The sequence below is a fragment of the Magallana gigas genome, chromosome 4 (assembly GCF_963853765.1).
Source record: "Magallana gigas chromosome 4, xbMagGiga1.1, whole genome shotgun sequence".
Lineage (NCBI taxonomy): Eukaryota > Metazoa > Mollusca > Bivalvia > Ostreida > Ostreidae > Magallana > Magallana gigas.
This window is the reverse complement of record NC_088856.1, coordinates 30,755,600-30,863,559: the sequence shown is the minus strand read 5'-3', so window position 1 is coordinate 30,863,559 and position 107,960 is coordinate 30,755,600. Positions and strand designations below refer to the sequence as shown.

Here is a 107,960-nt window from a genome sequence, read left to right as displayed (position 1 = left end):
GCAGCTTTGATTAATTATTTATTTCAATTTTCAATGCAAGACTTCTGCACCACATTAAGGTACTTCATATTTGTGGAGGGGGGGGGGGGGAGGGGGTGTTCTGAATGAAATTCATCAGATTATTAACAGGACAATTAATTTAGTATGAAGAAGACAACAGGATCTTATTTTGAATTAGATGCGAACAAATTCTCAGCCAAGTTGAATTTTATCACATTACTTTTACAATATCTAAGATATCAAATATTTGACCTGTAAAAAATATATTTCATCCGGATGATCTAGGTTATCCAGGGGTGTCAAAAATTAGATACAACTGAATAACAAAGCAAATACTCCCTGCTGATAAGACAAATCTCCACTAATCTGTTCAGACCTATATAGGTTTCATAAAACATATCTTTATAGGATTTTCGTTAATATTAAAAGAATTCCAAAACATGAGTTTGACACTCTGTAACAAAAAAATTCGCATGGACCACATTAGATAAATACCGGGACGGTGGCCGAGGTCGAATATAAAAATATATTTGCGTTGCAAAGGAAAGATAAAAATATTTGTAATATCTAAAGGTAAATAGACAGCTTATATTTTTCGATATGTAAAATTGGTATGTTACAATCATATTTAATTGCCACGCCCATCAAAGATAAATTGACCTATTTTTGGATGATTTTATTAAAGTTGTCACGAGTTTTGGTCATTCTTTACACTTTATAGCTTTGTTGTTTAAGGTATATGTGATTTAAGGAGGCCGATTTTTTATTTATTTTTTTTTTGGGGGGGGGGTGTGGAAAAGATACAATAGAAATTTTTTTTAACCATATGTAATTTACACCAATCCTAGTTAATTTACAGAGTTTTAAGGTAATCGACTGTCTGGTTCTTTTAAGGTGCCATCTCAAAATACAGGTACTTTTACAATAGGAATGTATAGGAAATTATCATTTTCAATTCGAAGCAGATTTAAAAAAAATAATCTCAAATTGTAATATGTGATAAGTAATATCATTTTCTGCCTTATATATTAAAAGTAGTAAAATCTACCGTCTGGTTTTTAGTGGAGACCATCTCAAAATATTAAAATGCACCATATTTGGCAATATATTTGAAGTATTACAAATATAGATTGGTAGAATGGATTAATTAAAAAATTAAGAAAAATACCCTGGCGGATAGCATTATTCTGTGTGTAGATTTTCAACGGCATGCGATTTTTACTTTTTCTTTTACGTTATTTCTTACTGCGTACTCCTACAAAGCTTCATTTGATCATACTGTAACGTTATTAAAGCACAATGGCAACGCTCACCTACAACGGCAAAATCGTTTGAAAAATAAATTTTTCCTTAAAAATCTTAATATTTTTATCTATATTTTGTTTATTGTATTCAATTTTTTAACTGATTTAGAAAAAATTTCATTCAAAGTATATTAAATACACTGTATTTTACTAGAATGCGCAAAAACGTGCGCAATGAAAACTAAAGTCGGCCTTACTAAGGTGTCATGAAGGCAATGTTAGTACATGTACCTAGCGTCGATGAAGATTCTTAATTCAACTCGGGCACGAAGTATCAGAGGGGTGGGGTGGTGGGTTGAACTACCCCCCCCCCCCTTTTTTTGTGGCAGCAAACATTTCTCTTAAACTTACATATGAAAAATTGAATACGAGTCCCCCCATCCACTTTTAGGGAGTATTTTTGAGAAAAAAATGAAATGGAAATAATAAGGAAATGCGAGTAAACACGAAGTTATGAATAGATATACTATGCTTCACTTCACCCCCTCCCCCTCCAAGGATTATGATTTATTTTTTTTACGATTTGGAGAGGAATCTTTTTTAAGAGATCCAGAATTTTTTTGGGATGAGTCTGCCCCCACCCCTACGTGCTTGCTACTACAGCTATTGCTAGCATCAAAGAGATGCCGCGGACCTTATTCTCCATCATACCACGAACGTCATCAATAAAATACCAGATCTTGAACATATACCAATCTCGAGTTGATCATGAGTTATAAATTATAAATTTTGTATTAAAAAAAAAACCAGAGATGACACGGGTTAGTGTCATTTACAGCGCCGTGTTTGATTTTCAACAGCTACACGCGGCTGTTCCAAGACCCCCCCCCCCTTAACAAATTTTGTCTCAAGCCCCTCAATTATCAGTGAGAATGCTGTAAGGGAAGTTTAGTAGAGTACTATATTTGGTTGTGGCTCCTTTTTTACGCCTCAACAATTCATGTGGCTGTCAATTAGACATAAATGGTATTGTAGGTGATAAATAAATAATAAAGCGAGCTTTTCAGAAAATTGATAATGTTCCTTTCACATGTTAAATTGTTATTTGTTATAATTTCTAAATATTTTTATATTACATTGTCTGAGAAGTAAAATGACTGTGCAAAGTGTTAATCAATCCGTTTTGTTGAAATTATTAATTAGAAAGTTTACAAAACTATTTATAAGTCATTTTACCTCATTTTAAATCAGTGTTGTCATTATTTTTATAATTTCATACACACGCGTCTTTGAAGTCGCAAAAGTGCATGTAACAACGGGCGTGAATAACCACAATATGTAAATTCACACTGTCACCTTGTGGTTCATTCTTTCTATATGAACATTATTACTTTTGAATATCTATAACAGTATTTACTGTTTTTCCGAAAAATAAAAAAAGAGGGTGGGGATACTGTTTGATAGAATATCACATTCACTATACACATGTATATACACAATGCACAATGTACATGTAGTTATCGGTATTACACATGATATGAATTCTGAGTCCAGTGGTACAATGTATCTTTAAAACACACTTTTAATTGTTCAAAACAATCTAGGACATTGGCAAATTCCATCTAAAATAAAACCACATGTACACTTTTTACTACCACATTTTACTGATTAAAACATGAATGAACATATTAATTACATGTAAGTATGATGAAATTCGTATTGTATCTTATTGAATTATTCAGTGAAAAGATTAGAAAATGGCAGTCATGTTTGTTGGCATCAAACACAAATTACAGTATCTATTTCGAATATTTGATTTTCTTTACATTGCCTTTGCTGTACTCACACACAAACAGATTGTCATTATTGTCCACACATAAACCAAAAGGTTCCTCCATATCACAGTTATCAATGTAACGGAGAAACTGTCCATTCTGATCCAGAATGTGGATACAATAATTGTCAATGTCTGCTGTCAGGATACGACTCTGGCTGTCTGTTGTGATACCAAAGGGTCCAAATGGTTCATTTTTGGTAACTGAGGGATGACCGGTGTATCTCCATCTGAGTTTCCCGTCCTGATTAACCACCACTACTGCACCAGCCTTACTGTCAGCTACACAGATGTCATGGTTTCTGTTCTCTGTGATGTATTTAATCTTACCATTCCCTGAGTACAGAGGTTTACCTTTATCATCAAATTGAATTCTTTGTTTCTCTGTAGATCCCGAGTAACGGACAACTTTTGATTGAGTGTAATCATAACTGTACATGGTAACCAGGAGATCACCAGTGGAGGTGACACACAACTGACTAGGCACCCAATTATGTAATCTGATCAACTCTTTCGTCTGTTTGTTCTTTACTTTATTTACTGTCAGTGATGCCCCATTAGCATACAGTAGATCCCCATCACTGTCTACAGCTATATCATTGGGGAATATACCTGATTTTTGTTTGATTGTCTGGAGGAGTGACCCTTTACTGTTGAAGCATTTGATATCATTGGTCTTTCCACTCGTCCATATATTACCATCATTCAGACAGGTCACATTGCGTAGTTTTTCATGCCCAGTCTGTATTGTGGCAACAAGCTCTGGTTCATCCAGTAGTTCTCTGACTGAAGTAGTAGGTTGGTTCAATGACAAGTTTTTTCCTTCAGTAGCAGTAGATGACGAGGTGATCTGTCCAAACAAACTATACAGCTTCTCACGGTCTATCGGTTTTGGAATGAATTTTGGCAGTGATACCTTAACCTTGGGTGGAAGCTTGCTGAACACTCTGATCTTAGAGTTGTATTTAATGGCAGGAGATACTTCGGTGGATTTCTCAATTTCTTTAATGGCCAGAAGTGATTGCTTTATGAGAGACTGTATCTGTTTGATTTCATCCAAATGTTTATGTAAAATGTCTCTGTGTTTCACTTTTATCTTGTTTATTTCAGTTTTCATTTTGTTGATGATGATGTCAACTTCTCTGTGCCATTGCTCTCCTTGTTTGGACATTGTTGTTGTAAGTTTTTCATATCCTCCATCCAGGTTGGCAAGCTGATTTTCCAGGTCGCGTGCAATTTCTTCATATGTAGGAGAAATAGTGTTTACTAACTCTTCTGTATCCTTTTCAATATTTTCTTTCTGTGCCTTGTAAACAGTTGATATATCTACGAATGTATGTCCCCTGTGTTGTTCAGATGCAGTACAAGAAGAACAAACCAAAATGTTGTTGCAATTTTTGCACTGGAATTCACAATTTTTGTGTGGATGTATTTCACATTTTGGATAAATGAGAGTTGATCTTCGTTCTTGAAAAGGGACTATTTTATGTTTATCACATCCATCTGAGATGTGATCTACTACACAGGGCTTGCAGAGGTTGACATGACAAAAGTCACAGTAGCTGTGTACTATGGCGGTCTCACAAAGGTCACATCGGTGTACATCCTGGGCACTAGTACGGGGATCCATAGTTAATCTACGAAAAAAAAATGAAGATTGTTTGCTAATGTTATAGACAAAGATGTGTTCTTTGATGACAAGAAATTCTACAGCAAGCTATTGGCGTTTTTTAATAAAAAAAAATATATTACTATTCGCCATGTTATCCGAGTTATTCCCTTTCCTCGCCTTGGTCTGTTGGTTGCGAAAAAAATCTTAGTAATCATATTTCATACTTCTATCAATCAGTTTTTTTATCCGCGAATAAAAAATAGATCAGTAGTTTATTTCAGAAAAAAAATATATACAGTACAGTTGCATCAAAAGTGAAAGTAGTTTTACAATAGAATATTATTCATTACAAATAAATATTAGGCCTAGGCCTATTCCAAATATTGCTTAATATATATTTGATAACAATTTTATAAACGACTCTCGACGCATGGTGAGTTGACTGAGAAATTTAAAAGAGGAATACATACCGTGCTCAAATCTATCTACCTTCTCTACAAAACATGGCTGTACGGATCGAATCACCTGACAACGTCAATTCACTCGAGTTACCTCCCGTACCTCATATTGAGTATTCTACTTTTTGTAAATAAACTCTGTTAATAATAGTTAATTTCCTCATTGCCCTGTTAGAATTTAACAATCGCTACTCCTTTAGTTACACTTTCTATACTCAGTTCTGCAGTACAAATGTTTATTAAGTTGAATTGAATACTCAATTTATAGTAAACTTATTTGATTCTGCCATTTTGAATAAATATTTTCAATGGTATAGATCCATTGCCAGTCTGTAGAAATATACGACGGTTTATAATATAATTATTTATATTCATATGTACATGAACCTTAGATAGAATGTTCTATCGTTAAAATGACAGATGTCCTACGGAGCCTGGACACGGTAAGATTATACTTACTACATGTACCTCAACAGCTTCGGTCATGATGAATAGAGAATCGAGATGCTATGTGGATAGCATGGACACGTTTTGCTTAATAAGAATAAGGTACTATTTGCAAAACACAATCGTTGAATAAAACCTAAGAAATTCAATCTTTGATTGTCATTTTTTATTCTACCCACTTTAAAGTATTTTTTGTTAATTATGAACAACACAATAAAAAGCTATCTATTAAGTGAGTTTTGCATTTTCATATTTTAAAGTGCGCTTCTCTCATACCCACACCAAGGGAAAAAAATCAATTGATGAAATTTACTTTATTGTGTATATATGTGATATAATAAGTTAGTTAAATCCTACTCCGAGCCAGGAAGGCGCAAAGGGACGGTGATTATCTCCGGTTTACGCAGTGCTTCAGCGGATGAGAGACAAGGAGAGACCCTTATATTGCAGGTTAACCCACACCTCACGCCTGTACCCAGTGGCAGCTGGGTGGACTGAGACAGTGTAGATAAAGTGATTTGTCTACGGACACAACATATACATGTAATATGCAGCAATTTACCAACGTGCGACTCGAACTAACGACTAACGCCGGTCATGTATTGTATGTATTTCTGCAGTTGTTACTTCCATACCCTCATGAATCACCAAAGAAAGCATTTTATTGTTTAAATAATACGCGGAAAAAGGGAGTTTTCGGACGACTGTTATATATTTGGAAAAAATGTAGTTCGGGATTAAAATTTATTCTTAAAAGTAGCAAAAAGCAACTAATAAATTGAAAAGTCATAATTTCTGTCAATTTTATTTAAATTTTATAAAATGTAGTACCATGAATATACAACTGCGTAACCTTAACATATAAATAATTAATATCATAAAACAATATCTGGCGCTGTATACATGTAGATTGTATGTCAGGGTAGGGCAGCAGAGTTGATCACGTTTCACAATACCATGTATACTAGAAAACATCAATGCTCAAAATCAAAGTGGTAAATACATGTTTGTATAGATTTTATGTCTGTGAAGAGCTTTGACGATGATGTTTTCGAAATACCGTTACTACACTGTTTGACGTCGGATAAATGTACCAACTTAACTGAGCCGAATTTAAAAAGTGAAATTCTTTCACGTGTCTACAAAATATTGGATACAAGGATGTGGACAAAACTCTCAGAACAGGGTGACCGGTCGATTTTCTAGATATCTCTTGACGTTTGGTATGCTCGCCACCTTCTGCCTATGCGTCTGAAGTTGTGGAAAGTTCTTGATGAGATCTGGATAATCTCGCGTATGAATCTCCATGACGTCATATACGGCGAGATCACCCAACGTTAGCTAAAAAGATGAAAATAGATGCTGGACTGTATTATATTACAAGTTAAGATTGTTTAAATTCAAAACATCTACAAAAAAAAAATTGACATTTTAAGAAATTAATTGATTTTGATTAATTATTGTTTCGCACAAAATTACAACTTCATTTTTAATAATTGCAGCGATTATAGAATATGGGTTTTTAACTTTGTCATTATATAATCATTTTATTTATTTATTTATTTTACTTAAACACCTTTAATAGCCCCCCCCCCCCCCCGGTCAAGACTCGATAATATTTGATAAATTATCGATATTCTTTGTTAATGTTGATTGGATGCACAATCGTAAATATATTCAATATGCATGACACAATAAGGCAGTATCAATGTGATTTGCATGTACAGTAATATTAACGTTCGAGGTTTTCAAGAATTGTTTTCTTTTTTCATGGATCTTTGTATCTTATCACACAAAGAAGAAAAGTAGATACGTACATATACCTCAGATTTATGTCACCAAATCCATGCCATAATACTGGGACAAGCTTAAACTAATGTATTGTGAAAAATGAGACTAAGATCAAATTTGCATACATTTGTGCATGATATGAAAATAAATTTATGAAGCATATGTTTAAAAAACATACTCCGTCTCCAACCATATATCCTGAAGAATTGGAACTCAGTGTGTCCTGGAAAATTTTCCATAATTTTGGGACGATTTCTTCGACCAACTTCTTCTGTAGCTCAGCCTTTAAAAAGATAAACAGAGATCACACCTTCAGAATATACACAGTGTTTTTGTGTGTGTGTGGGGGGGGGGGGGGGAGGATAATCATAGGAAAACCCCTTTTGATGGTATGATAATAAGTATATGAAAACTTTAAATATCAAGAATTTTGGTATGGCTTAAGGCTTGAAATTGGCAATATTTAACAACTAAATCGTAAAAAAGATTAATTTCAAACATCGATCGTTAACATAATCATCATTTTGTGGGTGTGTGTGGTGGGGGGGGGGGGTGTAAAATTACTTTTTTGGTCTCATCCGCCTCTCGGAAGACCTTCACCCATTCCGCTCGCAAGTCTTCTGTCGTCTGGACGATGACATCGCACTGCGCTTGCTCCAAATTAGTTTTCCCGCTAAGACCTAAACGAGGATGTTATCCATATTGAATTACCGGAATGTTAATACACTAAAATGAAATAATAAAGCTGTCGACATCGGGGAAAATTGGGGGGGGGGCGAAGCCCTCCTCATTTAACGTGGTTAAAATTTCACTTAACTAAGTCTTTTAATCCAGGAAAAATTAACTTTAGCAGTAGAATTCTAAAACTTGTTTAAATTTTACACTGCACCGCAGTTAACCTGACATCCCTTCTTAACACCTTATACCCCCCCCCCTCCCCCACAAAAGATTAGAATTTTGAGGACTGACGAAAATGGATTTTTAATTCGGAAAATCAACCTGAGAATTCTAAAAATAGTTATAAATACAATGTACCGCGATTAACCTTACAACCCCACCCCATCCCCACTCCTCCGCCCCCACTCTGCTGCACATTGAGTTTGTATTCCACGCTTACGAACAAGAATAATTACATGAATGTATGAACAGACGTAAAAAAAAAAAGAACTCCACATCTACAAAACGCCTCTACTGTGTATATAACAAAACTTTGAAATACGTTCACTTCATAATTTTCAAAATTCTTTCTCACCAAATTCTCGAGCCAGAAACCTTGCTATCGCCAGACTTTGGGGCAAAGTGGCTGCGTCGTCAATCGTTAGAATGGGTAGCTGCCCCTGAGGCGTTTCTAAAAATAAATTAAACAACACCATGCATTATGTACACTTTATATATGCACATATACATGAATATTTGGCTTTTATACATATTCTATATATTGTGCTCTATTAGATAATACGATCTTAACAAAAATTTTAACATGTCGTGTATTTGTTCCGCGTCTTATTAATCGATACAAATAAATGTCAATCAGTAAAAAAAAATAGAAAATGATCCTCCCTTATATACATGTATGTTGATGAATATAAATAATTATGATTCTCAGTTTTAGAATAAAAAGTGATTTAGTGGGTTATATTTTTTATTAAAAAAAGGGGGGGGGGGCAGTGCACCTGCACCAAGACAATAGAACCTGAAAGGGTAATCGACACATGCATGTTCCTTCTTACATGTAGGTGGATTCTTTAGACTTTAAAAGATTAAAAAAAAATAAAGTGGCCTGCCCATGTGTTTAAATAGGAAAGAAACACAAAACTGTTATTTCAAATATTTCTTTTCCTTTTTTGTCATCAATTAGTTTTGCATGTATAATGTACACATTTACGTCATCAGTGGTATATGAACAGTCATGTAGTTGTGTGCGACATGATAATTGTGCTTTAAATTTATTACTTTGTTCAGCATGCACACTATAGTCATTAATTTACGGTGCATGGTTTTGTACATATAGGTGCCTTGCTCGATCTTCTTTTTTAACAAAAGAAAAAATGTTACCCAAAGACTATCAGTCATTCGAAATATCGATATTATCATTGATGATTCCCTCCCCCCCTTTTTCATTCTCTTTCATCTTGCACCAGGTGCTACTTGTAGCGTGCAATCAATCGAAGCATGAAATTAAAACGTTTTGAAAAATTAATTTACGTTTCTCATTCATCAATGGATTCGATGCATGGTTAAATCCAATTAGTCAACAATTCTGTCTGTAGAGGAATTCTTATCACAAGAAGAAATTCGCGCTTTATCGTATTCAATCATATACGTTTTAATGTTAAATACAAAAATGATAATTAACATAATTCAATGTTAGCATTTCTAAGTAATTACAAATAATGAATGTATAAATTCTATGGATATAACAATGAGTATTCTACTTGTGTACAAATTTCAAGCTTTATATAAATTATATTCACAAATAGTATTCTCGTGATATGAACGATATTTTTCTCTCAGACTAAATGACAAAACGAACAATAATCATCATCTGAATAATTTAATATGCGGGCGTTTGAACTGCACAATATCTGTACGAATCCCTCCCCTCCACCCGCTTAAGAAATATGAAGAAATGTAACTGAAAAATGGTTGTATGCACAGAAATATGAGGTTAGGTATTTTACAACGTCGGGTGTCTTTAATTATGTGAGAACTTACTTGGTTTAAGCGCTGGCCAATCTTCGCGTTTAATTCTGTCGTCTGCGTACTGTACGCCAGCGGCGGCAAACAGCAAACGTGAAATCTCCGCTCTTCCTCGAATGTCAAAATACGTCAGTTTGTAATTCTTCATGTTGATTCCAAAACACAAAATAAGACACACAGCCGCATAAAAATGAATGATATTGAATATATGAGTTACCTGTCGATATTTATATGTTACAGGTGTAATTAGCCTTCAAATAACTTGATAATGGGACATAGGTTACGTGTTAGCGACATTCCTTGCAGAGATATTCGTTACCTGATGGCATGACCCTTACAGGTTTTTATTTACAAATTATCGAGGCTCTCCGCGGGTCCCTAAAAGATAACCACCCACCCAAGAGGATGATAAAATAATTTCGTGACTTCATTTTCGTAAATGACGTGCAAGATAATGCGCTTCCGGTTGTGATTTTTCTCTTAGTGAGTTTGTCTCTTAATATATCCGGCACAAACTACAGTTGTTGAATTAAAGAAAATTCTCCCTTGAACATCTTATTAAATCCGATGTTAGAAAGTTTATCGGACGCAGATAGCACTATTGACACTGCAAGCTTTATCAAAGCCATTAAGAAAATCTTGTCCGCAACAACGGCAAACAAATCGACACACTTGAAACCTTTCAAGGGATTCTTCAATTTGTCCGAGGCCATCTCTATATTATTATATTGTTGCCAGCAATTAATTGCACAGCGAATTAAAAATTCTGTATGTAAATTTACATTTGATCTTACTTTTTCTTACATTGTAACGGGATTATCTACACGTTATTGTCAAACTCAACAGGGAAATATGCTAAAAATGGTCACGATTTTGGTCAAATTTGATTTTTCTATTTTTATCGTTTACAGTGCTTATTTAAGTAACTAAAGGCATTCCTAATAATCAACCAAAATTTGAGAGCTATGGGCAATATACAGAACTCAGAATTTTTATTATGTAAACAAAGCTTGTGCCACGTTTTTGTGAACATTGAATGAATAATAAAACACATGTACCGTTAAAAGTTCTTTTCCAAGCTGATCTTTTTTTCTGCTGCATATTTAGTTTTTTTTATTTACATTAATGAATATTGTTATGCGGGATAAATATTTACCCCGTTTAATTTAGAATACGCCCCTTTCGCCATCCTTGTCAGTGGGCGAAATTTAGACTGACCGAATACTCATGTCTCAAATTATCTCTCTCTAATAAACAAAACTTTGTCTGGGCGAATTCAGGACGGGACGAAACCGTTTGCAAGTGAAAAAGGCCGAAAATAACACGGGGCGAAAACCGTAGTTCCTAGCATTTGGCACATTCATTTTAAGTCTAAACCTGGAAAATTCAAAATGTAAACAAAAACTTGACACCTGAGCTTTGTTTACATACATGTACATGTAACAAAGAATTGTGAGCTCTGTATCTCAATTATAAATCGAAGACTGACGCTCAAATTTTGAGTGAGCATTAGAAATGCCTTACTGAGGCATTTTAAACATCAAAAACGAAAAAATAAATTTTGACCAAAATCGTGACCATGCTTCTTTAAAAACTAAAATTCGTTGTGTATAATTATAATTCCCCTTGGTTCACCTTTTCGGTTTATCCTTTGGAGAGCCCCTTGTTTTAATACTTTGACCCTTGGTTACCGTGGTAACATATCAATCCTGTGGGGAGCCCCTCGTTGATACCTTAAATAGTTGGTAAAAGTATGCACGGGTAGTACCCGGGAACATCAGCCGATAGACGTGGTCGTCATCCCGTCTAGTGCTCAGGGGCCTGTTTTAGAAAAACATCAGGTATTTAAACAACCCATTTTTGTACGTTTTAACCACACGTGTTTGAATAGGTTTTCGGTAGTATGTTTTTCTTTTTGTTTATTTTATTAGGGTCTTTTCTGCCTTGTTTTGCTGTAAATTTCCCCGTCCCTACAGAACGTCAATACCTGTCAGGGAAGGAGGGTTCTTGGGTGCTGAAATATTTCCAGCTCCTGTATTTATGAGTAGCCGTTTCCATTTTCATGGGATAATTTATAGAGACCGCTGTTCTACAGTGAGTGAGTGAACTACGGCGGCCCTTTCGACACATCTCTAAAACTACTTTTGAATTTATACCTGAGGGTGATCCTCGCAGTTTTACCAATTTATAATCGTCACTGCAGATACGTGCTTTAACTTAACATTGTGAAAGTTTGATATTTATATAATTTGTGTCATTTGAAAACTTATATTCTGTTTATTGAGTTTATTAAAAGAAACCTCCAATCAGCGTGGACGAGGCCATGGGTTATTTACCTTTCCAAGGAAAACTTTCGTCTAATGAAGCCTCGATAGACCCGTGCAGCATGTGAACTTTCTACATGTACTTCAACTTAGTTCTGGTGGTTGCCGATATACCTAAGCCTGACTGTAACCACGTGTTCACCTGAGGGTTCTTAAACACCACGTGCACCGGAACCGGGCTGACTATATAGACTTTTCCTTCATCTCATTATTTAATTTGTATATTTTTGTTTGTTTGGTTTTTTCTCGTTGAATTTTCTGTTTAATTTTATTTTATTTTGTTATTAAATATTTTGTTAAAAAGTTCATACTTGTTCTGTTGATTTATGTAAGTTCATCAGGATGCATAATCACACATCCTCACATTCGGCTTTATTTTTCTAAATCAAAATCCTTATAAGACGGTCAATATTTTTTTCATCAGAATTACACGTACATGTACATGTAGAAACATTATGCATATAAAACATCTTTTTTCGGTTTGTTTGGGTTTATTTTTTCTTAAGATTTGTAGACTTTCAAATACTTTCGTCATTGTGGGCGTGAAACTGTCTTCTTAATTCTTTCTTTTTAGAGTATCATATTTTACTCTAACTTAATGCTAAGTAACCTAATAATTCAATCACACACCTAACCTCTTCTTTGCATGCGTGTTTAGGCGCCATTTATTTCTCTTGTTCTCTCAACATGTTGTATCAAATGTTTGTGTTGCAATACTATAATTATACGATACTAAATGTTTACAATGTACATAGCATTTTAGTTTTACGCCCGATTATCATCTATTTTCATTTTGCTTTTCTAAAAAAAGTTTAAGGGGGTAGCAATGTGCGGCCAAGTTTGAAAATGTTTTCATAATAAAAATGGAAGCTGTTTCTATATAGCGACATGTATATGTCATCAGATAATCCATAAATGCAGGTTTATCCTCCCCCTCCGCCCCCCCCCCTCCCCAACCACCCTTAATTTCCCAGACCCGTGTTGGATCTGTTATGGCTTTCAATTTGAGTTTTAGAATTTAAGTTTTACATGTACATGTAACTCCATGCACAAATATATCGGTGGTGGTCGGGATAATTGAAATTTATTATTATTAGAAGTAAAATTAAATAAAAATGGGTATCATAACCTCCCTTCCCCTTGGAAAAACATTATTTCGCCGCCGCCCCCCCCCCCCCCCAAGCACCTACTTTACCTATCAAGCTAGTGCAGTAAATAAAGTTATTTCCCTTAGACCAATCTTTCTCTTTTTAACAATGCTCCGTTTTCCAGCTTTCCTTGGATGAATCTTCCCAATCCATATTAATTTCATTACTGATGGGGGTAGTATTGCAGAAAACCTGATGTGTAAAAATATATGGTTTATCAAATGATACTGCTGTCCTCGTATTTAAAATGGCGTTGTGTTTTGTGTTTTATTTTTTTTTTTCATCAAATGTTGTCCTGTGCTTTCTGTTGAATCAGTAGTTTTTTTTTTTTTTGCTTTTTTCACACAGTTGGTAAAAATACTGAATTAAAATTGCCCAGCTATGTATTCAACAACAGTCCAATAAAAATTCATTGTTGCAAATTTGTCATACAGTTCCATTTTCGATCAAATGAATTTGATAATATTGTTACACTATGTACACTATGATATTTAGGCGAAATAAAACAAAACATACACAAAATTTTGATAAAAATGAAAATATTACAAAGTTGCTTAAGACACTGGGTAAACGTTATATGCGTAGAATCTTTATGACATCGATACAATGGAAAACTGCATGTTACAATATATATAGCCTACAGGGTAGTCTAAAAGTTGGACTTGAGGTATAGTCTGCCCAAGAAGGTTAACGTTGAAAGACTAGTCAATCGTGACCAGGTACTAGTCAGTCCACAAAACACGCTTGGTACATGTAAGTGCATGGGATGTACTCATGAAGACGTACAAGTGTATTTCTTTAAAAGAAAGAAGACGAAGAAGAAGAATTAATAAACAATGCGTCGCGAAAGAATACAAAGCACTAGAAAAAATATGAGATTATCTTTTTTTAAAGTGTCAGATAATTCAATTTTTAAAAAAAAATGATTTGCAAAAAACAAAAAAGTTCAAATTCAAATTTTCTGTCCTTTACACATTTAAACACTCAACATTGAGAATGCAGTAATTATGACATAAAAGTGTTTAATTATTTTTAAATTCCGTTATCAAATATATAATTCAAGCTAGTTTAAAGTATCAGCTGAATACATGTATGTAAGACTATACATGGCGATTGGCACAAGCAACCACTTTTTATGTGGACGTCTTAATGCTTTTAAAATATTAAAAGTTTTCAGTTTCTTTCTCACAGTTGTCTGTGATAACACTGCGAATCAAAGTTGTAACATTTTAAATGACGTATTGTCGGGTGCAAGCGGTGTTTGCATAATTATACGAAAATCAAGAACGTAAAAAAATCAATAAATCGAACAATTGGTTAATATTATAAGGATAAAAGTTATAAGAAATCATTCTTTGAATATTATAAGGTGATGAAATACTTCCGAGCGTGTCATCAAATCTATCATTAAGGATTTCGGGCTTTATTGGATCTGAGCACCCCGACTGGTATTGATCACCTCATACATATTATACTCCGAGAATGATTGCTAATTTCTTAATAGAATGCAATGCATTAAATACTTTCAGATACAACGAACATGTACACATGTAATATCAAAACATAATTACTAGCATCTGCATTCCCTGTTGAGGAACACAACCAAAATTGTTTTCATTTGAATTTCAAAATGATCTATTTTTGTATGCCGTTGAACCAACGGACCGAAACTTTTTCTAATTTAGTTTAAGAAGTATTTTATTAAGAAATATACACAGAAGTATAAAATAGAAAGTATCGAACAGCAGGCAAAAAATAGCTTAAATTAGTTCTTTCCATTACATTTTCTATTAACCAAAAAAAACAAACACTTTATTGGATTTGATCACGCCCTGACCAAAATTATCACCTCAAAATACTCAAAGAATGATTTCTAATTTCTTAAACAACACCTATTTAATATGTAGTATATATATACGAGTGAATGTGTGCATTAGTAATTTAAATGCATGACCCCCCCCCCCCCCCATCCCCGTTTTTATCAGTCCTTATGTGTTAAAGTGTTATTTTAACATTACAATATGACTCAGATATGATTTATTTTATTCCGTTCACCCCGACAAAAACCCCTCGTTAGTTAACACGGATTTCTAAAATGTTTCCTATCGGTCGTGTGATTTAAACGCATTAATCATTAAATATTGACTTATCCTTGAGGGAAAAAAAATATCGAACTATTCATGCATGCAAATCCAGTTTGACTCAATTTTTTTTTTCAAAATAGTTAAATGTCACTGTTTTATTTTGGAATTTGAAATCTAAATCTTGTTGATCTTTTTCTATTTTCAATTCAATGGCATGACCGCTTAATAGTTTTTGAGAATAACAACAATTTGTCAATGGCAGATCTAAAGTTTGATTTACCATTTTTATTACAGTATAACTTTAAAATGCTCTTTTTTATTTTGTTTTTAAGTGAAGCTCTACAGAGAAAATTAGTCTATCAATCCCAAATATCTCCGTATAGCTATAATACATGTAAAAGATACTATTATCATGATGAATGTATCTGATAGTGGGTAATCGTTGAAAGGTGTGTTCTTTAATAACATTACAAACTTTATGAACTTAACTTACACAAGCACTGCCTGCAAGTGCAGATCAAGGAGGAGGTGTCAGGGGGGTCCAGACCCCCCCCCCCCCCCCTGCAAAATTCTTTATCTAAATTAAATTATGAAATTAGCAAAATGTGCCTCGGGGAGGGAGTGGGTTCAGAGAGCCCTGACCACCTGCAAATTTCAAATGTCTTCAAATTAAATTATGAAATTCCCAAAAATATGCCTCGGACCCCCCCCCCCCCCCCATTCCGCGACAAACTCAAACAACCGTCTGACCCGCTCACCCGCTGGAAATTTTTTTTCTGTATCCACGTATGGCCTGATGTCCAATCCTGTTATGCATGTTTATCACGTGCATAGTAATGTAATTGTTTAATTAATTGAATTAAAAAAACTTGTTTTCATCATCGGAAAAAAATATAAAACCTTCCCCCTTCAATTCTGACCATACTAAATTTTATGTAGCTCCACGGGAAGTCGGTACGTTGACGGACCATCAACCCGAATTTCCTGTAAAGCTACAGTTCTGCAACTAACCTGAATTAAGCTAGAATTCATATGTCCATATATATATTTGCCCTATTTTATCTTCTAATGCAGCAACGATCAAACATTCAACCGATATTTGTTTAATTATTTTTTTTCCTGAGCGGCAAGAAAATCCATGTATTTTAAATATCTTTTCTATTGGCAATTAAATGAAGATTAACCTTTCGGGATCAGCTTGTAACCCTTTTATTTCTAAATACATTGATGCAATGAAAAGCCCCGTATCTTGATAGAAACCAATATGAGGAACTATATATTTGATCTCTGTCTTTTCAGTCTTTTCATTCAATCATTTTGAGATTTGAGATTTAAGATTAAAGTCGATGACATATGGTACACGGTACCCAAAATTCGGTCGACTTCAAATATCGATACAGGGTCAACTTCCCTTGCATGGAAAGTTTTGTACTTAATGATTTAGTGTTCGGAAATATCAGCATTATGTACGTACATAATCTGTTGTTTACTAGTCGCTTTATCTTTGTACTCTCTATAAGTAAGTAAAATATATATGTAAAACTTAAAAAGTATACACTTCTGTTATTATGAATATGCATGTGTATGTACCTTGATCTTTAATGGAGAAAACTTATATAGGCTATCGTTTGCCTGCTGTTCAATGCATATTCATTTAATGTATACTTCTGTGTATATTTCTGAATAAAATACTTAAATATTAATCTAAACTACATAAATGAATATTGTATTTTTTCTTCTCGAATTGATTTCAATAATACAAAATTCAATCTGATTGTAATTTATATCCACTTTACAAATAGAACTAACTAGTTTTATATTAAAAAAGGAATAAAGGTATGTCATGTATGTATATCCATTTATATCGCGACTTCCAACAGCAAGAATTCATATCTTTTTCTCGTTGCATTAATTGAAAATATTGAAAACAAACGAGTGTATAATTTCAAAATTTCAGTTTAGTTTGGGAATCCTTAGTTTTTTCTATTTGTGTTTAGTTCTGAGATTTTATATAATTGAATATTCCGCCCTGCAATCTTGTGTAAAATATATGTTTATTTTGTTGAACATGTTAACAAGATACTAAGTTTTGATCATCAAACATGGCTTCAAATGCTTGTTTGAATTCATATTTAAACTTCGAGTTAAATCTTGAAAAATGTATTTATATCATAAATGTCTATGTAAATAATAACAGGATCTTTTGTTTCTAGTTTAATTGCGTAGCTGAAAGGAAACATATCTTGCTGGGATGTTCACCAACATCTATCTAATCAGCAATCGAGTTCGTGACTTTTGTAATTAATATGAAAATAATTCTTTAGCTGTGACATAAATGGGTTGTGTTCTGCATTATAGATTTTCTTTTTGCGATTACAAACAAAATATGATTTCACATCGGAGCATGGGAAATTATTTACTTAATACAATAAATATTGAATAATGTTTCGAAAATACAGGATTTTATTTCATCTTTTTTTTGTCCGAAAAATCATTGAAAATTTAATATTCCAAAGGCAAAACACTGTTTGCGTTCTTCACTTAATGATTAAAATATACTTAAAATAGATATTACGAAAAATGACTTTAATGAAATAACTCTCTCTCTCTCTCTCTCTCTCTCTCTCTCTCTCTCTCTCTCTCTCTCTCTCTCTCTCTCTCTCTCTCTCTGTATGTTCGATTTTTCTTCAATGCTCGCTTTTCATGTTCCTGTTTTCTTGCGGGGGGTATAAAAAGTATCCAAACAAATCCGCTTAGGGTACAATGAGGTTATTTTGCAGTAGTTCGCACTCTCTGTAAAGACTATCCCAAGCCTTCTCGTGACGGATTTCGTCCTAAGAGAGCTTTCGGCGTATTTATTCAAACCAAATTACACCGAACCCGGTACATCTTTGCACCCATGTAAATAAATATCCGATCTATTGATTTCTAAAGGGCTCTATCCCTAACATGAGCGACAACAAATTACGAAGTTGTAAAAAAAAAAATCAAATCTCAAAGCTGATTCAGTCTATACGGCGGGCAATTAACTGGATCAAGTGTCAATGTTTCTTTTTGCCTTTAACGGTTTCCATTCAGGTGTCTGATTTCAAATAAAAGAGATATGACTGGACAACATTTCATGTTGATGTATGGCAATTTAAACCTTCTGATAACCGCTCTGAAAACCAAAAAGCGTAATATATATGTGTGTGTATGTGTACAATCCTTTGTATATGTTAAGTGTCATCTCTGCAGGGACTTGACTTTGATTTATTATGACCCGATTGTCAGCATACGACAGAGTATTGAGGAAAAAAAATTATAAAAATATGATGTTCAGAAAATTGGACTTCATTTTGGGCTAACTTTGTGTAGGGATTTTGGACCATAGTGAAACTGGGTAAGAGTATCATTTTTTTTCTCACCAAAAAGCAACTTAAAATATTCGAGATTCAATCTAACAAAAAAACCAATGCATCAAAAACACTGCAAATGCATGCTTTGAGTTTGTTTCTTCTGAGAGCAATACTGGGTAAAATATGATCATTAATTATTACATATTAATGACGTTTTTTTTCATTTGTTTTTTTTTCTTTTGTCAGCCACATTTACACAATAAAACATTAATTGAAACGCTCTGTATTTCACGTTAATGCCGTCGTAAAAAAAAAATTGGAAAATCGAAGCGAAATACTAGTAAGTGTTTATAAATAAAAATGATATCAGTTTCTATGCATAAAATACATGTACCTGTAAAATTACCAAGTGTTGCATGCGAAAAAAAGTTTTTTAGAAAAAAAAAAAACCATTTAATTAAGACAAAAATTTCCAAAAGTAATGCAAACAAGGAATCTTTTCTACACATGTACTAGTACATGAGCTGAGTATCCATTCACAAAGTGTAATGGTCAACCAAATTGGTATTATAATAGAGTAATTAAAAGGGATCGATGGTCGTGGCCATTTTTAGACTGTATTGATCTCCTTCTGAAGAAGAGCTCTGTATAACAATATATGGGAAATACCCAAATTTAAACCATTATGGTAAAATATATAAATTCTATTTAACTAAATAATAATTAATAGCTATACAAATCTTTTAATTATGATTTTAATTATATCTAATAGTTAATTAGTTGACCATCAAGCCTCCTTAAACTCTATATCTCTGCGCTGTATACAACTGAAATACGAAATTCCGACAATAATTCAAATGTCAGCGGAGTGTAATAACTAGAATCAATACATATAGCTTTGTTTTATAGTTGTTCAACAACATATATTGATTATGACGAAAACATTATTAAAATATTTACGTAAATAAAAGTCAGATTTTCAACACAACGGTGTAATTTTTTTTATTGACAAATGTGTCAAAGACTGTTAAAGACTGTCAAGAGTCTTCATGAGGATATCCCTTTAATAAATACATCCAAATTAACTGCAATTTATCACAGTAGTTTTCGTCATTGAAGTAGATTAAAAATGGAAAAATGGAGTATTACTACATGTTACTTATTCTAAGGTGGCACAGAGAAGTCAATTCTACGTGCTCCTACCAACAAATTTATTTTATTCTATGTAAGAATGAAAATGTCAAGTCTATTATGATCCTTCAAATCTCGTACTTACTGTGTAAATGTACAATGTACAACGACCTTATAAAACTCATGGTCAGGCATTTAATATTTGAATTTCACTGATAAAAATAGGGATAACTGCTTTAGTTTTTAATAATACGAGTGGCATTTTTTTTTCTTATCAGAACGGTCCAGTTTTCTAAAAAAAAAAAAAAAAAAAAAAAAAAGGAAAAATGGGGGGGGGGGGGTCTGTTATAAAGGTATACGAAATTCTACAGCGTGACTTTGTGGTGTACATCTAATTAGATATAAATTTGACCATTTCTTAGAACCTCTATGTTCTTCTTTTATCTCCTAAGAGTCTATTGTTAATCATTGTATTATAATATGTGGAGTATTGTAAACTGATGGGATGTATCACTAAAAGTTCTATTACTGAATAAAAATAAAATAAAATTACAATGTACTCTTACTGTTTTTTGAGCATTTAAAACGATTTATTAACTGTACCGTGTGCGGGTTTAGAAAAATTTCCTAGGGGGTTGTCAGAGGCATAATTCTGTTTGTCATTGGGCGAGGTGGGGGGTGGGGGGGGGGTGGGGGGGGGGGTGGGGGGGGGGGGGTGGGGGGGGGGGGTGGGGGGTGGGTGGGAGGGGGGCAATCCGACCCAGGCTATAAATTGACTGCGATTTTGACAAGTTTGATTTCTTTCATGGTATTTCATTTATTTCATGTTTTTAAAGGGTAGCTCTCATCCAAGAATTCGCGTCTTTAATGAAATAGTAAATTATTATTGCAAATACCATAAGATTAATGTTCATTGTTGTATAACCGGGATAAATGAAGGCTAATTGAGTGCGTGATGTTTGTAAACCCCATGAAAGACATCAGTCTGTACATCGTACATTAGTAATCTCACATGAATTAAAAAAAGAACAATGTACATATGAGACTAAAAAGAATAAAATTTAGTACATGTATCATTTGACAATATAATATGTGAGCTTTTTGGTTTATGTCCATTGGTTATAGTGCGAAATGGTGTCTAAATAACTAGTGTGTCAAAAAGCTGTGTGAATTTTAAACAGAATTTGATTTGCACTCGTTTGCGAATTAAGCAAATGGTCTTTATAACCGACAAATTATTAATTTAAGTAGAGCAGATAAAACCCAAATTGAAATGTTACACAATTTGCAAGTTTTGAATAACGATCATTGCTCAGTAGATACACTCTAAATTAAATGCATATATACTCAGGATTAATATATATATATATATAATTGTATCATCTCATATGAATAGTTTGTTAAATGTAAGATATGGAGGACAAATAACTAGACAGGTAATTTTCTTTGTTCGAAATCGCTCAAAAAAAGAGTAAATGATTGAATATTAACTTTATCTGTTTTGGAATAAAAGAATCAAAAATGCAAAGCATTGAGTGACCACTTACAGAATAATTAACACCCCCCCCCCCCTCCGATTTTCTTTATATACCCTAGTTTAATTCAAACCTTGTCGGTTCAAGCGATCGATTAACTTATCAAAACGAGCCCTTTTCATCACACACATGCCAAAATGTATGATTTATATGAACCTACGGGTAATTTTTTTTTCTTTCTTCATAGTTCTATTGACGAAAATAACTAGTTCAATGGGATATTAGAAGAGATTTATATACACTGTACATTTAATGTGTGAAGTTAATACACTTTAAACAAGAGAGATTTATAATTCTCCATTTGTTCTGCTTATCAAGGATTACCCTTAATTCTCTTTCTGCTGGACGGGACCAAAAAAAAAAAATTTAGTTCATGTGTATGATTCGGTTTTATCCAGAAATGTGTAACTTAAATTGAGATCAAAGAATGCATTTGTATACATAGGATGTGAAACGTTTGTACTGTTCGAATAACCACTGTTTTAAATACTAAATTTACAAGTAAGTATGCTATATTCTTGTTAAATAGATGTAAAATAGACATACATAATCAGTGACTTAACGAATGTCTCTATTAGTCATTTATACAATCGAAATCATTGTTGATTTTCAAGTTTTATTGAACAATTGCATAACGAATTAGGAAAAGATTATCATTTACTTAAACTTTGTAAACATTGTTTTGTTTTTTTGTGTTTTTTTATTTTGCTAGAATTAATTAAATCACATTTTACGATTAACCTTTACATCATGTGATAACAATTTTATTCCTATGTTTATTTCTTCATAGAAGAAAATCTTGTTTGTGAATTTTTATATACATTTACGATCATAAAGCAGTAATCATTTTTACATGCATTAAAAGTATAATAATTATCAATTTAATGTTAAGTAGTATATCGCATCAATCATATTACATGCACGTGCATAAGACGCCATAACGTTTTCATATCAGTAATGGCATTAGCGCAAGTATTGGTGTTAATATTGGATTAACGGGATTATCTGTGTAACTAGGTTTAAATACACCTAACATGTAATTAGGACAAACAAACGAACGAGTGACCGGATAAGGTTAAATCGATAATCTAAAATATATATAGCACAAATATATAATTAACATAACAATTACACAGGCGGGGTTTAATTTCAACTATTTTTCAATCACTTCAACATGAAATTGCACGTTTTATATATAATTGAAAAGGTATATATAAATACAAAAATGTGTCTCAAAAAAAGAAGAAGAAAATAAATGCCTTTCTAAAATTACTTTTCTCTTAACCAGATTGTAAAGTTAAGCTAGGCATATTTGCACTCAAAGGCTTATCGTTTTCAAATTGTAGATATTTACCCGGTCATAAATTGTATATTACGTCACAGGGATCAAATATACCTGCTTGATCTGTCATTAGGACCACAAATTCCAAGTTATGTTAACTTTACATCAAACGTATATATATTGCTGAATAATCGGCTACGAATGCGCCTCTGATAAGACAGTCTCAATAATAATCATAAAATGAGCTAATTCTTTTTTAGTGATGTCACACACTAGATCTTTTTTTTCCTAACTGTTTGCCGGGAAATTGGCCTTTGAACCCAATGTTTCATTTAATAAAAATAAAAACAGACTTCGTTGAAAAAATGATAAAAATTGATGATATTAATGCTATTTGTTATGTCCCATGCACACTGTTTAGACATTGTACATGTTCATTACATAAAAGCTAAATATTGATCACATTTCATGTCATTTATGGGATTTTTTTATTTTCAGAGATGCCTCAAGTACATAACAGATCGCTGACCCTCAGCATGGATTCTAGCGCCTTCAACAAGAACTCCAGATTCATGTCCACAATCCGAATGACCGAGGGAGCCAAACGGAAGATACGAGCTTTCAACACGGTAGAAAATCGGTTAAAGAAAATTCAGCTGAATTTTTACGACCGCCATGCAGACATAGAGAGATACCAAATGGAACGGAAAAAAGAAAAGGTGCTGGATGTTATGAAGAAAAGAAACGCATACAAAATGGTGATTGCAAATCACCCCATAGCCAACAGTCCCGATTATCAAAAGGCGTTGGAAGATACTTACACAGCGCATGCGCTGAGGCATGAGATCAAGAAAATGATCCATTACATCGAACCTGACAAGGTCCGAGAGAGGAATGCGAAAAATCTCGTTACCGAGAATAAAAAGCGATACGACGAGATCTTGAACCGTAATCGGAAATCCATTGTAGAGTTGTTTCCACCTCCGAGTCAAAAGAAAATGGATGACTATGAGTCCGACTTTGAAAGTGATTCAGAGGATGAAGAGCCACCGGAAGTGGTACCAAGAAAGTTCCAACAAGCACGACCCATGCTTCCGTTCCGCCGCCAAGGCGTCACACGTGCGTTTATCATGGAAAACAGCGGCAAGGGTGCGAGGCAGGAAAGCAGCGCAAATCAAACGTCTGCGTCTGCGACTGCGTCACAGGAATCGGAACTTCCTCCAATCACAGTGAAGAAAGAAATTCCCCCTGATCTCAGAATTCCTGTTGCGTCGTAATCATAGAATCATTCTTTGGACGTTTTTATCATTACACATAAAACAACTATTGATATTTTTTTAATCATAACATGTCTTCATTTTCATCTTTATACCATGCATATGACTGGCAGAATTCAGACTTATCAGTTCATTGACTTTGATGCACATTGTAAGGCTTTGTTTGAAATTTGTAACATTTCTTCATTGTTTTTATCATTAATAATTGATTCATATTCATTTCCACGAAACATCGATGTACATTTATTTTGAATAAAAATAAATGAATAAAGTTAATGTTGCTTTAATGCTTTCTTTTTACAGTGAATGCATATGAAAGAGAATTTCAAATAGTCAAGGAGGAGTTTGCAGCAGGGCTATACCGTACATATTGATATTTTCGTGTGTTTATTATCACACGAATCCATAATGCAACTTATATTTTTGTGTAGGCATTGCAGTATGCGCCCAGTCTGATTATAAACCAACCCCTTCTCCTTACAATTGCCAGGGTCTGATACATGTAGTTATTGAAAGGAGGTTATCTTCACTTAACTTTTACTTCTGGTCAATCAGTAAAGGGCTTTCATAGTTATAGAAAATATATTCGAACTCTTCGAAAGGAGATCATAGAAAAAATTATTCATGCTTGTTTTGCATGTAATCTTCAATGTTGAAGAGTTACGCGCGTCTCTCAGAAAATAAATAAAAGCATGTTTGTGATTAGTTCAGATATATCTTAGACTAGATTGTATGCAAACGCCAAAGTCGTGTGAAGATGTCCACTAATCGGTGCCTGTCAGACTCTGGTTGTTGTAAGGAGAACAGAGATGGTTTTAATCACACTACAGTATGCCGTACAAAATATCATACATATTTACCTGTAAAGATGTAAAGTATACAATTATAGTATACAATTGAAACGTAACTAATCTCTAAATTATTTGTGAAAGACAAAAATCTTTGTAGACAGGTCTACAAAAAAACCCGTGATTAGTTGTTAGAAAACATGTGGAAACAACGGAACGAAATGACATGAATTCCAGTTACGCCCTTTAATAGGTTCTGGAATATTTTCACAAATGCTACTTTTTACATATTCATCCACAACCTTGTTTGAGAATACTACATCATTTGCTACTGAACAACAGTTTTCGTGGTCAGGCTGACAATGCACTAGAAACGCTGTGAAAGCGCGGTATGAACGCCAATGAACGAAGAAGAAACGCCAAGAGAACGCGTTGAACGCAGCAACAGCTCTATGGGATCGCTGTGTGAACGCAGCCAAATGAAAAAAGAACTCGGCCAAACGATGTGGATGCGCAGTGAGAGCGCAATAGAGAAGCAGTGACATCCCTTTCTAACTCCTACTCTACTGCGCCGTGTTCCTTGGCGTTTTGCATCATTTATAAGGACGCAGCGGGACAGCCCCTGTGTGACAGGGTTGAATCAAGAGATCCGATGTATTTTTGTAGTATACAGTCTACTGATATTTGAATATACATGTATGTGTGTTAATTTAACTTTGAAACAGTTTACGTGTTATAACGCAGCTTCAAGATACAAAAAGTTTAGAAATAAATCAAAAGATACAACCAAACGTCCATATTTTAGTCGGAAGAAAGAGAAAGAAGGATGACCCCTCATCGGGTGACACAGGGATTGCAATTTTGTATGAGAGTTGTCGTTCTTTGCAAGGGACAGCTAAAGTGACAGGATCTATAAATTGAGCAATGAATCGAACGACCTATAGGGCGTTTTGGTTGGAGCAAACTTGTTTCACCCTTAATTAAGATAAATCTAGACAAATGAACTGCTCTAATAAAAACCCATTATCTTGATTTTCAAAAAGATTATTATGTGTGACAATGCATGTGTTAATGTGTGTAAATGTATTGGTATATACCAAATGTATGTATTTCGGCTAATCCCCATATTTTCATTCTATTATGCAATACTTTTCTGTGGGTACAATCACTTCCGCTGAATGCGAAAATGATTTCAGTTAGATACCCTGTGTTATTATTATATTATCCGGTACACTTACTCGCAGAAACAAGTTCCTATGGTCAGGATAATGCATTCATTATAAGTATATTATAACGAATGCCTAAAATGCTATTTAGTACATTATTAATGTGAAGAGTAATTTTGATATTTTGAATGAAATTTACATACATGTACATATACAATGGAAGCTTTGTAATGTATAGTATAAGTAGATGTAATTATGTAAACAGTGATAGAGAAAATTCATAAGTTCATCAGGATGAAAAACACTAAAGAGAAGACGGATTCTGAATATGTATTGAAGAAATTCGCGTGGTTTTCTCTGATATATATCAATACTACAGATTCAAATGATGACCATAAATACGGCCAAATCAAACGGATCCATATAGCCAAAATCCATGTTTATGTATATACATACTGTACATGTATTACATGTACGTCATTTACATTGGTCAGTCTTGTACTTATCGACGTATGCATTACGTAGTCAGTGTACCGGATGTAGTTCACTAGCCATACCGGATGTACACGTCGTTACGCAGCAGGGACGTAGTAACACTCGTGGGGGTGGGGGGGGGGGGGGGGGTAGGACCTGCCAAAATAACATGGCCCGACTTTTCGAGACACTGATCAAAAATTATACAATTCAGGCATTTAACCACTTTTTCTTGCAGCAACTAATTTTGTTAAATTTACATATAAAATATTAAATTATCATGGAGTTGCCCCCCCCCCCCCCCCCACTTTTTTGGGAGAATGAAAAAAATTGATATGAAAATAAGGAAATTAGGAGTGAAATTGAAGTTATAGATATACTACGCTAGCGCCCCCCCCCCCCTTCTCCCCAACGAAATAGGATTTTGACGATTTTGGAAAGTACAAAATTTCCTCTTTTTTTTCTTTTCTTTTTTTTTTTTCCTTTTTTTTTTTTGCTTGTCAAGATTTTTTGGATGAGTCCTCCCCCTTTTCAAAAACGATGCTACGTGCCTTCAATTATGTAGATGATAACTTAGGAAGCCCGCCCAACCCTCTAAACCACACCTGTTGTTTGCATCATGATAGTATAAAGTACATGTATTTCAGAAGCACATCTAGCTGCAATGGTATTTAAGGGAATGTTTCGGCGCTAAAATAACTGTTAAAGCCTCGTCAGGAGTCCAATCTAAAGATAAGGACTGTACTTATAATTTGCGTTTCTTGAAAGCAATAAAAGATTACGTGTTACGGATGCCATGCAATAAGATCAACCTTAGAATTCTACATATGATATTTTTGGCCTTAAGATACTTTTTCTTTTCAAATTTTGTTAACTTTTGTGTTGTTTTATTTTATTTTGGTGTTTTTTTTCTTTCCTTCTGTTTAACCATATAAGAGATTTGTCACTGATTGGATTAATTTCCTTTTCGGAGTAACCTCCCTTTGATTAATGTACCTTAAAGTACTGTAAAATTGTTCAAGGGAAATGTCCTTCTAGTTTATCAGTTACCTGATACAATCGTTCTCCTTTGATGAAACCTTTTACTACGTAAACAAGACGCACTTCTTGCGCCCCCTGTCATACACCTGTCAACACAATAAAAAAAGGATTGTTCATACAATGTCATACAACTCGAAGCATGCTTACAAATGCAATAACTATAAAAAGGTCGACCTCCTAACCCCCCCCCCCCCCCCCCCCCCGCGCTCTGCTCCCTTTTATACACATTTCACAATGTGCTGCGAATCAATAAGATCGATTAATTAGATTGAGTGTACTGTATGAGAATTAATTAATGATGTTTCAGTATGGATCACCTTTTCGTAGCCATTACCCATGCCTTGGAAATGTTATTTTTTTTTAAGGAAAAAAAAACGACTCCGTGTGTGACATGCACACAGTCATGCTGTTATGTATTTATAGCACAGCACCATTATAGAAAATCCTTGACCGTTTTTATTTTATTAAGTATGCCTTAATCGGCATTGATAAAGACATTGTCTTCCACATGCATAGGTTCAATATGCCCCATGCATCGACTTCCTTCTATCACTGAACCTTAACCACTTTGGCTTTGTTCGAACTCATGGCGTGTATTGAGCAATCCCACCACAGATTTCTGTGATGAAACATGAGATCTTACGATAGCAGTTGGGCCTATAAAACAAATGACCCTGAGCATTCACCGTTTCATATTACAGCGAAAAATACATGAATTTTTTTTTTTTAAAATGTCACGACAAAACATGTCATGGAATGTAAGATTTTCTCATGTGAAGATAGTGCTTTTTTATGTTATACTGTACATTTCATATAAAGGTGATTTTTCATTTAAAATGGTGGCGTTTTTTTATGTTATGATGCGGTTATTTCATGTGAAGGTGGTTTCTGATGATATGCTATGATTATTTAATTCAAAATGTTTTTATGTGAAGGTGGTTTTTATGTGACGGTAGTTTTAATGTTATGCTTTGGTAATTTCTTGTGAAGGTGTTTTTTTATGGGTAGAATTTTTTTTATATTATACTGTGGGTTTTATTTTATTTGAAAGTTGTTTTTGCGTTAAGCTGTGCCAATTTCATGAGAAGGTGGTTTTTTTTATGTTAAGCTGTGATAATTTCATGCAAAATTGGGTTAATTATGTTATGGTGTTGTTATTTTATGTGAAGGTGATAGATGCATTATAATTATTTTCGGAACCCCTTTGACTTCATCTCTTATATTAGAAGAGCTACAATGGCTAATGTGTCAGCAAATTTCAATCGCAACTTCTCGGGCCTTTCCGGCAGGCTCGGAAAAACACCTCGAATGTATTAACATTACCGGATGTTAGAATTTTATACAAAATGGAGTCGCTTCCCATTGAAATAACTATCGGCTAGACAGCCTTATAAGTCGCTTCTGTGTTATATTTGAGGGTATATCATTTACTTTAATGAAGTCTAGCTTACATCTCAACAGATTGTAAAATGTGTTGTATTTAAATCAAGTTTTATAAAAAGGGGGGGGGGGGTTGTCATGGACGCCTAGGTAATACATTCGAGGTGTTTTTCCGAGCCTGCCGGAAAGGCCCGAGAAGTTGCGATTGAGCAAATTTGTGAAAATTTGCGATATATACAGTATCAACCAGACTAGTAAGGGATTTTTTTTCGACCTAATATACTGTAGTATAAACTCTTTTTGCAAAGAGCAGATTGCATTTTAAAATTTGCACGTACATGTACTAACAGTTACTATGAGCCTCATCAGGAGTCTGGAAGAGTAAATGATGCTTATCTTAGGCGAGACATTATTAGAACTATATATTGTCGCCTATATTCTTTTTGTTTACTGAAAACAATAATGGGTCGAGAATAAAAAAAAAAATTTTCATTCATAATTACAAAGTGCCCAATATTCCAATACTTCAAAATTCGGGTTTTTTAACCGGATTTTCCTAAGGAAAATTGTAATGGTAAAAATGGCGCGGGCGGGGTGGGCGAGTGGGCGGCTGCCGAATGGGTACCCGTATTGTACGTATAACAGTTTTACTCCTCCTACAGTTTTCAAGATAGGAAGTTGTTCTTTTGCAGATCAATTGTACATATATCAGAGATGTGTACATTACTTGGATTTTGATTCTTGATAATTAATAATAAGAATAATAAGAAAAAACTGTTAAACTTAGCCATTTTTTCCCATAACATTGCTTAAACATTGTAGGGTATCCCTTTTTTTGGATAACATCCCCTACAGCTTTCAAGATAGGAAGTTGCTGTTCGGCGGAACAGTTTTGCAGATATCGTCACTTTATTTGCCAATGATATTCTTTTAAACACCATCATCAGCCATGTAGAGATAAGTGGTGCAGATTGTTTACAGTACAAATGGCGACCCTCGATAAGCATATGGATTTAATATTAATACTTCATTTTCCGACTATGGTTAACATGTTTAAGAGAAAGTCTTCGGGAATTAAAGTGATGATATCATGATCAGTAGTAAATTGCCTGATAAATTTAATGGTACTAATTTTTTCCATAGAAATAACTAAAGGTTAATCAGTCAAAACCTAGCGCACGGTTTGTGCGCCGTAAATTGCAACTTTTTAACACGCACGGAATTGTAGCTCCAAGGTCGTTCGCCCGATTTTTTTTTTTTTTGCAGACCGGAGGCTTCAGACCTGCAGATTTAAATTAAGTAACCAATACTATAGCTTTACATGAAATGATTCCTTTGGAGTCTTTAAGAGGATGTGTTGTGTTCGATTTGTGTTTATATACTGTTTATATAACAGTTTATATACTGTTTCTTTGATAATTTAGTTCCGAGTGACCACCTCCAAATAAGATATTTAAAACTACCTTCACATGAAATAATCACAGCATAAATAAAAAAATCTTCCCATAAAAATACCACATGTACCGTCCCATGAAATAATCACATTAAAAATAACATAAAAACCACCTTCACATAAAAAATACACCTTGACATTAATTAACCAAGGCATAACATGAATAACCATCTTCACATGAAATATTCACAGCATAACATCACAAAGTACCATCGTCACAGGAAATAACCACATCATAACAAACACACGGTACCACCATGATCTTAACATGAAATAACCATTTCATATATATCATAAAAAAGAACAATATTCTCATAACATAAGAACTAAAGGCAGCTCTGGTGTTCCATAATTTTCTATTGGTTTGTTTTAAATACCCGATGGCATTTTTAAACAGTTACGAGGGGCAACCAACGGAAACTGTATCCAACACATTTTTTATCTCAGTGTTGAGATCGCGTCCAGTATTGAACAACAATGGCTTTAAAGACTTTAAGCCCAAGTTTATTATGCAATTAAGAAATTAACCCAAGAGCGGTGGAATACATGTTCATTTAGTTTGTATTGCCATGTTGCTGGTTGACATGGAAGGGTTGCCGTCGGGGAATAGGGGGTAGGAATGGGCACATCATTTTGATAACATCATACGATTGTTCTTTGTTTTAAAAACGTTTTATGCATATTTTGAAACCATGGTTTGCAAGCAAGGATACCGGTGTATATGAATATAGAATATTAATTAGCTTGAGGTTCAATCGTAACTTAAATTAAATTCTCAACTTCGACCTCAAAGGACTATTTTTCTTTTGAGTACACCAGTGAGTATTAAAATCGGGTGTTAATTTTTGCATTTGCTTTATCTCAGACTTGGGCACAAAATATGATGAAAAATAGTATACACAAAGATGTTTTATTTTAGGAATTTTATATGTTCTAATGTTTAAAAAGACCTTGCATGTGTCTTTTATTAATTTTCAATCTGAAGTTCAAAATCATTGAATGACTATTAAGACCGGAAAAAAAAAGCAAAATGACAACGCGTTCGGGTACAATGCAACTCGGTCTAAAATTTCGATGAATGCGGTGAAATTGTTTTCCTGAAACTGCCTGAATTGTAAGACCGTCACCAACGTTATGTCATTCTTTGTTTTAAAAATTAATCAAAATATCGATCTTATTTTTTTCTCAGTTATAAATTTTAAAACAATTCCATTCTTCCGAACCCCGTAGAATGGAGTAACCGAAGACCGATTCATTGCCAGCTGCATTAAAAAAAGATGTTTTGAAACGTTCAAATCTATTTATAAACTTTTTGAGGGGAGAATAGACACGTGTAACTTGAGCGGTAAAACACAAAAATAATTCAAACCCCAATCCAAGTCTTATCAATGCAACTAAAATGTTGTGCTTTAATACCGGTAAATGCGATAAGAACAGCCAGTTGCTTTAGATAATTATTATGAACATCGTACCGGTAAGTAACTTTTTTTCCTACTTAAGCTATAATTCATTTATACACGTGTGTCCTTTACTTACTTTCAATTTAGAGGTAAAAATCATTAAATGACTGAAAATAGCAAAGGACATCGCATTCAGGTTCAATGCAGCTGAATTTTTCTAAAAACAATTGCCGTTGCTATAACTAAAACTTTTCAAAAAGTAATCACTTCTGTGTGATTTTCTATGATCCTATAATTTCCATAGCAACGACACTTTTATGTTGCAAAACAAAGCTTTTTGTGGTATGTTATTAAAATTTTAACATTATTAAAATTAAGGTAGACTTTTACACTTACGAAATAAAAAAAAAATGCAAAAGTTTGTAAAATCAGGAATAACAGCCTTCAAATTTTTAAAAAAAAAATATGTCTTATATCTTGGCCTTGTTACTATAGCATAAAATTAGAAGTTACTCAAATTGGCATGTAAAAAACGTAAAAAAAAATGTCAATAATCTTTAACGGTTTCCATGGTAACTTTCTAAAATACTCGCTTTCTCTATCAATTTATTTTATAAAATGAGAATTGACAATATAATAAAAATCATTTTATATCTTTGATGGCTTATATTAGTGGGCAAAATCTAATTAAATGGATTCAAAGTAGGTAAGATTAGCTATTTTTTGTTTCATCTTTAGCCTCGGTTACCATGGCAACGGTTACCCCGAACAACCAATGTTTTAGTGTCTTTTTGCATTTTACTCTTATATAGGTGTATCCATGCATGAAATATTCAGAAAATCGGTTACTATGCGGGGCCAGACTTAATATATAAATTATTGATTTTTACATAGAATTGATAAAAGTCTAATGAAAAAATCGCTGGTAGAAACGGAATGGTTTAAGCAATATTTTTAAAATATATCTTTTATCATATTCTGTTCATCTAGCTCGGTCAACCGGTTAAATCTTATATTTAATTATTTACAACTTATAAATAACGTTTGGTCACCATTCCGTTACGACACAGCTACGTAATAAACCTTAAGTTTTACACTGAACATTAGTTCCTTGTTAAATTAAAATATCTCTTAAATCACTAGATATATGACAGCAATAAAAACTGGCTGTGCAAATAAAGTACTTTTATTGTTTTACAGTAGGAAAAATGCTCGAGACAAGTGTAACCAACAGGAATTGTGGGATTGTTAATTGCTGAGTTAACGTTTTATCAGTTTTTTTTAAACGTTATGAAAGGGAAGATGGTTTAACGTTAAAATTGAATTCTCCGCTGGACTAAACCTTCTTTTCTTTTCTTTTTAATCTCCGATGTCCCGTTCTCAAACTAATTTGATCAGGTTTAAGTATGACCACAAAACTATCTGGTAGGCAATTTAAAACACTTATAAGTGATAAATTTTTTTTATCTGTTTCGGATGACCGATCTCATGTTATTCTTGAATTGTTTTCTGTTTTTGCTCATAAAAAGAGTTCTACATGTTAAAGCATACATGGATTAATATCTATATTAACATCACACAGGCGTTTGTAAATAAATAAACAAAACCACATATACCATGTTATTTCGTTTCCGGTTTTTTTTTCAGTTTAAGATCATAGCCATTAATAGTTGCTTCTTCTTTTCCATCGGTCAATTGACATATGAAGCGGAACGGGCTCTTTAAAACTTAGTTTTGAAAAAAAAAATGTAGACGGTTCTATGACCGTATCAAATCAGACAGGAAGGCGCGAATAATGAAGGTTTAAAGTACCCGAATCATGTCTTTGTATCAATGGACATACAGAATTATTTCCTTTTAAGTCTTTTCATTGTTAGCGGCGCTATCTATCAAGTAATGTGTGCACCAATTCCATCGGTTTGATCATGGCCTAAGATTGATTTACGAAATTCCAAGTTTAAAGTTTAAAAAAAAAAACCAACAACGATACAAACGATGGTCAATCACTAGAAAACGGCACCGCTCCACTTCAAAAGTTGGTGTATATAGTCATGTACATGTACGTACGGGAGGTCTTGGATCTAACATGGCTTGCTGAATTGTTTATGGATGTGTTCTTGTAGGTTTTATGCCAAATGTTGCGGTGGGACAGTGCCAATTTCTAAATGTTCGCAAGGTAAGATTTGTATAAACATAGCTTATTTTTCATGGGCCCATATTATAATTTGAATTTATTTTTTGGTACAGTCATTAAAAAAACACCACACAAATGCCAATCGTCTTTAAATTTATTTGTTTGTTTTTTGGTTTGTTTTTTTTGTTTTTTGTTTTTTGGGGGTTTTTTTGGGTTTTTTGTTTTTGTTTTTGTTTTTGGTTTTTTTTGTTATACAGTTGTTATGAATAGAGTCTGTTGTTCAAGATTTAAACTTGGGCCACAAATGTGTACTGAATTGTTCGAGCAATACAGAGGCATTCATTATGGCATATTCAGTTCGTCTGAATTGATCTTCCTTCCCGATATACCTTATTGTTGCGTACGAAAGTTTTCCAATTTTAATGTCACACCTTCATCAAATATTGGAATAATTGAATCTGTAACTTGTTTATTTTTGTAAAACATGGAAAGATGGAATATTCGATGGTCTTGCTTGCTACAGCTTTTAATGTCAATTAAACCGAATCTCGCAGCCCCCCCCCCCCCCCCATTGCTCCCTTGATTATGTAATTGACATGGTTGTACTTTCGGTCTTTATATTGTCAAAAGTGTATATATGGAGGTTGAAGAAAAAGTGAAGATGTTTAATAATATCACCATAAATTGCATGGATATATAACTTTGATTCGTATGTCTTATTTACCATCCATTGTGTTTAAGAAAGATGAAAATTCAAACATTATGAAGACTCTGTTTAAAGTTTTTCAAAGGCCTAGATTGAAGTAACACGGGGTTTATTATTTTTTTTTTCTAAAGCAAATACGACACAGAACGAACACTGAAAAGAGATTCATTAAACCATGCACTAATATTGACTCAGAATAACTTTTCACTGACTTGAGACCAGTTAAACCCTCGATCCCGTAATTTTGTTGAGTGTTAAAGACTCAGTCGGTATTCTATGCACAACGTTTTCATGCAGATTTATGTGCGATACGAGAATATTAAAAGGCGTACATGGCATGCGCGGATATAGTTCGAAATATCTGACGTTTTCTGGGCTTTTTTTTAACGAAAACAGTTTTCCTGGCAAGTAAAATATCAAAATCGGTAAATAAGCATGAAAAACGTCAGATATTTTGGACTAGCGTGGATCCAGAAAATTTTTCAGTGGGTCTGAAGGATGATTGTTTTCCAGAAAGGGGAGGGGAGGGGTGGGGTGAGGGCAAAACCACTTTTCGGGAATATTACTATGTATAATATATTTGAACTTTCCAGGGAGTGGGGGGGGGGGGGCAACGTCTACCCCTCTAGATCCATGCATGCGTGTAGATCTGTCCATTTTTTAAATTTTTAGCGTGCAAATTTTATATGTTCTTAGACAATCTTAGCCCCTGAATACTTAAGAAAGGGTATATATGCACATGAATCGTCCCTCGTACAAAAATTAACAGCTTCAAGACTATGAGTAATAAACTGTTACAGTTTCACTGGTGTTTCATTTGCTTACGAATGTTACGAGCAGTGCCAAAAAAAAAAATGCGTGTAAGCGGATGGTATACATATTTTTTAAAGCAATGATCGCTATTTCGATTTCCCGTATAAAACACCTAGAAAAAAACTTTTGAATAATGGTTTATATTTAATGCATCTACATTTCTGTATCAATTATATGAAAATAATCAAGGCTGTCTAACAAATAATAAGTGGAAGCGAATTCATTTTGTATACAAATTCTATCATGATCATCTAATGGTGAGGTTCTATTCAAAACGCGGATTAATTCTAAACCTGAATTTGATTTATCCGGAACTTTTACCTACACTTTTTGATCAGGCTTTCTCTAGCTATAAATAACATTGATGTAATCAAATAAAAATATTTACATTATGAAGTAATGCTAATGTGGATTTTTCACACAAGTATGGGATTAAATGGGAATTAAAGCTAATAAGATGACATCTGACATTTTGTTTTGTTATACTTTCATGTTAAATACTGAAATCTGATTGGTTAAGACGCAGTTAATAATATTTTCTATTACCCTCAGCGTTAGTAACGCACTTAGCAACGGGTAACATTAAAAAATGTTACATGCGCGAAAATTATGCGCGTACGGTTCGCTGTAGAATTCACGTTATTCCTATATAAAAGCAGTAAAATTTTCTTAAAAATTAAGACATTCAGTATAACAATATAAATAGTGCCCGTTTGGGAGGATAACAGTTGAAATTGACACCCCTCGAAAACCATTGTCAACCTCCGCTTCGCGCCGGTTGACAATGGTTTTCTCGGGGTGTCAATTTCAACTGTTACCCTCCCAAACAGGCACTATTTATATATTATTAGGCATGGTATTGCCGCAATAAATCTTTTAAAAAATAACTTCACAATAGATTGCGAGATTCTGTGTAATATACAGTTACATACATACCGTGTATAATATACAGGCAAGTATGTTTATTCTCTACCATAGCATATATACATCAAGAAGTTTTTTTCCACTATGCATTGCATCATGCATCTTTAGCCGAGTACGACTCCTGATCTGTCTACACAACCGTGACACAGCTATATATTACATAAATGTGCAAAATATGATAAAAGTAGGTTAGAATCTTAAAATTTCAATCTTTTACACCCCCTTAAAATCGGTCTACCCCAACCCTCAACAACCCCCCCCCAAAAAAAAAAAAAAAAAAAAAACCAAACAAAAAAAACAAAACACAAACAAAACACAAACAAAACAAAAAAAAACAGCGAGCAAACTCAAGGTTATAGGTTTTAACTGTCTACTTTTTGCATTAAAAACATGTTAAAATGGCGTTTGTCTCAAGCGAAACACGCAGAAATTACGTAAAGGCACATTAATTATATAATGCATACATGTATTTTAATTTCAACGAACCGCGGGATGATGGCCGCCAACTTCGTCAAATTGCTGTTTGACACAGATACCCGATTGCAAAATCCTTGACCTTCTTAAAATGGCTTTATCATTCCACCTAATCTCATACAATTACTACGCAATACCAAACATACGTAAATTCCAAAATAAATGTTTTGCCAGAGCGTTCTATAGATCTATATAATCGTATATCCCCCAAGTCATGCGTTCTAAATACAAACACCATATCAGCCTTGTACCATCCACAAGAGGGGGGGAAATGTCAGACTGCATGAAGCTGTTTGATATTTTGTTTATGTTGTTGTTAAGAAATGGGCTATCAAATTTACAGATAAAATCTTTCTTTTTTTTTTGGTGATTAGAGATTTAAAAAAAAGCCAACCGACACATTCATGATTGAACAATGTGGGATTGGTCTGCCATTCATTAAAACGCACGGTAATTAATTATGGTTTAAATCTGATGTTGTCTTTAACGAAAAATCGGTTAGATAACGGTCTAAGAATGTGTGTAAGCCTAGTGATCTATCGTCATAGGCGTCGGAACCGTGCGGCCTTGGCACACCCATGTTGTAGTAGAAGCAAATGGCACTACGTGTTTTGCAGCATAAGACACTATAGAACCATTTTAACAAGGCCTTGGACTTTCAGTTGGACTTTACTATCTATTTCTTGCTTTAAAACAAGTTAAGAGTGATGTTGGTTTCGAGTGAAATATACACCAATTGCGTAGTCTTAGCTCAAAAGCCAGACAAATCTTGTTGATTTCAAAGAGCAATGGCTGTGTGGCCTGCAATGAAATAGACAGGCTTACATCACATTGTAGTTTGACACTAACTACCCAAAGTCCAAGCTCTAGTTAAAATGGTTCTAATTATCGTTTTTAAGAAGGTAGATATGAGAGTCGGAGGGATCAACATGGACCAAGACCGAACATTTTGTTGAGAATCTTCCAGATATTATACAGATTTTCTGTAATTCTATTTTTTCTTAACTGTAAATATGGGGAGTTCAGGTCCCGGGATCTTAAAATTTAGATGAGCTCACTTTTGATCTCTCTTAGTCACACTTTTATATACATGCACAAACAGAATGGTCCTCTTAACTCTGACATAATGAAAATTGTTGAAGAATCGATCATTGCTTCAAATGTGAGGCCATTGCCTCATTTGCTTCCATTGCACTACGGTCGTGATTTTACCGCAGGGGTGCGGGTTCTATATATATATATATAAATAGAGAGAGAGAGAGAGAGAGAGAGAGAGAGAGAGAGAGAGAGTATATTATTCATTTATTTTTTTTTTTGCTTGTAAAGATTTTGGATAAGTGTAGCCCTCCAACTTAAAATTTCCTTCCGATGCCAGTGAATGCTACAGTGGAAGAATAACAAGAACCGTTTTCACAAGAGCATGGGCTTTCGGTATGACGCAACTGTCTACTTCTTGCGTCAATACAAGTTAAAATGAAGCTGGTTTCGAGTGAAATAAATGTACGCATAGATTGCGTATTTTAGCTCAAAAGCCACACAAAAGTCGTTGATTTCAGAGTTATGGCTGAGTGACCAACAGCGAAATATACAGGCCTACGTCACATTGCTGATGGACAGAACTACCCAAAGTACAAGCTCTTGTGAAAATGGTTCTAATCACTCTTACATAGTTTGCAGACACCTGTAACATTGTCACAAGTTAAAGTCATTCGGATTACCTCGCCCTTTTCGTCGTTTACAAGTATTAGAAAAAAGTTATTTTATAAACAATGGCCGAGAGTTGTCCGAATGGCATACAGTGTGTCGCCACTGTCCAATCAAAAACCTACTTCCGCATGACTAGCGTCTGCTTGACTGACTCTTACTTCACACAATTTTATCAGGTAATTTCACGTTGCATTCAGTTACACTAGGCTGCTGCATTTATCAATAAGAAATAGTTTTGGGTTTTTTTTTCTTTTAAATTCCATCAATGACTTGTGTTCCAAAAGCTCGCTATTCAAACATCGTAATTAGTCTTTAGTTAATTTATTTAATTATCCGTCGCTTTGGTCGACTGTCGTCGGTTTTTACATTTTTTTTTTTTTTGGATTGAATTTGAGCTCGATCAACATTTTGTTATGTAATTCGTCCTCTTAAAAAAAATATTTTACCTTGTGGGAACTCTGTTTTGAAAAAGATTAGGTTATTTCGATAGAATAGGGGTGAACTAATTTTAGATGAATAAGTGTTAACGGATCATGATTTGGGCAATATGAAATAATCTGAATATTGTATATATCTATTCAGGAATAAATTACCTTGGTATTGATAATGTTGTTATTGACATTGAGCTACTCAGGTGCGGCGAAAATTCATGATTTATCACATTGATAAAGATGGAAATTCAATTGGTCTTCGAATGTCGACATTTCATTTCAACTAATTTGTTAAAGGCAAATTGTAAATAACTTTGTCACTGTAAGACCTTTAAATAATAATATCACATCTTCATGCAAATACATGTAAATGAACATTTTTAGCACAATAATTATTACATGTACTTGAAGCACAGTTGCATACCTTAGATGTAGTTTGGAGGTGTATGCATATGCGTGGATCCAGAGGTCTGGAAAATTTAATTTGATTAAATTCACATAATAAAATCCCCCAAAATAGGCCTCTGACAGACCCAACCCTTCCCCACGAAAAAAAAATGACCCTCGTACCCCGATTTTTGTTTTGATCCGCGCGCATTGAATGTGTGTGTAGATATACATAATGCACTGATAACAATTTAAAAAAGAGTACATCAATATAGACGAAGATAGGTTAGTAGTATTTACTTTCTTATTAAACTTCACATGCTTAAAACCTTGACCATATACCGGTACAAGAGAAAAATTTAATTAAATCACCCTATATTTATCTTGGCCACATGGGAGGCACAGATGTGTGTATACTGATGATTTACAATATGTTACCTGTAAAGTAAGGTGAAATTGCCTCTATTTCTTAATGTACTGTTTGGTACATCTTAAAGTTTGTATCTCTTTACAATGCGTATTGAGGCCATTGATTTGGGGAGTGAATCAACTACCTATCATGGCTATTTTAGGAACAATGCTTTAATGTCTTATACATGTACATTTTTTTGCGGTATGTTGCGCTAGGGTGCAGGGACATGGTTCTAAAAGAAAATTTTATCAGATATTTCAAATAGTTTTCTTGGCTGAGGATGTGTACCAACTCGCTATGCAAAGGACTCTGTTATATATTTGGATTGAATTACTTTCGTATAAGGTATTGTACATGCATATAATATATGTACCATACGTATATGTGTATGCTCTGCAAAAAAAAATATATTGCATGAATCCTTTTTTAAGATACTGGCTTTTAACAAAATGCTCAAATTGACTAATTTGTTTTTGACCTTACCAAAAATAATGGAAAAAACTGGGGTTAAATTACAAGTAACACTTTTAAACTTTTAAAGTTTAAACGATAAATTAAACTATGAGATCTCATTTGTTCAAGTTGTTTAGTTTATACAAAGTTATAAATTTAAAAATGCGTATAAAGCAAGGATCTCTCTCTCTCTCTCTCTCTCTCTCTCTCTCTCTCTCTCTCTTTGCGTCAAACCTTTCTAACAAGTCTCGAGTTTAAATGGTACCAATCAGTCTGTGGCAAAACATAACTATACCATAGTTACGAGGATTGATCCAAAAGTGATGTCACTGATGCGATAAAATTATGAAAAGGTGAGGTAAACAACAAAAATTCCAATTTGATATATCTACCTTTTTTAATGCAGATCGAAAATTTTCAAATCTAAATGATAATTAATTCTGAAGATGAACCATAATTATAAATAGCCCGAATTAAGGATAGTCTCAACGCGCTGTAACGCGACGATATTTCTGAATTGTCTTCGTTTACTAAAGTAAATCTAAAAATTTAGTTCTTTACAAGGAATTGTGCCTGATGGTCTATTCACAGTTTTTTTTCATCATTATTTCATTTAATTCATTGAATGAGTGATTACATTATATTCCTTTCGTGTTTGATAGAGTATCAATTTATTGATTTTCTTTTGTACTGTGCGATCAGTTAAATCGAAAAGTCTACGGACGTAGCCTCAGATTTTTGTTGATGACGTAAGATTCTTGCCTTATCCTGTCTTCCGATTATCTACTTTACTTATTAGTGAGATAAAGACTTAGAAAAACATATCAGAACCACTGTTACGGTATGCTGGGGTCCGTTAAAGCGGTAGCTGCGGGTCCTCTCTAATTCATTATGGGGTCCGTCCGAGGTCTGTCCTAGCCGACCAGAGGCGGACCCCGAGCTAGTGAACACAGGGGTTCGGTTGTTGCTTTCTGTTTGCCAGGTTTTATCTGGTTGATACTCTGTATATATGTTTCCAAGACTGATTTTTTTTTTATAATTACCTGTAAATTTGGTGAGATTAGGGCTCCTCTACCATGACATAAAATTAACATTGTTAAAAAAAATTGGTCGTCGTTTCAAAATCGATGCATTTGCTGCATTCGCCGCCGTGAACAGAAATTTAATATGAGTATATTTCACTCAGAATCATTTGAAGTGAAATTCACACGAACATTTTTAAAGGGACTTGTACACGATTTGAGATCAAAAATCTTATTTTTATTTTTTATTTATAAAATGGTTTACTGGGGCATTTTAAATGATTGACCAAAATATTTAATGTTAAAGTCAAGTTAAGAGCGAGACACAGAGGTAAGAATTGGTTGTTATGTAAACAAAGCTCGAGTCTTATAGTTGTTTACAAAAAATGTTATGTAGAGAATTACTATTTCTTAGACAAAATGACATGTAAAAACAATTTAAACTTACTCAGTATCTTCATAAATACTATTATCAACAAAAGAAAGATACATTTGATTGAAACTTACACCAATACAACACATGATTATGTAAAAATGACAATATTCGAGCTTTGTTTACAAAACAAAGAATTACGAACTCTGTAAGTTGCTTATAACTTGATATTTGACTTTCAAATTTTGACATAGCATTATAAACTTCTATTTTTATCAGTACAAACATTGAAAATGGAAAAATAAAATTTGAAAATTTTAAGTCAAATCGTGTCCAAGTTCTTTTAAGTGTGGTGAGTTCACCCATACATAAATCCACTATGCCTTCTTTGTACCTTTTTTCAGCAAACTATTGAAAAATAAGCATTATCTGAGGTCTGCGTAGATACTTAATTTAATTAAAATTCTTGTATGTTCTTTGGTTCTTGTAGTTTTGATACTTGCCAACTACAATGTAATTGAGATCCCTGTATGAACATTTGTCGGGAAATTATATAAAAATCTGAGGTATACAAGCATAGGATGGCGGCTGGATGTTATTTGTGTGTGCTTCCATGATTACAATCATGCAAACAAGCCATAAAATAATAAACATGGACGTGAATGGTATGTACATGTACTTGGTGCGAACTTCCACTGACAAAACTGCGATAGAAACGTTTGCTAGTAATTAACTTTAAATGTAAGCACTGTTATGAAAATTGGGTTTAAAAGCTTTTACAAATTTATGTTTTAGAAAGCTAATTATATACCGTGAGTAAGTTAAGTTCTTTTTATGAGAGTAATTTAAATGGAAGTGCAAACAAACACATTTCGAAAAACAGTTTTATACTTTTTTTATTGACAGTAATCATCGTGCTAACTAATATTCATATTTATGATGGTCGATAAACTTCAAACTCACATTTTAGGAAACGTCATTTCCATCGTGATAAAATTGTGCTGGCTGGCACATTCAGCTTCGACTCAATAGATCTAAATTTATCTGTCGTTGTAAACTTTTCACATTTTTATCTTCATCTCCAAAACCACTCCAGGCTTATTTCAAAACTTGGCACAAAGCATAACTGGTTGCAGGGGAATAGGGCAACTCCTTTTTTAAAGGTGAAATAATTTTGAATTATTGAAAATTTGGGGCTTTTTTTCTTCATAATCTTCCTCTCTAAAATCATCAAGAAATTTTGGCCAGAGAAGCAGAAACTTGCAATTGTGTAGATTCACCATCAATTAGTTTAGATTCAGGTATGTTCAAATAAAAAAACCCGATCCCAATGGTTTAATTGGGGCCACTGTGAAGGTTAATTTTTACATACGAATAAAAAGAGGAAACACTTTAAAAAGATAAGAACAAAATTGAGCAAAACATTTTTTTAGAAATACAGAAATATGAGTTATTCTTGGATATATAACTCAAAATATTGAGTAAAAACTCAGACGAAAGTCTAACTTACGTTTTGGAGCTAATGAGCGATGTGGCCCCTGGGCCTCTTATGTATTATGCTGTAGTTGGTATGTTCATATTCATATGATGGTTTTCTTTATGCTGTGATTATTTCATAATGAAATTAAAATTGTTTAGTTGAAGGAATCCCTAAAAAAGTATTATTCTGTTCAAAAGTGTAAATGGAAATAAACATATAAAATCTCTCTATCTCTCTCTCTATCTCTCTCTATCTCTCTCTCTCTCTCTCTCTGACTCTCTGACGACACTGCTACATCCTTAAGACTATCCTTAAGAAACAGGAAGTAATATATACGTATCCTACATTTATTTCCGCAAACGGCGAGCACTACAGCGTATAGGACTCACTGGTCTCGTAAAAACTTCCGGCTGTTACCGCATATCGGTAAACATTCCTCTGCGCATCGAGGGTGTTAGCTCGCTCACCTGTGATCTCATTTTTTTAAAAAATTTCTCTCCATCAAGTTACAATTTCTTTTTGCGCTTGTTTTTCTGTTTTTGGATTGATTGGGTGTCAGATCTGAATGAGGATTATATTTCCGGTTCAATTTAACGATAGCCCCACAGGCTGTGATATTTGATTCTTCTCCTCCTAACGTACATGTACATGCGTGTGTATTAGAAAATGACACTTTGTTGGACGTCTGTTCAAGCCGTATCCTATTGATCGAGCTGTGCATTTTTCTTTTCCCCAGCGTACAGGACATGCGTTTCTATCATGTGACAATGAAACTCTTTAGAAAGAGGTTGGGCGAATATGTCTTGCCTCGAAACTGGCCCTGATTTTCTTTTTAGCTGGATATTACAGTCGATTTATAAATGAGACAAAACGAGCCAGGGGAGAGCGATGAGGTATATATATCAGCTCTCTCTCTCTCTCTCTCTCTCTCTCTCTCTCTCTCTCTCTCTCTCTCTCTCAGTATTTCACATGTTGTCGTTAGGAAATTGAATCTTATTCCATTGCAATAAAATAACTTTCTTCATGTGTTGAACTCATTTAATTTAGACACGATAATCAATACGTAGTACAATTCAAAAAGAAACACAATTAATCTTCAAGCTTATTTTTTTAAGCATTTTGAATTGGGGAAAATATTAAAAAGAAAATAATATGTTAAATACTATATACATGCAGTTTATATGAATATATACAATGTCATGTAGATTTGTTTTATAGACATGTATGTGAGCAAATAAGGTAACAGCTGCTTGTTGTTTGAGCTTCCTGTTGAGTTTCATTGGATGACAAATGACCAAAGGTTGTTTGTTTTTTGTGTTTTTTAAATGCTATCTAATCATACCATACTTATCCTGAGTATTTTAAGTTTCTTCCACAACAACTACGCGTGTCGTGCATACATTGTCAAGTGCACTGCGTATATAATCCTGATAAAGCCGTTTAAGGATGTTTATGCAATTATTTTATCGTTGTTGATTCCTGAGTAGGTCCTAGAACACCCTTTTTAAAAAAATATTTCCGCTGATGTTTAAGAAATCTGGTTAATTTTTTTTAACTCGTTCTTGCAACATTCAAGATTTTACCATTGTTTACTGTGGACTCATTAGATTTCGTGGTGGCTCAATTTTCGTGGAATTCGTGGATACCTTTCATCCAGGAATTAACATCCTCCACGAATTAATAAATTAGGGTAATAAAGTCATATTTCCTCTGTAGGTTTAAGAGAATGTATGAAACTACGTCCCCACGAACCTGTAAAACTTTAGCAATCCACGAAAATTGCACCCCCCCCCCCCCCACGAAAATTAATGATTCCACAGTATTTTTAAAATGCCCGCTAATGTCTAGGGCAACGATGCTAATATTCTGAACAAAAAAAAAATCCTTAGCTGATATCAATTCAACTTAAATTTAGCTTGTGTTAATTTTAAAAATCAAGGATACCAATTCTTGAACCTATCGGAATTAAATTTCATTTAAGGCTAAAGTAGATATTTGGGCTATTTCAAGCGTTTACTCGTTCAATAGTAGTAAAAAGAGTCAAATGATAGTCACCTGAAGTTGATCTACCATCAATAAACGTGACATCGCAAGTGAAGTTTATAGTATTTTTACAATGTTGCAATCAAATTCAAAATTTACAACATGACATTTTGGTATTTACTGTCACCCGGTGTATTCAAAATTTACCACGTGACATTTCCGGCAACGTTTTTGCTTAAGTTTCGAAATTTAGTATTTATTTCGTTCATTCACATTCACTACCCGGATGATAATGTTGGAGAACTATGCAAGATGTTACATGGACTATCAAATAGATAAAAAAAATGTCAGATTTTCTCATCCCCCCCCCAAAAAAAAAAAATATTGTTTTTTCATTCCTGTCAATCTGCAAGAGGGAACATGTACAAAGATAAAATTTTGGAATTTTTGCCTTTAGTCGAATTCAACTATTCCTATTATAATATGATAATAAAAATTGATGGAAACGGAAGCTGGGGGACAGATTGTATAATAAATTGTTTCCCACCTCCCTCATATTGTATCAATGAAAGATGAATAGTCTCATGCGGGTGTGAGATGAGAAATTCCACCGAGGGGACAAGATTCACGGTATAGGTCGGGGCTTTGTTAAGCCTAAGACTGTGAATTTTGGCTCCGCGGTGGAATTTCACAACCCCACACGAGCATTCACTATATAACTTATGAATTGTGATTTATTTTTTCTTCAATTACATGTTTTTCGTAATTTTCAAAAAAAAAACCTGACACAGCATTTCAAATTTCTTTTCCTTATTCTTATTCCGATATAAAAAATAAAATATATCGTATAAAAGTTTCTTGAAATGGTGAAAACATTGTGTGGAAAATGAGCGGCACCTCCAGATGATTAACAAAAAATGTGTTAACTCGTAAACTAAATATCAATTCATTTAAACCATTCCATTATACGTCGTAAAGACGATTTTATATACTAAATACTTTGCATTCAGACATTCGAATCTTTAACTATGGGCTTATCCCTACACTCGAACGAATTACATGTTTTCTTACATGTTACATTTGTACATTGTGGCTTGTCAGGAAGAGATTACATTGTAAAATTGAAAATAAATTTATTTCAATCATCATGGATTATAGGCACATTCCATGGTTTTTTTTTTTTTATTTTTAAATGCAGACACTGTTTGTTTATCTTTTACAGAGCTTGAATTTCCTTTAGCAATACGCAGTAAGCAAGCATGTAGAAGGCTTACATAAGCATTGAGAAGGCTTACATAAGCATGGAGAAGGCTTACATAAGCCTTGCCTGCTGCATAATCCAATAATGTAGTTTGTTTGTATAATAGAACCATTTTAAAATAACAAGACCTTGGACTTTCGGTAGGATGTAATAATAGTCAATCCGACATGTTTGGATGTTGTGAAGTACTTAGCTGTATAAAGATGAAGGAAGAGCATATTTTTGTCCTCCGTGATATCGAAGATCAAATTTTTATACATTGAAGGCTTTCCTTCCTTGCCTATTGATTTTTATTTAAAAAAAAAAATACGCGACGCGGTTTTGATTTTATTAACAGGCACAAGTCATTGTTTTTAACGAGCGTTTTCTCTTATTTTCGGTCTTGTTATAATTGGCTGCGCGCAACAATACAGGTAAACGGTTGCATGGGTTGCGTCGATAGATAAACGTCTGACACATAAATTGCTCATGAAGCATTGCTTGCCAGAACATGTCTCTTTTTCCAGTTTCAGGTTGTGAAAATAACGCCGACCTTGAAATCGTTATTTTGCAACTGCGCAAATTGGGCTGTAATTACTGTTCTCAAAGCATAGCATGAATAAATACCAATTTTGACTCTTGAAATTTTTAAAATCAAAGAATTCTATGGAGCTTACGAACTTGTCTTGTGTTTACCGTAAAACACTCAGTTTAAGAATAAACAAAACCTATGTCTTGTCTCTTTGGGATACGTATTGATAAAAGAGAAAATAAATAAAGGCCTAGGTGCCTATAAACATCTATTTTATGAATGTAAGTTTTGTTCATATTTGACATATTTCAATAGACAAAATGATGCGTAAATATTTGTTTTTTCCAAGTTGTATAGGGATAGACTATATCTTTTTAAAAACATGCTGATGAAACTGGCATTTCATGTATTTTTATATTATATAATGACTCTTAATTGTCATTAATGTCACGGTGATGAATTGCAGTTATAAAGTTATATCAAAAAAGGGTGTAGTACAAAGCATATTGCAAATTCAGAAGTCTAAAACGTGTGAAAATGCCACAATCTCTTGTCAAATGCAAACCGTTAGAATATATGAGCTTTAAACATGTCATGTAAGTCATAAAGATCACATAAATGTTATTTATATTGAACTATAAAAATGTCCCATCAAATAAAACATAATGTTACACTAGGATATGAAATAATCGATGATTTATATCGCCTTATACAAAAATTGAAAAAAAATTCTATTTTTTAACAAAAAAAATCTAAGAATGGTCAAATGATGTCGGATTATTCGAGATCCGGTTTAAGAAGATAAGTGTAATCGATTATCGATTACACCACGTGGTGTATTATATTAACACGTCTAGGGATACGTAATAAAAGTTTGATTGCCTGAGAATAAGAAATCGACAGACTCAATAATGTAATTCAAAAAAGAAGTTATGTAATTAAAAGATGATTATCATATTGAACAGAAGAGTTGCTGAGAATTTTAGGCCATGCATTCAGCGAAATTCAATATTAATTGATTTAACTGCTCGATATAAAGCAGGTAACAGTATAAGGGGGTACTTGTAGATATGACTCTTCTATCCCCTTACCCCCCCCCCCCTCCCCCCACCCTCATCCAATGGCTGATCATCATCCCTGTTGAAAAGTACCATCAAAGTACTAAATTGCATCTAGTATCTTTACATAATTGGTTACCTGCAACTTATTTATGAAGTTTAGATTATTGACTGTTGAGTTTTTTTGTACAATTAAGTCTGGACTGCGAATTTTTGAATACTAAAAGTATTTAAAGTATTAATGGTATTTTGTACCTGCGATCAAACATTTAGATGTCTGGTTTTGAATGGAAAAAAATATGATTTTTGTGTATGACAATAAATGACTCGGAAAGAATTTCGATGTTTCTTTCGAACCGGTGACAATATACTTGTATACATTTGATAAAAGTTCCGATAACGAAAACCGATTATTTTTGTACATGGCTCGTGTTAAGCACAACAGCTGTAGATATTTGCAAGGAGTAGGCTAAGTTGTGATTACTTTTATTCATTGTTGTCGGACGTTAGGTTTACCCTATCCAGCTAAAATATGTTTATTGATCCTCGCATATACATGGACAGTTAGGAAACGTTACTAAGACTGAAACTGACTTTTAAATGCATGAATAATTGATGTTAGTGCCACATTTTTAAAAGCGGGGGGCACAGATTATGTGTGGACACGCATAAAGAGCGTAGGTTATTCAGGATCATTTGATAACTAAAAAATACTCGACCAAAGTACTTTTCTGCATCGCTTCCTGGCAATTTGACAAAATATAAAGTGTTACGCATTCCAATGAAACTGATACAAGTTTATCGTTTGCCATTATATAAATAGTGCCTGTTTGGGAGGGTAACTGTTGAAATTGGCACCCCGAGAAACCCATTGTCAACTGACGCGAAGCGGAGGCTGACAATGGTTTTCGAGGGGTGTCAATTTCAACAGTTTCCCTCCCAAACAGGCACTATTTATTTTATTATACTGAATGTCTTATTTTTAAAGAAAATTTTACTGTTTTTATATAGAAATGAAGTGAATTCTACGGCGAACCGTACGCGCATAATTTACGCGCATGTAACAATTCGTTGTGTTACCCGTTGCCAAGTGTGTTGTTAAAGCTGAGGGTAATAGAACCGATTACCAACTGCGTCTAAACCAATCAGATTTCAGTATTTAACATGAAAGTATAATAATGCCGTTTATTCTTTTCATTCACGTAGAAATTGACCGAAACAATTTACAAAATTGATACTTAATTTCTTACTATGTGTTGTATTCTTAATTTGTATTCATTCAAAAGTTTGCTATATAAAGCTTTTATCTGGGTTCTTCCGGCCATTTCGTCTGCAAAGCAAAATCTCAATATTCGCCCTTTTATTTCATGCCGACTCATTTAACCTGACGAAATGATGTTCACAAGATTCTGTTATGTTCCGACCAAATGAATACAACTTGTGCAATTTTGACTTTAATTTGCATAGTAGTAATTACTACTTTATAAAGTCTAAATCAGTTTTTCATCAAATGACTACATCAGGACTTGAACTAGCAACCTTTGAGTTACTGGAATTACACCTGAGCCTAGTAGATAAGGTGAAGGTTTTTTTTTTTTTTTTTTTTTTTTTTTTTTTTTTATCGTTGCATCATTTTTATATACATAAAATTCAATATATAATTTTTATTCACATACATTAATTTACAATTCATATTTTTTTTTTTTTTTTTTTTTTTAATACCATTTATTGATTCCTTATAAACAAGTACATAATAACATATCAGAAAATAGCATATGGTGAAAACAGAGTTACAATATATATCAGGTTTTAATAAACTAAAATTGTACAATGTATATGTATATGAGATAGTCAGAAAAAAAGGGGAAAAAAATCAATATATGTTGAAAAAACGTATACGATATATATCAAGATTTTATGGGGAAAAAAATGTTACATGTACACCGTACGTACATTTAAACATGTATGTGTTAATCAAAAAAAAAGTGAGAGAAAATAAATCCTTGCATTGATAATTTACATGTGATTTTTTTTTTATATTTTGGCCCACACATAACAAAGGGTTTCCCTACCATCAGTCAAAGTCTGTGTCCATGTTAGAAACCCTTGTATACAACAGAGGGACTGTCTCCCTCGGAGGGTGGGCGTATATAAATATATATATACATACATAATAGATATAAGCATAAGTACATATTCATAGCATAAATGAATATTCATAGTAAAAATGCAAAATTTTGAAAAAGTTTCTTTTCTTTCATTTGATGTAAAAAAGATAGAACAGAACAATAAGATAAAGTATTCTCTTTAATATACATTCTTAACGATTGGCTTGTTTCTTCTAAGTTTTCGACTCTACAGAACATTTTATATTTGTAAATTCTGAATGCAATAAATGAGAGGAAGATATTATAAAGCTTTGTTGTTTCGTTATCATCAACAAAAAAGCCAACAATGACATTTTTCCAAACAATATTAAAATTTAAGCATTGGCTTGCCATATGCCAAACATGTTTTACATTTACACAATCAAAAATTAGATGCTGTGCATTTTCTATCTCGGTTCTACATATTTTGCATTTGTTATTTACCCCTTTATTCCACTTACTGATTAACAGATTATTACTTAGTAAATTGTTTAGAAGTTTATAATTAAATTCCGCAATACTTTTATCTTTGACATTTTTAATTTTGTTGAAATATATTGATTTCCAAATTTCCTTATCTTGGATCTGGAAATCCCTACCAAGCTTTCCTTGTGAAATTGGACTTTGAAATTTGAGCTTTACAAGCTTCGAATAAAAACATTTAGTTTTGTATTCTTCGTCATTCTGTTGCATTTTGATATAGGGGATTTTAGAAAAATCATACATGAATTCAAATTTCTTAAACACTTCTTGTATTATTTTATACTCGCAGATCCAATTGCTTTTTTTGTTTAACCTATCAAATATATCTCTTGTACTTTTTAATTTACCATTTTCTTCAAAGATATCTTTAACATACAGTATTCCGCTTTTAATCCATTCATCAAAACATATCGTTTTACCTTTAAAAGTAAATGAAGTATTCGACCAAATTGGTTGTAATAAAAACGATTCGGTATTTATTGATCTGTCATTATTTTGCTTAAAATCTTTACATAGATTAAAACAGGTAAAAACTTGCTTATAAAATTCTGGAAAGTTTTTTAGTATACCATAATTTTCAGTCGATATTTCTGTTGTGCTCATTAAATAGTTTATATTGATATTCAGCGGTTTACAGAGACTATCTATATATTTTTTTACAACATGATTAGTTGTAATTAGGCGGGCAATCCACGTTGCCTTTATAGCCTTTAATTTAGAGTCTATGTCGGTAATGCCTATACCGCCATCCATAATATCACCTATCATCGTATTTCGTTTGATTCTGTCTGTTTTATTCCATATGAAATTGTATATTACTCTATAGGTGAATTTTATGAAATCATGATAAGGTGAAGGTTAATACTTACCGCACATGCATGATTCCAGTAACTGAGCTCTATAACTTACAGAGTATAATCAATAAACTAAAAAAAACTGGTTATAATGTACAAATACTGATTACAATGTACAAATACTGATTAAAATGTACATAAATTCATTGATCAAGAGAGCTGAATGGTCGTGGTCATTTTCAGACTGTTTTGATCTCCTTCAGAAGAAGAGCTCTTACTACTAGTATAAAGAGACACAGGGAGAAATCCTCAATTAAAGCAATATTATGTGGATTTTATTTTTTTTTTCTTAATGAAAATTCAAACCTTAACAAGTCATATTTGAAAATTTAAGGCAGATCTAAAAGGTAATGTATCACCCCCCCCCCCCGCCCCCCGGCTCCCTAAGAAATCATCACCCGTGTTTTAGAGTATATTTATTATAATTACTGTTCATTCTAAAGAGTTTTTTTTTTAAATCTGTATTTTTCAGGACGTGTTTCGTAGGGCTTCGGACAAGTCGGCGATTCTGGAAATGTGGCATGATGTTATCGTCTGTGATTATAGTGATAGAGGTGATTCGGATATTTGCAATTAAGCATGTGCAGATATGTGCAGTTCCTCAAGCCCCTGTGGACATGGAGACGACCACCAGGGCAACCCCGAATAATTATTCTTTCCCTTTGGAGATAGACTTCCATGAGCTGTTGGCAGACATTGAGGCCGATCGTCCAGTTTCGGTGCAACCCATAAATGTTCATCAATTTAGTTATATATCTAATCCGAAAAACATGTGCAGAGTGAATGATCTACGACATAGATGGAGCTTAGATGGGAAGGGAAAACCATTTTTTCTTTTAATTCTCGTAAAGAGTTCCAGGAAAAACTTTCATTTGCGTCAAACTATCCGGTGGAAAACGAAAGAAAGGAGATTCAAAAAATGGAGAAGACGTGTTCGAATAGTTTTTCTTTTAGGGTATTCATTTAACGAAAGCAACAGCGAAATAGCAAGAGAAAGTGATATTTTTAACGACATTGTACAAGAGGATTTTCTTGATACATATAGGAACCTAACATATAAGACTGTCATGGGCTATAGATGGGCGACCAAATATTGCTCAGTTGCTACGCACATTCTTTTCCAAGATGACGATTTTCATTTCAACGTAGCGAACGTCTTTTACTTTCTTCGTTTGCAGCAGGACACCGATTCTGTGTACATAGGGCATTATATTGAGGACTCACCCCCAGACAGACACAATGACAGTAAATATTATATGACGTATGACGACTACCCCCATCCTTATTTCCCGCCCTATTTCCCAGGGGGTGCGTATTTTATCAGCATGACCATTGCCCAGAAGTTTGTGAAAGTGTTCCCTTATGTCAAGCACATAGCAATTGATGACACATTCTTGGGAATTGTGGCTTATAAACTGAACGTTACTTTGCATGATTCAGATCTGATTGCGTTTGGTGGGTGTGAAAATTTCACGGAGATTATTTCGTGTCGCGGGTATATCAATGTACAAGAGGTATTCAGCGGATGGAAGGAGTTCTTGCAAAATCTGGGCATTTTCAAAACGAAATCAGAGTTTTTCTCCGTCGAAGACGCTACGTTTGAACCGATTCATTTACAAACTCAGTCAAAAGATCTACCTACAAGTTAATGACAGCTAATTTAGGAACACTGACAATCGAATGCTATAGAATGAGGTTAATAATATACTCGTAACATTTAAATGTCCACCAAGGACAAGTGTCGTATATCACTTGTTACACTCGGCGACAAAATTAGTAAGCCCTCGTATCATATATTAGACTCTTATTGGGATTCTAGTGTGATCGATTGAAATCAGGGAAATGTGACCCCCAAATATGATGACCTGAATTGATTCACCCTTTATAACAGATGGTGCTAGATATTTTTGGTGTATTTATTATTTTTGTGGGGCTGGCGAGGTGTTGTACACAATACCCATGACCCAAAAGCTCTGCGTTAAGTATTACATTTGCATGGTCTCTCTCTCTCTCTCCTCTCTCTCTCTCTCTCTCTCTCTCTCTCTCTGCTTTTGATTTATCATGCATAAACTCGGTCCTTTGACATATACGGATATATATGGACCTTATAGAGTATGTAGCCCTTGGCATTGTGAATGTAGGGACTAAAGTGTACATACAGCCACTAGTATAGATGTTGAATTATGCGTTTACCTGGTGTTTGTGAGAGGAAAGGCAAAGAGGTGAATCGGTTGAAAGGGATCACTCCTCGATTATTTACGCTATATCTAATGATTTAAAAAAATATAACTTGCTAGTATTTTCTCTTAATACTTTAATAAAAACAGAGACAGTTTAATATATTGTCCAAATAGGTTTTATGTACAACAAAGGGATTTACTACAGTGTTTATTGGTGTCCAAATACAACTTTAACTATTGGAAAGGGGTGTGTCCAGGGATTGTATTGCTTACTTAACATTGGTAACTTTACTACTATTATATGAATTAAAAAAAAGGGAATTTCTAGGGGACTATACCCACCCACTCCTTCTACATATGCGCATGGTTTTTTTGTTTTTTGTTTTTGTTTTTTGTTTTTGTTTTTTTTTTTTTTTTTTTGGGGGGGGGGTAGATTTTTTTTGGTCGTCACTCCAGACAATGCACAAACCATGTCAATGATATTTATTTAAAACAAATGAATTTTTAATGTGTCATGTGATGGTGTGCAGATAAGGATACAACTAACTTTTTTGCATTATTAGTGGGAAAACTTTTATAAAGTTCCGCCTTTACGCATATTTTCTTGGTCATCTATAAAAACATTATGAACAAAATGTTCTGTTAGAGAAAATTGGTCGCAATCTTTAAATTCTGGTGAATTTTATGAAATCATTTGCATTGTAGATATTGAAATGGATTGATTTTTCGCATTATTAGAACCATTTTAACAAGAGCTTGGACTTTGGGTAGTTGTGTCAAACAGCATTGTGACGTAGGCCTGTCTATTTCATTGCTGGCCACTTAGCGATGGCTCTTTGAAATCAACAAGATTTGTCTGGCTTTTGAGCTAAGACCACTACGCAATCAATGCATATTTCGCTTGAAACCGTGTCACTTTTATATTGTTTTGACGCAAGGGATAGATAGCTACATTTTTGCTGAAAGTCCAAGGTCTTGTTTAAATGGTTCTATTACACCTAGACAACTAATTGTCTTTAAAAACTTTCTGAATGTCACGATATAATCTTTAGGCGTGTGTGAGGTATTTCTAGCGATTCAAGGCGTTTAGTTACTAGAACAAAATGTATGAACCCGGTATGAGATAGTTAACTATTATTAAGAATTACATATATGTTAAATGACGCAAAAAAGATGGAGTGCTCAATTGCAATGTATTGAGAAATATGTTGCTTAATATGTTTATCACGTTCTTAGCTAAATATGAGGTCTTTGAGACATGTTATGGTATTAAGTGCAGATTATAAAACTTGTTAAGCGCATGTGTTAAACTCTGCTGCATATATACACTACAGGGTATAATTATGTACTTTGAATGCACAGACTAGATAAATAAGATTTGATAATATTTGTTATATATGTATTTATTGAAAATATTTGACCCATGATGTTACCTATAAGATGTATGAGAGTGTATGTGTGCATGTGAAATAATTTGTCGCATATTCATGAGTGTCTGTTTTCACATATCAACAAATGAAAGAAATAAGTAATGGGACGCACATGAAGAATCTGTTGCCAATACATGTCTGTTGATGCCATCTTTATTGTAAACTACGTGTATTTAAATTAAAATGGTTGCGACATGAAATGCATATAAACCATGCGCGGATCTAGATGAGGGAGTGCAACCCCCCTCCCCCCCCCCCCCCCGGAAAATTAAGATTTATTGAATATTCACTTAGAAAAATTACCGGAAATATGCCGCCCCCCTCCCCCCTCCACACACACACACACCTTTAATAAACACAATTGTCCCTCGACCCTGAACAAAATTTCGGGATCCGCGCATGATTTACTCTATTATCTTATTGTGATTATTCAGTAGTATGTGTATATATAATATACTACACTATTGTATATGATTATACATGTCATGTGTCTTAAAGAGTTGTTATGTTTATGTATACAATGTTCGAAATATGCGACAATTATATCTGCATAAGTGTGTAAAAATAAATAATATATTTTTCTCATGCCTGTATGGAAGTGTTTTATTGTTTTTCTATTGGTGTTTTTTTTTTATTGGGAAGGGGGGGGGGTGCAGTGAGCATTGGAAATTGAAATGATCCTGTCTACTGTAAGTAATAAAAAAGTTTTTTTTTATAGATTGCATGTTATTTGTTTTAAAAAAAACCTGTTGCTATTCGAAACCGCCATTAAAACAACATTTCGTTTGAAATTTGATGTTTACAAATTACACAGACATATAATAATCATTGCTTCCCATAAATCTAATTGTACCAAGGATAAAATGCATGCTATCGATCGATCTCCATTTCAAACGCAGCATGCACAATTTAATAGCTAGGTGCTTGATCAGTTATCGGATGGTAGATGATACGCACTGGAAATCGATAGGAAAATGACTAATTGTACGTAAACATATGAAATTATGAAATTCCAATATTTATGAATGCGTTTTATGTACTTAAGCATTATGATGTTTATTCTACGATTCCATACATATTAGCAAGCGTCTATTTCCAGTAATTAGCTTTCAACTCTTATAGATCATTTTTGCAATCTAAACATAAAACCAGGTTTGCACCATTGACTAATGATTTTCTTTTTTTCAAATGTGAATAATTAAACTGATGAATAACAAATATTTATAATATTTAAGAATTATATTACTCTAATGACACCGAGTTATTGGAAATCCCATATTTATTTAGAATTTTTTTCACACACTTGTCTAGAAGTTTGCAGCTAAAACTCTGCTACGGTAACAATAGTATATATATATATATATATATATATATATATATATATATATATATATATATATATATATATATATATATATATATATATATATATATATATATATATATATATATATATATATATATATATATATATAATCTGCTACGGTAACAATAGTATTTATATATATATATATATATATATATATATATATATATATATATATATATATATATATATATATATATATATATATATATATATATACACACACACACACACACCCACACACACACGTATAGAAAATTTCTTAATACTTGCAAATTGCAGTTGTAATACTTACTTCTCAGATACAAATTTGTTATACTTTAAGTATGCAATTTGAATGCGTGTTTCAAGTTGCCCCCCCCCCCCCCCCCCAAAAAAATAATGTCCGAAAAAAATGAAGCATTGCGAAATAAAATTAATAAAGATAAAACCCAGCATTTTTTCTTTAGACTTACTGTATTGCTTTGTTTTTCATGCAGATACATATACTGGCGATTGGAATTTTTTTTTGGTTTCTAAGTACATGTACAATTACTCCGAACGTTTGTTTCTAATTACAAACTCAAAACATAGAAATCTAATACAGACACATAATAAGATAGTATGTATAGATTATTAGTTTGCCATACTTGTACAACACAAATAGCATCCCGCACTGCAAAACGTATTGACGACACACGGAAGAATTAAAGCACGTGCAATGTCATGCACTTAGTATTATTTCATTTTAAAAAAAAAAAAAGAAGGAAATTGGGGAAAGTGAAAAGTACTTTCAAAAGATAAATCCGTTTATAAACTTAAGAAACCGAGATAAAAAGAAAAAATAATAATCAAAAAACCCACACATATACACAAACAAATCCCCAAAGCATTGATCTTATCAATTGGAATGAACAATTTAAACTCTGTTTTTGTTTAGACAGACCACTAAAACTGGTAAAGATATTATATATGTAAATTTACGAAAACGAAACACATTTACACGCCAAATGCTGCTATTCACTGGGGTAGGTATAGGACCTAAATTGACAACGTTCATTCTTAGACTTGATTGTAGTTGTGCATGTATCTATAGGACATCAGATCAAACACAAGTTTGGGCTTAATCTGGACAACAACAGAAACAAAACTACATTATTTTACAAATTACCAACAAGTGCCTGACGTAAAAAAAAAAAAGGTAGAGGAAATAATATGATTTCAACGTCTGGTGCCTGTGAAAATACCCCCTCCTGTTTTTTGTTTTTTTAAACTCAGATTGTTTCATAACCCTGCGAGTTCACAATCCAAACAGTTATTTTTCAAGATTATACTATTGCTCAATCAACCACAACCTGCACAAGTAAATGTCAAATGTTTCATTCAGTTAAAAAAACCCACACACTTCATATCTCTCTACATGTGCATGAATATGGCATGCAATAAATACAGGTAATAAATGACACTGAAATTCCGTGCATTTAGCTGCTGGCAGAAGCTTTGATGTTCCGCTCATGTATTGTACCTGGGTGATTGCAAATATGGTTCATTCATTTTATCACCAAGTTTGATTGTATGCATTCAAAACCTAGTTAAAATATATAGTTATATCCAAAATAGATAAATTCAACTCAATTTAAAGTCATTTCAACAACAGTGCATGAAGTTGGCAACTTTATTTATCAATCATTCAATATTGACAGGGCCCACTTGGCACAACATAGTTATACATAATATAATATTATGTAGAATATAATAATAAAAAAATAATAATAAAAGACCAGCTAGGGTGACAATATGTTGCATGATTACATTTTATTTAATATATGTTTAATTTAATTAAATCAATTTAATAATAAATTTAATTTAAAATATTGAAAATATGATTAGGTCTGATTTTTTTTTTGTTATAAAAAAACCCTGCAACAAAACAAGACTTAGTGTTTAAACAATCTAATTCATCATAAAATACAGCAGATGGCACACTAGACAACCAGCTAAGTTAAACATGCGAGGTCACAATACCCTTATTCAAATCATCATACATGTACATGCAATCTGCAATATTAGTTTTCTTCTTAGAAGTCAGAAATATTTATATAGAGTCAAAGAAATTGTTTCTGGTCGTAACCTTAACACATGGCGACATTTCAATATTATTAGTGTCTATATGAAGCAAAGTTAACGATTCCAAATGGCTTGTTTGTATTTCAAGCATAACAACAAGAATAAACACCAATTCTGAAAACAACTTCTCTCACTGGAAAATCATTGAAGAACACAGCTATGGAGAATTCATCCTGAAACGATTTACTTCTCCGAGATATTTATAATAATATTATCCAAAACAATCTTGTACAGCTGATGTTAAAACCACATGCTATTAAGAGTTTGACTGATGCAGACAACCTGAAAATAACTGATTAATAACCACATAACCACATGCCTATAGCACGGATGGAGATTTTTCTTCAAAGTTTAACTTCCTGGTGTAATGATTGTTTATAAAAAGGATTTTTTTTTTAACATGAACAGACTGAGGATTCTTTATGCTCAGTCTGCTGTGACCGTAGATGGATAGTACTTCCGGGAACCATGGACCGTGCCATGGAGTTGGAAAACCCATCTAGCTCGGCATGTTTCGTCATCATTTCCTCACACAAGAATCTGTAATTTTTCCAAAAAAATAAAAAAATAAAAAATCAGATTAAGGTACAATGACATCCTGATAAGAGAGATAACTCTCACTTGGATCAGCAATTATTGATAACATATAAGATTGTAAAGTAAGTTAATAAAGGCAATTTCTTTCAAATTTTGCTCCATCTACACTGTGATATTACTATTGAACTCTGGTTTAACAAACACTAATATCTCAATTCCCATAAATATGATGATGCGACTCAGAAGTCTCAAACACTGGTTCTTTAAGCGGTATTTCTACCTTTAAGTTAATTAGTATTGCTAAAGATCTTAGAGGCTTTTTCTCCAGTTTTTCAGCACTAACAATTGTTCATCACTCTTACAGTTTCAGTCCCTTTGTAATTTTTCCCAAATTAAGATAAACTTTTAAAATTCTAATACTATTTTTACACCAAGTAGACATTTGTTTGCATGTTAGAAAACAATCCTTCAAAACAATCACCGCCCTGAACTGACATGGATAAATTTGAAATGTATGATTTGTTGGACCTTCAAATAGAGATGTGTAGCCCTCAGTCTTCTACCTTGAGCAACATTTCTACGTCAGGTCCAACAATTCATGTATATAGAGTATTGCCCTCATCTCTGGTCAATAAACAGAATAATACTAAGGCTGTCTACCTCATGGACTCCTCGATCATCAGTCCCTCTTTGACTGACGTCTCCGTCCAGCCCACAAAGTCGTGTTCCTTGCACATGTCTTCTATGTCTGATTGTTGGACTTCCCGATGACTTAGGTCACACTGGAAATATGCAAAGACAGAAAGTTTGAATAAAGGGTCATTCTGCCTATTATTCCATTTAATTAAGTTCAAACACCACTTTTAATCTTATATTCAAAGAAATCAAGATAAATACATTTGTTTACATATAAATATTCAATTGTACTAAAGTACTATCACATTTAAATAAAAAATGGTTTAATATTAATCATTTCCTTTTTATCATAATTGAATTAAGTCTTACTATATTTCAAAACCAAAATAAAATCAAACTAAAAAACACAATCAGTCAGAAATACATGAAGTAATGCAAATCAGCTACATGTACTTACAGTAACACATGCTGCTTAATAAATTTCTATGTAATAGTTATATCATATTAGGAGGGAGCGAGGCGACGGAGCCCCTTCTTAATCGCGTAAATTTTACTTCATATGATCTTCCGGTAACTTACGTAGAACATAATCCACTTTTTCAATGGCTGATCAAAAGTTTGCTGTGAACTTAGAGAAATTCTTAACGATTAAAAACATTACTTAATATATTAATAATTAGCAATTGCTGATTGGATGAAAAAGTGGGTTATGTTCTAATTACTGGATGTACTCTCATTCACTCATTCCTATTTCCATTCATTTGTAAAATAAACATTTACTATGATTTTATCAATTTTCTTTTAACAAAATGTTGTCAAGCTTGATCCTTGAAATCAAAAGTAAGATGTACGATACACAGATGTTTATTGATTATCCTCGAATACATTGTATTTATAAAACCACACTACAAGAATTTTATGGCTTGTGAACATTGCCTGCTGTGTTAGATTATTTCGAATTTCATTTGGTTGATGACAATTAACTATCTGTGTATTCTGTGTTCAACAAATATAATTTCAACCAATCTCAATCAAAGTAAATTACAGTAAAACACGGTTATAGCGAACACGCTTATAATGAATTGACGCTTACAGCGAAGTGATTTTCATTCCCCAAGTCTCTATTTCATGTTGTAAACTTGACGGATATAACGAATTACGCTTATAATGAAGTTAAATTGACTGTCCCTGGGACTTCGTTATAAGCGTGTTTTACTGTATTTCCAATAGAAAGACCCTATTTTGTAAAGAGAGATAACTCTGATATGTAAAAACAAATACCTAAATTTTCATGCCAAATTGTAAATTTTAAATACTGGTATATACACTATACAGAACTTAAACAAATCAAGTGTGTAGCAGAAGGCCTATTTCTGCCAACTGTATATTTTTTTCAGTTATAAAGCACCTTATTGGCTAGCAGAAGACAGGGTATAGGGGAGCCATCGGCCAGAGAACACTTGGTGTCCAAGTCCTTCTTCCATTTGACGGCATTCTGGAAGGTAGACTGTTGTGTCAGATCAAACATGATGATACAGGCGTGGGCGTCCTTGTAGTAGACGCGCGTCATTGAGGTAAAGCGTTCCTGTCCTACAAATAAAAAAATACAATTTAAGGTGGTTAAGGGACACTTCCATGTCGTGACGTATTGTTTATTTATCGAAATAAACAATAAAACCCTGTGTAATTAAACAAGTAGTTTCTTTCCCAATTCTGTCACCTTTAACAGCGTACGTAGCGCAGTGGGTTAGAAGGTTGACTACGAATCTGTAAGTCATGAGTTCGAATCCTGCCGGGGCCGGCTTTTACAATTTTAACCTGTCCAAATAATTTTTAAAGCTATTTTTTGGGTTAAATATTTTAAAAAGTGAAAATTCTAAACCGGTGAAAGTATTTCAATTATAAAGAATTTTAATCCATATTAATATCGACAGATGTCCCCATACCACCTTAAGGAAGAAAAACAAGAAACCTGCATAGTTCAGGGATTACTGCAGTGTTCTGGCCAATAACCAATTGATCAGTGCTTGCAATGACCGACCTTTAAGCATTTGACCAGAAAATAAGTATGCATCTTCAATAGCTAAGGATTTTCAGTTCACTCTGCTCTCAGATTTATAGGAAAGGGAGAGGACTGAAAACCCTTGGCTATAGCAAAGATGATAAGGACAGTACACATCACAAAACTATGCCATTCAAGTCAATGAAAAGGTGAATGAAAGATAGATCTAACTGAAAGATGATTGACTGGCATAGTTTAGCATTATGGAACAACCAATGATCAGCCCACAATGCATAATGTACAGAAAAGACAGTTGTAACAAAGTGACAGGGTTGGATGACTTTGCTTAGCTATAACATGTATAAGCATAATTCATAATGCATGTATCCGTCAAGTTTACAACATGTCACAGTAATATATAGTCACAGGGATTGAAAATCACTTCGCTGTAGATGTCAATTCATTCTAGGGGTTGTTCACTATATAACTGTGTTTTACTGTATATATCATACTGAAAACATATTTAGCATGAATCGTATGATATCTGGTGGAAATTGATTTTTCAAAAAAATAACTGTGAATATGAATTAGCATATTTCTGAAAGTACTTATTTTTATACATGTATGCCAGGCATTAAGCAATGAACCTGATTTAGGAGAAGCCATTTTATGCCAAAAACACAATGATGCATATTTTGCTCAAAATCAGTGTCAGTTTTTAGCTTGTTTTGATGCAAGAAACTGATAGTTACGTCCTACCAAAAGTCCAAGGTCTTGTTAAAATGGCTCTAATATTCATTAAAACAAAATAAGAAACATTGAAAACGCAGGAAAAACATAATACCGTAATTCCTTTTGCATATATATATAAGGAAAACTGAAATATATATTGTCTGTATAATTTATCATGCGAGAATTTAATTTTTCATTTATTTCTTTCTGAGCAATTTAGAGCTCTTATTATTTCATAGCAAAAAAATCTGGTCAAAGTTCTTAATTTACCCGCAATATCCCACAGCTGTAGCTTTATAGTTTGGCTTTCAGACCATTTAACAACCTTCAGGGCAAAATCAACTGAAAAAAAAAATATAAAAATGAAAAATAAAGATTCATTCACGTTCATCATTCTAATTGGTAAGTTCAAGTTATACATGTAAAACAATCATGAATGTGGTTGATAAGAATCATGCTCCATGATCAAGTTTAAATTTTCCATCACACCAATCATTTGGTACATGTAAGTTCAATTAAATTATGGTATACATTTGTAAACAATCATGAAATGTGGTTGATAAGAACAGGCTCCATGATCAAGTTTAAATTTTCCATCAAAGCTTACAGAGTATTAATTGTTTGACTTGTGCATTGTTAAGGCTTACTATGAAAATATCAACGGATTTAAACGTTCATAAAACAAGGCATCTATTATTACAAAATATTTAATGTAAATTTATTTTATTATTATATTAATCTGATATTAAATGAAACAGCATAGTAAATGCCACATTTTATGACACTAAATGTGGTCCCCTGAATTGACAGTCATGTCTTATGTGTTGATAATTTTTCCTGAATAGAAGTCATAAACAAATTTCGATATCGAAAGGACATACTCTTATTTAGATTAAAAATACACCTGATAGTTAAATTCTACTCATTTAGTAGATCAAAGGAATGAGCTGTAGTTGAAATTTATATGACCTTGGCTTAAATTTTTATGTATTTATTTATTGATAATAATTCATTTCATTTTGATAGATTTTATTAAAGCAGCAGCACTTTTTAATAAATTTAACATTCTCTTCATTTATATGAAAAAGATTTAGATAGGCTGTCAAGTGTCAAACACATCAATTTGTACACAGGAAAAGAATAATACAGGCACGCGTATACACTCTACAAAATAATTACAGGCTGGATCAAAACAAGCATAACAAATAGGATTTAATTGTATTGTAATTAATTGTTTTAAGATTATGCTACTATTATTTATGAAATGCATTTTCCCATGTTAAAAAATTGATTGATCTGCCTCTCTCAACACTTATAAATATGCATCAAAATTTACAGTATGATGTACGTCACATCAACAAGTGCATAGCGATAAGTCAGTTGTTTATACTGTGGAATCATTTAATTTCATGGCGGCTCAATCTTCGTAGGTACCTCATGTCCACGAATAACCATCCTCCATGAATTAATAAATTAGAGTTATAATGTCATAATTCCTTTTGTAGGTATAAGAGATTACACAAAATTACATCCCCACGAACCTGAAAATTTTAAGCAATCCACAAAAATTGACCCCCACGAATTTTAATGATTCCACAGTATTCAATGAAGTTGGACTTATTTGACTACAAAGTTGCACCCAGAGGTAACTCTTAATGTAGTTTAATGTTTTCGTACAGAAAACAAACATAAATTACTTTTTATAAATTACTTTTTATATAGCATTTTTGATGACTTAATTGTTTTTTGTGATGTCCTAATTAACATTTCCATTTCTGGTCGACGTGACCATAAAGTAAACCTTAACAGTATACTGCAAACAAAATGGTTTAAACCAAGTGGATCATACCATTTGTAGTGGCAATTTAATGACTTTATTAAGTAAAAATATATTTTTAAGCCAATTGATGTGAAACTAGTAAAATCAAAGTAGCATACTGAAATAATTAATGTCTTTTTAGCAGGTCCTTGGAATCAAGTTGGAGATTTTCTAGCTAATCAAGCTGATTGACTGGTCAAATTTTCAATTTTTATAAAATTAAATCTTTTAACAGTACAATATGAAATAATATAAAACTTACGAAACTTGATTAAATCTGATACCAACTAAATGTAAACCAGAGACATATAATTCCGTGTATAACTATATACATCCCTGGCTATACCCTAGAATGTATACCTTTTTCTCCCAAACAAATAGATCTATATATATATTAACAAATACAACATCAAAGTATTTTTCTACCAATTGCAATGTTAAGGAGACTGGATAGACAACAAATTACCCATTATCAGATCTCCCTAAAAACTTTTAAATAAGATTTGTTTCGCAACAAACAATCTTTAGCAAAGCATATGCTCATACATTTTAGCTTTTAACATTTAACTATTGTGCTATATCTTTTATAATAAATTATATTAAAGTTCTTCATCTCAAGGCCCTGATCGCCGAATTAAAGAATAATTTGTTGACTCCACCCTCCCTATAGCCTCATTAATCCTCCTTAAGGTCAAGATCTAGTAAATGAAAGGTGCCTACAAGTTTATGAAATTCAAGATATAAATTCTTTAAATGATGCTTCATAACAATATCTTTGTTTCATAGGGTGTACCGGGGCTTAAATATTTGGTAAACACAATGAAAAATCATGTTTTAAACATCAATTTTCTATGAAATATTAAGGATAAAAGTAACAAATCTCGGAGTTTTGTCCATTTTTGCCTAATTAAATAAATCTACACTGCCTACAGTCTCTCCAAAAATGGCATTAAATAAGCTTTTGACCTCCTCTTTAAAATGATGTCAAATTGAACATAGGTACCGGGATAGCTTTTCCCGTGATTGAACATAGAATGTCAAAATACTGTTTCATTTTCTACATAATTCCTTTTAAGGCGTAAAATACGGGAAAAGATTCATCAAATCAATTATGACGTCATAATGGTTCTAGCATTAATAAGACACTCTGGAATCATTTACTAGATCTTGACCTTAATTCATTGATCCTTACCCCCAATGGTCATTTTGTAGTCTCGTCGGTAGGCGTCATTGACATAGCGCTGTACAAAGGAGGTCTTCCCCACCGTGGGGTCGCCAATGATGATGACCTTGAACAGGATTTCTGTCATGGTCTGGTATTTCATTCGATCAGGGTTACACTTGACACTGCTCTCTCTCACATGTGTACAAGATCAGCTTAGCGAGATCATTACTCCATGGCGAAACTGCTCTCCGTTTGATTAACTGGTATAACTGACAAAAGAGAAAGGACAAAAAAAATATTGCCTCAATTATAAAGTATACAAGTAGGATATCACACAAAATTGAACATGGAAGTCGATCATATATATATATTCATCTGCTCATAATAACAGTGTTAAACTTACATCAAAATGACAAAAAGAGTAAACGTAAGCTTCAAAGAAAAAGTAGATTATAGGTTGGCCTAAAATTCCCGTGACCAGGTGACAGCACTGTATAACTATAATTATCTTATCTTTACACTGCACCGCATTAAACTATTATTCATAACCGATTGGTGACCCATGCATTGTGATTATTGCCATCTCTGATAACCATGAAACTCACCTTGAAAATAAGAGCTATTTAAACCCTAAATTACGCGTTGGGTAACGGTTTCTTCCTCATAGATAATATGATGTTTACTTTTCATAGCACATGCGAGTATGCACCATACTTCCGCCAAAACAAACCATCACATGATTTGTCATATGACCCTCACCTCAGCGATTGAAGAGTTCCAATTCTAATTTTAGCGGGATATTTAAATTTATCAAAAAAGCAGTAAACTGTACTTTTTGAGCGGACACGGACTTTTTAAATTAATATCACCATATTACTACTCCTTGAATAAAAAACTGTATCTCCTGTCAAGTATGACGTGTCAAAGCTAAAAAAGATTTTTTATATACACCAGAGACATAAATAAATGTTATTTATGTCTCTGTATGCATGAAGAATAATTATCAAAGGTTATTGAACAAATCTTCTACATCTCCTCTTTGGCAAAGATACGTTTTTCATAATAATTCACATAGTTTTTCATAATAATTCACATAGTAATTCACCTTTCCAGAGATACATGTAATGAACAGAAAGCAAATAGTTGGAATTTTTCAAAGTCCAAAGGGCATAACTCTGTCAGTAATTGCTTAATCATACTCAATACCAAGTTTGATCCAGATATTTTTATGATAAATCTGTATACCAAAGTTCATTTCAGTATGTGCAACCTCTGCAAAGAAAATGAATGAAAACTATTGGTGGACCGACCAACTGAAAGACAGGCAGACGAACAGCAGCAAAGCAATATGCCCTCCATTCTTTGAAGGGAGTCATAATACTATGCAGCCTTCAAAAAGTGGCATGCATAAATCCAGAAAATTTTCCCGGGGGTCCAAAAGTACACCTAAAGGATTGTTTTGCTTCCAGGAAGAAGTGGGTGGGTTAGGTTTGAGGCTTCAAGTTAGTTCAAAGGAATATCAGAATTCATACTGGCCCAATTTTCCTGTATTACATTGGTACTCCCCAGTACAACCAAAACTTTACTTAATGGATATCCCATATGTTAACACACAAAAGAAGAAAACGATAAAATATAAAGAAGTAAAAATACTTTTAATACAAGTATCGGTTGATCAGTCATTTGTACAATATGTAACAAAGATGATGACAGGTCTATATATCAACTCCACACAACAAAACAATGATATCTGGCTGTATGTTCTACATACACCATCTAGGATTAAATACACATTCAAGGGAAATGGTAAATTCAGCTATTTCTGTAAGTTATCTGTCTCTGACCAAAAAAAAAACTGCAATGGACATTTCTACATTATTTTACATTTAACATTCTAATAAACATTCTAATAAACCAGCTATACATTATAACTATTAACATTGAGAAATTATGAAGAAATTGTACACACACAATTATAATATGAGAAATCGGTAGAAATGTCTTTGAACAAAGGAGCTTATGCCTACTGGTACACAATTAATAAATCTAAATGTGTGTCTCTTTCTTTTGTCAGTGAGTGTTGCAAATGACCATGTAATCAAAGAAATGATCATGTCATGAAGGTAATTATGGGATTTCAATAGTTCACCATCATAAATGTAATTATTTACATATACATGTAATACTACATGTATATGTAAATAATGTTACTGATTAACTGTACCTAGAATAATGAAGGATGAAAAAACAAACTATAATGTACAATAACTGCTGCCCAACTGATCAAAGACTGTACGTTCGTCATCTATCTATGCATAAAACAACATGAAATGTACAACTACATCATAAAAAAGCACTGTCATTTGGTCTCTTATTACTTCAATAATATTGAGTTCAGAGTTTTTACGACTCCATCTCATCCTTCCGTTTTCCTGTTCATCGAATACTAGTTTTACACAATGCTTTAATTATAAGCACTTCCTTTTGAGATATTTCAGGCATGAACACGTACCAGTAGGCTGAGTTCAGTCATCAATGTAAGGCAACCAGAAAGCCTGAAAAAAAAAAAATTATCAAAATTAATCTATATTATTTGACCAAAAAAAGAAAATTTGACTTTTAGTACATAAAAAAGAAAAAATCTATTGATTTTTTTATATCAGAAAAAAGCACACAAAAATTGCTTTCCTTCTAAATCTGTAAATTTCCATCTTGGTCCACAATCGTGACATTTTAAAAAGTCAATTAAACTAAACATGGCAGCAAGTGGGTTGCAATTCACATACAAGACTTTTTGGATAAAAAATTTCTAAAACAATTTAAGATACATGTAATACTATAACTATTTAAAAGCATTTTCCAAATAGAGGGTAACTTCTGCTGCAGAAAATTACCCCTTCTATATTCAGTCAAGATAAAAAAGGACATTTGTCAGACAGCTGATATTACTTAAAGCAATATGAGCTGCAAATTTCATGATGAAATTTTTTTTTAACAAAAATGTTATTTTTCACTAAAATGACAAAAATATCATGGTTTTTTTAATTTCTTTTTGCCAAATTTTTGTGAAAAGGACCGTTAAAGAGCCTTAATTGGAGCGAAATTGAATTATTGTCATCCTGTACAAAAATTGATTTGCTATATGTTCCTCAGAAGAGATATCTTTCCTCTGACAAAAATCAATGATTTTTTCCAACCTTATTTATCATAAAAGTTTAAGTTACATGCAGACTTAGCATACCAGCAGGTTTTTACAGCAAAATAAAATTCTAAAAAATACAGCTCATATTGCTTTAAGTACCCTAAATTGCTGAGTTTTTATTTTAAAAAAATATAAGATGCTTCAATTACAGAAACTTGGCTCCAAGAAAAGGACACTTAACAGAGCGAAGATGCTGCAAAATAGAGAGAACATAAAAACTGTACCATGTTGGAGCAGGCTGAGGCCAGCATCATGTACTTGGGATTAAACTGCAGACACTGTATGGGTCCGGGATGGTCAGCATTCATGACAGCAACCTTGACCCCTGTCTCCGTGTTCCAGCAGTGAATTCGTCCATCGGTCGATCCTGTAGTAAACACCACAGAATTGCAAATCATGAATGCATTTACTGTGAAATCATTATACCGGTACATGAAATTTATGATGGCCCATTGGCAGGAATTGATAATTAGTACAAGTGTAACCCACAAAATTCTACCCCCCTTATCCTTTTTTAAAAATTTGCCCAAAGCATGAACTTAAATAATGTCACAAATATCAATTATACATGAGAAACTACCGGTAATCATGTTAAACTTTAACAAAACAACAATGATATTCTTCCCATTCTTTCCAAAGAAGTACAAACATACAATAGAATGTCTTTATGATGGCAGATTTTATCACTTTTTACTAAAAATTAATGACATGAATGGCTTTGTACATGTATATACTTCTTGATGAAACTCTCCGATAAATGATATGTTTATATAGAAAAAAATCAGAGACAAGAATAAAGGTGCTTTTGTTTGATTTGTTTTAAGCGCAAATGGGTTATAATTTTTTTTCATTGGACAAATACAGTATGTTGAACATATTTTATTGACTAATAATGCCAAAAGTTCCAAAAACTTAGATAGTCCTCTCCTTGTTGTACGATAAATCATCATCTTACCACAGAATGCAAATCTCGAGTCTGGACTGAATGAGGCCTCCAGGGGGATTCCTTTGTTGTTTTGAAAACCCTGCACACAGAGGAGGAATAAGAAAATAACTTCAGGTAAACCAAGTTCATAACAAGAGAGTGTAAAATATCGGTAAATACTTGTACAATAAAATAGAACCATTTTAACAACAGCTTGGACTGTGAGTACATTGTACATGTAGTTGTGTCAAACATCAATGTGACATAGATCTGTCTATTTCATTGCTGGCCACTCAGCCATGACTCTTTTAAATCAACAAGATTTATCTGGCTTTTGAGCTAAGACTACGCAATCAATGCATATTTCGCTTGAAACCACATCACTTTAAACATAGTTTGATGCAAGAAATAGATAGCTATGTCCAACTGAAAGTCCAAGGTCTTGTTAAAATGGTTCTAATATGGTGTATTAATGATGGTCTAGGTGACTTTCCACAGTTGAAGTGTATCAAAATCAATGAGTTAGTGTACTTTCAAAATAAATAAGCATTTAAGACCACAAAGTGTAAATATAACCTTTACATGTTATTCATAGGTGAAAATTGTTTAAAAGATTTATTAGAAAAATAATCAAATCTTGTGCTCATTTATTGCATCTACATATATTCCTAGAACCATTTTAACAAGACCTTGCACTTTCGATAGAAGATAACTATTTATTTCTTATGTCAAAAGAAGTTTAAAGGACGACGATTCAAGTGAAATATACACAGATTGCGTAGTCTTAGCTCAAAAGCCAGATAAATCTTGTTGATTTCAGAGATCACTGGCTGAGAGGCCAGCAATGAAATAGACAGGCCTACGTCACATTGCTGTTTGACACAAGTACCCAAAGTCCAAGCTCTTGTTAAACTGGTTCTAATATAATCAGCCAAAGAAATATAATTTTTCATAAAAATCTTACAAGAGCTAACATGAAACTGTCATATTCATAAAAGATGTATCCAAGCCCAAAAGAGCTAAGATTTCAATCCCCCTCTCCATAAATATAAACAAAATTAAATTCATTTCCCCACCCCCACCCTTCACCACCTCCACCCTATGCTGTGAGAGCACCCTGTAATGTTTCTAGTTTTACCATGAAGGTTTGAAGTGGTGTCCCCTGGAAGGCGTCAATGAGCCGTAGAATCTGCCCGTTGGTCGAAATGAGGATCAGTTTCCCGTCTGGACTGAACTTCATCCCCGTCCAATCACAATCCTTGTCCTGCGTCAGCTTGAAGGTGGTGAACGGACCCTATAAGACATCAGCATAACACACTGTATTAATGCGATCGGGAGTTTTGGAGTCTATTCATAATGGAACCTCAGGAATCAAAGAATAACATTATCCCTAACTGGTCAATCTTTATTATTTTAAAAGATAAATTCTATGTTGATAATGATGTGACTATGACCTTAGACAGTTACAGTTTAGTTTGTTTCTTGCTTTCCAGATTGTTGATATCTAAACAGACAAATTATCAACATCTAAATTTATTCTGGACTACGGAGGTCACTATACAACAGGCAATTTTCTAATACTACAGGAATACATGTACATTCATTTTTCTGACTTAACCTACAATATAACTGGACAAAAGTTTGACTGACCAAATATAGACAAATAAACTTACAATATTGACTCTGAAGACCTTTTAAAATTACTTATATCTCTTTTTCCTCCCAAAAAATGATTATAAATTTATTATTGTTTAGAACAACACCAGTAAAATTATTTTTGAAATGTGACATTTTTGCTTACCCTGTCAAATGACCGAAGATCATACAGCTTGACACACTCTGAGTTTATTCCTGCGGCAAAGATGAGGCCCTCTGGGTCGAAGGCTGCCACTGGGCGACCAGGGAGATGCATCAGGCCCTGTTATAGCACAAGTCATATCATCAAATCATTCCCAGACCAAGAACGTTATGTAAATTTTGTATTTATAAAATTTTACAAAATAACATCAATTGACATTTTTCATTAACGATGTAATACAATTTTACCCGACAGTTTTGTGTAGGAAGTTCATACACCAAGTAAAGCTGTTGACAGTTTACCTGGCAGTTTTGTATATGTTTATTTGTGCAGGATATAAAGCAGTTTACAATTTACCTGACAGTTTTATGTGAGTTTTTTTTTACAGTATGAAAGTGGTTGAAAGTTTATCTTACTCTTTTGCGTTGGAGTTTTATACAGCCAGTTAAAAAGTTGACTGTTTGCCTGACAGTTTTGTGTGCAGATTTATACAGAAAGTAAAGAAGTTGACAGTTTACCTGACAGTTTTGTGACCTCAGATCCCAAAGTCTGATTGTCTTGTCCAATGATCCAGAAAGAAATGAATCGTTGATAGGGGACATATTCAAGGAGACAACTCTGATAATACACACACAAAAAAAAAATAGAATGAAATACATACATGTGTAATTGCAAATATAATGTACAAAATGGTAAATACTATAGATGCATTTTTAACCTGTTAAAATTTTTATTTTGAATGACAATGTACCACAACATTATTTGTAATGTAAATTCTTGACAGATTATTTAGTGTTTGTCCATTTTTTTTTAGCTTTAGCATTGAACTTTTAAACTGCTCACAAAACATTTCAGTGTGGTAAGAAATTTTACTCAAATGATACTGCAATAAACTTTTTAATTGCCTGCTTTGAATTACCCAAGTTCTAACTGTGAGAAATGTAACTTACTTCTTTGTGTGTCCTGGGAAATATCTGATGTATTTGTTGTCATGGAGGGACAGATATCGTATTGTATCTAAAAAAAAAAAACATCAAGGTAGAAAAACTGCAATATCAGCATATTCTTCATGAGAGAGTCGTATATTACAGTACATTCAGTAGCAATATAAACAAATTCAACTTAAAGAAGATTCAAAATTTTGAATTATGTGTACATGTATTTAAATAGCAGACATGGATCAAAATGCACTAAGTTATAGGTATTAGGTAAATACTCTATTATTTAGTTAAGAAACCATCTTACCATCAACTTTTGTGGAACCATGCAAAGCTGTGTTGACTGCATGTGTGTAGCAAATTAAATCTACACCATATTTTTTACTGTTTAAAGTTTTCTTTGGCCTGCAAAAATACACAAAAAAATATAGATCAACCATCATCATCATGGTAGGTACTAGATACTAGAACTAATTAACTAGAATAATTAATCCTGTGACATTCTCCCTTGTCCGGAGAAAAAATGTCCCCTGCCATTTTACTTCAGATCAATATGGACATCAATTCTGAAAACAATATAGCAACTGAAAATAATAAACATAAAACTATACATTTTCTGTGCCATTCTCCCTATGTCAGACATACCAAACTTCAACTGGCTGGGACCCCATAACCCATTCTCTGTATCTGTCAGGTCATCTGTCACAGGATTAATTATTTTAGTTAATTAGTTATTATATTTGTGTTCATTTATTTCAACATTTCATGTTTTCATTCCCCATTGTTCATTTGTTTACATTCACACCGCTTCATTCATTCATACAATCATTCATAGTATAAGAGTGGTACGAGAGGTCACGTGGTTACGTTTGGCGGGTGGATCAGTGAATGAATGGGTGTGTTAGACTGGTTTTTCGGGTTTGAGTGAGCGAGTGCACATGTCCATTTCTATAATCTAATTTTAACACGAAATTTGATTTAATATCACGACGCCACCCAAGACAGACAGTTGATGACTCGGCTTCATTGCTTGTCAACCCGACTATTATCTATTAGTTTATATTGCGTTTATAATCGGTGAGTCATTTTAATCAAATATGTGTAATTTACATATTATATAACTAAAGATAAATTTAATAAGTGAATGTAGAGAATGAGAGTGTTTTAGTATTAATATTATAATTGTATATGATTAAAGATCACCTGTACTTGTGGAAACCATTTATTCGATTATATTCAAATACAACAATAAATTCAGCGTCATTTCCAATAAAGGCCTTGGAGTTCTGTTTCCCAATGAAGCTAGGAAAATATTTTATATCAGCTACCCCTTGACAATGGCCCCACGTTGGGTGCCAAATGTCATAGTTGGTGAAAAATCAAGTTTCAACCAGGAATCGAACCCAGGGCCTTTGGCATACCGTGCCAGCGCTCTAACTACTGAGCTATTGAGACCTGATATTGACTGACAGTCACACACCTGTTAACCCGTTGACACATGAAACCTTAAAAGAGCTAGCATTTCCAGGATAATTCTCTATAAAAAAAGATCCAATGCTAATCTTGACAAGCTTTTGTTTTAATTAGCAGCATCAAACTATTTCAGTCTGTATCTGATATATTTTGAAAATCCGCTGAACAAATGTTGAAGAAAAATAGCCTGTTATCATGATATCACACAATATTAAGTTTGCAGAGAAAATTCGAATTTCTTATATCAAATTCATGCAACATATTTCTATAGAAAACCCCCAAAAAACTTAACTGGAATCTTTATCAATCATTCTGTTTTAGTTTCCCCTTTTTTCCCCCATATATTAATGAGTTTTCTTACGTTCCATTTTGACAATCATAGATAACAATCGAATCGTCGTCACTGCTAGAGATGAGTGTGTTGCCATCAGATGAGAAATCTATTCGGTTTATGCGATCTGTATTCTCTCTGAATATCTTAGCTACCCTATAATTGCGAACAACATTATCTGTGAGCTTCATTGTGGGGTTTAAAATGTCTAATATGTTCTTTTTTCGTACGCCGATTTCCTCGCCATTCGTCGCGCGTGCCTAATTTTGACAAGTCGTTCACTGTCTCATTCGATACTTTTTTCTCTCTATCGCTTTTACTACTTTAATTTTGAGCTAGTTGAAGAGGATACAAAACATCTTTTTAATTAAATCATATTGTATATTTTTCATTTTCGAAAAATTGTTTAAACTGTATGCAACATTAATAAAGCTCATCAACAAAAATTTATTTTTAAAAACAATGATCCCATAAAATACAAAAAAGGTTGTATACTTTGAATAATCCGGAATTTAAATGGCTTTGAATACATAATGTACATGTACGAAACTTTAACGTGTATGTGACATTTCCGATGTAAATATATGGGTGTTTTTTTTTTCATTGTTCATGTACGGCAAACCTAGCCCCTTCTTTATTTTCTCAAATTCTTCTCGTGCTGTCTTCTGATTCTCAGAGATGACGACTTTAGATTTCATACATGTACAAGCACTGAACCACTGAGGTAACTATATTGATGCGGATTTTTTCTCGGTTTTTGGTTTTCATATCAGAACCATATGGTGGCATATTTCTGCCCCCTATACATGCAAGATAAATTATGTGAACATGCAAGAAAAATTATGTCAACCCAACTTAATTGACATGCATGCGCAAGAGAATTATGTTTACATGCAATATAATTGTGTCTACATGCAAGATAATAATTTTATTGTGTTGACATGCAAGTTACAAATCTTTTTACATCTTCGCTAGCAAGGGGGGCGATCCACGGTCTTTTTCTCTGAATAGAGAAACACCGTGTATCGTCACCCTTGGCTAGCGAAGATGTGGGATGGAAAACTGCGGTATGGACATTTTTGCCGGTGTTGTGCACCCCTTTCCACTTTTTAAGTCATGCGCGCAGTTTGACATGCAAGTTATCTCGTATGATGTTATAAATAACTTGCGTTTTATCTTGCATGTTGACATAAATATCTTGCATGTTAACATAAATGTAATTAACTCGCACTTGACTTAATTTATAAGTCGCATGTCAACATTATCTCGCAAGTTGACAACAAATTCTCGCATGTTAACATATATATCTTGCATGTTAACAATTAATTTGCATGTGCACATAAATACATGTAACTCGTATGTCAGCATAGATAAGTCGCATCTCGTCATGATTATGTTGCATCTTGCATCTAGATAAACATAATTCAATTAGCCTAGTGCAGATTTTAGCCCCAGGGTCAGCAAGAATTCACACGTGGGTTTAATTTTCTATTCGTCAAAACGCATCGAAAAGTTGTTCACACATCAACTTCGATTTTCTTGTTATATTATAATTATACGGTCATCATGAGGCGAAAAAACCCGTAATCATTTCAATAAACACATTTTCAGTATTAACTTATGACTATGAAAAATAGATATAATAATTTTCTCAAAATGATAAATGATTGGAAAAACTATACCGGCATTGTGTACTTAATTGCTTATTCTGTTCATTATAATATATTACTTCAAAAGCGCAAGAATTTATCATTTTAGATTTATCTTCTAAAATGGTTTAAAATGTTATTAACAGATATGTGTTTCATTGATAAAATTTTAAACAATCGTTTAACAACTTTCATAAAATACGACATACAATTATTCAAATTATTGAGCAGCTCTGGACATTGTCTTTTAACAAAGACTGCAATGTCACAAGTTGGCGATATTTGAGATTTTTGCAAATAAATTATAATTATTATTTGATTGCAGTTTTTATTGCATGTCAGCATAGTAATGTTGCATGTTGATATAACTATCTTGCATATCAACATATTATCTTGCATGTCGACATAATTAATAGAAAAATAACTTGCATGCAAGGGGCAGAGATACATGTATGCCACCATAAGTATCCTCATGGGCGGAACCAAACATGCAAACAATGTTAAACTTTCAATAAACTTAATCTCTACACCGAAACATGTAGGGAAAAAAAACTAAATGCATGGTATAATGTCCATGAAGACTTCTACCAAAATTGTGAAATTCATGGCCTTCGGGTCAGGGGTTCAAACTGTCAGAAGTGAGACCGATATGGCCATGTATAAAAAATGTACATGTATTTAATCTTGGAATTTTTTTTCTTCAAAAGTAGTGTGATCTAAACTGAATGCATGGTTATAATGTTCATGAAGCCCCCTACATCTACCAAAATTGTGAAATTCATGTCCCCTGAGTCGGGGGTTCAGGCCCTAACGAGGGGCCAATGTGGCTATTTTAATATCATCATAACTGTATTAAATTTTTTAAAATCTTTTTTTTTAACTTTCACAGTATAGTTGGAGATAATCTAATTACGCATATTAATTACATGTATGTCCATAACGTATAATACGAAAAATGAATAGGACCACAAAAAATATTTTTATCTCGTAATTACGAGAAAAGATCTCGTTATTACGAGTTAATTATCTCGTTATTACCAGAAAAGATCTCGTTATTACAAGTTAATTATCTCGTTATTACGAGAAAAGATCTTGTCATTACGAGTTAATTACTGGTATCTAGTTATTACGAGAAAAGATCTCTCGATTTCTTTAAATACGAGATATATACATTTTTTTATGTGGCCCTATTCGTCTTTCAAATAATATCCTCTCCTTTAAAAATTGTACCCGTTTCTGTAATTCAAAAAAAAATAATGGCTGTTTGCCAAGTGTTCCAAGATGCAATGCCCTGAATTAAGGAAGGAGGAATCATTCTTTTAGTATTATGAGATGATTATTCGGGCTTTATTACATGTAGATTTGACCGAAATTATCACCTCATAATACTCAAAAAATGATTCCTTATAACATATATATATAATGTTTAGCAGTTGTACGATTAAAATTAGAATATTAAGTATATGCAAACCCCGCTTGCGCCCCAACAATACGTCTTTTGAATTTATTGGACTGTACATTACAAATCGATTCGTAGTGTTACATGTATCACAGACAAAGACACCGAAAAATGTAAATATTTTCAGTACTAGCTTTAAAGTGATTTTTTATGTAGGAAATTAATACAAGTTCATTTATTCTAAACTACATCACTCTTTATTAGGTCCATACATGTATATTATTAGTCCAAATTAAAACATTATTATAGTTAGCTGATAAGATACTCTAGTACAGTAGTGAGCATTATAGATATACGTGCATACATGTACATTTGTTCGCAAGTCGCATTTTAAATAGTATTTTTATAGTTTTTGACGGACAGTATATGTAGATTAAAAAAAATACGAATTCCATTTCCATGTTTAACATTTAACCTATACAGAGAGATAAAAATTCCATACATTTCACAAATCGAGTTCATAATCACTTCCCGTTGATAATTTATGCGAGTGCATTGTTTATATAGCACCACAACATAATTCATAATTTTTATCAGTGGGAGTGTAAATAAGCCGATATTTACATACACCCGGCAAATTTCAACTCGTGACTTGTGTACATAATGTAGTTCGCAAGTACTCTCATATGGACAAATATAGTATTTGTAATTTCAAGCCGTAATCTTCACCTTTCAAAAAAGCATTCATTATTAATATACGTAGTAAGCACTTTTCTTTTAATTTGGTGGCATCGGATTAAAGTTATGAGGAGTCGGACTTGGGTTTCCGCCATTCTGCTCGCCGTGGCGTCCCTCCAGTTTGTCGTCTGCGATGTGGTAGTGACAACAAAACACGGGAAGATCCTGGGAATCTCCAACAACAAGACAAAGGCCTTCCTAGGGGTACCCTATGCAGCGCCGCCTGTCGGAAAATTAAGGTATTGTATCATCTGTTAATTAATGATTGGTTTGCATTAATTTTGCATTTGATTTAGATTTCATATATAACTGTTATATAACTATTATACATTGTATAACTATTATATAACTATTATGCAAAAAGGGAACAGTGAAATTTACAGATGCATTTGCGTATTATATACTGGTATCTTAAATATGTAAGATCAGAAAGTTTATAGAACAAGTTTTATATAGAATTGATTGTAGTGATCGACATTGATGTATATAAAAATAAATACCCACGAATTTGGTATGAGCATTAAAATTTGGTAAACATATGCATATAAGCTTTTTATTTTCTTTCTGAACATTTACCAACAACAATACAATCTCGCTTTTATAATTTATTACCCCCATACATCGAACATCACGAAATGAAATAATTCGACTGTACAGACTTTATAATGTCTTCGATTGAGAGGGTTATGAGATTCTAAATACAAGATAACAATTCTGTAATATACATACATTTGTATGTACTTTGTTCAGGATCTCGGGTACAAAACTTGATTTATTGTGGACACACCTTTGGTTCATTGTATAAATTATGTGTATATCTTTTTAATATCATAGCAGTAGAGTTGTGATTAAATTACTTGAATTTCTTCAATAGAGCTATTAAAACCTTTTGGTGGAATGTACCTTAAATGGTTTAAACCCTTTGCAGATGGAAGAACCCCATCTCTGTAGCCCCGTGGTCGCCGAAGGTCTATGACGCCACTAAAGTAAAGCCCGGATGTCCTCAAAAAGGATGTGAGACCATGAACCCAGTGCTCGTCTGCCCAAAACAGGTGCGCGCTGTCTAATCTGGTTCTAACACCAAACCCAAATAACAGAGGATTCGCTCGATCTGAAAAAAAATCAAACGTTATGTATTTACCGGCATCCACTACCCCTCCTCACCCCTTAAAACTTGATCCCAACATACCATTTTATTACAGAATTGATATAGACTGACTCTAATGTGCCTTACTTTTAAAATTCTACGACATTTCGTTACCAATCTCTTTCTCGTTCGATCGATCACAGATATGCCAAAGCTTTTCAGATCTAGAAGTATAAGGAGTACTGTTCTAAATATCTGTAGTAATGGAACAATGTGCCATGGTATTGAATCTAAAACAATAGATTTGATTTGAACATATTTTATTGTGTGAATTACACAAAAGGATTGGAAACAAGTTCTTACAACTTACATCTTCATCTCTTAATGATAATATATACAATATATACAATTGTCATAGTAATATTACATGTTACTTATAGCTATTGACTTTAAAATAATTAAATTCATAAACGTGCATTTACAAAGTAATTGCGAATATATCGTAGACAACGTTAATATACAGTATAAAACAATACTTTATATGCCTGCAGAGAATATCTTAATATTTTGTTCAATGATATAATTAAAAAACGACGGAAATTCAAAATTATTTTTTTTTCTATATAAATTCTTTAAATGAAAATATCTTTTCATTTCGCATTGATCATACATAACATCAAAGATTATATTTCAAACCAGACTGCAGAGGACTGTCTCTACCTTTATATATGGACGCCACTGAGTGCTAATGCCACGACGTCATTTCCTGTAATGGTGTATATTCATGGCGGGAATTTTGTTCACATGAGCGCCGACTCGGAACTGTTTGATGCGGAAGAACTCGCTTACAAGGGGCAAGTAATCGTTGTCACCTTGGATTACAGATTAGGTAGGCAATGACCACCAATTGCTTACATTACTGATAAGTGATTTTTATCAATTCGGACCATTAACTACATTCCCTGGTACCATTATGACGGTAATTGCATATTAAGTACATGTATATACATGTAAGGCGTCACATTATTTTTAGCGCCTTACATACATGTATATAAACTAAATATCAATCGAGGTGTGAGAATATACTAGTCTTAAAAATGTTTCCCCGGTTTTTGACAACAAACAATATTTTTTTCTTTTTGGTAAAGGGATTTAATCTTTTCAGGCGATTAATAGTGTTTTGGTAAATGTGTGTGTTGAATTGCTGTTGATGGGTCATCATTAAAATAGTTCTAAACTCAAAAAACTTAAAGTATTCACAAGCTGGGCACAATGATTTGTTGATACAATGTATATTTCTGTTTAATTTCCGTGAAATTTGAAAGAAATACAGGTTAATCTCGATAACTCGAACTTCAGGGGACCATGATTAAACTTCGAGAGATCAATGGTTTTAAAAAAATCCGGAAATTTTTGTTCCGTTATTATTATTATTAATTCAGAAATAATATTTCTTACATGTACCTACTGACTCTAAATTCCTTCAAACTAAACCTTTGAGTGGGAAGAAGACACAGAAACAAAAAAAAATATGATTACATTGTATATAAAGATCGTCTTGTGTTTTTGTCCAAGGTGCTCTCGGCTTCCTTCTGACACAGGACAGACGAGCTACTAGTAACTATGGTATCCTGGACCAGAGACAGGCGCTCAAGTGGGTCAGAGAAAACATCAAGGCATTTGGTGGAAATCCCGACATGGTATAAGAATGAGTCAAAACTTAAATTTTTATATTTTTAAATTTTTTTTTTTTGACAATCAAGATTTAAATGTATTTCAACTTGTGAGGACAACTTTAATAGCCTAATTGCTGTCGAAAGTATTTTTGTCTCACGATTGTTTGCATGGGAGAATCAGAACCTGCAAAATTAGTAAATAAAGGAAAGACCTTTACCAGTTGTATCAAAAATCTTAAGAAATAACTTTAGAGCAGTTTTTCCGAACCAAATGCATGTAGATCATTCATCACGATGGGTTTTTTTTTTTACATTTCTTAATTTCAGTCTCTTATTATAGTTATTAATCAAAATGCTCCAAAACGAATTCCTGAGACAACTTGCATAATTAGGCTGTTGCCACACCCCTTTCATGTATAATCGATTGCAGGATAGTACTAGGCAAACATTCAATGAAAGGTTTATAAACACAGAGAGTGCTACAGAAAGTGTCCCTAATCTGTTTATAGGTGACGCTGTTTGGTCAGAGCGCGGGGGCACAGTCCACGGTCGTCCACTTAATGACCAAGGAGAGTGGTCAATACTTCCAGCGAGCCATTATTGAGAGCGCCCCTCTGTCCATCCCGTTCAAGACCGAGGAGGAGATGATATTTATCAGCAACATGCTGTTTGATCAACTCAACTGCTCCCCCAAGGATTTGGATTGTTTAAACAAATTCAGCGCCGACGACATTGCCGAGGCGCAGTTAAAAATTCGCCAGTATCCATCGTCCATAAAGCTCTTAGAGTTTTTCGAGCCGTGGGTTCCGTATGTCGACGGCGTTGTGGTTCCATCCCAGCCATTAGATGCCTTCCGAAAAGGCATCGTCATGAATAAACCATTGTTAATGGGAAGTCTGACAGAGGAAACGCGGGTTTTTATTTACGAAGCTTACAATCAGTCACTGTCTGCGTTAGAGTACAGTCTTGCATTAACACTCACGTTCCCAAAGAAACCTTTAGATGTTCTACAGATGTACCCACCTACGGTGGCACCCGACCAACGAGACGGGCTTCAAATTCCTGCCACCGACTTCATCTTCACGTGTAGCACGAGAAATTTCACGCGAAACGTCCTGAAACAAAATGGCGGACGGGTCTGGACCTACGTGTATGACCACGCCTTCTCGTTTCCCGGATGGGGACGGTTTTCTTTCTGCGAAGGCCATGTCTGTCATGGGTCCGAAATTCCGTTCGTGTTTCAATCGGCTAAAATTGGGAATTTCACGATGACGCCAGATGAACTTAAGCTATCAAATTCCTTGATTACTTACTGGTCTAACTTCGCAAAGACAGGGGATCCAAACAGGGGTACTCCGGTAAATCTGCAGTGGCCCGCCTTTAAGTCTGACTCACTGTGGCCCCAAATGTTCTTTGCGACTCCTCAAAATTCTGTGAAGAGCTCTTATCGCAAGGAATTCTGTGACTTTTGGGATTCCCTTGGTTACACTCCCTTATAATTAGAAAATAAATATTTAAAAACGAAATAAGTAGTTTTTTTTAATTAAAACTTTTATGAACTTTTCAACCTCAATATCATGATTTTACTAGAATGTAAAACTTGCTTATTGTTTTTAGAAGGTTATATCCGCTATTCAACAATTAAATTGGAACTATACATGTATTTTGTGTAAATAACTGCGGAAGTAAAGAGGAATGCTGTGGAGAAAAATGCTCAGATAAAGTAGAAATAAACGACGTGTTAAGTAAACTGGACCAAAAACAAGTTGATCAAAATAACATGTATAATTATTATGACATCTAACATACATGGTTATATGAATAAAAAATAATGTTTTATAAATATTTCAACTTTTTAAATGTAACCTATAGATGTACGTAATCTTTGCAACACCGCCCCGCCCCTCCCCCCACTCCCCCCACTCCCGCAAAATGATTGCATGGAACGTTTAAATTTGTCGAAACTTGACAATATCACAAAGAATAATATTGAAGATGATCATTTTTTACACTAGCTGTATTTAACTTATCAAATGATCAGATACAATATGGAATACACGTAAGTGCTTGCCTTGTGCACAACGAATAAAACTGGTTCAATGCACATGTATAATTATATTAATAACTTTTCAATGCGGCATTGGGTGCGCGTGCACTAAAGATGATCAACCATAAATGCCCCCTATGAATGAAGCTTATAGACAAAGGATTCTTATAAAACCTTGAGAGTTAATAGTCATAAGAGAAAATTATCCCCCCCCCCCTCCCATTTAACATGTATTTATGAGGATTCGCTTTAATGAAAAACCGTAAAGTTACAATGAACCTCGAGCTCTGGACTTAAACAAAAATGGACCATACGCAATCCAATTGAATAAAACGTTTATTTTTTCGTAAAAACTACCTTCATAATCAATGTTAGTTTAAATACGATATAAAATAATTTTTAGCCAATCAGAAAGCGCGTTTCAACCAGAATTAAATTATATTAAATATAACGCAAACCACCATTTTTATTTTAAGGCAATATTTACCTCACAGAGGAAGAGTTCTGTATAAAGATATAGGAAACTGCATTTGTTCAAATTTCAAAGCTGAAATATCGGAATGTTTTCTTTAAAACTTAGTGATAGTTTGAGGCAGAAAATTTCAAATTTAAAAGTTCAAGACATATCTGATGGATAGTCTGTTGACCACCCATGCAGCCTTTTGGCCTTAAGTCTGGTACAAATTCTTTTTAACCAGGCGATAGGGAAATGGCAAACACAAGTTTCGCAAGGAGGACCAAAAATTAAGGGTATCGCTCATTCCTTCTGAATTATTTCTTTTTTTTTTTAACAATTCAACATTTTTTTAATAACAGTTAGATGCTAGATAAGAATATATATATATATATATATATATATATATATATATATATATATATATATATATATATATATATATATATATATATATATATATATATATATATATATTTTAAATTGGATTGAATTGAAAATTGTTATACACATTTGTTTGTCACCATTTGTACATGTACAATGTAGTTCAGTGAAAATGGTATCTGGTGCGACAACGGAAGGGGTTTTTGTATACTTTAAACGCATTTGTTAAAAAGTTTATTACATTTAATTTTCCTTTCGAACCTGCATTTTTCCCCAATCAATTTCATAACTATGATAGAATACAGTTTTGCCTATTAAAATCCTTTACCAATTCCGGTTAATTTGAGGGAAAAAAATTCAAGAAGTTTTAACGACCCATAAATTGGAATAAATATTATATTTATTTCTTTTTTCTACTGGAAAAGAATCAGTATAAAACACAACTCAAAAACAATAATCCAGATATTGCATGGTAAATGTAACAGTAGCATAATAGTTTAGCGAATGAGGAGGCAATTAGATGAAACCTGCCGTTCATGCAATATAAGAGTAAGCATTAAACTACCCCCCTTTCACTGCTTATCGATCTATTGTCTCCTACAACTCGTGCAGAGATGAGAGAAACACTTAGAAACAATGGCAAATCTGAGTGATCGCCGCCGAGTTCATAATAAGAGCTATTAGGAGCACCAATAAAAAGCTATTAAGCTGTTTGATGAGTGCCAGTTTCTCTCGGAATTCCTTGTGATGTCAACAGATAAGTATTCATTAATGCCTGTTTGATCCTCGTGAGTGTGAGACACAAAGTCGATGCATTGTGGAATTTGTTGATAAATATATATGCTCTCCGCTAAGACGATGTCTACAAACGATAACTTAAACGGATAACTTTGGACAACTAGATTGAGAATCATTCTTTTTCATATTTCGTATTATGAGGACTCCTTAATACTCAATTTGTCACTTACAGGTTACAGATAAGTAAACCAATTAGCAGTGCTGAAAAGTCTTATTCCGTCACATATGGCGAGTGCGTATTGTTACACGGAGGATTTGACTAATTTGACAAACCGCCTCACGACGGTTCATTCCGTGACACCTTCCGCCGTCATCTTTAGCTTAGGAGTGGGAGGAAATCTTCTCGCCATATTCTTATTGGTGAAACATTCGAACACGCACCAATGGCGGGTGTTTTATCGGCTAGTAGCGGGCCTAGCAGTCACGGACCTCTTTGGGATTCTATCAAGTTCACCCCTTGCCTTCATTGTGTATAGTAATGACTTTCGCTGGGTCGGAGGTCAACCGGCATGTGACTACATGTCCGTGGTGTTGATTTTTGCAAGTGTGTCCACAATGCTTATTGCCACTTCCATGTCGATGGATAGATTTTTCGCCGTGTGTTACCCATTTATGTACAAAACTTTTGAGAAAAAGCGGAGGGTCCACGTGATCCTGGCCTCGCTTTGGATATTTGCCCTACTTTTTGCTTGTCTTCCGCTTGTTCATCTAGGTCATAATGTCCGACATTTTCCTTGCACCTGGTGCTTCTTTGATTATTTTGGGACCAATGTGACTGACGTCATTTACTCCCTTTTGTATGCGTCACTTGGAATTCTTACTATTGTCACGTCTAGTGTTATCAACATTCTTGTTCTCGTGGCAGTTGGGAAACAGGCGAAACGTCATCACAAAGGATTAAGCGTGCGTAGCAGAAAAGGCCGAAAAAGAGCCAAGAGAAATGAAATGTTTATCCTGACCTTTATCATCGCTATTTTACTGACCTTTGCCATTTGCTGGTTGCCACTAATGGTAAATACTGATAAGTAACATCCTTATTCACAAAAAAATATATACTTGTCACTTACTAGTACTTGAAAAACATTTACTTATATTCTGAATATGTACTTTAGATTATAATACCCTTTTTAAAAAGCATTTTTATCTTTATTCAGCATGCATTTAAATATCACTGGATTAATACTAGTACTAGTAGTATGAAATGAAACTAAGACATTGTCAGGGACATTCTGACAATCATTTTTTGGAATAGACTCTTTGGCGACTGATCAAGACATGTATACATTATACTCGAAATCAACATTTTTCGTAAAGATGTTATAATCTATATAATTGATCAATTAAAACCAAAACAGAAGAATATTAATAAAACTTCAAAAATAAGACAATTAATCAAAGATATTTTAAAGGGGGTACTAGTAGTCCTTTGATACTTGGTTTAACAAAGAATGCGAAGTCTAGCAGAAGATCGAGATTAGTATAATAAGAAATTCTCGGTTACTTGGCTATCAGGCACACACACACACACACACACGCACATGTAGCACGTAGCATCTGTCGTACCTTTTTGATAACAAATGAATAATATATTACCGAATGAAAGCTATGTGCCCTTATGAAGTATTAATTGTCTTTTATTATGAACTAATCACGATTTGAGCAGAAATTTTCAAATTTAATTTCCCACTTTAAATGCTCACCATGCTTTTATTCTGCCTCAAGTTAATTATCGTTTCCGTCACACTTTGATGATTTTGAATTAAAATACACAATCATACAAACCTGTGAAAGAAAACAGTTGAAATCTATGAAAGGGAAAATATTCAAGATATCTTTATTGACAAATTATGATAGCCCTTTTTTAATCTAAAAAAAAAAGCAGGCACGAAAACAGATTTCTTACGGAGATTTATAGTGGGAAATGTTGTCATGTATTCTCCATTTGGAAGTCACTCAGAATACCCCGCACAATATTTCAACGCTATCATCCGGGTACTCGCATGTCTGTTGCATAGCAACACTCCCATTAGACTCCTTAATTTTTATCCATGTATTGAAACTCGACAAGCGTTTCAAAGAAGAAATTTTGGAATTTTTTTTAAAAAATACTTTTGAATGAACATCGTTTGAACACTGAGGTACGAGTATTTGTAAAGATCGAGTAATTAAGTACATGTGAATCGAAGAATACATTGGACAGAGTATAGGTAAGGTAATAATCACAGGTGCTTGAGGACAGGATCGACCCCCCCCTTCCCCTTCCAACCCCCCCCCCCAGTATATAGACCCCCGGGATTTTATTTTCTTTTCTTTTTTTTATTAAATTATCTTTTTATGACATATTTCTAATCTTACTTATACATTAAATGCCAAAAATTACCTAAAACAAACATTTTTTAAAAAATCAGACCCTCTCTATATATGATTAAAGTCCCAGGGGTCTATATACTGGGGGGGGGGGGGGTGGAAGGGGAGGGGGGTCGATCCTGCCCTAAAGCACCTGTGGTAATAATATAACGGTCCTGAATTTACATTAATGTCATTCGTAGAGGTGTCAGCGAGATGTAGCTAAAGCCTACAATTCTTCAGAAAAGAATGTAAACAAGGCTTGAGCCATGTTGTTTACATGTTCATTGCTGAAAAAATCAATACCATCATAAAAAAAGGTTAAATGAGACATTTTCAAATTGTTTAGTTGTTCAGCGCCCTAATTTATTTTGAACATTTTCTATTTTAATTACAAAAAGAAGGAATTTTTATCAACTTACCAGTTCTTTTCCTTATGCAGAAATTAAACTAATTGCAATCCCTATGTAGAGAATAAATTTGAGGAAGTTACGAAGACAAATTGAATGAATTATATAAGTACAATCTTTATGATAAACCAGAAATAAAAAACCAAACAAACCTTGACAACATTTAAAAGAATGGTTATTAAGCTAGTTCAATTCTTCATTGCAATTACATAATTATGTAAATCGACTATAGATCTTGACATTTGAATTTTAGCTGATCATTCAAAATATCTGTATAAAGCAGACAAGAAAGAAACATGAAATTTGAAGTAGAAAAAAAATCGGCTCACATCATGATCAATCCCTCTTAAATTGAAAATTGCATACAAGTGCAATAATGATGAATGCAATTTCTTTTCTTTTTTTTTCCATTCAGATACGAATTGTAACAAACATTTCGCTGAAGCAGATTCCAGACTACCCATCTGATCTTCTTGCCATAAGGTTTGCCTCCTGGAACCAAATTCTCGATCCGTGGATCTACATTGTGCTGCGGAAGGAGATGTTGGCTCGGCTGTACAACGTCTATAGACGATTCAATAGACAAGAAGCGTCTGAATACAGCGTATGCAATGTTGACAGGTCAGTGGTTAATGATAATGGTGACATGCGCAACAGACTGAATACAGCTCAAGACGAAACGCATCAGCAAGTGTTGACGCAAAGCTCAAAAGAGACAGGAAACGTTTTGTCACCAAACTGAAATTAAATGAATTAATTGCGATAATGAAATTTTTTCATGAAATAGTTTGGTATTAATATGTACCACTGTGATATCAAGAAGCTGAATAAACTGGTTTGAAGTTCGTAAATAAAGGATTTCAGTCATAAGTATTTGTATATATGAATTTAAAGTACACTGTTTAATGTTGATTGATATAAATTGATTGATATAAAGACTAATTAACAAAACTCATATATCATACAGGCATCTCAAGTTAAAGGTACCGGTTATTATAGATTTGCAGCTTTATCGTTTTACAAATTCAACTTTTAGGAATATAATGCTTTCAGTATGAACATCCCTCTGAGACCTGTTACATGTATCGGAAATCCAACGCGCATGCACCGATTTTCCATTATTCCATGTCCAATGATTTATTGCGATAACAATCTGTTAATAAAACGGACATTAATTATTTATTATGAAGATGAAGAGGCAATCTGCAGTAATGGGTTTTGATGGATATTGCATCTTTCCGCCGGGGCGTACTCATCAGTTTTGACGATCGTACCATGATTATCAAAAGCAAACAATCACTCATAGGAGCGGAGTATGAAATTTAATGATCCCTGTTCATTACAAATGCTGAAAGGCAATGAGGGAAAGCAATGTACATGTCCTGATTTTTCACATTTAATGTTCATTAATCTGTCATTTTCGACCCATTGTATGTAGATTTAGATACGGCATGTAGGGTTTGGTTTCAATTTATCGTTTCAGCAGCAACTACTCTAGCCTATTTGGCTACTTTGTTTTCTACTCACAGCGAAATTATTTTGAAATTAAAGCCTTACCAAGGAGACATTGTAGAAACTGTAGTTGGTATTTCGAAATCAAAAGTAACATACATTTATTTAGCCCCCTTCTCTCTCTCTCTTTCTCTCTCTCTCTCTCTCTCTCTCTCTCTCTCTCTCTCTCTCATTTTCTAAATACAAATGATAACTGAATCAACCAACTTTTATTGAGTCGAACATTTTTTCAACAGAATTATATAAACTAAATTCACTCACTTGGTATAATGCATTCAAATAAATAACTGAAGAAGGCCGAGTGATCATGTGCTTTTCAAAGGTTAAGTATAAGTATGGAGATCTTTAAATTTGTTTAATAAAGATAATGCAAACTATTCAAATTATACAACTAACATGTAAATAAGTTATATAAAGGTAGCAAATAGCTAACAATAGTTAATTGGTTGACCAGAAAGCCTCCTCAAAGGGTGAGGGAAATTGGAAATTACAAAACAATATATAAAACTCATATTAACAACCAATTGCAATAACAGACTTGATTATTGTAAACTATTTCATCTTTTAACAGACAAGTTGATGAGTAGTTGTATCTGTGCTTTAGTAGTTACATATAGGATATCTGAGTTTCAGGTCCTTGAATTGTTTTACCCAAATTGTATTTTTTTTTCATTTCACTTGAAACATTATAAAACTAGAGGGTTAAATTATTTGAATTGTTTTTCTTTTACGTTAAAAAACCCATTGTATGACCACATTCCAAGCCTAGACAACTACAATGTATTAAATATATACAGCTTTGTAAATTTGCTTATGCTCTGTTCCCTATAAGTCACTCGTTATCGAATTACAGCTTTGGTATATTCTCGGAAGATAAAAATATTCTATTATTAAATCTTTTGGTAATTTTTCAGGGCGACATTTAATCAAGCTTAAGATGAGCATATCAAAGCTTTCTTAAAATGATAATCTAAGGTTCTCAACACCGTTGTTTGGAATTCTAAATTCAAAATAGAGATTTCCTGCCTTATTAATTGTATTTGGGATATAACGACAATAATCTCAAACTAATGGCGTTCGATTAATTGGGTAAACGTGTGTATAACTATATGTACGTCAAATCGATCTGCGGATCAGGAACCAGAGGGTAGCGCTCATGCCACAGGCAGCTTGAATTTTATGATGAATGTCTCTTAAAATGGTGACATCCCATTAAATTTAAATGATGTAAAGTAAAGCAATTAAAAATTAAAACGGAACCTAAGTAGATAGGCCGACAAAATAAAAATGTTTCATCGAAATAAGAGCTTCAAGGATTAGTTACATGTGCAAATAGTACCAAGTGGGCAATGACAATGGTCTCTAGAGAACCCGGGTCTTGTGTAAATTGGAAAATTTGACGCTCTCATATTAATGAAATCCGATTCTGATTCTGATGATGATGATGAAAAAGTTGCATTGATCCAAATAAGAATGCGTGAACAGGTTGTTAATTTCAATCTGTTGATCTTGTGGTCTTAACCACACAGAGGATAATTTTGTTCACCGATGAAAACGTAAGTATACAAGTTTATCTCATACGTGTGGTGTATAACCTTTGCTATATCAAACGGGTGATGCTTTATCAAATACTTCCGGTCCGAACTATTTTTGACACAACCCCTCGCTTCAACGCATCAGTGACCTATTTTCGAAGATTTGCTAGTACTTTCAACATAAATATATCAACTACAAAAATTGATATAAAATGGACTTGGTCAAAGATTTAAATTACAAATACAGTTAAACACGGTTATAGCGAACACACTTATAATGAATTGACGCTTACAGCGAAGTGAATTTCATTCGCCAAGTCTCTATTTTATGTTGTAAACTTGACGGATATAACGAATTACGCTTATAACGAAGTTAAATTGGCCGTCCCTGGGACTTCGTTATAAGCGTGTTTTACTGAATGAAGGGAAACACATAACTGCGTAGCATAGGCGTCGGAAGCGGGCGGGCGGGGGGGGGGGTTAGCCCCTCCCCCTCCCACTTTTTTTGCAAAGCTATACAAAACCGTAACAACAAGACCCTTTCTTCTTGTTTGTCAACATTTTTTTGTCAACATTTTAACCCCCTTCCAACTTTCAATTTACTTTGTGAAGTTAATAAAACTGCAAATTACGTTAACTATCAAGGAGTTCATCGATCATCCTGACGACACGATGGAAACAGAGCGCTCTGGTTGAGTTTATAGGCAATACAAGAACTTACCGAAATAATGTTTCATAGGACTTTTAATTCACCATTAGTAAGCATCCTTATTCACTTTTTTTAATTTCGAATCATAAGGCTAGTGTTTGTTTTATAAAACATCAACAACTGTTCCTCGTCCTAACGAGCAATCGTATGTCAAGAAACTTGATTATTCAAGTCTTCTAATCAGTATTTCTATTTAATCAAGTGAATAAGCTCCAAGAAAATTATTTAGAGCTTACAAATTATTTTAAGGTTTATTTCATTGAAACTTTACATTAAAACAGTTAGATTTATCTCAGAAATGACGTACTTAATTGTATTGCACAAGGTCACAACAACCGCATAACACAACGTTGCATCATCGCTTTTAATCTTTGAAAAAAAAATCAATTTGTGTCATATAAGGGACTGTCTCGAAAGCTTCATAATATAAATCAAATTGTATGAGATAAATAGAACATCTATAATTGTGTGATTTTAAATTTGCTTTATCCAACTCGTTGAAATGGTTATATTCGCTTGGCAAGCCTTGTGAATATATACACCATTTCAACTCGTTGTATAAAGCAAATATAAAATCACACAATATAGATATCCTCTATATATCAACCTTAGGCAAGCCGATTTGTGAATTATAAGAAATAAAAGAGGAAAAGCTACATAAAAAGATATTTCATTTTTAAAATTCATTTGTCTATATCTAGTAAAAAAATATTTTTGTATACCATACGAAAGCCTTTACCAGTTATTAGTAATATTTGAGAAATAAATGGGAAAAATTGATAGACAAATATTGTCATTTGTAAAAATTACTTGTATCTGCTATCATTATTGAGGAATGTCAACGATATTTCTGTATACTGTAAATATATTGTTAGTAGTACTTTATTTTCAAATTGTCTTTTTGCATTTTTTGACAATTACATGTAATTCGTTTCAATATATCAGATATATCCATCAGTTACATTAAGGAATGTCTTCATTTCAATTTCTAATTTAACTTGACAAAACAAAATAAAGTTAGTCATTTTTTCTTTCAGGACATGGAGGTAATTAATATTTTGTTCCTTATCTTCGCGTCATGTGCGTTTACGACTGCAAATAATAATGAGACTAAAGCAGCTGAGAATTTTAATTTGACTCGCATCGTCATAGAGGCAATTCTTTATTGTGGACCATCTTTTGTCTGCGACAAATCCTATCTAGCCTACTTTAATATTTCATATGATGCCGAAACGAAATTCAGCGCCGGTGGCCCATGTCATTGTAACGAAGCTTGCGACAAGACCACAAACGAATGTTGCCCCGATGTATATTTCAAATATGGCTACATGAAATGCGAAGACCTCTCTTTAGTCAGAGGAAACAGACAGCCAAAATTTTATTCTGTCATTAGTACATGTCAATGGGATACTAATTTTAATTTGTCCAGAAACTGTTCTCTCCAGCGATCAACAGAAGAGCTTATTCGTACACCGCCCGTGACGAGCGATATCTCTAGAAGAACTTACAAAAATAGGTATTGCGCACTCTGTAATAATGTTACAGACTTTCAAGAATGGACCTTTAAGTTGAATTGTCAGAGAGCTACTGATTTCAATTACATATCAACATACACGGAAATCATCCAACTGGCCAAAGACAGAAATTGCGACATTCACTTTTCTGCGACGTCTTTGTCTATTCAAACGTGTCCCATGTTAAACGAAAAAATGATTGCCTCGTGCAACGTATCAGGAACCTGGCAAGTATACGACGAAATGATAGAATTAGCTTGTCTTAGCGGTTATCACACTTCAGTAAATGGTTATATTGGATTTTCATATCGTTACGGCTTCAAAAACATTTTCTGTGCAATGTGTAACCCCCCAAAATTTGACCTAAAAATGTACAGAAAAACTTGTACGGACACTAACAGTATATACTACGCTGCTTGCAAAAATAACCCAATTGTAGAGGCAAGTTTTCCGTTCAGGAACCACTTTTGTCTGACTTGCAACAATGGTGACCAAAAAAATGTTTTACAAGAAATGCATATCGAAAATATTGAGGAGTCATATGAAACATCAAAGGTGCATCCATTTGTCACAAAGTTAGGTTTCAGTTTTAAAAGAAATTACCTGAAGGAGTATGTAAACCGGAAGACGAGTGAATGGTATAACGTCACTCAGCATTATTCACATCTAGTTTCATTTCCTGTAAACGTTTCTCGTCTTGTGCGTTCAAACTTTGCTCTCTTGGGAGAAGGTTCTTGTAACAAGAACTTGTTACCAAATTACACCATACCTTTACAACGTACATGCTCCTGTGATATTGGTTGCACGATCGACTGCTGTGTCGACTTTGCTTTAATACAGCCATGGACTTGCATTGAAGATCATTATCCTTTCCAAAATGTAGTACCTAGTTCAGATGATACTAGGTACTTGACAATTGGGGGGTGCTTAAGAAAACACGACAATGTCGAGCATTTATGTATTAACCGTAACAAATCTGACTTTTACCAAATGATTCCTATTACATCACACTTTGAACATGGAGAAACGTATGCCAACATATTTTGCTACCTATGTAACCAAAATGAAGTTGATGATAAATCAATCGAGAGCATTACCACTGATACAATGCTGTGGTGGTTGATTACAGAATGCAAAGGATATATAAACCATAAATACTTTTCAATGTTACAAGACTATTTGAATTTTGCTGAATTGCAACACTGTTGCATAAAATTCAAACCCATTTCAAATGCAGTATCCTGCAAGACTAAAAACTCAAGTTTGGATAATAACAGTATAGTCTCCGAATGTAATAGCTTGTCACCGTCTGATGAAGATCTTAAATATGCTTGTGAAAAAGTTGATGAATATCGGTTTCCAAAAATGAAACTCAACGGAACAATTTACAAAAACAAGTTCTGCATTGCTTGCAACTCCATCAAGACACAAATAAGTGATGCTTGTGAAGTGTCAAGCAATTTAACCTCCCTGCTCAATAAAGCTTGCCAAGAGTTTCCAAAAATGGCCGTTTGTTCCAATTACCGAAATATTTTTTGTGAAACATGTGCCGCCGGAACTCTTTCAGATTGTTTATCAATTGATGAGGAGGATGGAGGAGGGACTCATCCAATAGTGACTACCCCTCCTCCAATCAGAGTTTTTTCATTTCGTTCAATGTTTTCTATCTTGGATTATGACAAAGAACCTTCGATCAGTTCTAACACTCTATCCTGTACACCAGATCAAGTCTATGATGGATATTACGTAAGTTTGCTACCAGAAATTGATGAAATCATGTTTAATTTATCAAAATTTTATATCTATTGTTTTCTACATTACATAGACTAATACATCTATATATATTAACAAATAACCCTTATATATCAGAAACATAATGTCGGCATTAGAATGTTGTAAACAAAATTTACTATTGGTATATATAACCTTGAGACACAGAAAGAATTTGTAAATGTATGATCATTTCTTAACTAGAAAATTATTCTGAAATGTACACATACTCATATAAAACTACATGTTTTATTCCAATAGCTTAAACCTTATATATTCATTTTTACTTCTAGGACACCTGTCAGAATATCAGCTGTTTTCCTGGAAAGGTAATGGCTAATGGAAGCTGTCTGTCGATACTTACTAAAACGACAAATCTTCGATATACGATTGCTTTAAAAACCAAGTTCAACAATATTCCAGTTTCGAACTTTTCGGTATATCATCATATGAGAGAGATACGTCAGTTTTTGATAAAAAGAATAACACAAAGAGTAAAACATAATTTTTTTGTTGAAAATGTGTTAGTTGTTGCCTTCGTAAAATGTAATTCGAAAGTGACCAAATCATCTGAGTTCTATGTTTACTTAAATATTTTCTTTCAGTCCTATGTTAATCGCCAAAAGCTCGAAGATTCTTTGATAACATTTACAAACAGTTCATTTGCAATGCCTTTTCATTACTCTAACATCTGGAATGTTCAACTGGTGGAAAACCAGTTTGCGCTATTCCTACCATCCTTATTGTGGAAATCCAACTCAGAAAATAGCTGCTGGCTTTTTCCAGAGGAGTTGAAACATGGTGATCCTGTTTTCCGCAATGTTTTTGTTGATTCTCTTTTAACGTGTCCTCAAATACTTATGAAAGGCAATGCATTTGGAGTCACGTGGGAAAATATCAAAACCAGTTTTTCGTTCGAAGGACTATCTTTGAATTTTCATCAATTCAATAATTTCGACGGTAATGGAAAGAGAGTTTGTGTTCGAGACATTCAACATTACATTGAACATTATCAAAATTTTCAAAATGAAGATATTGGTAAGATACTATTAACAATCCTAACCATCGTTTGCATAGGAATTTCTCTAGTATGTTTAGTGTTAACATTTGCGACTTATATGACCTTCCCGAGCCTAAGGACTATTCCTGGACTAAACAACGTGTTTCTTATAGTCTCGTTATTTACAGCACAAATAATGCTTCTAGTTCGACAGTTCTCCACTCATGAGGACTACAGTACACTGACCATTGTTGTTTCGGCTTTAACTCATTTCTCATGGCTGTCCACCTTCCTTTGGCTCCAAGTTTGTTCTTATCACATGTTTGTAGTGTTTACCTCCAAACTAAGAAAGGAATCCCGAAAAGATAGCCCAGATAAAAATGTTGTCAAGTATGCAGTGTATGCTTATGGTGCGTCTTTAGCTATCGTATTGCTAAATATAGTTATATCTCTCATCACAACTTCTGGAAGAGATACAGGATACGACAAAATGTCTACATTGTTTACATACAAAATTGCTTACATTGTGACTTTTATTGCTCCTTTAGTATATGTTTGTGCGACTAATATGATATTTTATATTGCAACCATATACAAAATAAAATCATGCCCACACGTCAATAACACTTCAGGTAATAGGGTCCACTTTGCAGTGTATATCAAACTGTTTTCGCTTACAGGTCTTACATGGATTTTGCAAATTATTGATGCGTTTCTTGTCGTTTCGGTTCTTTCGTATTTCGTGACTGTTTTGAACGGCTTACAGGGATTGTTTATCTTTATTAGTTATGTGTGTAATATCAGAGTTATGAAAATGTGGAGAAAAATTTGTTCGCCTTCACTATTTAGACCAACTCATTCACAACTTACGTCAGATAAATCTGAAACTACATCACTTTAAAATTCTAGTCTCGAATTAGAGTGTTTATTTATGTTGTCTTTTCGTCTTGTGAAGAATATATTTGGGGGTCATGATTTAAAAGTGGTTTTATGGTCTAGTTTTTTGTTTTAGTTTTAGTAAAATTGTGCAATTCATGTATGTCCAAGAACACAATCATAAATCTTTTGATTTTACATTACGTTGTAAATCAGTTTCAATTTGTATAGCATACTCGTACTTTTATGCATCTATACATTCAGTGAAAAAAAATTGGTTGAAAAGATATTATAAAACTAAAATATTTGAATAAATGGTAATCGATCTTTATTTGATTTTAATTGGAATTTAATTAGCAATTTGTAAAATTTGTATCTGTATTTTATTTTCCTGATATGTCCATATACTGCACTTTGTGCAGTTACACGGTTTAATCATATATAATTGTATTGTCCAGGTAATCATCCTTGCATTTTGCTTCCGTATAGGTAAAAATGTTAAAATCAACTTTGGAAAAGTTCTGCGACCATATTTGAGAAAATAATTAATTGATACTCCGCATTTTATTTTTTATTTATAAGTCCTACTTTTATGTTTTACTCATTGATTTTGAACATCATATGTGGATCATTGCATTTGAATTTGATAAAGATTTTCACAGGGTTGGATGTTTTGCAATGTTTTCGATATCTCTAGTTTATTTTTGGAATTATAATATGTTGTTTTAGATAAATAAAAATGAATGAGAGCAAACATTACTAGTTGGTTGCACGTTTTTTTTAAATTTGTATTGTAATCAAAAATAGGGTTTATATACGCTACTTAAAGCCACGAACTTTGCATAGGATATGAAATTAGAAAATACATTTATTGTTTGTCTTACACAATACTTAAATGACTCAGAATTCAGAGGGAATGGGCGAGACCCTTAATTGTTGGTCCTCCTTTCGAAACATGTGTTTGCCATTTCCCTATAGCCTGGTTAAGAAGCACGTGTACCAGACTTAAGGCCAAAAGGCTGCATGGGTGGTCAACAGACTAACCATCAGATCTCTCTTGAACTTTTAAACTTGATATTTTCTTCCTCAAACTATCACTAAGTTAAGAAAACATTCCGATATTTTGGCTTTGAAATTTGAACAAATAGAGTTTCCTATATTTTCTATACAGAGTTCTTCGTCTGTGAGGTAAATATAGCCTTAAAATCAAAACAGGGTTTTGTGTTATATTTTAATATAATTTAATTCTGGTTGTAACGCGCTTTCTGATTGGCTAAAATTTATTTTATATCGTATAAAGAATGTTGCCTACGTCAAGGGAAGCCTAACGTCAAAAACGTATCATTATCCCTGACGTTACGTTTGAATTTCGTACAATTTTACGACAATTTAAAGGTCAAATGACCGTTTTTATCTACCATGAAGAGTAAAAAAAATTAAATTTTAATCAATGAATTCAATATTTATTAGTTTTATACGATATAAAATGGTTTGAAACAGTTTACGCTTTTTTATAAACCGAAACCGCTTCGCGGTTTATAAAGCGTAAACTGCCCCAAATCATTATGTCAAAATTAAAGCCTTACCAAGGACACATTGTAGAAACTGTAGTTAGTATTTCGATATCAAAAGTAACATACATTTATTTAGAGCTCTCTCTCTCTCTCTCTCTCTCTCTCTCTCTCTCTCTCTCTCTCTCTCTCTCTCTCTCACATTATCTAAATACAAATGAAAACTAAATCAACCAACTTTTATTTAGTCGAACATTTTTTTCACCAGAAAATATAAACTAAATTCACTCACTTGGTAGAATGCATTCAAGTAAATTACTGAAAAAGCCTGAGTGATAATGCGCTTTTCAAAGGTTTAGTATAAGTATCACACAGATACCTGGAGTTAACATGGTAACATAAAGGGTACTTAAAAAGGTGGAATAACACATCATCACAAAATGGCCGACCGCTGATCGAAACGACATTTCATTTCATTAAAAGGATCTTATGAACTGAAACATGTAACTTACTCCATAGCCAAGGGGATAAAGTGTCGGACATGTGGTCCGTACATCCCGAGTTCGAATCCCGCAGGGGCTATTGTTGCTACTTACTGAAATAATTATTTTAGATACTCGTTTCTTATCCCCAAACAGCAAATATTTCACTTATTTGACATATCTACCGTTTATTTATCATTATATCTTTCATTATCAAAACATTTCCTGTTAATTTGAGTGACTTTTTCCAGGTGTGTTATTCCAACTTAAGTCTAAGACATTCCTGAAGTAGGACGTATGTACATTCTAAGACTTAAGTCCGTAACTAGAATGCTTAGCTAGGACAATTTACCCAAAACTTAGGCGGCCGGTAGTGGTGACTTAAGTATGTCTTAAGTATTGTTTTCACACATTTAGAAGACTTACTGTTAATTATCAAAGATCTTATATTAATATATTTTCAACAACACAGTCAAGTGTTTTTGAACTGATTTATTTAAAAGTTGGCAGTTAATGTCCACAGTGGTAAAAAAAAATGTTACAACAATGGGGTAGCCGACAACATGGCATACCTCCTATATCAACATTTTATGCTCTCCCTTCTGGGAAAAGTAGCACGCTGGGGTGACTGCAATCGTGCTACAGACACAATTCAATATAATATATTTGTATAACATAATTTTTATTGTCTTAACTCAAATGTCTTATTAGTCCACATAATATACCTATATACATCAACATCAACCACAACAAAATCACTACATACTAAGAACAGTTCTATGGTTAAATTGAAGGTGACAATTACGCCCTCTCGACCACTGTGACGAATGCAGTAACCCAAAGGTTGCTGTGATATCAAGGTCACCATCATCGGACCATCTACCCAGCTATCTGCTGAAAGTAGAAAGCAAAATCCAAACAGCAGCAAACTATTTCATAACATTGAATAATTGAATAAACTCAAGGTACATGTAGTATGTCCTAAAGATTTGTAAAAAAAGATAACATACCACACTTACGGACTATTTTTTTGGCGTAATATTGGCGTAGGAAAATATCACATGTTTATCGCATGATTCGCAATTCAGAATTGCTGCAGATTAATCAGTCTGTTTAATCATTTTAGAAAAAATAACATTAATGTTGGATTTTTTTTTTTACTAATGTGAACTAATGATATGTTACTTGGGTTTCAAAATATGTTTTATTATATGATTTGCCTATCAATTTACATTTTTATAAGCTTCTTAAAGCGCTCATTCTATACATTGATTTTTGTGAAAAAATCGCTAATATCAGTTTTTCTCTCCTATCAAATTGTCAATTTATATCTTTATATAATGTCTCCCTTATACATAAAAATATTTATTATACATTTATTATACATCAAAAATATTTCATTATTGGAAGCATAAAAAAATAATCAAAATTTCTTAAATATTTAAGAAAATTAGAGGAAATGCGTCCTAAGCAATATCAATTTTAGTATAAATATTTTTTTCCAATTTCGTAGTGTAAGCTGATAGACATTCTGATATTCTATCATTTCATTGAAGAATAGGATCTTCAAATCTTAAACAAATGTCTACAGAACTACAAAGAGCTTCACTTATTTTTATCATCCTTTACGCTGACGAAAAAGGTAGTGACCTTGACCTGACCTTTATGCGAAAACAAAAAGGTCAAATTTGATTAAACTGATAGAATCATTTGGTCATATGACCCGTTTGACTGTGTCAAAATTTCATGAATTTATTATAAGAAGACTAGTATGTTTGATAACGAGAAGACTCCTTCCTTAAGTCAAAATCGTAGCATGCTTTATGTTACGAACCCCTGGTATATAAACCGTTCGATTCTGTTTCACCCGATTGCTCACCTGCAACTCGTGACCGACGTGTAGTATTCCTTTCGTGGTCTTTCGATTTTATGAATTTATTTCTAAAACTTTTATTCTTTGTGCATATTCTGTTTGTAAATAATGCATTGACCAACTTAATTGATGTTAGTATATTCTCCTGGCTTGAATAAAGTGCGTATAATTTGATAATTTCATCGCGACCGAGTAACACGGCGATTCAAGATGTACGACCACACAGGGGAGACTTCTACAGCAAAAAACTTTGAACTATTTAGACGTCCGTTCCCTTTTTGGGGGTAATAGGGACATCAGTGATAAAAGAAAAAAATGGTTGACAGTGCCTATTTACGAGCGGTGTTCAGCTTAAGATAGAGAACTTGAATTTATTTAATAAAGATTATGCAACTATTCAAATTTTATATATTTATAAAACTGACATGTATCTTAAGTTGTATAAAGGTAGATACTAACAACACTTAATTGGTTGACCAGAAAACCTCATCAAAGCGTAAGGGAAATTGGAAATTACAAAACAATAATTATATAAAACCTATATTAACAACCAATAATTGACTTGATTACTGTAAACTATTTCATCTTTTAACAGACAACTTGATGAGTAGTTGTATTTGTGCTTTAGTTGTTACATGTAGGATATCTGAGATTCAGGTCCTTGAATTGTTTTACCCAAGTTGTAAATATTTTTTTCGTTTCACATTATAAAATTAGAGGGTTGAATATTATTTGATTTGTTTTTCTTTTGCGTTAGAAGAAACCATTGTATGACCGCATTCCAAGCCTAGACAACTACAATGTATTACATATGAACAGCCTTGTAAAATTGCTTATGCTCTGTTCCCTATATGTCACTCGTTATCGAATTACAGCATTGGTATATTCTCGGAAGATATAAAAATATTCTATTATTAAATTTTTGGTAATTTTTCAGGGCGACATTTAATCAAGCTTAAGATGAACATATTAAAGCTTTCTTAAAATGATAATCTAAGGTTCTCAACACCGTTGTTTGGAGTTTTAAATTCAAAATAGGGATTTCCTGCCTTATTAATTGTATTTGGGATATAACGATAATAATGTCAAACTAATGGCGTTTGATTAATTGGGTAAACGTGTGCATAGCTACATGTACGTCAAATCTATCTGCGGATCAGGAACCAGAAGGTAACGCTCATGCCAAAGGCAGCTTGAATTTTATGATGAATGTCTCTTAAAATGGTGACATCCAATTAAATTTAGATTAAGTAAAGTAAAGCAATTAATAATTAAAACGGTTATCTAAGTAGAGAGGCCAACAAAATAAAAATGCTTCATCAAAATAAGAGCTTCAAGGATTAGTTACATGTACCAATAGTGCCAAGTAGAATGAAAATTGACTCTAGAGAACCCGGGTCTTATGTAAATTGGAAAATTTGACGCTCTTTTATTAGTGAAATCCGATTCTGCTGATGATGCTGATGAAAAAGTTGCATTGATCCAAATAAGAATGCGTGAGCAATGTTGTAAATTTCAATCTGTTGATCTTATGGTCTTAACCACACAGAGGATAATTTTGTCTCCCGATGAAAACGTAAGTATACAAATATATCAACCTTAGGCAAGCCGATTTGTAAATTATCAGAAATAAAAGAGGGAAAGCTACATAAAAAGATACTTCATTTTCAAAATGCATTTGTCTATATCTAGTATCAAATATTTTTGTATACCATACGAAAGCCTTGACCAGTTATAAGTAATATTTGAGAAATAAACAGGAAGAATTGATGGACAAATTTTGTCATTTGTAGAAATTACTTGTATCTGCTATAATTGTTGAGAAATGTCAACGATATTTCTGTATACTCTAAATATATTGTTAGGAGTGATTTATTTTCAAATTGTCTTTTTTGCATTTTTTGACAATTACATGCAATTCGTTTCATTATATATATCCATCAATTTCATTAAGGAATGTCTTTATTTTAATTTCTTGTATAACTTGACAAAACAAATTAAAAATTTGTCTTGTTTTCTTTCAGGACATGGAGGTAATTAATATTTTGTTCCTTATCTTCGCGTCATGTGCGTTTACGACTGCAAATAATAATGAGACTAAAGCAGCTGAGAAATTTAATTTGACTCACATCGTCATACAGGCAATTCTTTATTGTGGACCATCTTTTGTCTGCGACAAATCCTATCTAGCCCACTTTGATATTTCATACGATGCCGAAACGAAATTTAGCGCCTGTGGCCCATGTCATTGTAATGAAGCTTGCAACATAACCTTAAACGAATGTTGCCCTGATGTATATTTCAAATATGGCTACATGCAATGCGAAGACCTCTCTTTAATCAGAGGAACCGCACAGCCACAATTTTATTCTGTCATTAGTACATGTGAAGAGGATACTACTTTTAATTTGTCCAGAAACTGTTCCCTCGAGCGATCAACAGAAGAGCTTATTCGAACACCGCCCGTGTCGAGCGATATCTCTAGAAGAACTTACAAAAATAGGTATTGCGCACTCTGTAATAATGTTACAGACTTTCAAGAATGGAACTTTGAGTTGAATTGTCAGAGAGCTACTGATATCAATTACCTATCAACATACACGGAAATCATCCAGCTGGTCAAAGACAGAAATTGCTACATTCACTTTTCTACAACGTCTTTGTCTATTCAAACGTGTCCCAAGTTAAACGAAAAAAAGATTGCCTCGTGTAACGTATCGGGAACCTGGCAAGTATACGACGAAATAATAGAATTAGCTTGTCTAAGCGGTTATCGCACTTCAGTAAGAGGTTACATTGGATCATATGTTTACGGCTTCGAAAACGTTTTCTGTGCAATGTGTAACCCCCCAAAATTTGACCCAAAAATCTACAGAAAAACTTGTACGGACACTAAAAGTATATACTATGCCGCTTGCAAAAATCACCCAATTATAGAGGCAAGTTTTCCGTTCAAGAACCATTTTTGTCTGATGTGCAACCATGGTGACCAAAAAAATGTTTTACAAGAAATGCATATAAAATATATTCAGGAATCATATGAAACATCAAAGGTACATCCATTTGTCACAAAGTTAGGTTTCAGTTTTAAAAGTAATCACCTGAAGGAGTATGTAAACCGGAAGACAAGTGAATGGTATAACGTCACTCAGCATTATTCACATCTAGTTTCATTTCCTGTGAACGTTTCAAGTCTTGTGCGTTTAAACTTTGCTCTCTTGGGAGAAGGTTCTTGTAACAAGGACTTGTTACCAAATTACACCATACCTTTACAACGTGCATGCTCCTGTGATATTGGTTGCACGATCGACTGTTGTGTCGACTTTGCGTTATTACAGCCATGGACTTGCATTGAAGATCATTATCCTTTCCAAAATCTAGTACCTAGCTCAGATGATACAAGGTACTTAACAATTGGGGGATGCTTAAGAAAACACGACAATGTCGAGCACTTATGTATTAACCGTAACAAATCTGACTTTTACCAAATGCTTCCTGTTACATCATACTCTAAACACAGAGAAACGTATGCCAACATATTTTGCTACCTATGTAACCAAAATGAAGTTGATGATAAATCAATCGAGAGCATTACCACTGATACAATGCTGTGGTTGTTGATTACAGAATGCAAAGGATATATAAACCATAAATACTTTTCAATGTTACAAGACTATTTGAATTTTGCTGAATTGCAACACTGTTTCATGAAATTTAAACCCTTTTTTAATGAAGTATCTTGCAAAACTAAAAGCTCAAGTTCGGATAATAACAGTATAGTCTCCGAATGTAATAACTTGTCACCGTCTGATGACGATCTTAAATATGCTTGTGAAAAAGTTGATGAATATCGGTTTCCAAAAATGGAACTCAACGGAACAATCTACAAAAACAAGTTCTGCATTGCTTGCAACTCCATCAAGACACAAGTAAGTGATTATTGTCAAGTGTCAAGCGATTTTACCGCCCTGCTCAACAAAGCTTGCCAAGAGTTTCCAAAAATGGCCGTTTGTTCCAATTACCGAAATATTTTTTGTGAAATATGTGCCGCCGGAACTCCTTCACATTGTTTAGCAATTGATGAGGAAGACGGAGGACCGAATCTTCCTCCAATGCCTACCCTTCCTCCAATCATAGATTTTGCATTTCGTTCAATGTTTTCTATCTTAGATTATGACAAAGAATCTCTGATCAGTTCTAACACTCTATCATGTACACCAGAACAAGTCTATGATGGATACTACGTAAGTTTGCTACCAGAAATTGATGAAATCATGTTTAATTTATCAAAACTTTATATCTATTGTTTTCTACATTATATAGACTAATACATGTATAGATATGAACAAATAACCCATATAAGTGAGAAATATAATGTCGACACAAGAATGTTGTAATTATAATTTACTATTGGTATATATAACCTTGAGACACAGAAGCAATTTGTAAATGAATCATTATTTCTTAACTAGAAAATTGTTCTGAAATGTATACATACTCATACAAAACTACATGTTTTATTCCAATAGCTTAAACCTTACATATTCATTTTTACTTTTAGGACACCTGTCAGAATATCAGCTGTTTTCCTGGAAAGGTAATGGCTAATAGAGGCTGTCTGTCGATACTGGCTAAAACGACAAATCTTCGATATACGATTGCTTTAAAAACCAAGTTCAACAATATTCCAGTTTCGAACTTTTCGGTATATCATTATATGAGAGAGATACGTCAGTTTTTGATAAAAAGAATATCACAAAAAGTAAAACATAAGTTTTTTGTTGAAAATATGTTACTTGTTGCCTCTGTAAAATGTAATTCGAAACTGACCAAATCATCTGAGTTCTATGTCTACTTAAAAATTTTCTTTCAATCCTTTGTTAATCGCCAAACGCTCGAAGATTCTTTGATAACATTTACAAACAGTTCATTTGCAATGAATTTTCATTACTTTAACATCTGGAATGTTCAATTGATGCAAAACCAGTTTGCGCTATTCCTACCATCCTTATTGTGGAAATCCAACTTAGAAAATAACTGCTGGCTTTTTCCAGAGGAGTTGAAACATGGTGATCCTGTTTTCCGCAATGTTTTTGTTGATTCTCTTTTAACGTGTCCTCAAATACTTATTAAAGGCAATGCATTTGGAGTCACGTGGGAAAATATCAAAACCAGTTTTTCGTTCGAAGGACAATCTTTGAAATTCCATCAATTCAATAACTTCGACGGTAATGGAAAGAGAGTCTGTGTTCGAGACATTCAACATTACATTGAACATTATCAAATTTTTCAAAATGAAGATCTTGGTAAGATGCCATTAACGATCCTAACCATCGTTTGCATAGGAATTTCTTTAGTATGTTTAGTGTTAACATTTGCGACTTATATGACCTTCCCGAGCCTAAGGACTATTCCTGGACTGAACAACGTGTTTCTTATACTCTCTTTATTTACGGCACAAATAATGCTTCTAGTTCGACAATTATCCATTCAAGAGGACTACAGTATACTGACTATTGTTGTTTCGGCTTTAACTCATTTCTCATGGCTGTCCATCTTCTTTTGGCTCCAAGTTTGTTCTTATCACATGTTTGTAGAGTTCACCTCCAAACTAGGAAAGGATTCCCGGAAAGATAGCCCAGATAAAACTGTTGTCAAGTATGCAGTGTATGCTTATGGTGCGTCTTTAGCTATCGTATTGCTAAATATGGTTATATCTCTCATCACAACTTCTGGAAGAGATACAGGATACGACAAAATGTCTACATTGTTTACATACAAAATTGCTTACATTGTGACTTTTATTGCTCCTTTTGTATATGTTTGTGCGACTAATATGATATTTTATATTGTAACCATATACAAAATAAAATCATGCCCACAGGTTGATAACACATCAGGTAATAGGGTCCACTTTGCAGTGTATATCAAACTGTTTTCGCTAACAGGTTTTACATGGATTTTGCAAATTATTGATACGTTTCTTGTCGTTTCGGTCCTTTCGTATTTCGTGACTGTTTTGAACGGCTTACAGGGATTGCTTATCTTTATTAGTTATGTGTGTAATATCAGAGTTATGAAAATGTGGAGAAAAATTTGTTCGCCTTCACTATTTAGACCAACTCCTTCACAACGTACGTCAGATAAATCTGAAACTACATCACTTTAAAATTCTAGAGAAGTCTCGAATTAGAGTAGTTATTTAATGTCTTTTCGTCTTGTGAAAAATAGATTGAGGGGTTATGATTTAAAAGTGGTTTGTCTGGTGTTGTTGTTTTAGTTTTTAGTAAAATTGTGCACTATATGTATGTTCACTAACACAATCATAAATCTTTTGACTTTACATTACTTTGTAAATCAATTTCAATTGGTATAGCATACTCGTCCTTTTTTGCATCTGTACATTGAATGAAAAAATTGGTTGAAATGATATTATAAAACTAAAATATTTTAATAAATGGTAATCGATCTTTATTTGATTTTAATTCGAATTTTATTAGCTTTCCTTGATACATGTATGTCCATACATTGCACTTTGTACAGTTACATGGTTTAACCATATATAATTGTATCGTCCAGGTAATTATCTTTGCATTTTGCCTCGTATAGGTATAAATGTTAAAATCAAAAACAATCAAAAGTGCTTCGACCATATTTTAGTAGATAATATAGATACTCCGCATTTTATTTTTTATTTAGAAGTCCTACTTTTAGGTTTTACTCATTTATTTTGAAGGTCATATAATTTTCGAGGGAACGACTTTGATTTCGTGGAAACGAATTATATTTTGTGACCATGACTTTTATTTCGTAGTCATGAATTAAAAAAAAATCTCAAGCATATGTCCACCGTAGAACTTAAATTGCTTTCATTGGGGAAAAAAATAAATGCTGTAGTTTGGCAACAAAGATAATATAAATGAAAACTGGAGGTAAATTGTTACTCGCATTTAAAAATTGCTGTACAATAATATTTCAACAAGAATTGACACGAAATAGTGAAATTAAGGAAAAATTGGAAAATCTTAAAATCGAACCGATCCCGCTTGTAATTAAACAAATCCCGAACGAACTCATATAAAGTTAGAATGTATCACAAGTTTACACAAATTTCAGGTTGCATAGCTGTAAAATGGTTCAGTCGTTTATTGACTTTATAATTCATAACAATTACCCAGAAAAAACTGCAGAATTTTTGTAAAATTCTAATTGGGATCAGTTTCTTTTTCAATCAGGAATTAGTTGAAATTTGATAAATAGCAATTTTCCAAGATTTCGCATTTTTGTTTCAATTTCTCAGTAAAATGTCATTGTTTAGTAAGAACTTTACGTGATTATGTGCTATTCGTTGATTTTTATCCATAGAGTAAAAATTTTTTGGGAATTACTCTTTTGATTTTCAGAAAAACATTTTCATTAAAAAATCAAATATTTGACCAAACAGTCTTTGGCGTGTATTTATTCATAATTATATAACATATTAATTGACAACAAGTTTTAAGATCTAAAATACCTCTTGTCCTCAAAACAGTTTTTCCTATTTCGCTGAAAAAAATACAAAAATCATATAAGATAATAGAAAGCCGATATTGATCTCTGTTTTGTGGAATCATATTTCAAAAAAAGATTCTCTGTCAATCCATCAAATGAATTTTTTTGTGTTAAGGAACCTTTATTAATTCCATAGAAATTTACATTTGCTAAAAGATCAAAATATTGACCAAACTACTTATTGGCAATGACAGTAAACATACATGCATTTAGTGTGGTACATATGAGTTTTAATTGAACAGGAATCTACTGATGCATCATATATTCAAAAGAATATAGAAATACTGAAGATTATTGTTTAGTTCAATGCATAACGCGGATGTAACTTCATTAAAACTAGGAACTGCATATTTTTAAATAGAAATCGGTGTTGTTGCATGTCTAATATTAGTAGTAGCCGTCACATAAGTTTTGTGAAGTAAAATCTTTATAGTTCCTTAATAAACGGTTAAAATGGGAATCTCTGACCAGCTAACTAT

The 107,960-nt window shown here is 33.4% G+C and overlaps 10 protein-coding genes across 16 annotated transcripts; 6 read left to right on the top strand and 4 right to left on the bottom strand.

Annotated features, from left to right (window-relative positions):
- Positions 1-2,695: 2,695 nt before the first annotated feature.
- LOC136274652 (tripartite motif-containing protein 2-like) lies at positions 2,696-5,336 on the bottom strand. Of its 2 annotated transcripts, XM_066082024.1 has the most exons (3): positions 5,161-5,336; positions 4,831-4,873; positions 2,696-4,715 (listed from the first exon to the last, which is right to left on the bottom strand). In XM_066082024.1, the coding sequence occupies exon 3, from the start codon at positions 4,706-4,708 to the stop codon at positions 3,044-3,046; it is 1,665 nt and encodes a 554-aa protein (XP_065938096.1). In that variant the 5' UTR covers positions 4,709-4,715; positions 4,831-4,873; positions 5,161-5,336; the 3' UTR covers positions 2,696-3,043. The 2 variants fall into 2 exon arrangements, with proteins under 2 accessions (XP_065938096.1, XP_065938097.1); XM_066082025.1 differs by lacking the exon at positions 4,831-4,873 and having other exon boundaries at positions 5,161-5,335.
- Positions 5,337-6,392: 1,056 nt separating this feature from the next.
- LOC105334338 (glutathione S-transferase 1) lies at positions 6,393-10,569 on the bottom strand. Of its 2 annotated transcripts, XM_066082032.1 has the most exons (5): positions 10,102-10,457; positions 8,639-8,734; positions 7,951-8,066; positions 7,565-7,669; positions 6,393-6,936 (listed from the first exon to the last, which is right to left on the bottom strand). In XM_066082032.1, the coding sequence occupies exons 1-5, from the start codon at positions 10,232-10,234 to the stop codon at positions 6,772-6,774; spliced, it is 615 nt and encodes a 204-aa protein (XP_065938104.1). In that variant the 5' UTR covers positions 10,235-10,457; the 3' UTR covers positions 6,393-6,771. The 2 variants fall into 2 exon arrangements, with proteins under 2 accessions (XP_065938104.1, XP_065938105.1); XM_066082033.1 differs by lacking the exon at positions 8,639-8,734 and having other exon boundaries at positions 10,102-10,569.
- Positions 10,570-18,670: 8,101 nt separating this feature from the next.
- On the top strand, positions 18,671-24,437 carry LOC105334331 (uncharacterized). 2 transcript variants are annotated; one of them, XM_011437726.4, is made up of 2 exons: positions 18,671-19,024; positions 23,427-24,437. In XM_011437726.4, exon 2 carries the CDS (start codon positions 23,429-23,431, stop codon positions 24,203-24,205), a length of 777 nt encoding a protein of 258 aa, XP_011436028.3. In that variant the 5' UTR covers positions 18,671-19,024; positions 23,427-23,428; the 3' UTR covers positions 24,206-24,437. The 2 variants fall into 2 exon arrangements, with proteins under 2 accessions (XP_011436028.3, XP_011436029.3); XM_011437727.4 differs by lacking the exon at positions 18,671-19,024 and adding an exon at positions 21,904-22,147.
- A 9,235-nt stretch (positions 24,438-33,672) lies between these two features.
- Positions 33,673-55,723, top strand: LOC105334332 (beta-1,3-galactosyltransferase 1). Of its 3 annotated transcripts, none has more exons than XM_011437729.4 (2): positions 33,673-34,083; positions 51,993-55,723. In XM_011437729.4, the coding sequence occupies exons 1-2, from the start codon at positions 34,073-34,075 to the stop codon at positions 53,167-53,169; spliced, it is 1,188 nt and encodes a 395-aa protein (XP_011436031.3). In that variant the 5' UTR covers positions 33,673-34,072; the 3' UTR covers positions 53,170-55,723. The 3 variants fall into 3 exon arrangements, with proteins under 3 accessions (XP_011436031.3, XP_011436030.3, XP_011436032.3); XM_011437728.4 differs by lacking the exon at positions 33,673-34,083 and adding an exon at positions 40,110-40,240; XM_011437730.4 differs by lacking the exon at positions 33,673-34,083 and adding an exon at positions 43,581-44,116.
- A 3,143-nt stretch (positions 55,724-58,866) lies between these two features.
- On the bottom strand, positions 58,867-66,239 carry LOC105334334 (ras-related protein Rab-7L1). Its single transcript, XM_011437731.4, has 6 exons — positions 66,099-66,239; positions 65,521-65,762; positions 62,780-62,851; positions 61,184-61,365; positions 59,800-59,921; positions 58,867-59,142 (listed from the first exon to the last, which is right to left on the bottom strand). Exons 2-6 carry the CDS (start codon positions 65,651-65,653, stop codon positions 58,998-59,000), a joined length of 654 nt encoding a protein of 217 aa, XP_011436033.1. The 5' UTR covers positions 65,654-65,762; positions 66,099-66,239; the 3' UTR covers positions 58,867-58,997.
- A 1,632-nt stretch (positions 66,240-67,871) lies between these two features.
- On the bottom strand, positions 67,872-74,434 carry LOC105334335 (WD repeat-containing protein 82). The gene is made up of 9 exons (XM_011437735.3): positions 74,191-74,434; positions 72,664-72,761; positions 72,369-72,435; positions 71,937-72,036; positions 71,422-71,538; positions 70,759-70,914; positions 69,651-69,720; positions 68,920-69,062; positions 67,872-68,048 (listed from the first exon to the last, which is right to left on the bottom strand). The coding sequence occupies exons 1-9, from the start codon at positions 74,349-74,351 to the stop codon at positions 68,019-68,021; spliced, it is 942 nt and encodes a 313-aa protein (XP_011436037.1). The 5' UTR covers positions 74,352-74,434; the 3' UTR covers positions 67,872-68,018.
- A 303-nt stretch (positions 74,435-74,737) lies between these two features.
- On the top strand, positions 74,738-82,238 carry LOC105324424 (cAMP-regulated D2 protein). Of its 2 annotated transcripts, XM_034462425.2 has the most exons (6): positions 74,738-74,884; positions 78,011-78,185; positions 78,875-78,998; positions 79,733-79,922; positions 80,609-80,733; positions 81,219-82,238. In XM_034462425.2, exons 2-6 carry the CDS (start codon positions 78,013-78,015, stop codon positions 82,206-82,208), a joined length of 1,602 nt encoding a protein of 533 aa, XP_034318316.2. In that variant the 5' UTR covers positions 74,738-74,884; positions 78,011-78,012; the 3' UTR covers positions 82,209-82,238. The 2 variants fall into 2 exon arrangements, with proteins under 2 accessions (XP_034318316.2, XP_011421790.3); XM_011423488.4 differs by lacking the exon at positions 74,738-74,884 and having other exon boundaries at positions 77,599-78,185.
- Positions 82,239-84,024: 1,786 nt separating this feature from the next.
- LOC105324426 (prostaglandin E2 receptor EP4 subtype) lies at positions 84,025-88,090 on the top strand. The gene is made up of 2 exons (XM_011423489.4): positions 84,025-85,403; positions 87,564-88,090. The coding sequence occupies exons 1-2, from the start codon at positions 84,618-84,620 to the stop codon at positions 87,888-87,890; spliced, it is 1,113 nt and encodes a 370-aa protein (XP_011421791.3). The 5' UTR covers positions 84,025-84,617; the 3' UTR covers positions 87,891-88,090.
- Positions 88,091-89,965: 1,875 nt separating this feature from the next.
- On the top strand, positions 89,966-96,808 carry LOC117686744 (uncharacterized). Its single transcript, XM_034462426.2, has 3 exons — positions 89,966-90,216; positions 91,942-94,164; positions 94,482-96,808. Exons 2-3 carry the CDS (start codon positions 91,945-91,947, stop codon positions 96,087-96,089), a joined length of 3,828 nt encoding a protein of 1,275 aa, XP_034318317.2. The 5' UTR covers positions 89,966-90,216; positions 91,942-91,944; the 3' UTR covers positions 96,090-96,808.
- Positions 96,809-104,895: 8,087 nt separating this feature from the next.
- LOC109620456 (latrophilin receptor-like protein A) lies at positions 104,896-106,128 on the top strand. The gene has a single exon (XM_020072991.3). The coding sequence runs from the start codon at positions 104,906-104,908 to the stop codon at positions 106,097-106,099; it is 1,194 nt and encodes a 397-aa protein (XP_019928550.3). The 5' UTR covers positions 104,896-104,905; the 3' UTR covers positions 106,100-106,128.
- Positions 106,129-107,960: the final 1,832 nt, after the last annotated feature.

Excerpts from the sequence above, each read along its gene's own strand:
- LOC117686744 (XM_034462426.2), top strand. The coding sequence starts at position 91,945 with ATGGAGGTAATTAATATTTTGTTCCTTATCTTCGCGTCATGTGCGTTT. Across the intron at positions 94,165-94,481 it reads AAGTCTATGATGGATATTAC|GACACCTGTCAGAATATCAG; the intron begins GTAAGTTTGCTA and ends TTTTACTTCTAG.
- LOC105334338 (XM_066082032.1), bottom strand. The coding sequence starts at position 10,234 with ATGAAGAATTACAAACTGACGTATTTTGACATTCGAGGAAGAGCGGAG. Across the intron at positions 8,735-10,101 it reads TTGGCCAGCGCTTAAACCAA|AAACGCCTCAGGGGCAGCTA; the intron begins GTAAGTTCTCAC and ends ATTTATTTTTAG. Across the intron at positions 6,937-7,564 it reads GATATATGGTTGGAGACGGA|CTAACGTTGGGTGATCTCGC; the intron begins GTATGTTTTTTA and ends TCATCTTTTTAG.
- LOC105324424 (XM_034462425.2), top strand. The coding sequence starts at position 78,013 with ATGAGGAGTCGGACTTGGGTTTCCGCCATTCTGCTCGCCGTGGCGTCC. Across the intron at positions 78,186-78,874 it reads CCGCCTGTCGGAAAATTAAG|ATGGAAGAACCCCATCTCTG; the intron begins GTATTGTATCAT and ends AACCCTTTGCAG. Across the intron at positions 78,999-79,732 it reads TGCTCGTCTGCCCAAAACAG|ACTGCAGAGGACTGTCTCTA; the intron begins GTGCGCGCTGTC and ends ATTTCAAACCAG.
- LOC105324426 (XM_011423489.4), top strand. The coding sequence starts at position 84,618 with ATGGCGAGTGCGTATTGTTACACGGAGGATTTGACTAATTTGACAAAC. Across the intron at positions 85,404-87,563 it reads TTTGCTGGTTGCCACTAATG|ATACGAATTGTAACAAACAT; the intron begins GTAAATACTGAT and ends TTTTCCATTCAG.
- LOC136274652 (XM_066082024.1), bottom strand. The coding sequence starts at position 4,708 with ATGGATCCCCGTACTAGTGCCCAGGATGTACACCGATGTGACCTTTGT.
- LOC105334332 (XM_011437728.4), top strand. The coding sequence starts at position 40,176 with ATGTGTACCAACTCGCTATGCAAAGGACTCTGTTATATATTTGGATTG. Across the intron at positions 40,241-51,992 it reads TTGAATTACTTTCGTATAAG|GACGTGTTTCGTAGGGCTTC; the intron begins GTATTGTACATG and ends TGTATTTTTCAG.
- LOC105334331 (XM_011437726.4), top strand. The coding sequence starts at position 23,429 with ATGCCTCAAGTACATAACAGATCGCTGACCCTCAGCATGGATTCTAGC.
- LOC105334335 (XM_011437735.3), bottom strand. The coding sequence starts at position 74,351 with ATGAAGCTCACAGATAATGTTGTTCGCAATTATAGGGTAGCTAAGATA. Across the intron at positions 72,762-74,190 it reads TATGATTGTCAAAATGGAAC|GCCAAAGAAAACTTTAAACA; the intron begins GTAAGAAAACTC and ends GTATTTTTGCAG. Across the intron at positions 69,721-70,758 it reads CACCACTTCAAACCTTCATG|GGTTTTCAAAACAACAAAGG; the intron begins GTAAAACTAGAA and ends CTCTGTGTGCAG.
- LOC109620456 (XM_020072991.3), top strand. The coding sequence starts at position 104,906 with ATGCAAAACCAGTTTGCGCTATTCCTACCATCCTTATTGTGGAAATCC.
- LOC105334334 (XM_011437731.4), bottom strand. The coding sequence starts at position 65,653 with ATGAAATACCAGACCATGACAGAAATCCTGTTCAAGGTCATCATCATT. Across the intron at positions 61,366-62,779 it reads ACAGCTGTGGGATATTGCGG|GACAGGAACGCTTTACCTCA; the intron begins GTAAATTAAGAA and ends TTTTATTTGTAG. Across the intron at positions 59,922-61,183 it reads GTCTTCTGCTAGCCAATAAG|TGTGACCTAAGTCATCGGGA; the intron begins GTGCTTTATAAC and ends GCATATTTCCAG.